The 121,896-nt window shown below is 42.4% G+C and overlaps 2 protein-coding genes across 3 annotated transcripts; one reads left to right on the top strand and one right to left on the bottom strand.

Annotated features, from left to right (window-relative positions):
- Positions 1-5,198: 5,198 nt before the first annotated feature.
- chaf1a (chromatin assembly factor 1, subunit A (p150)) lies at positions 5,199-62,123 on the top strand. Of its 2 annotated transcripts, none has more exons than XM_078198147.1 (15): positions 5,199-5,698; positions 9,988-10,041; positions 18,315-19,123; positions 26,987-27,034; positions 28,702-28,937; positions 37,529-37,589; positions 43,229-43,309; positions 48,212-48,441; positions 49,536-49,704; positions 50,630-50,710; positions 51,892-51,984; positions 52,647-52,899; positions 55,026-55,549; positions 59,705-59,813; positions 61,037-62,123. In XM_078198147.1, exons 1-15 carry the CDS (start codon positions 5,638-5,640, stop codon positions 61,276-61,278), a joined length of 3,051 nt encoding a protein of 1,016 aa, XP_078054273.1. In that variant the 5' UTR covers positions 5,199-5,637; the 3' UTR covers positions 61,279-62,123. The 2 variants fall into 2 exon arrangements, with proteins under 2 accessions (XP_078054273.1, XP_078054272.1); XM_078198146.1 differs by having other exon boundaries at positions 49,533-49,704.
- Positions 62,124-63,751: 1,628 nt separating this feature from the next.
- Positions 63,752-117,641, bottom strand: ubxn6 (UBX domain protein 6). Its single transcript, XM_078198140.1, has 11 exons — positions 117,501-117,641; positions 98,966-99,120; positions 97,088-97,134; positions 94,537-94,668; positions 89,079-89,176; positions 88,130-88,205; positions 84,625-84,709; positions 83,869-84,088; positions 79,084-79,214; positions 69,752-69,897; positions 63,752-68,587 (listed from the first exon to the last, which is right to left on the bottom strand). The coding sequence occupies exons 1-11, from the start codon at positions 117,581-117,583 to the stop codon at positions 68,462-68,464; spliced, it is 1,299 nt and encodes a 432-aa protein (XP_078054266.1). The 5' UTR covers positions 117,584-117,641; the 3' UTR covers positions 63,752-68,461.
- Positions 117,642-121,896: the final 4,255 nt, after the last annotated feature.

Genomic DNA, 121,896 nt, shown 5'->3' with positions numbered 1-121,896 from the left:
ACGTTTAAGGTGGTGAATGGTGTGCTGTTCAAGCAGACTGCTTAGCCTCAGATGGTGTTGAGTGTCTTTGGAGCTGTGCTCACGTAGGTAAGTGGATCCATCTTAGCATCCCTGCAATGCAGAGGGAGGCCATCCGGCCCATTAAGTCTGCACCAAATGTCCGATAGAGCATCTTACGCAGGCCCATGCCTTGTCCTATCCCTGTAACCCCACATAGTTCCCGATTAATTGCCCTAACCTACACATATTGGGTCACTAAGGGACAATATAGCATAACTAAACCACCGAACTTGCACATCTTTGGACTCTGGGAAGAACCCGGAGGAAACCCATGCAGACACGGGGAACATGCAAACTCCACACAGACACACAGGCTGGAATTGAACTCAGGTCCTTGGTGTTATGAGGCAGCAATGCTAACTACTATACCACCGTGACACCCCAAAAGTCATACTCCTGACTTGTGCCTGATTCGGCTAAGCTGTGATAGCCTATCTCTGTAAATAATTACTATAGGCTATCTTAAACAAGGATATGGATGAGCAAACATTGTGAGAAACAGGATAAATATCTTGATCTAAAGAACTTTTCTTCCTTATTTACCCCCCTCCTCTCCCAAAGATGATGATTCCTCATATCAATCCAGACACTGATTAGCAGCATATATTTCAATTTTCACTACTGTATCTTGTCACATATGCATTTTAATTATTAAGTTTTTAAAATACTTTTTCTCAACAGATCTCACCTCATCTTTTGCCCAGTTTGGATTTGAAGTGTGAGCAACTCAATTTGCAATTATGATGCAATTATACTGCACTTATAATTCACCAACAGTAGATATTTCACCCAGTCAGTGCAGAACCGCTGAAACTTGCTGATTCAATGCATAGATTTTGTTGTAGATAGTAATTGCTGCCGTTTGGGGCTGTGGATTGTTATGGTTACCATATTTTAAAAGTGAAGTCCCGAGAACATTACCCTGGATCTCTGGCTTACTAGTACAGTGATAATGCCATTGTCTCCCCTAATGTTTGCCCTTTTCAGGCTACCTTGGCCTTTTGGCTAAGATCAAGCATCAAATCAAGCCCAAGATGGGGTGCAATGCCTTATCTTGTCAGCTTGGATCTTGTTTGTCTCTCTTGTGGGGACCATGAATTGTATTCAATTGGATTTTGAATTTGGGTTTTGGAGCAAGCAAAGAATGGATTTGGGTTTTCCTGGTCCACTCTGAGCATTTGTAACTTTAAGAATGGAGTAAAAAATGTTTTAAAAATTTGTCCTTTGCAGGCTTTCTGTATTTAATCCCACTAAACGAATCAAGGAAACTTGTCTTCCAGCATATACAATATGGCAATGATATCTCCAAAAGCGAGAAACATTAAACTCCTTTTCCTGACAGGATTCAAACAAGCAGAGGTAATGCTGGAAAATCTCAGCAGGTCTGGCAGCATCTGTAAGGAGAGAAAGGAGCTGACGTTTTGAGTCCAGAGCTTTGAAAAAGGGCCATCTGGACTCAAAACCTCAGCTCTTTTCTCTCCTTACAGGTGCTGCCAGACCCTCTGGGAATTTTCCAGCATTTTCTCTTTTGGTCATATCTGAGCAAGTTTCTAGATTCCTTATGGAGATTTCATATCTGATAGATCAAGCGTGAGGCAGTGGATGTTATCTACTTGAATTTTAGTGAGACAAGTAGCACATATCTATACTGAAATTTGATTTGCAAGGAATTAAATAGCTTTCAGAGTTTTAGATTTAAATGAAATATGGCTAAAAGTCCATATAAAGTGGTGACTCATAGGAAAGTGGCAGTGAAGCCTGACTGACAGCAAAGTCCCATAGAGGTCAGTATTGTGGCTGTGCTTGTAATTTTTCTAAATCATTTAGGGGACAGAATATTGTCCCAGTGTGCAGACTAGAGCATAACTAGAGGCCATCAATCTAAGATGGTTACCAAGAAATCAAATAGGGAATTCACAAGAAACTTCCTTACCCAAAGAATGGTGAGAATATTAAACTGGCTACCACAGGGCCTTGTTGAAATGAATAATATAAATGTATTTAGGGGAAATTAAACAAGCTGATGAGGCGGAAGGGGACAGATGGTTATGATGGTAGATTTAAAAGTTTAAAGTTTATTTGTTAGTCACAAGTAAGGCTTACATTAACACTGCAATTAAGTTACTGTGAAATTCCCCTAGATTTAGATGAGAAAAGATAGGAAGAGTCTTTAGTGGCGCATAAACACCAACATGGACTGGTTGGGTCGAATGGCCTATTTTTGTGCCAGACATCTTATGTAATCCTATGTATGCAAGATGTGATGTCAGTCTTCGCTCAGTGGTAGCACTCTCCCCTCAGAGTGAGAAGATTATCAGTTTAAGGCCCATTTCAGAGATTTGAACACATAGACTGTTGAGTGAGACAAGGGCACTGACAATTATTTTCAATTCCTTGCTGGCCACAGGAGAGTAAGAAGTCTCACAACACCAGGTTAAAGTCCAACAGGTTTATTTGGTAGCAAAAGCCACTAGCTTTCGGAGCGCTGCCCCTTCATCAGGTGAGTTAAGGGGCAGCGCTCTGAAAGCTAGTGGCTTTTGCTACCAAATAAACCTGTTGGACTTTAACCTGGTGTTGTGAGACTTCTTACTGTGTTTACCCCAGTCCAACACCGGCATCTCCACATCACAGGGAGAGTTGCCAGAGGACTGGAGGACAGCCAATGTGGTACCATTATTCAAGAGAGGAAGGGATAAACCAGGAAACTAGTGGTTTGAGAAATAGTGGATGCATTGGTGGTCATCTTCCAGAATTCTACAGACTCTGGAACAGTCCCTGCAGATTGGAGGGTAGCTAATGTCACTCCAATATTCAAAAAAGGAGGTAGAGAGAAAACAGGGAATTGTAGACCAGTGAGCCTAACATCCGTAGTGGGGAAAGTTCTCGAATCAATTATCAAGGACTTTTTATAGTGAAGCATTTAGAAAGCAGCAGCAGGATCAGACAGCGTCAGCATGGATTTATGAAGGGGAAATCGTGATTGACAAATCTATTGGAATTCTTTGAAGATGTAACTAGTAGAGTTGACGAGGGGGAATCCAGTCGATGTGGTATATATGGACTTTCAGAAAGCGTTTGACAAAGTCCTGCATAAGAGATTATCATGCAAGATTAAAGCGCATGGGATTGGGGGAAGTGTATTGAGATGGATAGAAAACTAGTTGGCAGAGAGGAAGCAAAGAGTGGGAATTAATGGGTCCTTTTCAAATTGGCAGGCTGTAACTGGTGGGGTGCCACAGGGATCGGTGCTGGGACCCCAGCTATTCACAATATATATTAATGATTTGGATGAGGGAACAAAATGTAACATGTCAAAGTTTGCAGATGGTACCAAGTTGGGTGGGAGGGTGAACTGTGACAAGGATACAGAGATCCTCCAGAATGATCTGGACAGGTTGGGTGAGTGGGCTAATCAATGGCAGATGCAGTATAACTGGGATAAATGTGAGGTTATTCACTTTGGAAGCAAAAACAAGAGGGCAGATTACTACCTGAATGGCTGTAAATTGGGAGAGGAATGCATGCAAAAGGACCCGGGTGTCCTTGTGCACCAGTCGCTGAAGGTGCAGGTGCAGCAGGTGGTAAAGAAGGCAAATGGTATGTTGGCCTTCATTGCGAGAGGTTTCGAGTACAGAAGCAGGGATGTGTTGTTGCAATTATACAGGACCTTGGCAAGGCCACACCTAGAATATTGTGTGCAGTTTTGGTCTCTTTTTCTGAGGAAGGATGTTCTTGCTCTCAAGGGAGTGCAGCGAAGGTTTACCAGGCTGATTCCATAAGGCCTCGGAGCAGCATTAGGCCACTCAGCCCATCGAGTCTGCTCCGGCATTCAATCATGGCTGATATTTTTCTTATCCCCATTCTCCTGCCTTTTCCCCATAACCCCTAAACTCCTTATTAATCAAGAACCTATCTATCTCTGTCTTAAAGACACTCAGTGACCTGGCCTCCACAGCCTTCTGTGGCAAAGAGTTCCATAGATTCACCACTCTCTGGCTGAAGAAATTCCTCCTCATCTCTGTTTTAAAGGATCATCCCTTCAGCTGGGGATTTCAGGACTGATGTATGAGGAGAGATTGACCAGGTTAGGATTGTTTTCGCTGGAGTTCAGATGAATGAGGGGGGATCTCAGAGACTTATAAAATAATAACAGGACTAGACAGGATAGATGCAGGGAGGATGCTCCCGATGGTGGGTGTGTCCAGAACGAGAAGTCACAGTCTGAGGATTTGGGGTAGACCATTTAGGATGGAGATGAGGAGATATTCCTTCACCCAAAGAGTGGTGAGCCTGTAGAATTCATTACCACAGGAAGTAGTTGAAGCCAAAACATTGAATGTATTCAAGAGGCGGCTAGATATAGCACTTGGGACGAATGGGATCAAAGGTTATGGGGAGAAAGCAAGGATAGGTTATTGAGTTGGACGATCAGCCATGATCGTGATGAATGGCGGAGCAGGCTCGAAAGGCTAAATGGCCTCCTCCTGCTCCTAACTTCTATGTTTCCATTCAGCTTGCTCATGGTAGTTGGAAAAGCTCTTGCCTAACAACTCTCAAGCATTCAGCTTGCTAATATATCTACATATTATGTATATATGTTAGTTTCAAAAGCTCTTCAAAAGCAGGGGCAGCACGGTAGCACAGCGGTTAGCACTGCTGCTTCACAGCTCCAGGGACCTGGGTTGGGTTTGATTCCCGGCTTGGGTCTGTGTGGAGTTTGCACATTCTCCTCGTGTCTGCGTGGGTTTCCTCCGGGTGCTCCGGTTTCCTCCCACAGTCCAAAAGATGTGCGGGTTAGGTTGATTGGCCAGGCTAAAAATTGCCCCCGAGTGTCCTGAGATGCGTGGGATCAGCGGGGTAAATGTGTCGGGATAAGGGGGTAGGGCCTGGGGTGGGATTGTGGTCGGTGCAGACTCGATGGGCCCAAATGGCCTCTTTCTGGGCTGTAGGGGTTTCTATGATCCTTGTCCAGCAAATGCCATGCACTCAGCTCCAGACTATTTACCTTCCCTTTGGTGTCAGTCCTGAAGCCAGGTCCAAGTCAGCCTGTCAATCATTTTCACGCGGCCATCCGATTGGTCCATCGGACCTCGTCCCGGTGGCCAATCAGGGGAGGCTGGGGGGGGGGGCCAGGCAGTGGGGGACCTGTTGATTATTTCTTTGATATAAATCTGTTCGGTTTGGGCAGAGAGTTTTCTGTGAGCGGCGACGTTTGGAACCCGCCCTTTGGTGATTAAAAAAAAAGGAAGAGAGCGCAGCGGGTTATGGTGAAGCGGCCGGCGGGCGGGCCACGTGACGGGAGGCAGCCAATGGGGGAGGGGGTGATGCCGGCTCGTGCGGGTTCCCGCCAAATACGAGCGGCTGGCGGTTAGAGAGAGAGAGAGGGGGGAGGGGAAGGAGAGCGAGCAGCGGCCGGTAGGACGGGCAGCCCGGGCTGGGGGGGTAGGGTAAGGGGAGGGGGGGGAAGAGAGAGAGAGGAGGATAACAGCAGCTGTGCGGCCCGTCTACCTCTGCCGGGAGGAGGGCAGACCTGACTGACTGGGCTGGGGGTGGGGAGGAGGAGGAGGAGTGGGAGAGATGCTGCAGACCCCGAGCCCAGGACAGCAGGAGCAGGCGGCCACGCTCAGAGACAACCGAGGTGAGTGAGTGAGAGAGAGAGAGGCCCGGAGCTCGGCCACTAGGCCCCGGCTAAAAGAGTTGAGAGCAGCCCTCCCCCCTCCCTGACAAGGGCACACGCTGACACATTGAATGGGGGGGGGGGAGAGAGTGTGAGAGTACCGGCTCATGAAGGGGACAACCCAGGATAAACTCTCCTCCTCAGACTCCTGGGCCTTTTTATTTCGATTAAACTTCTCCTTTTGAAGGAGCTGACAGGAAGTTTGCTGCCCCCCTCTTCACTCAGCTGCTGAAAGGCGGGAGAGGCCCAGCCCCTGAATTAAATGGAGTTAGATCCATGGCCAGGAAATGTTTATACTCCAAATATAAACAGCCATCTATTGACATTTTTTACCCCCTCGGTGTAAATCCCACTCCCAGTATTGCTTCAGCTGGCTTTTGATCACTTTTTTTGAATTTCATTTTACAGTTTGACTTTCCTGTGGGACTTGTAAACAAACCTTAATGTTTCCTCTCTCTCTTCTGTAATCGATTTTTTTCAATGTCTCTCACCTTCCTCTTCCTCCACAATTTGTGCTGGACTCTTTTCTTTCCCCTCAATCCATGTTTTAATAAAATGAAAGCAGTGCTTCATATTTTCTGCCTCACCATAGATGAGAATTCAATGTATTGAAAAGGCAATTTCACATTCTATGAGACATATAATTAACTTGTGCAAATTGAATATTCTTGTAGAATAAATCTGTAGTATTGAGTTTGCATGCTCTTTTGCATTGTTCTCAAATACATGCAGCAAATAATTGGGAGGATCTGAACCTTTTGTAAATGCTTGTTCACTGAATAATATATCAGTGTGATCCATTCCATATCTTAAATCATGAGGTAACTAATTGCATTGCATAAATTCTAGTGACTCCACAATCGCAGAACTTTCATGGAAGTCATTATCACTGTTAAAATTGTTTAAACAACAAAATGATACTTCCCAAATGGCAGCTGCCTACAATCATATAGTTTATACAGTGCAGAGAGAGGCTATTTGGCCCATCAGATCTGCACCGAATGTCTGACAGTCTCTTATCCAGGCCCTCGTTCCGATCCTATCCCCATAAATTTACCTTGGCTAATCTATCTAACTATCACATCTTTGGGCACTAAAGAGTAATTTAGTATGGCAAATCCACCTAACCTGCACATCTTTGGACTGTGGGAGGAAACCGAAGCACCCGGAGGAAACCCACGCAGACACAAGGAAAATGTGCAAACTCCACACAGTCACCCAAGGCTGGTATCAAACCTGGGTCCTTGGAGCTGTGAGGAAGCAGTGCTGACCACTCTGCCACTTGAATGGTTTTAAAATGCTGTATTTCCACAGATAATTGTGGAATGGCACTTTTTTTGTGATCACATGCTGTCCCAGATGAAGCTGTCCCAGATGAGTGTATCAAATTTGCTGCTGGAAGATTGTGCATCCCCACCGCCTTCTCTCTCACACCACTGTTTAAAATTGCTTGATGCTTTCCTCACAGATGTTTAAGATGGGGACTTCAGAAATTGTAGAAATAAACCATTTTGTGGCACAATTGATTATTTTTCAAGGCTGTTGCTAGTGTGCAGATATTTGTTTTGTGGAATTTTAATATCTCTTTCTAGAAGAGATTAATAAAGTAATGGGTGGATATACCAGATTGCAGATGTGGAGGATGCGTTTACAGCTGGGTTGATAAAATTGTAATTTTGCTACTATCTGAAACTAAGGATATTATACATTTACATGGAGGTACTTGAGAAGGGATGCTTATCCTTCTGTCAATAGCTCCATTAATCTTTCAGCTTTTGATTAGACTTAAATCTATTTTTACTCTTTCTCAGACCACTTGTGAACTATTGAAGCTCCATTCCCAAGCTACCATTAATTCTTTTACTGGTCAGCTGAGATTTAAAACTTCTCAATGGGATGCACTACTTCCTTTTGAATTTGGTGGCAGCACTGGTGTATTGGTGCAGGGCATACTGTGCCATTGTTCACCCAGGATAAAGTAATTTATAGATGAGGACTAGGTTTTGGTGATGTATTGCTTAAGGATATTTCTGCCCCCCTTCTCCACCCCTTTTCTAATAAACATGTTGCTGCATACCTTTCAACCTGGACAGTTCACTTTTGATATTAAACCTCCCTTTCATGGTATGTTGGTGGTTCTCAAAGAACTGACTGACCTCTGTCATAATGAACCGCAGATCAATTGAAGATGTCTGTTCAGTCTCAACCCTTAAAACTTTTGACATGTTTTCGGGGCCGCCAGAAGTTGAGCAATTCTCGCAATATCATTGCGTGCCATAGAGGTAATCTATGAAGTAGGTCAGTTTATTTTTGTACAGTTGTATATTGCTGAATTGCATTTTTGTTTTGTGAAGTTGAGTTGCCATGCCCAAATAACTATATGCGACACCTCAGATTATGCTTCACAAAGTTTCAAGGGGCTTTTGTGCTTGTGCTATACTTACTATCGTACACAGCAGGGTGTTTTTTAAAGTCACTAGGCTGAAAAGATTCATGATTTACACTCAATTGAGGATTTACAAAAGCCATTGTTAAAACTGAAATCCTAGGTTTGATTCTCCAGTTATAGTATTTTTATATTATGTACATTGCTACATTGGCCATAATCTTTCATCAGTGTTTATCACAGTTGAGTGTGGTAATTGCAATAGGGCTTCTGAGTAAAAATCCTTTTGCTATCACTCCAGATACGGTTGAGTTCAAATTTTCTATTCTGTAATTTACACCAAATAAATTAATGCAAATAAAATCCCAAGCTCTGGCCTCCAATGTGCTTTTCTTCCTCTAGTCGTTTATGCACCGTGTGTGCTGGGGCTTGATGGGATAGAGGTAGACACTGAGGTGATTTCCCCTGGCTGGGGAATCTAGAACCTCTGGTCACACAGGGCAAGGGGCTGATCATTTATAACTTGAGATGAGACATTTCTTCACTCAAAGGATTGTGAATCTTGGAATTCCCTGCTCCAGAAGGTTATAGAAATCATAGAAACCCTACAGTGTAGAAAGAGGCCATTCGGCCCATCGAGTCTACACCGACCACAATCCCACCCAGGCCCTGCCCCCATATCCCAACATATTTACCCGCTAATCCCTCTAACCTACCCATCTCAAGACACTAAGGGGCAATTTTAGCACGGCCAATCAACCTAACCCGCACATCTTTGGACTGTGGGAGGAAACCGGAGCACCCGGAGGAAACTCACGCAGACACGAGGAGAATGTGCAAACTCCACACAGACAGTGACCCAAGCCAGGAATCGAACCCAGGTCCCTGGAGCTGTGAAGCAGCAGTGCTAACCACTGGTGCTCCATCGTTGAATTAATTTGAGGCAGTGATTTTTGGCATCGAGGGACTGGAAGCGAAAGGGAAGCAGAGACCAATGATCAGCTATGATAGTATTGAATGGTGGAGAAGGCTCAAAGTGCCATATGGTCATTTCTTAATTCTTGTAGGCTTCAGAGCTACATTGGCAAATGGCTGCATGCCTGCAGTCCTTTAGGAAGTGAAATGAGTCCGCCACTGAACAAAAAAATTATCATTTCATAAATTTCATGCACTCTGCTCATGCTGGGTTACAGTTTAATAGTTTCTGGCATCCATCCAATTGCTGCTTATTCATTTTCGAACATGGAGAGTGATAGCAGTTACTCGACTATAAAGGGCGCACCACCCAAGGTGTATTTTGTTTACTTGATAACCACATCTGAACTTTCCAGTAGTGGTTAGAGGGCAGGACCCTTGCTATACTAATTTCTTGTCACTGTAGGTCATGCAGTGTGCCATAACTTGTTGAGTCTGGACAGAGTGGTGCAGCATTCCTCTGTGCAGGGTATTGTAAATAGTTGTTTTTATTATTTGTAGAATCATAATGAACCAATTTTCAACATTTATTCATTGAAATGTTTGCTTTCTGAGCTTTAGTTCAAAGTTAGTCAGTTCAAATGATCTGATGCAATTTCTTTTGCATTTTTTCTAGCATGATGTATGTGGCAAATAAAATTATATAATTTGTATGCCTTTTAAAATAAATTTTTAGTTTTGACTTTGCACATATTACCTAATATTTTTGACTTCTCGTGCAACTTTTGCTTTTAATAGAATTACAAATAATGAGGGATGAATAATTGTTTAGGACATACACTGGAGGACATTTGAATGACGTTATTTAAAAGAAAAAATAACTTGCTCTGTTTTCTGCTTTTATTTTCAAAAGTTTTTTCTGTGAATAACTTATTTATTTTCTTTGCAGTAATGGAGGAGTTCAAGTTGAAAGCAGTCACTCCAGCAAAGAAACTGGTTCAAGGTAACTAGTTCTTGAGTATCAATATGTTGCATTTCTTGATTGTGATGAAATGGGTCACAACATGGCCTTTCAGGCTTCTAAAACTTGAGCTATGTTTCAGCCTAGATACAGACCATTAATGTCTCCCATGATTGAACTTTACCCCTATTCTTTCATCCAGTTGTACACTTGAATGATTTTCTGAAATGAAACCTTTTGCCAAAGTGATGCTTTGTTTGGAAGTCTAATTTGTGGCTTTATTTCTTCCCCCACCCCACCCCCAAGCCTCATTACTGTGAACATTTTTTGTGTCCTTGCACTAGTTGTAAATTAGTTTTTATATACAGAGATGCACTGCTAAGGGGCATTGCTTTTTATGGAAAACAAGTTGCCTCTGCAGGAGGCATGGTCACGATGGCACAAGTGCTAAGTGGACGCAAGGGTAGCAGAATGTGCCTTTGGCTAACTTTTGTGATTTAATACTTGAAAATCTTGACTTTTATTAATAATTGGCAGGACAGAGTTGGCCACTGTCATACTTCGTTCCTACAGGTTACAACTATCCAGCATGGTTTAAAAAGTGCTTGTGTAGATGCTAATTGAAAGCGGTATCGTACTCAGCCATGATGCTCCAGTGGTCTCCTTACCTGCTGATGCTCAGTCAAAGCTGATTTCTAAAGAATGGAAACTTTGGGTGAATTACTGAAGTGTTAATGCTGAATGGAGCTGCAGATCAAAAATGAATCTGACTGAGGAAAAACAATAAGGAATTGGGAGCCAGTGATTAAAAAGTGTTATCCACGCAGCATTTTATTGCTGCTTAGGGTTTACTGGGGAGGGTCAAAAGTTGAATAAAAGTCAGTTAGTTGGGGGGATAGTCCTCTTTGTTGCTTTGGAGAAAGGCAGAGGTGTGACTGGTGACAGGATTTTTGGGGTAAGATTTAATTTAAAGTACTTTTTCGCGGGTGTTTATTTATTTAATTATTTTTAAATTTTGGCGCGAAACCGGCAGTGGCCGCGGGGTTTACTGGGAAGGGTCTTTTGAGGTTTTTTTTAAGCGCATGGGAGGTTTAAAAGGCAGGCCCCACTATCTAACGGGCAGCGTTGGGAGCGGGCAGCTGAGTGAGAACTGAGGGGCTTTGGCTCATCGGGCTTAGGCAGAAAGGGCGAGCAGGGGTGAGTTTCTTTTTTTTAATTTATAATTTACTTTTCTCTGTGTACCTTGGAAGAAAGGGTGAAATATGAGTGTTAAGCCAGTGTGTTGTTCGCAGTGCAGTATGTGGGAGGTCCTGGAGGCACCTGGCCTCCCGGACATCCACATCTGTGAGGGGTGTGTCGAGCTGCGGTTCCTGAGGGCCCGTGTTAGGGAGCTGGAACTGCAGCTTGACGATCTTAGGCAGGTGAGGGAGAATGAGGAGGTGATAGACAAGAGCTATCATCAGGTGGTCACACCAGGGCCACGGGAGGAGGCCAAGTGGGTGACAGCCAGGAAGGGTAAAACACGGGTGATTGAGAGCACCCCGGTGGAAGTGCCCCTACATAACAAGTACTCCTGTCTGAGTACTGTTGGGGGGACAGCCCATCTGGGGGAAGCAGCAGTGGCCGTGTCTCCGGGGTGGAGTCCGGCCCTGTAACTCAGAGGGCTAAGGAAAGGAGGAGGAAGGCGGTATTAATCGGGGACTCGACAGTCAGGGGGACGGACAGGCGATTTTGCGGAGGCAGGCGGAAGTCTCGCATGGTGGTCTGCCTCCCTGGGGCTGGGATCCAGGATGTCGCTGGGCGAGTCCAGAAATCCTGAGGTGGGAGGGAGAGGAGCCGGAGGTAGCGGTACATATTGGTACCGCTGATGTGGGTAAGAAGGGGGAAGGGAACATGAAAAAAGAGTATAGGGAATTAGGGAGACAGCTGAGAAGGAGGAAAGCAAAGGTAGTAATCTCGGGATTGCTGCCTGTGCCACGGGAAGGTGAGGAAAGGAATGGAGTGAGGTGGAGGATGAATGTGTGGCTGAGGGAATGGTGCAGGGGGCAGGGATTCAGGTTCCTGGACCATTGGGACCTCTTTAGGGGCAGGTGTGACCTGTATACTAAAAACGGGTGGTACTTGAATCCCAGGGGGACCAATATCCTGGCAGGAAGGTTGGCTAAGGCTACTGGGGAGAGTTTAAACTAGATAGGTTGGGGGGAGGGGATCAAAGTGACGTGACTGTGAGTGAGGAAGGTAGCTCGCAAACAGAAGGGTTATAGGCAGTGCAAGAGGGCAGGTGGACTGGGAACAGAGAAGGGGAGAGGTCAGACCATAGGATTGAGATGTGTCTACTCTAATGCCAGGAGTATAGTGAATAAACAACTAGCTAAAGGAGGAGAGGGCTTGGGAGATGTTAGTAGCGCTTCAACAAACCGGGTCCAGATAAAGGCTGGCACAAAGACACTTTGCCTGAATGCACGAAGCATTCGAAACAAAGTAAATGAGTTGATGGCACAAATCCATACAAATGAATATGATCTAGTGTCCATCACAGAAACGTGGTTGCAGGGTGACCGGGACTGGGAACTGAATATACAGGGTTATCAGACATTTAGGAAGGATAGACAGGTAGAAAAAGGAGGTGGGGTAGCTTTGTTAATAAAGGATAATATCAGGACGGTAGTGAGAGACGACATAGGCTCTAAGGAGCAAAACGTGGAATCGTTGTGGGTGGAGATAAGGAATAGTAGGGGGAGAAAGAGACTGGTAGGCATGGTCTATAGGCCCCCAAATAATAACTTAGAGGTGGGGAGGGCTATAAACAAGCAAATAATGGATGCGTGCAAAAGTGGAACGGCAATAATCATGGGGGATTTTAACCTACATATTGATTGGTCGACTCAAATTGGACGTGGAGGGCTTGAGGAAGAGTTCTTGGAATGCTGTCGGGATTGTTTCATTGAACAGTATGTTACAGAACCTATGAGAGAGCGAGCTATCTTGGATCTGGTTCTGTGCAATGAGACAGGTAGGATTAAGGATCTTCTTGTGAAGGATCCTCTTGGGATGAGTGATCATAATATGGTGGAATTTCTGATACAGATGGAGGGTGAGAAAGTAGGGTCCCAAACCAGTGTCCTCTGCTTGAACAGAGGGGAGTACGATAGGATGAGGGTGGAATTGGCTAATGTAGACTGGGCGAGCAGACTGGTAGGTAGGACAGCTGAGGGACAGTGGAGGATTTTTTAAAGTACTCAGCAAAAATATATTCCGGTGATAAAGAAGGACTGTAAGAAAAAGGATAACCGGATGTGGATAACGAAGGAAATAAAGGAGAGTATTAAAATAAAATCAGATGCGTACAGAGTGGCCAAAAATAGTGGAGAATTAGTGGATTGGGAAAGCTTTAAAGAAAAACAAAGAACGACTAAGAAAGCGATTAAAAGGAAAGATAGATTATGAAACTAAACTAGCTCAAAATATAAAAAATGATAGTAAAAGTTTTTACAAGTATATAAAAAGGAATAGAGTGGCTAGAGTGAATGTTGGACCCTTGGAAGATGAGAGGGGGGATTTAATAGTGGAAAACGAGGGAATGGCTGAGACTTTAAATAAATTCTTTGTGTCGGTCTTCACGGTGGAAGACACAAATAGTTTGCCGAATATTAGAGATCGAGAGTTGGTGGGAGGGGAGGTCCTTAATACAATTACTGTTACTAAGGAGGTGGTGCTTGGTAGACTAATAGGACTGAAGGTAGACAAGTCCCCGGGCCCGGATGGAATGCATCCCAGGGTACTGAAAGAAATGGCTGAGGTAATAGCAGATGCGTTAGTAGTAATTTATCAAAATTCGCTGGACTCTGGGGTAGTGCCGGCTGACTGGAAAACAGCTACTGTTACGCCGTTGTTTAAAAAAGGAAGGAGACAAAAGGCGGGTAACTACAGGCCGGTTAGCTTAACGTCCGTAGTTGGGAAGATGCTCGAGTCCATTATTAAAGAGGAAATAACAGAGCACCTGAATAAGAATGGTTCGATCAAGCAGACGCAGCATGGATTCATGAAGGGAAAGTCGTGTTTGACGAATCTACTGGACTTTTATGAAGATGTCACTAGTGCGGTTGACAGAGGGGAACCGGTGGATGTGGTGTTTTTGGATTTCCAGAAGGCGTTCGATAAGGTGCCTCACAAAAGGTTGCTGCAGAAGATTGGGGTACACGGAGTTAGGGGTAAGGTGTTGGCGTGGATTGGGGATTGGCTATCTAACAGGAAGCAGAGAGTTGGGATAAATGGGTGCTTTTCTGGTTGGCAGTTGGTGACCAGTGGCGTGCCGCAGGGATCGGTGCTGGGGCCTCAATTGTTTACCATTTACATAGATGATCTGGAGGAGGGGACTGAATGTAGGGTATTCAAGTTTGCTGATGACACGAAGGTGAGTGGGAAAGCGAATTGTGTGGAGGACGCGGAAAGTCTGCAGAGAGATTTGGATAGGCTGAGCGAGTGGGCGAGGATCTGGCAGATGGAATATAACATTGGCAAATGTGAGGTTATCCACTTTGAAAGAAATAATAGTAAATTGGAATATTATTTAAATGGAGAAAAATTACATCGTGCGACTGTGCAGAGGGACCTGGGGGTCCTTGTGCACGAATCGCAAAAACTCAGTCTGCAGGTGCAGCAGGTGATCAAGGAGGCGAATGGAATGTTGGCCTTTATCGCGAGGGGGATAGAATATAAAAGCAGGGAGGTCTTGCTGCAACTGTACAAGGCACTGGTGAGGCCGCAACTGGAGTACTGTGTACAGTTCTGGTCCCCTTATTTGCGAAAGGATATATTGGCCTTGGAGGGAGTGCAGAGAAGGTTCACCAGGTTGATACCGGAGATGAGGGGTGTAGTTTATGAGGAGAGATTAAACAGATTGGGTCTGTACTCTTTGGAGTTTAGAAGGATGAGGGGTGATCTTATAGAAACATATAAGATAATGAAGGGGCTGGATAGGGTAGAGGTGGAGAGATTCTTTCCACTTAGAAGGGAAACCAGAACTAGAGGGCACAGCCTCAAAATAAGGGGGGGCCGGTTCAGAACAGAGTTGAGGGGGAACTTCTCCTCTCAGAGGGTAGTGAATCTCTGGAATTCTCTGCCCATTGAAGTGGTGGAGGCTTCCTCGTTGAATATGTTTAAATCACGGGTAGATAGTTTTTGATCGATAAGGGAATTGGGGGATATGGGGAGCAGGCGGGTAAGTGGAACTGATTCGCTTCAGATCAGCCATGATCTTGTTGAATGGCGGGGCAGGCTCGAAGGGCCAGATGGCCTACTCCTGCTCCTATTTCTTATGTTCTTAGAAATATGAACTTGCTGTTTTGTTCTGCACATGTCTAAAATTCTTGAATTTTTTTTCTCCCAACTTATTAAGAATTCAGTTGCATTTTGTAATGTTGCCTGTAGGAATTTGGGATGTAACTGATCTTGTATCTTCTACATTCATAGATAGTAAATCCTCAGAAATTCCTATCAGTGGTAAAACTACCATAGATTGCAGTGTGTAAGTCAACCTGACATATGAGGCAATGTCATTTTTTTTCAATACCAAAATTCATGTTTACGCCGATGTTCGGTGTATAAGTGGATCCAACGTTTCTGATAAATGCTAAACTTGTATTTGGAATGCACCTGAATTTTTCAACTCCAAAATGCACGTTTTATTCATATTCATCGTGTCATAGTCATCGTGTGGGATCAAGCTGGTGATAAAGGCCATGTTGCCAAGTGATGTGTGAGCATTTAGTGACTGAACAGAATGGGTCCTCCGGCAAAAAGAATAAAGTATAAACCTGGTTTCAAGCTAAAAGTTGTGACATTTGCTAACTTGTCAAATAACTGCTGCAGAGAGGGAATACCGTGTTATTGAAAAACTGGCGTGAGAGTGGAGGAAGCGGGCATCCATCCCAGAGAAGATGCCTGAGAACAAATGTGCTATGAGAACAGGGACAATTCAGCTGCCTGATTTGAGAAGCACAAATCGGAATGTGTCCTTTAAAATCATCAGAGTGGTTACATTGTCACCAGAAATGAGTATAAAAGCACTTAAATGGACCAAATGAAACAGAGTCCAGCAAAAGTTTCAGCAACAACTAGTTCATGCAGCCCTTTATGGAACAGAAATGTCTAGTGTTGCTGCAGACGATCAAGATCACTCAAATTGCCAACATATCTCGTGCCAAAATTACCAATTTCCAGCGCTTCATCAGACAGTGGCAAAAACATGAGTGCCTATTATGTTGTATTGGCAACTCCAATGAACACCCATGAATTTCAATATGTTCAGCAGCCAGGCTATGGAATGGAAAGGTTCAAACTGTTCTAATGAAAGCCACAGGACATGAGAAAATAAAATTCGGTGTTACTGGCCTGTATGGCTGACAGCACAAAATTTAACTTTTTGATAACTAAATGAGAAATTAAAAAAATAAAACCATGCTGTACATCTTAAGTTCCTTGCAGGAGATTTTGTGTATGTCCGTGACAGCATCTGTATGGATGAGGATGGAGTGAAGTTATCGATTGATGGGAATAGGTGTTCCAGTGGCCTACATGGACACAGGTTTGTTAGTGTGGAACATGTTCATACCCCATATAACCAATGAGATCAAGAGGCACCTGTGAAGAAGTAACACCCACAATACTATTATACTGGTGGGTCTGATGTCCGTAGTACAATCTTTTGGATGTGTACCTCAATAAGCCATTCCGGATCGTTTTTGCAATTGGTGGAAGACAGAGATGGGGAAAATGGAAAAGTGCACTGCCTGTGCCTTTTTAATCTTGTGTGAGTTCGTCATCAAATTATTGGGTGCTGTTCATGCATGAACTGTCATCAGATTGTTCAAAAAGGTAAAATATCAAATTCAGTGGATGGTGAGAGAGGTGATTTATTGTGGACAAATGATTATGAAACCGAAAGCACCAAATCTGATCCAAAGTGGGATCCTTATGATGATGCTCTAGTGAGTGACTGAATTTGAGAACTTGTATATTAGGTGCAAAGCCAAATTCGACTGGTTTTAAAATGTTTTGATTGCAGTTAAAGGTATTCTTTCAGTATTAATTCAGTAAAACATCTCACATCGACTTAATTTAAATTGCCACTTTTTTCACCATTAAGTAGGGCGGCACGGTAGCACAGTGGTTAGCACTGCTGCTTCACAGCTCCAGGGACCTGGGTTCGAATCCCGGCTCGGGTCGCTCTCTGTGTGGAGTTTGCACATTCTCCTCGTGTCTGCGTGGGTTTCCTCCGGGTGCTCCAGTTTCCTCCCACAGTCCAAAGATGTGCGGGCTAGGTTGATTGGCCATTCTAAATTGCCCCTTAGTGTCCCGGGATGCATAGGTTAGAGGAGTTAGTGGGTAAATATGTAGGGATAGGGCCTGGGTGGGATTGTGGTTGGTGCAGACTCGATGGGCCGAATGGCCTCTTTCTGCACTGTAGGATTCTATGATTCAAATAGCAACCGCCTAATGCCAACACCTGGCAGTTAACATTATACAGTGTATAAGTTGACCCCTGTTTTTGGAAGGATTTTTTTTGAGGCTTCAAAGTTGACTTGTATACTGCGATCTACAGTAACTGCAAACTTCAGTCTCTTCGTTGTGTAATATGAGTTATATTTATGACTCGAGGAAATTGAGTTGGCACTACGTTTCTGTTCACTGCATGTCATTTATTTTAAGCTGCTCTACTTGCATGTTTAGCGGTTTGGTTTATTGGCTTTCCTTTCGGGTGTATGCATCATATATGGCATTTATCCATTCAAGATCAGGTCCTTGATCTACTGATTTTAGTTTGATATAAATTTGGGTCGTAAATGCCAACCCCAAGATGCAAAATGCATTGGGACTTTACCTATGTACAATAACCAGCGATCGGGCGAGTGGCTGGTCCCTGTTCTCATGGCACATTTGTTCTTGGGCTGTCCTATTTGCTTGTTTAACTGTACGTTAAAATATTTGTATTAAAAAGGCGGTTTGTTTTTCTGGTGTCCAAACCAACATTACTTCTCCTGTCATTAAAAGCAAATTTAACTACTGTTTTGGGCTCATGGCTAATGGTATGCCATGATATTGTTCAGGCTAACTAATGAAGCAGTTTTGAATTTCTGATGTGCTGCTGATAGCTATGGACTCCATGTTTCAGCATGAGTGGTTAACCCCTGGATTGGAGGCGGGGAGGAGATTGAAAGAAACAGTCCTGATTTAGTTTTGTTTAATATGTTGTAAATTGCTTCTTGTCTTGAAACAAACTTAACAAAGGAACTTTGTTTGTGCTTATATTGCAGCACGATTGCCTTTCAAACGTCTCAACCCTGTACCAAAGTCAGAAAATGAAGAGACTACTGATGCCAAGCGGACAAAAATTTCTACCAGTTCACCAGCTGCAGTCAAACTGATAGCATCTGTCGAAGATGTTGAAAATGACTGCAAAATAAACTTGGATGGCCAAACTGGAAATTCTGAAACAATAGATGGGGATTTGGCTCCCTCCAAACTTGTTAATGGGAAAGGACCTCTTGATGATTTCTTGTGTTCCGTTCAGAAGAATAATCCTACGGTTAAGATGCACAGTAGTGAACTCCACTGTACAATTGACTTAACATCCGATTCTAGCAACGAAGTCTTGGACAGCATAGGCACCACAGGTGTAAAAATACTGACTTCTGCTAAAGATCTGAGTAACAAAACAAAAGTTGGTTCAGAAAGAAAACGTAACTGGTTGGATAACCTGAAGCTTGGTGTAAATCAAGAGGTAAATTCTGAAAGTTCAGCACCTGGGCAGAATAGCATGGAAAGTAAAGCAAATAAAGGACAAGAAATTGAAGGCAATAGTCCTATTGCGAACAGTGTGTTCAAAGGCAGAGTGCCAGTAGTGGTGTTAAAAGATATAATGGCTGACAAGTCATGCTGGACTGGGAGTCTAGAGAAGGGCATAGTGCAAGCGGAAGGAACTGGGTCATTTACAAATGAAAGCAGCGAGTCACCCATCAGTTCCTTATCAAGTTCTATTTCAGCTACTGATAGCTCACCAGAAGGAAAGTCTTCAGCGGATGAGAGAAGTCCCAGATCTGCATTCTCAACACCTGGAAGCAAGGTTGATATGAAATTATTTTTGAAATTTGGGGGTGTGGGCAAAAAAGTGTCACTTGTACATTAATGAGAACTTTGAAATATCTAAGAGTACAATTACGCATGCCTGGAAGCAAAGATGAAATGCTACTTTTAAGGTATGAAGCGAGCAATTTTATGAACAAGAGGGTGGTGCAGTAGTAGCACCTATTGACTTATTTTTGTTTTCCTGAAGCAATCCAATTTGAAATTTACATTTGTACTGCCTTTGATTGCCCCCCTCTTAATGGGGAAGATTACCACTTGATTATTCTGTCATTGTTGGCTACTAACTATGCTTAAATGTTTTTTGTAAACAGCATAGAATTTTCAATTCATAGAAATCATAGAAACCCTACAGTGCAGAAAGAGGCCATTTGGCCCATCGAGTCTGCACCGACCACAATCCCACCCAGGCCCTACCCCCGTATCCCTACATATTTACCCGCTAATCCCTCTAACCTGGACACTAAGGGGCAATTTTAGCATGGCCAATCAACCTAACCCACACGTCTTTGGACTGTGGGAGGAAACCCACGCAGACACGAGGAGAAAGTGCAAACTCCACACAGACAGTGACCCAAGCCGGGAATCGAACCAGGGTCCCTGGAGCTGTGAAACAGCAGTGCTAACCACTGTGCCAACGTGCCGCCCACATTACATCTGTTATGAAGTCGACAAAATGTTTTGTTATTTGTAATATGAAAGCTGAACCCCGCCTACCTATGTTTTTGCACAGTTTCCCTTGATAGTATTGTGCTCATGAAAATTAGACCAGCTGCCTGGCTTGGGCACAGCCTTCCCATGTAATTGATGTAAAGCGAAATGTTTTCAATGCGCAGCAGGTCGGACTGTTTCTGAAACAGGAACCTAAATTAATTCACGAGTGACTGCTCAATCTGACTGCAAAGACACACTTTACCATAAGTGTTTTTTTGTCTGGAATCTCTCTATTGCTTACAATTATGACTTTAATGCACATTCTCCAACTGCTTAGTGCTGAAATCTTTCCAGTAAGGTGGCTTATCTCTTAGTATTCCAGAGCTGAATCTAAAGATTCTGTTAACATTCATCAAAGACAAAAAAAAAGTTTGTTTTTACTATTACTAGCTTTCCTTATCTCTTCTGCGGTATCCTTTAAGTTTTATAGTAGTATTTAATTGCCATTTTATTTCTATTTCTTTACTAATATTAGTCCAGTTCTGCCCTTAATGAAATAGTTTCAAGGGTGTTGGGGAGAGTTACAGAACAAAGAGATCTAGGGGTACAGGTTCATAGCTTCTTGAAAGTGGAGTCACAGGTGGACAGAATGGTGAAGAAGGCATTCGGCATGCTTGGTTTCATCGGTCAGAACATTGAATACAGGAGTTGGGCTGTCTTGTTGAAGTTGTACAAGACATTGGTAAGGACACACTTGGAATACAATGTACAGTTCTGGTCACCCTATTATAGAAAGGATATTATTAAACTAGAAAGAGTGCAGAAAAGATTTACTAGGATGCTACCGGGACTTGATGGTTTGAGTTATAAGGAGAGGCTGGATATACTGGGATTTGTTTCTCTGGAGCATAGAAGGCTGAGGGGTGATCTTTATAGAGGTCTATAAAATGATGAGGGGCACAGATCAGCTAGATAGTCAATATCTTTTCCCAAAGGTAGGGGAGTCTAAAACTAGAGGGCATAGGTTTATGGTGAGAGGGGAGAGATACGAAAGTGTCCGGAGGTGCAATTTTTTCACACGGTGGTGAGTGTCTGGAACAAGCTGCCAGAGATAATATTTTGTCTTTTAAAAAGCATTTAGACAGTTACATGGGTAAGATGGACATATAGGGATATGGGCCAATTGCGGGCAATTGGGACTAGCTTCGGGGTTTAAAATAAAAGGCGTCATGGACAAGTTGGGCCGAAGGGCCTGTTTCCATGCTGTAAACCTCTATGACTTGCAAATAATCTGAGGAGATTAAAGGTAAAGTCCCCATAGTACCAGGTGACCATAGGCTGATCTCTTTTTGAGGGGGAGAGCTAACTGGTGGTGATTTAACCTGAGGATCACCAAACTTCAGGCGAGGGGCAAAGTTGAGAAGGGCCTTCATGAATAATTTCAGCCAGTACAGGAATTGAACCCTTTTGGTGTCACTTGCATCGCTAACCAACTGTCCACCCAACTGAGCTAAATTGACCCCCAAATTACTGATCATATAACTGTCTGGGATGGGGGCGAGACATCCTTATAACTTCATTCATTGAATGGTCATCATCAATCTGCAACATTTTCATTAAAGACTCCCCCAACACCACCCCCTCCTCCCTCCAAAACCCCACAAACCTTCTGTGAAAAGACTTAGATTTGTTTAGCTTTTCTTTTCAAGTGTAACATTTTCTCTCGTGAATCTTCATTGTATCCATTCCAAGGTACAAGATTTCTATAATGGGATGTTCAGATTTGCGTTGCAACCATTTTGTGAAACATGGCTCTTGTTTTCATCTTTATTTTTTCATTTTTAAAAAAGTGCTTCATTTCACCTTCTAAAATGTGCTACTTCATATGACTCAACACCTGTAACAGTTAGTCAAAAATCCCTTTATCAGAAAATTGTGCTGTTTCTTTTGTGCTCACACCCTAATCCTTAAACATCAGTTGAGAAGAGTTGGCATTGGGATGTTCTGAGAATTAATGTCGAAGCATAGTTAGGTGGCAAAACTTCACTTTAATTATACACCCAAAAAACATTCACTGGGAGGGAGACACAGTAGATCCCACTGCTGGCTTTAACTCCCATCAAGTATCAGCAAGCCAGTGTACTGTCGTTAAATTTTTTAAAAACTCCATATAGCATTTGATACTGTAAAATATAGAATTACTACTTTTCAATTTCCTTCCTTTGTTAAAGCAGCCTAATGACTTCCCTCCATTTTCTAAACCAGCCCCTCAATGTCTTTGCAGTAGCAGTCATCTGTTGTCAAATTGTTGCTTCTCTTTAGTGGCTGTTGTTGCATTTGCGGATGGCCAGCGTTCAGTGATGCCCAGCTTTTCCTCCTCTGTCTTGAGGAAAATTCAAGACTTGGGCTATAATTTTACATTTTTGGAAAATCATGAACTATCATATTGAAAGGCCAAACAGGAAAGAAATACAAGTTATGAAAAGTAACTTTAATAAACTTGCCCTTCCACTTATTTCTTACTACTCTGTTCCCTGCTTAACAATTTTCCTTAGTATTTGTATTTATTTTTTTGACTTTTTTTTATATTACTATTAAATTAAAGGCAGCAGTGTTATCGGAAAGAGATGGATGCAATTACTTGGAATTTTCTCCTTCCATGGGAAAGGGGCAAGAAGGGCAAAATAGGGGTACTGTATGCAATTGTGTGAACCTTACTTCCTTGAGTTAATCTTTCAGCCCACCTACCCACTGCCACAGCATAAGGTAACCTATTCACTTCTGGCAAAAGCAATTGATCTGTTGGCTAACAAAACTATGCAGCCAGATTTTGTAATGAAGGTACATGTGACTGCTGATTTCTCTAGCCATGCTGCTTTTTACACTCCTCCCTGCACAGCTTCTCAAATTACAAAACTGTAGGACCTGAGTAAAGCCTAATAGCAGTGTGGCTGAAGAGTCATATATTCGCCTTGTGTTCTCCTGGGAGGACTGGCGTAGACTTATCTTTGTCCAAATGTTCAACTTGCTGTGCATTACTCATATCTTGTTTCTGGCTTTTGTCATTTGTTCTGACTCTACTGCGGCTCTTTGGCTGAAATGCCACAGAGGTGATGAGCTGTTGGCTGGCAATTTGCATAGCTTTTTGGTTGTTTGTGGTATTTGTCTTTTTAAGACGGTACAGAATTTGGTCACATGACTTGAGGAACCAATGGAAACTGAGTTGTGATTACCTCAGGGTGGAGTCCTCTGAGGCAGAATCTTCAAGAAGCCATGTTGTGGGCATATAAAGGTTGGAGCCCTGCTCCAGGGCAGCCCAGAGCTGCAAACCTCCTGTACCTAAATTTCGCTATTCAATAAATACTTTTTGTTTCTAACAAAATTTGAAATCTATTGATGACACTAGAATGCCACGACATAACATGGTTGACTTTGGTGGACTGGAAGACCCCACTAACAGCAATCTAACCTTTGTTTCTAGCTGAACAAACTTTATATTTGAAATTCCGTTCTTAAAATTTTTAATATTTACTCACTAAAAATGATCCTTCTTGATGTGTTCCACATAATTAACTTTTGGCTCTTTGAGAAGTAACCATTTGGTTGGAAAATGGTCTCTTCCCAAATCTTCAGCTGCTTGTCGGCAATGTGTATTTATTGCAAATGCATAAAAAATTGATGCTGAAATTTAAGACTTGAAAAAGGCTTAGCAAAGGGCACTGATCTAAAAGGCAATAACTAAAATGGAAATGTAACTTTAAAAAAGTGAGAAAAGAAATCTTGACAAAAGGAGTATTAATTGAAAATGAATGCACTTGTAAATAAGAACATGACTTTTTACTTGTCGCTTTCTTAACCCACAAGATTTTATTGAAAATTAATGTGGAGTTGAAGCACTAACCTGGAATAGGGAAAAGAGTCACACAAATATTCTTACAGATAAGATCACAACCATCTGCTAAATTCAACTATTTTGATTTCATCATCTTTCCGCCTCTCTGTAATACCAGGTTGTTAATTGTAAAATGTCGCATCACTTCTTAAAATGACTGCTCCTGAAACATTTGGTTTGCTATCGATAAGCCCTAATGTATTTTGTCAAATTTTTCAGCAGTTTTTGTCTTTCGTGCTGCTTTTTTAATGGGGTCTACTCTGTTTTCTGCAGCTAAATTGTTATAATCTGGGCCCTGCTCTTTTATTTTCTAGATTATTAGTAAACTTTTGTGAATAGGGTGCAGTAGGTGATGCTAAGATCATGAACAATGCTGCCTTTTTGCCTCTGTTATAACTTTATATAATGTGAAATGGCAAACCATACTCAATTTCAAGAAGTTTTCAAACGAAAGTGCAACCAGGCACTTTGGAATTTAAAGGAGAAACTTTGAAGTTTAATAACTTCATTTACACAGTATGATTCTTTGTAAAACACAGAACTTTAAGCACAAAAGTTTGATTGTAGATAGTGCAAGGGTCAGAAATTTAATGCAGAAATATAGTATTATTTAGGTTTAGGCAAAGATCTGGTAAATGGAGCAGAACTTGAACACGTGAAATTGTCCATTTTGGCAGGAAGAATAAAAAAGGTTATCTAAATAGTGAAAGATTGCAAAGCTCTGAGGTGCAGATGGATCTGCCCTGTTGATGTTGGCATTGATTATCAGCCCTTAAAAAGGCATTGCCATTTTATTAGGACACTGATACGGGGAGCAAGTCTATCCAATGTTTATAAAATCTGCACAAGCTCTCTCGAATATTTTAGTGTACAAAATTCTTAAATTATTTTCAAATCTGATTTTTGCACTGCTTTCTGTCGGTGATATTTTTGCAGTTTATTTGTTGGGATAAAGGATTTCTCTGTTTTTTTCCTAAAACTGTCAAAAGCTAACCCTCGCATTTTTGGCTCTCCCAGGTAAAATTTCCTTTTGTCAGTTCTGATTTATTAGGTCATACCTAGTTTTATGCTGTTTCTGCAATTGTTGGAAATTGGATTTAGCTGGAATTGAATCAGGATCCCAGAAATATGCAAACTTGCCCTATTCAAATCATATGCAAGTGTGCTAATTGGACATGGTCTTATCCTGGACTAAGGCTGAGAAGGAATGTTCTGTGACTAATCCTGTGTTCCTAATCATGATTCCTTAGTATCTTAGTGTTTTGTAATGGCAGCATCTGGTTTACGTCCTTTTTTTGCGTACTCTTCAGAGATGCAAGGTGATGTTGTAGGGTAGTGTGAGGTTCTGTCTTTAAATCTGGATTTGAATCCAGCCTAAACTGTTTGACATCAAAGTCTCTCCCATGCTAGCAAATAAGATTTAATGTGACTTGAATTCCAGAGAGTACTCTGAGCCTGGGCCAATATAGATATTAGCTCAAAATCTAGCTTGACTTAATACCAATCCATATCAAGATTAACGTTGTAGGGAACGCCAAGGTTTTCTCCTTGGTTTTTAAACCTTTATTACTGGTACTTGGTTTTTAACTTTCTGTTTTACTGATACTTAATATAGTTGAAGTTATTTTAAAAGGGCATTGCATGATATCTCCCCTGTCAAAAAGCTTCTGACATCTCTTGAGCATGCATAATCCAAGTTGACAATCAATCACCAAAGGTATTTAAATTGAGATTCCCTATTTGAGCACGTTGTTGGCTTGTGAACAGTTTTAATCCGAGTCAAAAAGGCCTCTAGTGCCAAATGTAAATGTTGGAATTTTGAAAAGGGTGCTGTTCAAATAGCTTCGTTCATATTTTCACTGGAAGTATCCTGACAATTTTGTTACCGTGCTCTATCAGCTGATCTATCCTCACAAAACTAATAACAAAGTAAAACGTGTAAGGTTGCAAGTTTAGCTGAAAGTTAATGGTACATTTGAGACCCTTTGTCATAACTAGCAAAGTTATGAAAGGTTCAACCCATTTTGCTTTCAGATCCTCTCACCCTTGTGCATTTTCAGAATGTTTTATTAGTTCAATGGTTAAATTTTGAATGCTTAACGAAGTCAGCTGCAGTTGTATATTGACGTGTTTCAGTGCTGCTGCTTTAGGTTCTGTGCTACATTGAATTTCCCCAGTAAAACGTTAGTTGAAGTAGAGTTCTTACAAAAGCAAATAAAACTGCTTTCTGGGCACCTGCACACAAGTCTTTTGGCTTAACTGTACTTGGAGAAATTTTAGTGTAAATCCATGCCATGGAAATTGGGTGATGATTACCACTGCTTCTACTCAGCATCTGTTTAATGAAAATTCAGCTAGTTTTTCTTCCTGGAGGATATGAAGTTGTTTAGTGATTAGCTGTGAGATCTTTATGGCTGTTCCTAAAGCTGCTGGTGGTCAGCTGTAATTTTCTTGTTCACATTCCTGTAAGTCTCTAATTTGAAAGAACTTTCCTATGACCTGTTTTTCCATCACCTTAGTATTTTTATATGCTGTCTGTAGGGATAAAACAGACGTCAAAGTTTTCAATTATTTTGCGTTTGATACAAGTTTATGTACAATCTTAAAATTGTGGCCAACGAGGTTAGTGCAAGTCATCCTCGCAAATCTGACTCCGAATGTAGCCCGATAATAATGAGACTTAACTCCACTTTAACAGTCATAGTTTTTTTTAACTGATTCCTAGGATACATTATGCATGTGTAAATTGTTCAGGATTTTAAAGTTAGGACTTGGGATTAAATTGAAACAGCAAAGAGAAAAAATAACTATGGTACAATTTTATAGCTTACTGTAAAGTTCCTATTTGCTGGAGTTAAATGTTCATTTAAGGTGCCAAATGTGGTTCAGTTTGTAGCACACTCACTTCTTAAGTCAGAAGGATGTGGGTCCAAGCCCCACTTCACGTTCAGCCTTCAATCAATGTCACTTCCCTAAAAACAGATCCTAGTCATTATCACGTTTTGTTTGCAAAGGTTTGGTGTGCAAATTGGCTGCCACATTTTCTACATTACAGCTACATGACTACACTAGGTACTACTTTGGTTGTAAGGCAAGACATCCAGTGATGATAAAAGGCGCTATATACATGCAGGACATTTTTATATTTCAATGTTGCTGCTGTGTAAAATGCAGGGAGGGGCTTTCAAACTGGACAGGATAACAGTTGGATTTTTGTCAATTAGCTTTTTCTCTTTGATGTGGATATGAAAGTTTTACTTATATGCCGTACTAAAATAAGAGCCATTGTATTTGCAGGTTACACTTACGCCAAAGTTGCAAGGCAAGAGACTCCAGCAGCAACAGGTATTCCAATTTATTTATTAAATACTGCCTGGCAATTAATTATTTGAGAGTCCAAATAACTTCCCTAATTCTAATCCAGATCCCATTCTTTTCAAATGGTTTCTTGCTATGTTTTCTTTTTCTCCTTGCTATCTTAAATTAAAATGTATTTGCACCACCATGCTTCAAGTTGTTCCCAAATTTTGATGCAAGACTCCACCATCTGCTCCTTTCCCTCCTGCATTGTTTCCAGAAGTTGGAATCGGTGATAACTCCATAGCGTCTTAATATTTTTGCAATTGAACACTGACTCCATTCAGCAGGTTTGTTGCCTTAGATCAAGGGCCAGATTTGCAAACTGCTGATGAGGTTCTTAACCTTCGTTTTGGCTGTAGGTATCTCAGTAGCATCTACTTCTGAAAATTTTAAAGTATTGGAAGGAACATATTCAATTGCTGCAAATATAACTAATATAACCTTTTGAGCTGTGACATTGAGTATCGTGAGGACTTCAAATACTGTACGTTCTTTGATTTGAGTTTTTGATTATATTCAAAGGCAAAATGAAACTTGAATAGTTTTTGTTCAATCAAAATGCTGACTTGGAACCTCTCTGACCAATTTGCCCTCCCGGTTTGCAACATTAAAAAGATGTGGTTTTGCCTGTTCTAGAAAATTAGTGAGGTTTTCCTTTGACAGCATTGTGACACTGGGGTTGGGTACCCTTTGAGACTAAAGTATACTTGCTTCCTGATGAAAGGATGTTTGCACAATTAAGTTGTAAGTTGAGGGCATCTTCTAATATAGCCCGTTGATTATTTGGTAAAGCAAAGTCTAAACTCAGAACGCCCAAAAACAGACAATGTATCCAACCAGTAATATTGAGGTATGTTCTGCTAAGTCTATGATTGCAGCTTGAACAAATCTGCAAAATTGATCAAATTCTTGTACCAGTTGGCACAGGTAGGCACAATGCTCCTAGTTGCCCTGGAATTTTAATGCTAGGCTTTGTCGTCCTCTCTCTTTCCTCCCCACTTACCACTTCAGCAAAGTTCAGTTATGGAGGTTGAATAGATGGCAGTGTTTTTTGCTTGACTGTAGGTGGTCACTGGTCTCTTGATTATGGGTGAGTATTGAATGATAGCAAAGATGTTTGGTTTATGTACCAAATGAATCTGGTGCACCTCTTTTCTCTTGATAAAAAGGGGTGAATTCATAAGCGGTATTTTAAGATTATGAAAGATTTTGGTTACAGGGAAAATATTCCATTTGAGAGAGCATTAAAAGAGGCCATCAATTTGAAGTAGTCACTATGAAATCCAATAGGGAATTTAGAAACTTCTTAAGTTAAAGAATGGTGAGAATGTAGAATTCTTTACCATAAGGAGTGGTTCAAGTGAGTAGTTCAGATGCATTGAAGGGGAAGCTAGACAAACATCCAAGGAAGGGTTACAATGATGGAGCATAAACATTGTTACCTTTCAGAAGAGTAGAATATGTTTCCAGGATGTGCAGAGGTTAAACTGTGGTCCATGTTAAATCAAGCTCTTAAAGTTAATGTCTTTGTGGTTTTCCCTTTATATGGGTCTAGGATTGGAAGGATTTGACCTATAGTAGAAACTTCCAATATTACCAGTTTTAAACATATTTTTCACCCCTTAATGCTTTAAGGTTTCATTGTGTCATAGGAGCGTGAAGAGAAGAGACAAAAACTAAAAATAGAAAAGGAAGAGCGGGAACGTGCAAGAGAAGAGGCCAGACTTGCCAAAGAACGTGCAAAGGAAGAAGCTAAGAGAAAAAAGGATGAGGAAAAAGAACAAAAAGACAAGGAGAGAAAGGAGAAAAAAGAGAAAGAAGAAAAGGAGAAAGCAGAGAGGCTGAGATTAAAGGAGGAAAAACGGAAGGAGAAACAAGATGCATTGGAGTGAGTAGCTTATACTTGGGAAGATTTGGATAATTGTAAAATCAAATTATTGCCATAATTCAGACTTGTAAAACTTTCTTCTGTTGGTGGTTAAGACGATCCACTTTAGTGAAATAAATGTTTCGAAACTCTTTAAAGTATTTCTGTTTAAAGCAGAGCCCCAGATTTTAGAATCTGAAAATACTCTGGTATGATTTTGCAGGTCAATGCTTAGTGCAATTTGGTGTAGCCTAATTATCTGACTGGTCTTGTGTAAATTCTCAGTTGGGTTGACTAGAATGCTGATTTTGCACATTTGCGGTTTTCTGTAATGTTAACGTGAATACACAACGTGTAAGGGATGTTAAGAGGAATAAGTTATAATTATGGAACACCTTCTGTCTTTAGGAGATTTTAAAATGGTGTCTAGTCAATATTTTAAGATACAGTTACCATCACGTGCCGGCACATCTAGCTAGTTTGCGCATAGCAATTTCCTGCAAAAAGCCACTGAACGGCTAGGTAATCTATTTTTAGTGGTGTTGATTTGGGAAGAAAAGCATGGGGAGAAAGGAGAACTCTATGTAAGGGACTGAGGAAAATTTGTGGGGAAGACATTTACCAGTGTTCTTTGTCCCTTGTGGGTTTCAGTGTCCTGTTTGCCGGGCGGGTGCTGTGAACAGGATGCTGTTGGTTGAGTGATGTGGGCTGGGCCAATGGGATTGCTCTGGGGGCGGGAGGAAAAAAAGGCGCCAGGAAGTAAAGCAGCTGCAGAGCTGAAGAGGGAGTGTGGAGAGAGAGCTTTTTCCAGGCAGTGAGAATTCGGTTTGGAGTGAGAGGTTCGCCTGTTCTTTTCATTACTGCCGAGGAGGACAGCCTTCAGCGCACTCGACCTACTTTGCTGCACGGATAGCTCGCGGCACCTTTGCCTCCTGCATCATCTTCTACACGTGTCTCTCTTCTGGACTGTGTGCGTGTGTGTCGTGAGTAACTGGTGGGGACTATACAATCCAACTGGAACAGTATCTACAAATGTGTTACTGAGGATGAGTTATGTGTGCACCAATGGATGGGCCCCAACGGTTATAGATCAGAGCTCACTGTTTTATGTCTGTTAATTACATTTGTTATTAAATTTATTTTTGATATTCCGATTACAGTACTGACATTTATGGGTAAACAGGGAATTAGCCAAATCAACATCAACCGCTAGGAATTCGGGATCCTGTTGATTGAATATTTAAATAGTAGCCCCATATAGTGGTCAGCAGGGGGTTACATTTTTGGAGGCACCGCTGGGATCATTCCTGTTTACCAGACAGGTCAAATAAAAAAATTTTCCCCCGTCAGTCAGTAACGGTTAACCCAGTAATTACAACAGGAAAAGTTTTACAGTGTTAGTAGCTCACTTAAGACAATGGATTTTTCTCAGACTGCTGACTGGAGCCGCCAAAAGAATATCAGTCTTTCTCTTGGCATATTACTGAGCAATGTGCCAATAGATACTAGTGAGGAGACCATTGTTCGGGTCTTAAACACAGTGAAAGTCTTTGGTCGCACCAAGATTTGTGGTCGCCGTGGGGATTCTACTGGCACACAGGTGTTCATACTAGTGGAGACTAGCATTGATTTAACCCCTGACACTGTACCACCAGATGTAGGTATTGAAGGGAGAAGCTGGGCCATGGGCTGTGCATACGCTAGAAAGCTTGGACACACAGGATGCTGTTCCTGAAAAGGATGCTTTCCATCCAAAGCTGTTGTTACTATTACAACAGGAAGGCAAGTCAATGGAGGATTTTCAGGCCATAGTATCAGAAAATCAAGCTCCCAAAGTGGATGTGAACATGGATTTAGTGACTGCTATTGGCAGGCTGGTGGACAAGTGCAATCAAGTGTCTACCGATGGGCCTAGCTACAGAAAGCTGAGACTGTTTTCAGGACTGAAACCTGTACCCCCAGGTGAGGAAGAATACGATGCCTGGATGGAGCAAGCTACCCAGATGATCAATGAATGGCAATGCACTGACGCCGCCAAGAGACAGCGTATAGTGGAGAGTTTAAAAGGGCCTGCTGCTGACATCGTTCGATTTTTGAAAGTTAGCACTCCCACTGCTACGGCCACCAATTATTTATCTGCTCTGGACACGGCTTATGGCACCACAGAGATTGGAGCCGACATCTTGGCCAAGTTCAGACACACACACCAGGATGAAGGAGAAAAACTCTCTGCTTTTCTATATCGCCTTGACAAACTTCTCCATCGTGCTCTTCTTAAGGGAGGAATTACGGTTGCAGACATGAATCGAGCTCGGATGGAACAGTTAGTCAAGGGTGCACTCACTCGAGACATGGTTGCTCTGCGTGTAAGGATGAGCCACACCCTGGACAAACCCCCTTCCTTCCTTCCAGCTGATGTGGGAGGTAAGAGAGGAAGAAAATTGGATTAGCGCCAGAGAAGGGGTGAAAGCTACTGCCACCGCCAGTGTACCACAGTCCTCAGTTACGTCTGAGTTGAACAACCTACGAAATGAGGTAAGGGAACTGACTTCTCAGGTGGCCAGACTGTTGAGTGCCGTTCCAGTTACCCCTACATCTGAAAGTACGACAGCAAGGACTGGGTCCGTACAGCAAGCGCCAGAAGCTGCTGTTCGGGACGCGTCGCCCCGAGTGAAAATGTCCAAACCACTGCCAGCAGGAATCTTTTGCTACAGGTGTGGGCAAGATGGGCATACAAGGAGAGAGTGCAAAGAACTCAAGGATCTGAAGAAAGTGAATCAGAAGCTGATCAAAGCAAGCAGACAGCAGGGAAACTTCTCAGGAGCCATGTGAAGGAACGGTGCTTGGTTCCGTGTGAAATACGTTCCACTCACTGTCCACCCCCAGCAAAGCAAGGCTCAAAACAGTTACCTGCAGGATTAGTGGGGCCCATCTCTGGTGTACCTGTGCAAATAGAAGGAGTTTATGCAAGAGCTTTGCTTGACAGTGGCTCCCAAGTAACCATTTTGTATCGCAACTTCTACGACACCTACCTGAAACACTTACCTCTCCAGCCACTTGAAGACCTGGAAATATGGGGTTTAAGCTCTCACCAATACCCATATGATGGCTACCTGTCCATACAACTCGAGTTCACTGCCGCTGTAACCGGAGTGCTGCAGAGAGTTGACACTTTGGCCTTAGTATGTCCTGACCCTGTGAAAGATGACAACATTGCTGTGCTGGTGGGGACAAATACCCGGCTGGTGAGAGAGTTGGTTGAGTCCTGTAAAGAACAGGCGGGAGAACGCTTCTTGGGAACTTTGACCATACACCTCGTCCTCCGAGAAGCTTATGAGACACTCACCCAGTCTGAAACAACAGAAGGGGTAGACAAGCATGGTACTGTGCGGTTTACCCAGCACAAGCCAATCACCTTGCAACCAGGACAAGTGTTTAAAGTCACTGGCCTCCCAAAGTTTCCTGGTGATTTCACCGACCAGCTAGCACTGGTAGATCAGCCTATTGACACTTTTTCCCCTGAAGAGTTGTGGGTGAGGCCTGAGGTTCATCTTGCATCAGTTGTTTCCAGCAGATGCATTACTGTGACTGTGAAGAACCTGTCATCCTGAGAAATCTTGAAACGTGGGACTCCAGTAGCCCATATTTTCCCAGTAGCCCCTGTTCCTCTGCCGAGGGCACAGTGTGCGGATAAAGCTGCAATCGAACTGACCCCTGCCTCTTTTGATTTTGGAGCCTCTCCTATGCCAGAGGAGGCAAGGAGGCGTCTCTGTGAGAGAATGATGGAGAGGAAAGAGGTTTTCTCTCAGCACGAGTGGGATGTAGGTTGTTCTAAAAGCACCAGACATGAAATAAGACTGAAGGATGCAAGGCCCTTCCGAGAGAGGTCACGTCGCTTGTCGCCTGCTGACTTTGAGGATGTGCGCCAGCGCCTACAGGAACTACAAAGCCATGGCATCATCTCTGAATCATGTAGTCCCTACGCATCGCCAATAGTAGTCGTACGCAAGAAGTCAGGGAAGGTACGAATGTGCGTAGACTACCGAACCCTTAATCTTCGAACAATACCAGACCAGTACACTGTCCCAAGGATAGAAGACGCTCTTCACTGCTTGTCTGGGAGTAAATGGTTCACAGTGCTCGACCTGAGGAACGGGTACTATCAAATACCCATGAGTGAGGCTGACAAGGAGAAGACTGCTTTTATCTGCCCGTTGGGTTTTTATCAGTTCGAACGCATGCCTCAGGGAATTTTGGGAGCACCGGCCACTTTTCAGAGAGTCATGGAACGTACTGTCGGCGACATGAACTTTCTGGAGGTGTTGGTGTACCTGGATGATCTCATTGTGTTTGGATGAACCCTCGAAGAACACAAGGAGCAGTTGCTCAAAGTGCTTGACCGGCTCCAAGAAGAAGGTCTGAAGCTGTCGCTTGACAAGTGCCAGTTTGGCAGGACTTCTGTCACCTACGTTGGACATGCAGTGTCACAGGACGGAATAGCGACGGACCCATCCAAGGTAGAGGCTGTTGTCTCCTGGCCAAGACCCCAAACGGTGACGGAGCTCAGATCCTTCCTTGGATTTTGTGGCTACTATCGCCACTTTGTCAAGGACTTCTCCAAACTCTGCCGTCCCCTCAACGGACTCCTTCAAGGATATCCTCCCCGTCCCTGCTCCAAGGGGAGTCAGACTGCAAACTCACCTGACAAGACTTACTTCAAGCCTTCTGAACCCTTTGGCTCTCGGTGGAGTGAGCAATGCGAACGTGCTTTCCAAGGATTCAAGACCTGGCTCACCAAAGCCCCTGTATTGGCGTTCGCAGATCCACAGAAGCCTTACATTCTGCACGTGGATGCTAGCCTGGACGGACTAGGTGGTGTCTTATACCAAGAGCATGATGATGGTCTACGCCCAGTTGCATTCATCAGCAGAAGTCTCTCGCCATCTGAGAAAAACTATCCAGCACACAAACTGGAGTTTTTAGCTCTCGAGTGGGCTATTGTGGATAAGCTACATGACTATCTTTACAGAGCTACTGTACAAGTCAGAACGGACAACAATCCCCTGACATACGTCACAACGTCAGCTAAACTGGATGCCACTGGTCATCGCTGGCTCTCCGCACTGTCCACCTACAACTTTAGCCTTGAGTATAGACCAGGCCGGCATAACCTTGACGCAGACTCGTTGTCTCGACGTCCACATGACAGCATGACACCAGATGATGAATGGCAAGAAATCCCAGTTCCAGGAGTGCGGGCTCTCTGTCAGACGATGTCGAGTAGCACACGAGCAGGACACTCCTATCCATGTGTGATCGAACAAATAGGGGCTCATGTGTCTGCAGTTCCCAAGGCTTTCTGTCATACCGTTGCAGTAGTAGCTGATCAGCTGCCCACTTTCAGTCCAACAGAGCTTCAAGCTGCTCAGAAAAGCGACCCATGTATATGGCTAGCTGTCAATCAGAAGGCACCGGCAAGTCAAATACAGACAAACCATCCTGATCTTACACTTCTGAAACGAGAGTGGGGGAAGTGGTCAATCGAGCAGGGTCTGCTTTAGAGGACAGTCAAACAGTCTGACCTACACTTACAGCGACAGCTTGTGCTCCCCAAGCAGTTCCACCGTATGATTCTGAAGTCACTGCATGACAACAATGGACATCTGGGATTTGACAAGACCTATGCACTCGTCTGTGACAGATTCTTCTGGCCCCGCATGAAGCTAGATGCAGAGACATACTGCAAGACATGTGAACGCTGCATTAAGAGAAAGACTCTGCCACGGAGAGCAGCACCACTTTCCCACATCCAAAGTTCAGGCCCTATGGATCTTGTATGCATTGACTTTCTCTCCATAAAACCTGATTCCCGCAATGTGTGCAATGTGTTGGTAGTCACTGACCACTTCACTCGGTATGCACAAGCATTCCCAACCAAGGATCAGAGAGCCATAACGGTTGCCAGAACTCTATGGGAGAAATACTTCATTCACTACGGCCTACCAACTCGCATACATTCAGACCAGGGTCGGGATTTTGAAATCCAGTTGGTGAGAGAGATGTTGACCATGTTGGGTGTGAGGAAATCAAGAACTTCACCATACCACCCACAAGGTGACCCTCAACCAGAGAGGTTCAATAGAACCCTGTTGAACATGCTAGGAACTCTTGAGCCCAGTCAAAAGTCCAAATGGAGTCAGCACATCGCACATCTGGTCCACGCGTACAACTGTACCCCAAATGAAGCTACCGGGTATTCACCCTACTTTTTAATGTTCGGGAGGGGAGCCAGACTTCCTGTGGACGTTTGCTTTGGCATGTCAGCGGATGGGACCTCAACAACTTCCCACTTGCAGTGTGTGTCTAAGATGAAGAAAGAGCTGCAAGCAGCCTATCAGTTGGTCCAAGCCACTTCCGCTAAAATGAACCAAAGTAACAAGGAGAGGCCTGACCAGAGAGTGCGCTACCATTGCTTGAAGCCTGGGGATAGAGTCCTCATTCGAAACCTTGGCCTGAAAGGGAAACAGAAGCTGCTGATCGGTGGAGTGCAAATCCTTATGTGGTTGAGAGTCAAATGTCTGATCTTCCTGTTTATCGTCTAAAGCCTGCAGATGGTTCGGGACCCATTAAGGTCATGCACCGAAATCATATTTTGCCCCTGGGACAAGAGGTCCAATTGAGCGCTGAGGTTGACTCAAAGCCTACTCCCTCTCCAAGAGCCCTCAGGCGCAGAAAAGCAAAAGAAAGGAATCAAACTCCTGAGGTTCACAAAGATGACTCCGCAGCTGATGTGCCCCTGGGAGATCAAAACTCTTCAGACTCTGAGTCAGAGTATGGACATTACCCAGAGGACTTGATCATTGACAATCCGGAGGGAATCTGTGAACAACCGGAACAGGATGTCATGCCGACAGAGTCCAATCCCCCCACAAATGCTACAGAAGTGACAGAAGTCGCAGCGAGCTCAGAATCTTCAGAAGGGCTACCTGTTGTGATAGAAGAGATAGTAACTGAGCAAAGGGAAGTAGAATCAGACAGTTCTGTTGAGGGCACTTACACTACAGACACATCTAACATAGCCAATCCAGAACCAGAGATAAGGAGATCACAGAGAGAGAGAAAGCCAGCAGACCGTTTCCATTATACAAAGCTGGGAGAGCCGTGTGCAAAGTCTGTAGTAGTAGGACATACAGGTGTTCACTCAGCTACGCCACCCACTATGCATTTTCCTGAACACTGCAATAGTTGTCATACATGGTGGTGTAACTCCTTTGCTCAGTGCTCGTCATGTATAAATAAGGTACCACTCTTTTCACCCACTATTATACCAGTCATCACACTGTAAGGTACATGGTGTAATTGGTTAACTGGGTCCTATGTCATGTACTTCAGCATGGGGGCATGCTGTATTTTTGGTGGGGGGAGAATGTAAGGGACTGAGGAAAATTTGTGGGGAAGACATTTACCAGTGTTCTTTGTCCCTTGTGGGTTTCAGTGTCCTGATTGCCGGGCGGGTGCTGTGAACAGGATGCTGTTGGTTGAGTGATGTGGGCTGGGCCAATGGGATTGCTCTGGGGGCGGGAGGAAAATAAAGGCGCCAGGAAGTGAAGCAGCTGAAGAGGGAGTGTGGAGAGAGAGCTTTTTCCAGGCAGTGAGAATTTGGTTTGGAGTGAGAGGCAGCCAGGCGTTCCCCTGCCTGTTCTTTTCATTACTGCCGAGGAGGACGCCTTCAGCGCACTCGACCTACTTTGCTGCACGGATAGCTCGCGGCATCTCTGCCTCCTGCGGCATCATCTTCCACACGTGTGTCTCTTCTGGACTGTGTGTGTGTGTGTGCTGTGAGTAACTGGTGGGGACTATACAATCCAACTGGAACAGTATCTACAAATGTGTTACTGAGGATGAGTTTCCTCATGTGTGCACCAACGGATGGGCCCCAACGGTTATGGATCAGAGCTCACTGTTTTATGTCTGTTAATTACATTTGTTATTAAATTTATTTTTGATATTCCGATTACAGTACTGACATTTATGGGTAAACAGGGAATTAGCCAAATCAACATCAACCGCTAGGAATTTGGGATCCTGTTGATTGAATATTTAAATAGTAGCCCCATATAGTGGTCAGCAGGGGGTTACATCTACTTCTCTAAATAATGCTATTAGGTCATGTTATGTCTCCCTATTGGATAAATGGTTTGATTTTAAATCTTTTTTAAAAGGAAAAAAATGGCATGGAGTGTCAGCTTCGATTGTGTGTTTGTTCATAATGAACCCATGTTCTTTGGACTCCTGAAGCGAAAGTATTATCAGCTGAACCAAGCAAATACTAACCACTATTTATAATACCGATTCTGAAGAAGAGTCATATTCAACTCTGTTAATTCTGTCTCCACAAATGCTACCAGACTGGCTGATATTTCCAGCATCTTCTGTTTTCTTTCCAAATTTCCAGCATCTAGTATTTTTTGTTTTTTTACAAACCACTATTTATTTTGTACAGCATTTAGTTCTCCGTTTTACAAATGTTAACTGAACATTATTTGCCCTTGATTTGTTTACCTGGATGAAAAGCTGCACTAACCATTTAATTTCTCTTGTTTTTGTAAAAGGGCCAAGTTGGAAGAAAAGAAAAAGAAGGAAGAGGAGAAACGGTTGAAAGAAGAAGAAAAAGTAAAGACAAATTATCTCTGTATTGTAATCTCTAATTTTTAGTCTTCCCTGATACAGATGTCTATTTTAGCTTTTGGTTTACTCCGCCATCTACTTCTTTTTCTTAACTTTCATCAAAACTTTACATTCTGTCAACCCTGGCAGTTCACCCAGTACAGAACACCATCTTTGTTCCCTCAAGTCCAAAGAGCACAATGCATGAGCATGGACAAAGGCAGGGGCAGAGACTCCTGCAACCCTACCTCCTGGATCTCTCTACCTGCCTCACTCAGTCGCACTCTCCTGTCCCTGATCACTGATAGAATTCTAAGGTAGTCGATCTAAGGGGTGTGACTGCCTGTTGAAATACAGCATCCAAGTAACTCTTTCCCCCCTCCCTAATGTGTTGCAATGTCTGGAATTCCGACTCCAGCTGATGAAGAAAGATGAAAGTGGAGAACCAGAGAGAGAGAAAAGACACTCATCCAGTTGATTTTGCACAACAGTTGCGAAAGCTGAAATTTTCCAGGCTATTAGTGATAAGCTGGGAAATGAAGTCTGGTATTATAGCATGGGATTGCATCCGGTAGAAGCTAAACATCTTCCTGTCACCAGCCATTTAAGGGGAAGGTGTTAGTTGCGTCTCCTGATGGGAGTCCAGTTGAGCCACTAAATTGGGCTCCAGGAGTGTTGGGTGCCTCCTGGCTGGTGGTAATGGCTTTCTCTGAAGCAACCAGATCACCGTCTGTGTCTGTGCCCCCCATTCACCAGGACCAACTAACTGGTGCTGGCATCCATAGACTGCACTTAGCCAACTTCAGGGATGCACGACCTCAATTCTCCCTCATCCTCCAGGTGCAGCCCTCAGAAATGGCCTCCACTAGCAGCAGCCCTGCTGAGCCGTTTGCTCCCTGATTGGGCAAGCTTCCCTTGGTGATGGAATACCCTTCTTAATGTAACAGAAACCGTGGAGGCAATTAGTTGGCACCATTAGAAAAATATATTGTGTCCCACTGCCTGCAAAATGGGTACAACCCCCAATATCGGCCCAGACAGCAGGACGCCTCCAACAAAATCCAGTCAGCGTTAAAATTTCAAGTCAATGTCCTTTTTTATTAGAAGTAGCAAAGGTTGTAATGTAACAGATTTTTAGAAAGATACAATGGCAATCTTTTATCCTTTGATAAAGTTCCACATGGTAGGCTGCTCTGGAAAGTTAGATCACATGGAACCCAGGGAGAGCTGGCAAATTGGATATACAATTGGCTTGATGGTAGGAAGCAAAGGGTAATAGTGGAAGGATGCTTGCTGGACTGGAGGCCTGTGACTAGTGGTGTGCCTCAGGGGTCAGTGCAAGGTCCCATTGCTGTTGGTTATCTATATCAACGACTTGGATGAGAATGTACGGTACAGAAGAGGCCTTTTGGTCCAGTGAGTCTGCACTGATAAAACTACACCAAATCTACATAAACCCTACTTTCCAGCACTTGTCCCATATCCTTGAACGTTCTGACATTACAAGTGCTCCTCCATGTACTTTTTAAGGGTTGTGGTGTTTCCTGCATTTACTACCCTCCCAGGCAGCTCATTCCATCTCCCAACCACCCTTTGGGTGAAAAGAACTTTTCTCAAATCCCCTCTAAACCTCCTGCCCCTCGCCTTAAAATTATGTCCCTTCGTTACTGATCCTTCAACAAAGGTGGGGCAGCTGCTTCCTATCCACCTTGTCCATAGCCTTCTTAATCTTTTAAACTTCAATAATGTCCCCCTCAGCCTTCTCTGCTCTAAAGAAAAAAATCCAAACCTATCCAGCATATCTTCGTAGCTCAAATGTTGCATCCCAGGCAACATCCTGGTAAATCTTCCCTGCACCTCCTCTAGTGCAATCACATCCTTCCTACAGTGAGGCAGAAATTTGCAGATGACTGAGATTGGCCGAGTAATGGAGAGTGTTGAGGATAGTTATTATCTCCAAAACTTTATTGATGGGTTGCTGAAGGGGCCGGTCAAGTGGCAGATGGATTTTAACAGAAAAATGAGAGGGTAATGCCTTTGGGGAGGTCAAACAGTTATAGGGAATACACAATAAATGGGAGTATACACGTATAAAGAGCGAGAGGGTTGGCCCACTCAAGGACAAGAGAAGGAATCTATGCGTGGAGCCAGAGGAAATGGGCGAGGTATTAAATGCGTCAGTATTCACCAAAGAGGGGGCACTTGGTGGATGATGAGTCTGGGAAAGGATGTGTAGATAGTTTGAATCATATTGAGATCAAAAAGGAGGAGGTATTGGCGTTCTCGAGAAACATTAAGGTCGACAAGTCCCCAGGACTTGATGGGATATACCCCAGAATACTGAGAGAGGCAAGGGAGGAAATTGGTGGGGCCTTGAGAGAAATCTTTGTATCCTCACTGGCTACAGGGGAGGTCCCAGAAGATTGGAGAATAGCCAATGTTGTTCCTTTGTTTAAGAAGGGTAGCAAGAATAATCCAGGTCATTACAGGTCGGTGAGCCTTACATCAGTGGTAGGGAAATTATTGGAGAGGATTCTTTGAGACAGGATTTATTCCCACTTGGAAATAAGTGGACGTATTAGTGAGAGGCAACATGGTTTTGTGAATGGGTGGTCATGTGTCACGAACTTGATAAGAGTTTTTCGAGGAAGTGACGGAAGATGATTGATGAGGGTAGGGCAGTGGATGTTGTCTACTTGGACTTCAGTAAGGCCTTTGACAAGGTCCCTCATGGCAGACTGGTGCAGAAGGTGAAGTGGCATGGGATCAGGTGAGCTGGCAAGGTGGATGCAAAACTGGCTCGGTCAAAGAAGACAGGGTAGCAGTGGAAGGGTGCGTTTCTGAATGGAGGGCTGTGACAAGTGGTGTTCCTCTGGGATCAGTGCTGGGACCGTTGCTGTTTGTAATATATATATAAATGATTTGCAGGAGAATATAACTGGTTTGATTAGTAAGTTTGCGGACAACAAAGGTTGGTGGATTTGCAGATAGCGATGAGGACCATCAGAGGATACAGCAGGATATAGATCGGTTGGAGACTTGGGCGGAGAGATGGCAGATAGAGTTTAATCCAGACAAATATGAGGTAATGCATTTTGGAAGGTCTAATACAGATAGGAAATATACAGTAAATAGCAGAACCCTGAAGAGTATTGATAGAGGGATCTGGGTGTACAGATACACAGGTCACTGAAAGTGGCAATGCAAGTGGAGAAGATAGTCAAGAAGACATACGGCATGCTTGCCTTCATCGGCTGGGGCACTGAGTTTAAAAGTTGGCAAGTCATGTTGCAGCTTTATAGAACATTTGTTAGGCCGCACTTGGAATATAATGTACAATTCTGGTCGCCACACTACCAGAAGGATGTGGAGGCTTTGGAGAGGGTACGGAAAAGATTTACCAGGATGCTGCCTGGTATGGAGGGCATTAGCTATGAGGAGACGTTGGAGAAACTTGGTTTGTTCTCACTGGAACGACGGAGGTTGAGGGGCGACCTGATAGAAGTCTACAAGATTATGAGAGGCATGGACAGAATGGATAGTCAGAAGCTTTTCCCAGGGTGGAAGAGTCAATTACTAGGGGGCACAGGTTTAAGGTGCGAGGGGCAAGGTTTAAAGGAGATGTATGAGGCAAATGTTTTACACAGAATGTAGTGGGTGCCTGGAACTTGTTGCCGGGTGGGGTAGTGGAAGCAGATACGGTAGTGACTTTTAAGGGGCGTCTTGACAAATACATGAATAGGATGGGAATAGAGGGATATGGTCCCCAGAAGGCAGGGGGTTTTAATTAAGTTGGGCAGCGTGGTCGGTGCAGGCTTGGAAGGTCGAAGGGTCTGTTCCTGTGCTGTAATTTTCTTTGTTCTTTATGCTGAAATGGGTAGATGAAGTGAGAGATCTTGGCGTACAAGAACACAGTTCCTTAAAGGCAGCAGTTCAAGTAGACAAGGTTGTAAAGAAGGCATATGGAATGTTCTTCTTCACTGGCAGAGATATAGAATATAAGGTTGGAATTGTATAAAACGCTGGTGAAGCCACAACAGGACCCAGTTGCCCTGGAGAGAGTGCAGAGGAGATTTACAAGAAAGTTGCCAGGGCTAGAAAAGTGTAGCTATGAGGAGAGATTGGGGTTATTTTCCTTGAAACAAAGAAGGCTGAGGGGTGACTTGATAGAGGTATACAAAATTGTGGGGAACAGATAGAGTGGACAGGATAAAATTGTTTTATAGAAACATAGGAAATAGGAGAAGGGGAAGGCTATTTGGCCCTACAAGCCTGTTCCGCCATTCATTATGATCATGGCTGATCATCCAACTCAATAGCCTAATCCTGCTTTTTCCCCATAATCTTTGATCCCATTCGCCCCAAGTGCTATATCCAGCTGCCTCTTGAATACATTCAATGTTTTAGCATCAACTACTTCCTGTGGTAATGCATTCCACAGGTCACCACTTCCCTTGGTAGAGAATTCTAGAACAAGGGGCATAAATTCAATATAAGTGACAGTGGGTGTAGGGGGAACATGAAGAACTTTTTTACGCAGAGGGTGGGCGGTGTCTGGAATTCACCGCTCAAGATGATGGAGGCAGAGACCCTGAACTCTTTTTTTTTTAATGTACCTGGTACTGCACCTTAAATGTTGTAAGCTCCAAGGCTATGGGCCGGCTGCAGGAAGGTGGGATTAGAAAGTGTGTCCCCTCAGGCTGGCCTGGACCGAATGACTTCCTTCTGTGCTGTAAATTTTCTATGGTTGGTCAGTAAGCTCACAGATGATACGGAAATTGGTGGGGTGATAAATAATGAAAAGGATAGACTTAGATTACAGGAAGATCTCGATGGGCTGATCAGTTGGAAATGGAATTCAATTCAGATAAGTGTGAGGTGATGCACTTGGGCAGGACAAACAAAGCAAGGGGAATACATGATGAACATCAGGACCCCAGAAAGCACTAAGAATCAGAGAAATCTTGGTGTGCATGGACCGGTAAGGTAGCAGAATAGGTGGATGAAGTGGTTAAGGCATATATCATACTTTTGTTAGCTGAGGAGTAGAGTTTAAGAACAGGGAGGTTATGCTGGAACTATATAAAACATTGGTTAGGCCACAACTAGAGTATTGTGTGCAGTTCTGGAATCCAAGGGGTGATGGGAGTCTGGAACTCTGCCTGAAGGATTGGTGGAGGCAGAGACCCCTATAGCATTTGAGTTGCCAAGGCATAAGAGGCTGTGGACCAAGTGCAGGGAAATGGGATTAGAATAGTTGGGTGGTTTGTCTTTGACTGGGGTCGAAGGGCCTTTTTCTGTGCAGTGGATCTCTGACTCTATGTCTGGCACACAGTTTAACTATTTATCATATCTGGCTCAGCCACACCCAGTGCCAATGGCCCTCAGTCTCCTCTGCTAAAACTGTCCCAGGATGATCCTGATGTGCATAGATAACCCCATGATACTTGTTTTTGCACATACTGCAATAAATAACTACTTGGATGTGCTCTAGAAATACTTGATCATTATATTTTCTGCCCCATTTACAAATTATGTAAAATTGGTCCTCGTGTGGTAGCTTTTACTGTGTGCTGTAATGTTACCACTTGTAGCATAACTATATTGTCCGTTACTGAGGTATACCATGTTAAATGTGATTACAGCGTTTGAAGGCAGAAAAAGTGAAAGAGATTTCAGAAATAACCAGATTCTTCCAAAAACCAAAGGCTCCACAAGCCCCTAAGGTAAGATTCTTTTCACAACTTGAAAATGTTTGCATCTTTAAGCCTTGCCAGTACAAACTAAATTAAATCCTGTTCTATGTAAGGTGCATCCACCAATATCTCCTCTGTAGTGGCTAATATATTGTTAAAACATTATGTAATCATGTGAGGAAAATACTGACCAGAGGCTTGAATTTTTTTGTCTCTTGTTCTGTCTTTATTTTCCTATCCTGACTGAGTAAGCAGATACTTGATACATACCACAGCAAAATCTGAGTGTATTGATTGTGTTATCTGAACTGCACAAAAAAGACTGTCTCATTATAATTGGAATTGTGGGAGGGGGAGCATTGGATTGGGGTCCTGTACAACAGCAAGGGTACCAGCAGAAATTGCAACAACTATTGCGGCATCTCCCTGCTGAGCATTGTGGGAACAAGGATGAATATGGGGGACATTGATGTTGACAACGGGAAGGCATGTGCAGACATCAGTGACCTCTGAAGACTGACTGGAGGGCATAGCAAGAAGCAAGCAGAAACGGAAAGCTCAGCTTGCTGAGAAGTCGTCTCCTGCAGATAATGTGGCAGAGACTGCCATGTCAAGTGCATAGTCCAAGTCATTGTTTCACGGCATGGAAAGCTGTTCAGGGGGGCTTTGAGTGTTTCCGTTCCTCTGGTTACATACATAGAAAATAGAAGCAAGTGTAGGCCATTTGGCCTTTGAACCTACTCTCTCATTCATTATGATTATGGCTGATCATCCAACTCAATACCCTGATTTCAACCTCACCCATGATCCCTTTAGCCCCAAGAGTTATATCTAATTCCATCTTGAAATCACTCAATGTTTTGGCCTCAACAACTTTCTGTGGTAGTGAATTCCACAGATTTGCCACTCTTAGGTGAAGAAATAGAGGTCATAGAGTCAGAGGTTTACAGCATGGAAACAGGCCCTTCGGCCCAACTTGTCCATGCCGCCCTTTTTTTTAAAACCCCTAAGCTAACCCCAATTGCCCGCATTTGGCCCATATCCCTCTATGGCCATCGTACCCATGTAACTATCTAAATACTTTTTAAAAGATAAAATTGTACCCGCCTCTACTACTACAAACTCTGGCAGCTTGTTCCAGACGCTCTCCACCCTGTGTGTGAAGAAATTGCCCCTCTGGACATTTTTGTATCTCTCCCCTCTCACCTTAAACCTATGCCCTCTAGTTTTAGGCTCCCCTACCTTTGTGAAAAGATATTGACTATCTACCTTGTCTATGTCCCTCATTATTTTATAGACCTCTATAAGGTCACCCCTCAGCCTCCTACGCTCCAGAGAAAAAAGCCCCAGTCTATTCAGCCTCTCCTTATAACTGAATCCATCAAGTCCCGGTAGCATCCCAGTAAATCTTTTCTGCACTCTTTCTAGTTTAATAATATCCTTTCTATAATAGGGTGACCAGAATTGCACACAGTATTCCAAGTGTGGCCTTACCAATGTCTTGTACAACTTTAACAAGATGTCCCAACTGCTCTATTCAATGTTCTGACCGATGAAACCAAGCATGCCGAATGCCGCCTTCACCACTCTGTCCACCTGTGACTCCACTTCCAAGGAGCTATGAACCTGTATCCCTAGATCTCTTTATACTGTAACTCTCCCCAACGCCCTACCATTAACTGAGTAAGTCCTGCCCTGGTTCAATCTACCAAAATGCATCACCTCGCATTTGTATAAATTAAACTCCATCTGCCATTCGTCAGCCCATTGGCCCAATTGATCAAGATCCCGTTGCAATTGGAGATAACTTCCTTCACTGTCCACTATGCCACCAATCTTGATGTCATCTGCAAACTTACTAACCATGCCCTCTATATTCTCATCCAAATCATTAATATAAATGACTAATAACAGTGGACCCAGCACTGATCCCTGAGGCACACTGCTGGTCACAGGCCTCCAGTTTGAAAAACAACTCTCTACAACCACCCTCTGGCTTCTGTCAAGAACAACGTCTGTCCAGTCCAACGCTGGCAGCTCCACATTCTGTCAAGAAGCCAATTTTGTATCCATTTAAACCTCGGCCCTAAAAGGTTTACCCTTTATCCTCAAACTATGACCCCTAGTTCTGGACTCCCCCACCATCAGGAACATTCTTTCTGAATCTATCCTGTCTGATCCTGTTAGAATTTTGTAAGTTTCTGAGATCCCTCCTCACTCTTAACTCCTCCAATTAATATAATCCTAACCAACTTAGTCTCTCCTCAAGACAGACCTGCCATCCCAGGAATCAGCCTGATAAACCTTTGCTGCATTCTCCGCTAAGCAAGAACATCTTTCCTCAGATAAGGGCACCAAAACTGCGCACACTACTCTGGGTGTGGCTTCACCAGTGTCCTATACAATTGCAGTAAAACATCTCTATTCCTATAAGCAAATCGTCTCAACATACCATTTGCCCTCTTTACTGCTTGCTGTGCCTGCGTGCTTACTTTCAGTGACTAATGCACGAGGACGCCAAGGTCTCACTGAGTATCCACCCATTCAAATAATAATCTGCCTTCCTACTTTTGCTGCTGAAGTGGAGAACTTTACGTTTATCCACATTATGCTACATTGCTGTTTATCTAACTGCAGGAAGGTGCACAAGGTTGGTTTTACAATCTAGTTGTATCTTCCTGTGAGGAAACGTGCCTTGCCTGCCTTGCATTCTAATTTTGGAAGTGGAGGATGCCAGAATAAAATTTGAAAAGCCTGAGCAAGATTATGGTTAACAAGAACGTAAGTGCCATTTGTTGACTTGCCCCAGCCCCAAATCCTAAAGCTCAAACAATACAGACTATATTTTAAATATTGATTTCTTCTGGTCAACAAGATGGGAAGTGCTAGAAACAGCACAAAGAGTGACTGGAGGGATGATTTATTTTGTGAAGGCCTTCTTGAATAATTGACATTTTATCTGTGGAGTGGTGCATCAAATGCATGTATGATAGTTGAGTAGAAAATATAAATATGGAATGTTACTTTAATTCCAAGAAAAGAGAAAACTAGTTCAAATTAGTAAATGCCAATTATAACTGGTAGTACTAGGAATTATTCACACAGTGAGCATCATATGAAGTTGGAAGCAAGTAGTAGAGGTGCAGACGATGAAATTAGTTAAATTGAAAGTCTTCCTGGGTGGATGAGTCAAATATACTTCCTTATCTGTAATTGTATAAAATGGTTAACATGGTTTATGGATATGCATTGGGTTGTCTCCCTGCTTGCAGATGATCCCTATTGCCTGTAATCAATGCTTGACGTTCAAACTTAATCACAAAATATCAGTCAACAGGAAATTGAAATTTATCTGGCTGTAAACGCACCTGCTTTTATTAAATCATTTGAGGTTTAAAATTTCAGTGGCCTGTTTAAGGTTTATTTATAAGACCTTCACTGATGCCCTCTTGTCCAACTTCAACCAGTCCAGCAATGATCCAGGGATTTTCCTGAGTACCAATTTGCACAATTTTTAAAAATCCAATGTATAAAACATAGTGGTCGTAAATATAAGACAGCCAATAAATCCAATAGTGAATTCAGGAAAAATTTCTTCTGTGTAGTTAGAATGTGGAACTCGATTAGTTAAGACTAATAGCATGGCTGTATTGAAGAGAAGCTAGATTTAATAAGGTTGGAGGAAGAAGAGTGGGAGACAATATTACCCTTCATTTTTCTTTGTGTACAGCCTATTGTTGCTTTGTGTGGTATATTTTGCATTGCAGTGTAGAGGCAGCATTGAGAGAAGGCTTCTTTGAAGCTTAAAGCATTGTATCTACCAATTGGGCAAAATGTCTGGGTCTGTACTTAAATTTTACGAAATCGTTTTTTAAAAACAGAACCAATGCACAATTCCAAATGAGACTAAGTTCATTTTGTACCTTCATCTGGTTGTTTTTTTGATTTGAATTCCACTGGCCTCTGATGTTGTTAAGAGCTCCACTTTGCTAGGCATTACTATAGGGGTTGTATTCAATGGTGGATTACTATTCCATTGCCTAAATGATTGACTAGTTTGAGTAGCATCATTATCTGCTGCTCCACCTGGCAGGCTCTGGTCTTCCAATATGATCTCCAGTTGCAGGCATAGGGCCTGGGAAAGATACTCTGTCAGAGAGTTGGTGAAGATTCAACGTGCTGAATAGTCTCTTATGCACTGCATAGGGATTCTATGATTGGATCCTGCTGAATAATTTCCATATTGCTTCCTGTGGCTGCTGCATTTTCCACAACATTGTTGACGAAGCTGCTTAGATTTCTTCTTGCCCTGCAGTTGTTCCTTGGCTATCCCTTTCTTCTGCCTCCAGGTCATTGCTGCTCTCAACCCCACTGTCTGTACTGTTTTTATCCTCCGAATCCATTGACCAATCCATAACCTGTGCTTCCACCTCCACATTTTAGCTCTCCATCAACTGGATTTTAGCAGCTCCTCAAAAAGCTTCTTGGGCTTACTTGCTTCTGACATTAGATATACGTTGGAAGCTACTCAAATTTCACCCAGTGTAGTCTACAAGTGTATTTCATCCTACCACAAGAGTTTAAACTTTGGGATGTTTTTCCATTTTTTTTGCCTTGTTTGACTGCTACATTTTTCACTTTATCTCCACCCTGCCTGTTTAGCTCAGAATTTCCTTTGCCTGCGCTTACTTTGTCATTTTTGATCTGAGCCATTTAATTGTTTCCTTTTTGCTTTTGCTCTCTCCCTATCCATTGATTTAGACATCAACCATAATTTTGATATCTTTGAGCTGCCATATCTCCCTTAATACATTTAAGTGCATCATAGTCATCAAATGCACCAACAAAAATAGCATACAGCTGAAAAATTGCTGAATTTTTTTGTGTACATTGCATGCTACATATCTAACCAAAAGTTCATCTGTTCCTCAGACTCTAGCTGGATCCTGTGGGAAGTTTGCTCCTTTTGAAATCAAAGAACACATGGTCCTTGCTCCAACAAGCCGGATATGCTTGGAACAAGAAGTTCTTGAGCAATTAGATGAGCTGCTGGAAAATCAGAGCTTTAACTCAAATTACATTAAAGAGTTGCACAACCAGAAGCCAAGAACATCGGGTCCTACAAGTCCCAGAATAAGCATTACCGAAGACAGTTCATGCAGGTAAAGCTGTGGCTCTCTTCTAAGCCTGAACACTGAAAACCCTTGTTCTAATCACCTAATCTTGCCTCCTTAAGTATAGTTATTTTTTTGTTAAAATGTCATATAGGAGTAGAGCATTTTGCGCTTGAGCATGTTCTGCCATTCAGAGCAATCATGGCTGAGCTTTACCTTAACTCCACTTACCCACATTTGCTTCCTGCTGTTTAATGCCCTTGCAAAATAACAACCAAAAATTATCAGTCTCGGTCTTAAATTTTGATTGACCAGGCATCCACAGATCTTTGGGAAATGTGTTCCAGGTATGAAGTACAATGTGGGGAAAAGTGCTTTCTAATTTTGCTTGAGGAAATGGTTTCTCTTCCTCCCTACCCTATTGAATCTATCGTTTTATACCCTAATTTGATTATTCCTCAATAGTTGGTGACATTGAATTTCGCCTGCCCCGCTTGTTCGTTCCATCTTTTCAGTTTCTCTCTATCTTGTACTCAACATTTTTCATGTCTCTATTTTAAAATCTGAAAATTTGGACTAACCTTTAATCCTTTGATGCCAAACGGAATCTTCTATTTCCTTTCCAGATTTTTAAATCCAATTTGCTGCCCTTTAACTTCACCAGTACCTTGGCAAAAATGTTTCTGAACGGTCATATATTCAACATATCAGTTCTTCAAAGAGCTCTTCAGGTGTCTTGCCCTGAAATAAGTTCTCAAATTCAACTTTGTAATGACGATAAATGGCAGAAATTGCTTGCCCCTGTAATCTCTCTGCCCTCCGCTCATGCATTCTGGATGCAAAGTGGTCTGCAGTGTAGGCATATAAACCAGTGCATTTTGTGAAATTGGGCTCTGATTTGAAAATTGATTGGTTTGTGTAATTGTATTTTGCATATCAAAACATTTCCTTGACTTTCGTGGTGTGGGAGTGGCTCATAGCTGCATTTGAAAGTAAGGTGAGGTTAGATGATCATTTGATGTAGAGGCATATGCAGGGGGTTCTTGAGAGCAGTGAATAACTACAAATTGTGACCTGTCAAGTCTTATTGAAGATGAGCTATATTCACTTTAATACTAACTTTACCTTTGTTTTTCTAGCAGTGATGTGATTGTGCTAGACACTAATTTATGTAGTGGAATTGTTGATCGGAAAAAGTTCTGCAGGATGAAACTGTTGCAGTTCTGTGAAAATCATCGTCCTGCCTACTGGGGGACCTGGCAGAAGAAGAGTACAAAGGTGAACCCTCGGAATCCTTTAGCTAAAGACGAGGTAAGGAATTTGGTGCAGTAGTTATTATAGGAGAAGGCTCTGACTAAGATAAATCTGGGATTTCTCCAGAAATCACCAATCTTTCAGTACGGACGGCACGGTGGCATAGTGGTTAGCACTGCTACCTCACAGCGCCAGGGACCCAGGTTTGATTTCGAGCTTGGGTGACTGTCTGTGTGGAGTTTACACATTCTTCCTGTGTCTGCATGGGTTTCCTCCGAATGCTCCAGTCTGCACAGTTCAAAGGTGTACGTTTAAGTGGATTAGCCATGGTAAATGTGTGGGGTTATGGGAATGGGGGGGGTGTGCCTTGGTAAGATGCAGACTTGATGAGCCGAATAGTCTCCTTCTGCACGTAAGGATTCTATGGTTCTGTAAAATTTAGCACCAAGTCCTGTTATCCATTAAATGGGTAATTATTGTGGGAATATGTTAAAAATTATACCACTGAGGAATTTGTGTCCTGAGCGCACACCCTTCCAGATGAGGGTTGAAAACAATGTTTACTGGTCAAGTGGTTCAGGATATTGATGACAAATTGTCATGCTTTTCTACAGGGTGACTAAGATGACTTTTTATCCTTTAGACTAAAAAAAGAGGGCATATTGAACAAGACTTTGTGCATGATCTTTTGGCGGGTTTAAGAGCTATGATATTGCAGTTATCCCCCTTAGTTTAGTGGCAAAATTGTTGGAGAATTTGATGTATGAAAAAAATAATTGCAGTAACACTTTAGTTTGAAAAATTGATGGTACTAATGTCCTGGATTTACCTCTGCTTTACATAGTGAACATAATGTTTTGCTCCCAGTGGGCAAGTTGTTCTCTTTCTTAATTGTATAAACATTTGCCAGTAATTCCAAAATTGAGGTTGAACGTTTTCCCACTCTACTAACCTAATGTTAAATTTTAATTTGTTCCTACAGCAATTGTTGGATTATGAGGTGGATAGTGATGACGAGTGGGAAGAGGAGGAGCCTGGTGAATCTCTCTCCCACAGTGAAGGAGTTAGTACAAATGTTTATTCTCATTTCAAACTGAAATATTGCATTGTTTAGGGAATGTTTAGCAAAATCGTTTTATAGTTGCTATAGTACTGGTAAAATGTATATTTTCGTTTGTGTGAGCTTTTCCAGTTGATAGTGTAATGAAATGTGCAGGATCTAAACAATACTCCAGTTCATCTGGTTGGTCTCCCAAATATTTTGAAAAAATTATGCTTTGTACTTTATCACATCCCATCATTTTTTTGTTGACTGCACATTTCTTTCTGCAGTAGGTGGCATGCATTCTTTGTTTCATTAGTGTCTTAATGTGATTGACTGACGAGCAAAGATTTTTATAAAACAAGTGACTACACCTTGAAAATCAGATATTCGCCTGAGAAATGTTTGCAATGCCATCAGGACATAAAACATGATAGATAGATATATCTCTTTATCTCCCCTTCTGCAAACAAAAAGTTAGGAATAACTGCTCTCCAGTTTCTGTGGTGTAACAGGACAAATCAAATCTGTACAAACTAATGTATTAAATGGGATCAAATATGTAAGTTTTATATATAGTCACTGATAGAAGTCTTTTGGTTGAGTTATAAAGTAATTTATAACTCAACCAAAAGGAGTTATAAATTGCTTTATGACATGCACGGAGGAGAAGCTCTATTTTAGTGAAATTCTTCCTGCAAATAACTGGAATGAAGAGTAGCTCTGAAAGTTTGAGGCAGGGATCGAGTCAGTGGTCTTCGTAATACAATAACCGGAAAGTTCTTTAAAGAATGAATACGTCACATCCAGTAGTTTTTAAAAAGTATTGCCAATTGAATATTTGATAGGTTTTATATGTTACAAATGAAGAGAAAATGGTGCAACTGCTGGAAATTAAAACAACTGACCCTTGCCCTAAAGGATCTTAATCCACCCTTATCTCGGATGCTCACTGAATTGTGCATTTTCACCATTTTCTTTTGCCTACGTTTGATGGAATGCACAACTTCAGCATGAATATATACAGCATTGCATAACAAATGCCATGGATTTGATTTTTCGTCGAGTCTTGCATATTTTAGAGAAAAGTGATGTTTAGAAATAAATTTCTATGTTTAGAAACGTAATTTTTAATCTCGGACCCTGGAATAAACTAGTAAGTGTGAAAATCTATACTTTGCTTTTTCCATCTTGCCATATAGGATGATGACGATGAGGCAGATGACGAAGATGATGATGATGGATTTTTCGTCCCTCATGGCTATCTGTCTGAAGGAGAAGGTGCAACTGATGAAGTAAGTGTTCACAGTTGAGGCAATGGGACTTGTGGTTAGGCACATCATTAAGCTATAGGAACAAAACCTGCTTGGCCAACTGAGTTCCTTTGTTCATGAGCAGTCATATTATACTAAACCATGCAGATGATAAAGTAAGCTCAATTCCTCTGCTGAGATTTCTGATCCCGGTTGGACCAGTAACTGGATTTAGTACACCTGGATTAGGGATGGGAAAACATAATCGCAGCAAATAGATAACAAGGTGTGGTAGACGCTGGATTAGGAGAATGTTGGAGATTAATATAATGCCCTTTTATAGTCAAATAGCCTGCCAATATTTATAGGTTTGTGATAAATCAGCCATTCAGATAACGTGATTATCTGGGAATACTGAGAAGTTTCTGTCTAGCACCCCTTTATTGCATGAGAGATGAAGTATTAAAGAAAGGAAATCTTGCTACAACTATACGGGGCATTGGTGATAACAGTTGTGATCACAATCAGATCAATCATGATCTTCTTGAATGGCAGCAGGTTCAATGGGCTGAATGGCCTACTATTTCTTATCCTGTGTCCATCTGAGATTAGGGAAAATACCTGGTGCAAGCAGATAAGTGAGATGGTCATTTCTGACTCTGGCAAAATGTGGCTATTCTGAGTTCAATTTTTGTTTTATTCAGGAGGGTGAAAATCCTGAAAAGCAGAAAATCCGTCAGAGGATGAAAGCAAAAGAATGGGATGAGCTGATGAAAGGGAAGAAATTCCAGGTGCTGCAGCCTTCCCTGATCGGATGTTTTTGGGAGAATGACAGTGATGTTTTGCAGAGCTCAGTCATGAAGATACTTCAGCAATTTTCAATTTGTCTGTTTGATAACCAATTGGAAGATGAGCAGCTTCAGGAAGTACACAATGGAAAGCTAAAGGAGGAGCAAAGTAAGGACATTTTTGAGTGCATTAAGTTACAGTTCGAATTTGAAAGCCCAAAAGATTGTATTGCCGGTTTTTTTTCCGTTGAAACTGTACGTGACAATTCTAAAACTTTGCTTCTTGCATGTTACAATATTTTCTTATGTAGCTAGTATTAATCATAGAATCATAGAAACCCTACAGTGCAGAAGGAGGCCATTCGGCCCATCGAGTCTGCACCGACCACAATCCCACCCAGGCCCTACCCCCACATATTTTACCCACTAATCCCTCTAACCTACGCATCCCAGGACTCTAAGGGGCAATTTTTTTAACCTGGCCAATCAACCTAACCCGCACATCTTTGGACTGTGGGAGGAAACCGGAGCACCCGGAGGAAACCCACGCAGACACGAGGAGAATGTGCAAACTCCACACAGACAGTGTTTCACTTCAGACAATTTCTGAAATGTATAGTGTTTTACACAGGCCTGATCTTTCGGAGGCCAAACAGACTCTTCTCCAGGTGCTTTTTTTAATCAACAGTTTTTTAGGGTGGTGAGAATATTTTGAAAATTGGAGGCCATATTAATATAAAATGTATGCTAACATGTAGTGATGGTAATGACGATCTAATATCAAAGCATTGCACCATTTCTGTCCAGCAATGCTGAAAGCCTGAGGTAAGATTCAAGTTTGCAGTGACCTAGGTTAACTTAGCTTTACAACTAAATTACAAATTGGTGAATGCTTGACTGACTCATTGTCATTTATTTGCAGTAATGTGCCTGACGAGAACTTCTGAAATTTGAAGTTTTTAATTCGTATCAGCTGAAATATCATGTTTTTGCCTTTTTAAGGGAAGGAAATTATGAAAGCCAAAGTGGCAAAGTACAGGATAACGGATTTGAGGAAAACTAGGTTGTCTGGAATTTCAATTACATAACTTGAAAGCATTGAGCAGGATGGACACAAAATGACGGTCCTAGACATTAGTAATTGGGTGAATTCCCTGTAGGTGGCACATTAGAGGAGCACTGAGCCATTCTGATCAGAAAGATCCTATTCATCCTCCCCAGCACCGCTTGGTTTAACTGATCTCAGCTGAGGGGTCCGAAAACTAACTTTAAATGTCCCTGAGCTGGGAAGGAGTAAAGCAATCTGTATTCCCTTTCCTGATGGCTATGTTGCTGTCGGGACAGGAAAAGAAAACTTAATACTGTTGGATACTGCCTCTCTACTAGCCTTGCCAGTGAAGAATGGCTGCTTGGGCAAGGGATCCTTTGTGCCTGTGGAGAAAGACAAACTCCTCCAGAATTGCAGTGGGTGGACCTCTTTCTTTGGATTTATTTGTCTCTATGGCACCCCAAAGTGCTTAACAGCCAATTAAATTCTTCAATTTAATTCTTTAATTACTGTTTAAAGCATCCCACAGACTACTAAAAATTAAATGACTAGCTGATCTGATTGTAGTTGTGTTTTTGAGGGATTGGCCAGGATGGTAAAGAAATTGTGCTGCTCCTCGAAGAGGATCTTTTTATGTTCAGCTAAACAGGCTAAATAACATAACCTATCTGAAAGATGACATCTCCAAAAACACACCACTGTCTCTTGCATGATGTATCGGCCTAGGTTTGCTGTTCATTTAGCTGAAGTAGAGTTTGAATCTGCAGCCTTCTAACTTGCCCCAAATGGCAGCATTCTTGTCTGGCTAATATTTAGGCTCAACTCCAACTTCGGGTACAGAAGCAAAATACTGCAGATGCTGGAAATCTGAAATAAAAAGACACAATGCTGGAATTGCATAACAGATTAAAGCAGCATCTCTGGAGGGAAACAGAGTTGATGGTTCAGGTCAAGATGATCTTCTGATGAAAAGTCATCTTGACCTGAAATGTTAATTGTTTCTCTGCACAGATGCTCCATGACCTGCTGAGCATTTCCACCTTGGGGTGTGTGTTTTACACAAGATCCAAACTTTTACCTCCTGAAAAAAATACTTAATTGCAATATTGGAGTACTGACTCTTAACACATTTAGATCATGTCCTTAGTGTCCTGCCTTGCAAGCCACGATAAGAATTGAATGGAGTTTTTTGAGTGCATGTAGAAAATGCTCCCTTGGATACTAAATGTGTGTTTTCTCCTCTACAGTATTAATAAACTTGCTTCCACTTCTTCATGGAAATGTAAATGGCAGAAAGGCCATAATCAAGGAATTTCAGGAGTGGTACAAACAGAAGCCTTCTGCAAATGTGCAGGCACTCCCTCCTACTGATTCCACGAGTCCCCTAGGCCCTGATGCCTGCAGACCAGAGACTCTCGCAGTGGATGAGTACTTGACCATTCCGTCCAAGGCAAAATTGCAACGCCTTATCTCAGAAAATGGAGTACATGAGAAAAGAACAGCTTTCAGACTGAAGTGTTGGTATGTACATGAAGAGGTGCTGAAAAAATTTAGGATGGAAAATCTTCCTGTTCCCGGACAGTGGAATTACCTCACACAAGTCCAATCTACAGCCAAGGAGGAGAGCGCCACTGCAGCAGGAAGTGCACAGAATGCTCCCTGTTTGGCAAGGAACACAGGGCAATGTGTAACTGGTTCAGGCAAGAGGAAGGCTGCTGGAAGTATGTCAATCAAAAAGTTCATGCACAAGTTTGTAGATGCTGATGGCCAGGTGAGATCTTGTCTCCGAATTGAATTATATTTAAATTATCTGTTAAATGTTGGCCGTTGTAATCTTTCTATTCTAAGTAACCTCTTTCTCCAGCAGTACCATTTTATGGTGAGTATTAATAAACGTAGTATTTCTCAGGAAAATATTACAAGTACTTTACGTTGAGAACAAAACAGTGGATGCTAATGGTAAGGAATAGTGGAGGAGGTTAGTATAAATCAAGAACACAGGAAAAAATAGTATTTTTGAGGGGATTTTTGAAGCCAAGAGACAGGTGATGAGATAGTAGCTGAACAAGCACCTGCAAACATTGAAGTGGGAAAATGAGTAATATTGGGGATGGTGGGCAGGGAGTGGAAAGTGTCTGAAGGGAGAGGTATTAAGATGTTTGAAGACATGGAGGAACTTGAAAATCTCACTGGGCACAGCAAGCCAATGGGGTGATGGGATACTGACTTTGTTTGGGTTAGAGAGTTAAGTTTTGAGTTGTTAAAGATGGAGCTGGATAGTAATGTTAAGCAATCTGAACCTCTAGCTGTTGAATACATACAGAAGGATTTCAAATGAGGCAAGCAGGAGTAGGATTGCAGCCTTGTATTTAGGTTAAAGCCCAGCTCAAAGTTGAACAATGTGTCTATTCCATATCTTCCAAGGTGGTAACCAGGGAGGTTAAGAGAGTCAAGTCAGAAGCACATAGGTGCTTTGATTTTGTCAAAATGAAACTGGAAGCAATTTACATAGGTTAGAATGGTGCAAGTTTCGAGATCAGCAGAAGTGGCAGAAAGGTAGAATTAGATGGTGTCAGCATTCAAGAGGAAACCAATCCCATTTTAATGAAGTTATCTACGGTGAAGAGGACCAAGGGAATACAGGAAGTCGTTATGAACAAAAGAGAAACCATTCAAGGCATTAGGAACCAGGAAATAGCGGTGCCCAGGGGTGAATTGGAGGAAATATTGCAACCATGACAGTTCCTAGAGAGTGAGGAGAATCGGTGTTATTATTACCCAGGATATCATCTGCTTTTCATGCAGTGCTAGTAGTGGTAAAGAAAAAGAAATTAGATTGGAGCACCTCTAAGAAGAGGAGAAAGAGTAGGTCTAATCTTTCAATTTGAGAAAAGAGATCTGAAATTGGGTTCTAGTTGGGAAACATTTAAGTAGCTTCATGAGTGAAATCAGTAGGTTGAGGGCTGATGGAGAAAATCCAGTGAGCGGAGAATGGCTAAGAATTTCATTGCAAGAGGGAAAGTTGAGACTAATAGGAGACATTAACTGTGGGTAGCCTAGATTTTTGACACACTATCCTGAGCATAGTGGCCAAAACTAGTAGCCACCTTCATTTAATCTGCTTCCTCGATTTGCTCCAAGGCATCACCGCTGGATGATCACTAGAAGCTGTGAGCCAATCCTGAGAGCATACTGACAGCTGGGTACCCGATTTGTGCAGTGGTTTCATGGTTTCTCGCTCCCCTTTGCCTTTGGGTTAGCACTGGAGTGGGGGCGGGGGAAGCAACACACAAAACAAAGCTCTTCATTGGTGACTTCATGGTGTATTGTAGCAGAAAATGTCATCTTGTATTTAAAGTTTCTGCTTTGTGTGCACATTTTCCGAAGTGCTCCCCTTTTCCCCCATCACCTACATTTCCCTTCAACTATTGTTTATTGTTGAATGCAAGCTTTGCCAAGAGCAATTATGTTGGATCAAGTGTGGTGAAAATATTAATTGATATTTGGTGCTATTTGATATGATTAAAAACTTATGACAAAAACATTTTAAAATGCCGTAAATCCTTCTTCTGGGAGCAACCTGATTTTAAATGACAAAAAAAACCAAACATGGAACCATTTCCTTGTTACGTTTGGGCACAGTAATCAGCTTCTTAGTAAAACTATATTCAAAAGCTTTTGAACATCCTTAGTGATGTTCCGGCACCAAAGATTTCCAGCTTAATATTTGGAGCTTCCTCAAAGGCCTGAGACAGACTGCAATTAGCAGGAACCCCCCCAAAGGTGATAGACTAGTACTATGGAACTAAATTTTTGCTGCCATGCGTCTCCCCAATTTAGAAATTTGCTCCCCATCCTCTGGCTCGGCTGTTTTTCCTTCATTTGTTATTTATATTTCAGATCTGATTTCCTGTGAGGCAAAATTGTGCCCCTTTTTGGTTTTGTTCCATTTCATTGACTGCCATGCTCCATAGGAAAACTGTATCAGTTAGTGGTCGGAAACTGGAGGAGTTGGGCTCGTGGCAACTGTCTTTTATACTATCTCCCTCACTGGCACAGTGCTTGTGTATGGAAGGCATAAATTCAGAGTTAAGAAACTGCTTGGAAAATCCATTTTTCTTGTTAGTATCAAGTAGACAGTACATTACCTTGGGAAAGAGAAAGCGAGGTTTACAAATTGCTCCTTTTATTAATCTCTCACCGTGTAGATAAAGCAAGTGGCTATCGATACTAGACGGGCAGCAGTTTTTAAACATTTTTTGCTTGGATATTTATCAACTTTGCTGTGATTCTAGCGTTTGGTTTCCATTTGTCATCCTACATAGAACAGTACAGCACAGAACAGGCCCTTCGGCCCACGATGTTGTGCCGAGCTTTATCTGAAACCAAGATCAAGCTATCCCACTCCCTATCATCCTGGTGTGCTCCATGTGCCTATCCAATAACCGCTTAAATGTTCCTAAAGTGTCTGACTCCACTATCACTGCAGGCAGTCCATTCCACACCCCAACCACTCTCTGCGTAAAGAACCTACCTCTGATATCCTTCCTGTATCTCCCACCACGAACCCTATAGTTATGCCCCCTTGTAATAGCTCCATCCACCCGAGGAAATAGTCTTTGAACATTCACTCTATCTATCCCCTTCATCATTTTATAAACATCTATTAAGTCTCCCCTCAGCCTCCTCCGCTCCAGAGAGAACAGCCCTAGCTCCCTCAACCTTTCCTCATAAGACCTACCCTCCAAACCAGGCAGCATCCTGGTAAATCTCCTCTGCACTCTTTCCAGCGCTTCCACATCCGTCTTATAGTGAGGTGACCAGAACTGCACACAATATTCCAAATGTGGTCTCACCAAGGTCCTGTACAGTTGCAGCATAACCCCACGGCTCTTAAACTCCAACCCCCTGTTAATAAAAGCTAACACACTATAGGCCTTCTTCACAGCTCTATCCACTTGAGTGGCAACCTTTAGAGATCTGTGGATATGAACCCCAAGATCTCTCTGTTCCTCCACAGTCTTCAGAACCCTACCTTTGACCCTGTAATCCACATTTAAATTAGTCCTACCAAAATGAATCACCTCACATTTATCAGGGTTAAACTCCATTTGCCATTTTTCAGCCCATCCTGGATGTGTTTGTGTTAAAATGGAGACCAGTTTGCAGGCTCTGAGCATTTGCTAGAGTCCTGGTAAGTTCCAGAGGTGTGCTCTGGCATGTTTATAGGTCAAGCTTTAGAAATTTTAATTATTTCCCTCCTGGCAGGTAAGTGTTTTGAATATCCACACAAGTGAAAAGAGTTACTCTATGGAAAACCACATTTCCCATCTTGAGTGCCAATCAGAAGCTGTCTTAAAATGGGAAACTTGCTATGCCTGAAAATATAAAAGTGCACTGGACGTGAAGAGCTCTGACCCAGCTTCCTGCTGAAAAGCCTGACTTAATTTCAGTCATCTTCATAAGGGTATGGTCCATATATAAGCTTGAAGGCATTTGAGGCAGATGACACTGTTCTGTCCTTGAATCTCACATCCTACTGTTATGACCGGAGTACTTTGACGCCCGTGCTTCCATTGTGATGATGCATTGAAAGGAAGGGGGTGCTTGTAGCATAAAGCTTATCGAACAGTTCACAATGTTAAAACTTGTCCATGTGTCACTTTCTACTATGTATGGGATGAGTGTTTAAAATTAACATCTGTTGTGTCAACAAGTGGTTTAATCGCTTGAGTTATATGTTAGTGGCCCTGCTGAATTTATTTTCCTCCTTGCCATGTTTTAGTCAGAAGAGCTCATTTTAATGCTTGCTTTGTAGCCACAACAGCTTTTCTGCTGTGATGCCTCACTTTTTGTCTAGTGTTGTGCATATCTGTAGAGATATTGAAAGCACAGATTAACCTTCTGATGCGCTTCTGGATTCCAGGCTGAAGTAACTGAGACAGATGGTTTTCAGGCAGATACAGAAGAGGATGATGATGCTGATTGTGTAATTGTTGAAGTACACGTGGATAAGCCTGTTCCAAATGAAAAAGGTACACATCTGCTTTTACATTTTAATCTAAAAGCACCCTCAAAATATCAATAAATTGCTGCATTACCCAAACGGGGAAAATTTCAAGAGACCTGAGCCTTAATTTCTGGACAGACCTGTGTGCATTAGATGATCAATCTGGCCATGTACCCATATTTTTACTATTGTCTGTAGCAGTGTTTCCCACTGGGAATGATTCTTTTAAAGTGTTGCATCTCTTGTGGTTGGTTTATCTATTTTTTTTCTATTTATAGCCAATCCCAATAGCTTCTGTTTTTTAAGGAATTTCTTCAGCCAGAGAGTGGTGAATCTGTGGAACTCTGCCAGAGAAGGCTGTGGAGGCCAGGTCATTGAGTGTCTATAGGACACAGATTTCTTGATTAATAAGGGGATCAGGGATTATGGGGAAAATGGGGATGAGAAAAATATCAGCCATGATTGAATGGCGGAGTTGCCTCGATGGGCCGAGTGGCCTAATTCTGCTCCTATGTCTTATGGACTTAAGTGATCATCCATTCTTCTCTGCCAAATCCCTGTGTTGACTACTTTAGCTACATTTGGGTTTTTTTCAACTGGGATAAAGCTGGTCTTTGGCAATAGGTTTCAAAAAGCAATAGATTTTTTTTTTGCTCTCATGAAACATTGGGTGTCGCTGGCAAAGCTTGGTTTATTGCTCATTGCCTAGAATGAGATACCCCTTGAGTACAATTGGCTTGCTGGACCATTCCAGGAGAATTTAAGTTGACCACATCACTGCGGCTTGGGAGTAGGTTAGATGGGCTTTAGATTGGTTTCACTGGCCAGCGCAACATCGAGGGCCGAAGGGCCTGTACTGCGCTGTAATGTTCTATGTTCAGACTAGACAGGGCAAAGACAGCAGATTTGCGTCCCAATGAAACATTAGTGAATCCGATGGTTTTTTTTTGACAACCTGGCAGTTACATGGATACCATTACTGATTGTAGCTTTTATTTTGTGTGAAGACTTTCTAAAAGGATCAGTGTGATGATTTGAATGCTGATGGGTGATCTGAGGACATTGTTTCCTCCACCAGGAACAGACTGGATTTGCTTAAGCTTTTATAGATATTTCTGATATAAATATTATCTTGACATCTTCCATGAAGGCTACATACGTCCATGGAGAATATCTATTAAACTATTTTAAATGGTTTCTAATTACTAATGAGTTGTTTATATTTTTTCCCACCTACCTCCACACCAGAGAGTAAGGAGGAGTCTGCAGATTTATGCTCTGGATTGATAAAGAGTGAGGAGCTGTCTCCCAAGTCTAGCTCTGGACTAGTCAAGTGTGAGGCAGAGGCTGCAGAGTTTGAGGCAGAGCCTGCAGATTTAGCAGCTGGTGATGCTCAGACGACAGAGCAAAGCTCAGACCTGACAACTGATGAGATGATGGACATTGAACCCTGTGAAAATGCTGCTGTCAAACCATCCAACAGTACCTGAATTGATTTAAGATATATATACTAATAGCTGTATGTACGTAGGCTACTTTTTAGAAACTTTTTTTTAAAAAACCTTTTCTGTATCATTTCATAAACTCTGACTTAAATACTTGAAGTTCTGTAAAAAAAAAAAATAAAATGGCACTTTTGCAACAGGTTTGTAATTTGATAAATTAATATAAGTAAAATCTTGGCATTCATAAACACCTGTTACTGTACAATGTGAAAGATGTTGGTATAATGACATTTCTCACAAACACTGAACCTTACTATCCCTGCTGTGCTCTGATTTGTTGCACGTGGATTTATTTTTAAACTTGCCTGATTTTATTGTAATGCAGTCCATCCATTTTAGAGTGCCATTCAACACTGCTATCATCAGCCATGAGAAACCTAGTTTGTAATTCTTTGTAGATAATGGCCTATTTTTTGGAACGCTTTTGTATTTAACTTTTTATATTCTCATGAATAGATGTTTATTTTCATCCATTTTTTTTCTCTTGCCCTCACCATTCCTACCAGCACCTGCAATAGTGTGCGCAATTAAACTACATAACCCATGTACATCTGTTGTATTATTTTGAAAGTCGTTGAAGTGCAGTTTTCCCTTTTAGATTAACAGTGCAAGTGATTTTCATAGACCCAAACCTGTGTTTTTAAAACAAACTTGTGTTAAGGTTACTGTGGTACTGCTACCCAAAGATGAACTCTGGACATCAATTGTTGCTGGGATTGAAGCTTAAGAGACTGCTCTTGTGGGTTTTTGAGATTTAATTCTCTTTACTGAACACAAGTGTGTATTTTAAGTGGCCAGATTGTATTAAAATCAACACCTGTTCACAAGTGAGATGATGGTTTTGTTGAATCAGTTTTTTTTTGAGGGAAGCTTTTTGAACAAGAGACCAGAGTGTTGAGATTGAGTGAAAACTAAATTGATAGAATTTGGGTCATTGTTCAATTCTTTGGTGTTTGCTTTTTAATCAAATCAGTATTTACAACTTAGTTTCCTCCTCATCTCTCATGTTTAGAAATGATCCAATTTTGCTATGATCTCAGCCCGAATTAAATATTAGAGGACTGTTTAAAGTCTTCCCTGTCACTTGTGCTTTTCAACTATGAAATGTGCAGGATGGTGGGAGGAAGGGAAAGGTACAATGCTGAGATGCACCCTGACCTCCAGAATGCCTTTTGACGAAGGTTATGAGAGGAAGATTAAAATGGTGTGGAATTGGGGGAGGCATTGCAAATTTGATTCTAAAACTGGTAAAGTCAGTAAACTGGTTTAGTTGAAAGCAAGAAATGGCAGCCTAGTGAGTGGTCTGCTGAGGCTACTTTTTGTTGATACAAGGGCTGAAATGCATTAATAATTCCACTATCCCTCATCCTTAATCTGGATGCAGCCTTTTACAGGGTGATCACATCCTCCAACATCTTTCTGGTCCTATCAACTGGATGATACTTGCAATCTAATAATTGTAATAAGTGACTAAGAATCACTTACAATGGCTTCTCTTCTGTGACCCTGCCACCCCAGGATCAATCCTTGGCCAACTATTTCTCACCTGTGCTACTACTTTGCTATCATCCAAAATCAATGTTTCCACCCACACACACTGGCAACATCAGTTCTATCTCACCATTACCTATCCCAGCCTCTCCACTGTCTCAATTGCCAGTCCTGGATGGGCAGAAATGTTGTGATAGTGGGAAAACCAAACCATTTTGTCACAAACACTTCCCTAGCCAGTGAATCCATCCAGGTTTGTGATTGAGCCAAATTGCTCAGCATTGGTGTGACATTTGACTCTGAAAAGCATCTGACCATTAAGAGTGCCTATTTTTAACCTCCATAACATCACCTGTGAAAACCATCAACCATGACCTAACCTGACCCATTCTTGGCTGGCCTCAATTCTACCCCAGTACTGTCCATGTCTTGACACAAGTCTACTCCATAACTTCTCTCAGCTCACAGTTGAGCAATGTCGCAATTTTAAAATTCCCATCTATTTTCAGATACTTCCATGGCCTTGAACCCTTCCTGTCTCAGGTCCCTGCAGCCTGACAGTACTCTTGATATTCCATTCCCAATTCTGGTCTCAAACATTCCCAAGCTTAATTACACCATTGGTAGCTATACTTAGCTGCCAACGCCCAAACCTCTGGCATTCCCTTCCTAAATCTCTCATTTTGCTCCTTTAAGATGTTAGTTAAAATTGATTATATGTCCTAACATCTGTGGCTATGTTAAAATACTTTAATACATTTATAATGTAAAACCATAATTACAAGAGCTCCCCATTACAGGAAGAACATTAAGGCATTGGGCACAACACAATCAACTGGGTAGTATTAAATAATACAAATAACAGATTAAGGATTGATTTATTGGCTGCTTGGAACAATCAGGACTAAGATGAGATTTGGGACAGAAAGCTGGAGAAACTGATTATAAAGAGTCGTGAATGCATATGCAGAGTTGGTGACGAGACCATGTCAGCATTTAATGATAGAACAATGAGAACCATGTAGGCAAATTGATTTAGACCATTCATTAGGAGAATAAATATCAATAGCCTATTAATGGATTTATGATTGGTACAACAGCTAGATCTACATTTTCATATTTCACACTACGATTCCAGTTCGGACAGCATCCATTCTGACTATTGATCGTCCAAGCGATTATTCTCATCTCAAACCTGTTGATGGCAGCAGATTTTGTCCACAAGTGTGATAGTGCTTGTTTTTTCTTGCAGGAGTTAAAACTTCTAAGGTTCCTCAAACTTGGGTGGTCTGCTTCTGTTTGTTTACGCAGTGTAGAATCATTTTAAAGCAGTGCGCAAAGTTTTTGTAAATTCCTCAAATACCACCAGCCTTCAATGAGTAAATCAACCAGCAGATTCATTTCAGTACTTTGAGCTCAACTTGGAACAGATTAGGATGCAGACTTCAATCTGCATGTTATTCTTGCATTGTCCCTCATCCGCAAAGGTAAAGAGCACTTGGGATAAACTTCAAGATTTGCACTCCAAACAAAAAGTTTAATGTATGATGGATCAAAGATGGTGTTAACCTAATAATGTGGAACTATGTTAACAAGATCAAATTGTTGATTAGTTTATTAACAAGTGAATTACGAAACCTAAAAGAATATACAGGACAATTAGTTGCTTCATTCTTGGCTATATAATATCTGAATTACATATCAAGCAAGTGACTTATTACAGGGGTTAGATTACAAAAATGATTAACTAGCTCCTTGGAAAGCAAGATCTTCACAATTTCTCAGTCATTGAAGGATAGGCAATGATTTCTGTTTCTGCATCATTAGTAAGATCATAAACTGACAAAACCTTCTCCAATAAAGTCCCAATGTCAAATGTAAAACAATTTGTATATACGGCACAAAGTATTCAATTTTTGGTGTGGAACAAATCATGAATCCATATTGACAGTAGTTCTGGTTGGGTCAGTTGTTACACAAGTATAAACACATGGCTTGGCTGCAAGGTTACAAATAATTAGCCTCCATCCCAAGCTTAAAAAGGAAATCTGTCCCAAGAGAAAACATCCAACAGTGGCTAAGAAAAACAATGGGCCTCAACTATGTTACTTCACGGTTGCTAACACTGCTCACGAACAAAACCCTACAGAACAAGAGAACCATCTGCTGAACTGTATCCCAGGAAGATTTAGCACTAGAGAAAGAAGAAATTAAATGCATAGGTGCTGCATTAGGCTTGAAACAAATCGCTGCAAGGTAATTGCCAGTATGCATTCCTTTCTTTAGGAAGTGACCAAGGTGCTTTACAGGTTTAAAACGTGAGGAAGTATCTTGGCTGGAACTAAAGCTATTTTTTGACAAACAGATTTAAGGTGGGCCTGTAATCAGAATTTACTGCTTTCATTAAATCTTGTTTGGTTTAGTTTTGAATACAAGATCATTCTGAACAGGTATATATAACACTAACAGAATAAGTAGCTCAGGGTAGAAACATGCAGTTACCGAGTAAGTTCAATGTAATGCCTGCATTGAGTGCCATTAAATGCAGTCTAAAGGTTCAATTGGTCAGTATTTGTTTCTCCAGTAACAAAGTATAACAGCTTAGCCTGATGCCTGCTATTTAATGGTTCCATTAACAGTATGGTATGCAGCTGAAGCAATTAAAAACACTGCAAACATAACCAGATCATCAAAGCAGCACAAAGTTGCTCAGGACGTTTGGTAAACAGTGTAGGCAGTCCATGTGTATTGCCAAACATATAGTAAATTGACATGTAAATAATAAGTATTTGAATATAAATGCCAAGTTAATGTAAAAGCTACTGTTGGAATTAGACTTTCAGAATTCTGTTCTCCAACTTGATATGGTGAGGTGATAATCCAGAATTGAGTTTATAGTTTGTATTTTAAACTTAAGATTGAGTACATTTACAAGTTCTTTTCATTTAAAACATTGATTCAATTTTAACATAATGCTTCATTTCCTGTTGCAAAACCAAGTGTTATAAAGATTGAACTAGAATTTATATTTCACCTTTTACATCCTCCTCAGGTATTTCACAGTAATGCTTACTTTTGATGTAGTCACTATTTGTTTTACACAAGCAAGATAATGATCAACTCTAAAGCTTTGGTGAAAAATAAATGTTGACCAAAACACAGAGAATGCTCCCTGCATCTCTTTTGAAAAGTGCTAGAAAAGCTTCTACATGCACCTAAGCAATAAAAGGACCTTGGTTCAATGTTTTTATATATTTTTTTAAAAGCACTCCCATTACCATAATAACTTTCATTCTACTGTACTGATTCAGTAACCTAGATTATGTACTTGGGGTGTGGCGCTTGAACCTACAACCATCTGACACAAAGGTAAGTTCCCCATTCCCAATATTTGTTCCAGGGCAATCTATGAGCACTGGACTACCCAGGTGCCAATTTACACATGATCTACAACTGAGTTTTTGACAAACAATTCAACAAGGAGGCTAAGAGCAAATCCAATCCTGACCTCACCCAACTCACGTAACAATCAAGAGTAGGACCACAGGCCTACATTTCTCCCTCCTTTGCTCCAGCCTCATAAGGATGTTGAGACCAATGCCAGATTCTGTACCATTTTCACTCTTGAAAAATCAGAAAACTCAGAGGAAAGATGTGGTGGTGCCTGTGTCTGACAATATGTTGAACGCATAGAAGACTCATAAAATCTCTTCAGTGCAGGAGGCCATTTGGTCCATTGAGTCTGCACCAACAAGTATCCTAGCCAGGCCCTATCCCCGTAACCCCATGTATTTATCCTTCTAATCCCCTTGACATTAAGGGACAATTTAGCATAACCAATCAACCTAACCACACATCTTTGGACTGTGGAAGGAAACAGGAACATCTGGAGGAAACCCACGCAGAAACAGGGAGAACATGCAAACTCCACACAGTCACCCGAGGCCAGAATTGAACCTGGGCCCCTGAAGATGTGAGGCAGTAGTGCTAATCACTGTGCCACCGTGTCATTCTTGGTTTGTAATGGTTTAGTTCCACAGGAGGTTGCCCATGTAATCGGCACCATACTTCAAGAAGCAATTCAACTAGCAAATGCTTTGAAATGTCTCCAAATGATCTGGGTGCCATATAAATGTGAACATTTGTATGTAATTTATTAATTGTATCAGGAGTGAATCGCATATTCAATCACACCTTGACACCTTTGTGTTAAAACACTCCCGACTGATCAACTATACATTAGTGTCACTTAATAAAATTACCGCTTGAAACCCTTTTTAGAAATCCCATTTACATAATAAATAACAAATGTTAAATGTTACACATACAGCATTGCTAGCCCAATAATAATATTGAATTTGTTAACCAGCAATATTGTAGAGATAGTGCGCTACCGGGTACAAATTAATACTGTATCAAGACAGGTTTACTTCAAACAGTGCAAAAGAAACAGAGGGAGTGGAATAATTCTGTATGGACAAAATCTAGACATCAGGAACATATTAAATTACAGCATCATATTTCACCTTCAGAATAATAGCCAAAGGTTTCTACGAACCAGATGAGAATAGGAAATGCTAGGAATACATAGCAGTCCAGCTAGCAGGCAAACAAGTGGAGTCCAACTTGATTCCAAAGGGAAACATTTTGTATCAATGTTAAGAGGCTTTTTTGTGTAAATGTAGCCTTCCACTGACTTCACTCAATGGCTCACATATGCTTTCACCTGAGCTGGCATACAATATGCTGTTATTAAACTGCTCCAATTTTTACTGAGGGCTCACAGATCCGCTTATAAAAAGGGAAAACCATTGGGCTTCAGCTGACCCACTTTTTCTACAATGATCTCGCCACTGCCAATGACAATTTAATTCTGTGAATCTCAGGTTTCCTCTTGCAAAAATCGGGTTCTTTTATGAAACTGTAACAAAGTACAAAACGCTTACTCCTGGCAGATCACAGCATACTTACTTTATCATGCTGCATACACTGCAGACTGCAGAAGATTTCAAAGTGTCAATCCAAACATGGGCTCTGGACAGTATTATAAATAATCATCCAAATCCAGACCTGGGGGTCAGTAGGTAAAGTGGCAGTAATAACATGCAAAATACTCAACAGCAGTACCTGACACTAATACTAAAGCTCAGGACATCACTGGCAAATAACAGTAAAATTAACATCAAGGCCAAATCCTGCTCAAAACCAAATTCAATTCCAGCGGTTTAATCAATGGTCTCAAATCTTTTCATGCTGCCTTCTCTGCAACCAGGTTCTTGTATTTTTGGAAGGAATGCTCTTCTACTCATTAGTTCAAAATGCAGAAGTTCTAATTGATCCATTCAACATCACCCTCACTACTAATTGTGGTTACACCCATTAAACCTTGGGTTGAGACCAATGTAGTTTTCCTTCCCTTTGGCAAGTACCTCCAGACCAGACCAAAAGTAGAAATTTAGTATCCAAGAAACTACATCTAACAGCAGCATAGTAAGTATGGCATATTAATATCGCAATGTACACACCTGCCTTGAATCATGTTACTTCAAATGACTCCAGAAAAAAATCTTGATTCTTCCCTCTCCTATTTGATACAGTATTAACATGACACCATTTATATTATACAAAATAAATTTACATACAATATTCAAATGAGCATTGGAAGTCCATTTTTTACTTATACAAGTGTCTGGACATTAGACAGCAGTTCCGGTTTGAGCACGCTGGTATGACTTTGTCCTGTAGCCTCGAGATCGGATAGGACCTCTGCATCCCATATCAAGGTGAGCAAAGCAGCAGGAACCTGAAGATAAAAGGGCAAAACGTCAGGGCTGCAAGTTTAAAATGGGATACTGGTCTTGAAGACCAGTACTCCAAAGAGCCACAGAGAAGTTACGGTGCAGAAAGAGGCCATTCAGCCCACTGTGTTTGCACTGACCAAAAAAAAACTAGCTGCTCATTCTAATCCCATTTTCCTTCACTTGGTCCATAGCCTTGCAGGTTACAGCACTTCAGGTGCAAATCCAGGTAACTTTTCAATGAATTGAGCATTTCAGCTTCAATTTGGGCAGTGAATTTCAGACACCCAACACCCACCTGGGTGAGCAAGTTTTTCCTCCGGTCCCTTGTAATCCTTCTGCCAATCACCTTAAATCAATGTTCCCTGGTAACTGACTCCTCAGCTAGGGGGAAACAGATCTTTCTTTTCTACCCTAACAGGGCCCCACAAAATCACGTGCACCTCAGTTAGGTCACCCTTCAGCCGTCCGTTATCAGGAAAACAACCCTAGCCTATCCAATCTTTCCTCAAAAGCTGCAATTTTCAAGCCCTGGCAATCCTTTTGATTACCTACACTGCCTGGATAATACTCCTGGATAATACTCCTGGATAATACTCCTGGATAATACTCCTGGATAATACTCCTCTCCCTTCTTCCCATACATAAATTTTCAGCTTGTACACACTTCGGGGGAATAAAAACAAAGATACTGGAAATTCACATCTGTATCTGTACATAAAAAATATAGTAGAAACTGGAAATAGCATAAAAGGCCACTACTCGAAACATTAGTGTTTACATTATTTATCATTTCACCAGTCACTCCTATATTGCACTCACCATTTGCCTTATGCCTAAGGAGCCACAGCACATGCACCAACCCTGTAGATGTTGGCATTCTTTCAATTTCCTATTCTCTACATGCAAAAAATAACCATAATAGGAAATAAAATGAGCGACACCAATCCTCCCCGTTCTGCAGAAGGCAGGAAATTTGAACATCTTGTTATGGCAAAAGAACAAACGGTTCTTCAATGCAAGAGGTGAAGGAGGAACAGATCATTTCGGGGCATCTCCTGTCTAATTGTTTTCAACAGGCGTCAACGGAGTGAAGGGACAGAGACATCCTCACCCCTAATAGAAGGGGAAAAACACAAAGTTGAATAGGGAAATTGTAAACCATTTACCAATCCCACTTCAATAAACATTGCAGATTCGTCTTTCAGTTTCTGTCCTCCAGGAGCCACCAGTTCGAAAGGAATCCAGTCTTTTTCCAGAACGCTGTGGACAAATTCCCGAAGAGCTAAAACCCTCTCTCGGGCATAGAATGTCCCTGGAAGGAAGGAATCAGAATCAAAGTCATACAGCACAGAAACTGGCCCTTCGGCCCACCATGTCTATGCTGACCATCAAATACCAATCTATGCTTATCCCATTTACCAGCATTTGGACCATAGCACCATATACCATGGTGATTTAAGTGCTCGTCCAGATGCTTCTTACCTGCCTCCACCACCCTCTTGGGCAGCATGGTCTATATTTCCACCACCTTCTGGTGGAAAATAATTTTCCCCAGATCCCCTCTAAACCACCTACTCATCACCTGGCACCTCACCTGTGGCATTTGCATTTGCTACCAAATAAACCTGTTGGACTTTAACCTGGCATTGTTAAAACTCTTACTGACTTCACCTGTGGCCAGCAAAGATTTAAATATCACCATCAGGGCCCCTGCAATCTCCTTCCTTGCCTCCCATAGCAGCCTAGGATACATCTCGTCAGGCCCTGGGGATTTATGCATGTTTATGCCCGCTACAACATTTAATACCTCTTCATTAATCTTAACATGCTCTGGAACTTCAGCATCCCAACTGAAATCTCCAGCTACAATGTATTGCTCCTTAGTGAATACAGATGGAAAATATTCATTTAAGACCGAGCCCACATCTAATTCCACACACACACACATTGCCCCTCTGGTTTCTAATGGGCCCCACTCTTTCCATGGTCATCCTCCTTTTCTTAAAATGCACTGGGGTTCTCCTTAATTTTGTCTGCCAATGATATTTCAATGTCGCTCTTTGTCCTCCTAATTTTTTTATGCACCCCCCTTAATATCCCTTGCTATCCAGACTTCCCTGGACTTGCTGTCCTTGCCCTTAACTTTGCCCTCCTCTTTGTTCGACTGGAGCAGGACTGAGAGAGAGAGATTCTTAGCAGGAGTGCTGAGGGTAAGCAAAGTACTGATTTATTTATTGTATTCCTTGTTTGTTTCGCGGGCATTTTTCAAGGTTTTAAACTAAGGGAAGTGACGTCAGCTGAAGGGGATTCTGGGAGGTTGAGTTCTTAGTATAAAAGTCAGTTACCTGGGGGGTTCGACCTCTTTGTTCGACTGGAACATAAAAAGCAGGCCGCACTATACAGCGGGCAGCGTCGGGAGCGGGCAGTGGAGTGAGTGGGAAGCAGAGTGAGAGCTGTAAGGGCTTTGGCTCGCAGGGCTTAGGCGGAAACGGGTGACACAGGACAGGTTTAAATTCATTCTGTTACCCTTCAATTTCGAATCCTTGTTCTTTCCCAGTGCACTCTGAGGAAGGGGAAAAAGGGTTCAGTGTTCCATTGGAGCAATTCTTTTTCTTTGTAGCAGTAAATTATATGGAGGGGATGGAAGTGAAGGCAGTGCAATGTACCTCCAGCAGAATGTTTGAGGTGAGGGACACCGTCAGTGTCCCTGCTGATTACACGTGTGGGAGGTGCACCCATCTGCAGCTCCTCCCAGACCACGTTAGGGAGCTGGAGTTGGATGAGCTTAGGGTCATCAGGGAGGCAGAGAGGGCCATAGACACAAGCTTCAGGGATATAGTTGCTCCAGGGAATGAAAATAGATGGGTGACAGTGAGAGGGGCTGGGAGGAAGCAGTCAGTGCAGGGATCCCCTGTGGTCGTTCCCCTTAGCAACAAGTATTCCACTTCGGATACAGGTGAGGGGGGCGACCTACCAGTGGTAAGCCGCAGTGACCCGATCGCCAGCGCTGAGTGGCTGTGGCTCAGAAGGGAAAGGGGAAGAGCGGTAGAGCTATAGTTATTGGGGACTCGTTTGTTAGAGGGATAGATAGGAGGTTCTGTGGCAACAAGAGAGACTCACGGATGGTATGTTGCCTCCCGGATGCCAGGGTCTGTGACATCTCCGACCGTGTCTTCAGGATTCTAAAGGGGAGGGGGAACAGTCACAAGTTGTGGTGCACATCGGCACCAAAGACATAGGTAAGAGAGGGGACGGGGATTTAAAACAGGAATTCAGGGAGCTTGGGTGGAAGCTGAGAGCCAGGACAAAACAGGTTGTCATCTCTGGTATGTTGCCGGTGCCACGGGATAGCGAGTTGAGGAACAGGGAGAGAGTGCAGTTAAACACATGGATGCAGGGATGGTATAGGAGGGAGGGTTTCAGCTATGTGGATAATTGGAACACTTTCTGGGGAAGGTGGAACCTGTACCAACAGGACGGGGTGCACCTGAACCAGAGGGGCACCAATATCCTGGGAGGGAAAATTGCTACGGCTCTTCGGGGGGGTTTAAACTAATTTGTCAGGGGGATGGGAAAAGGAGTTGTAGTCCGGAGGTCAGCGAGTGTAGTGAGGTACTGGGAAGGGTATCATGGTCAAAGGTGGGTACCAGCAGACAAGAAGGTGGGTTGAAGTGTGTCTACTTCAATGCAAGGAGCATCCGAAATAAGGTAGGTGAACTTGGGGCATGGATTGGCACTTGAGACTACGATGTTGTGGCCATTACGGAGACATGGGTAGAACAAGGACAGGAATGGTTGTTGGAAGTTCCGGGGTATAGATGTTTCAGTAAGTGTAGGGTAGCTGGTAAAAGAGGTGGAGGAGTGGCACTGTTAATCAAAGGAGAGTGTAACGGCTGCAGAAAGGCATTTCGAAGGGGATCTGCCACAGAGGTAATATGGGCTGAGGTTAGGAATAGGAAAGGAGCGGTCACGTTGTTAGGAGTTTACTATAGGCCCCCAAATAGTAATAGAGATGTGGAGCAAGAAATTGCTAAGCAGATTATGGATAGGTGTGGAGGTCACAGGGTAGTTGTCATGGGGGACTTTAACTTTCCAAATATTGATTGGAACCTTTATAGGTCGAACAGTTCGGATGGGGCAGTTTTTGTGCAGTGTGTGCAGGAGGGGTTCCTGACACAATATGTGGATAAGCCGACAAGAGGTGGGGCCACATTGGATTTGGTAATGGGAAATGAACCGGGCCAAGTGTTGGATTTGGTTGTGGGAGAGCACTTTGGAGATAGTGACCACAATTCGGTGTCTTTTGTTCTTGCAATGGAGAGGGAGAGGGCCGTACGGCAGAGCATAGTTTACAATTGGGGGAGAGGTAATTATGATGCAATCAGGCGGGAATTAGGAAGCATAGGATGGGAACAAAAATTGTCAGGGAAAGGCACTAATGATAAGTGGAACTTTTTCAAGGGACAAATACTGCGTGTCCTTGATAGGTATGTCCCTGCCAGGCAGAGAGGAAATGGCTGAGTGAGGGAACCATGGTTCACAAAAGAGGTGGAATGTCTTGTCAAGAGGAAGAAGGAAGCGTATGTAAGGATGAGAAAACAAGGTTCAGTTGGCTCGATGGAGGGTTACAAGTTAGCAAGAAATGAGCTGAAAAAGGGGCTTAGGAGAGCTAGGAGGGGGCATGAGAAGTCCTTGGTGGGTCGGATCAAGGAAAACCCCAAGGCTTTTTACTCTTATGTGAGGAATAAAAGAATGACCAGGGTGAGGTTGGGGCCGGTCAAGGACGGCAGTGGGAATTTGTGCATGGAGTCAGAAGAGATAGGAGAGGTGATGAATGAATACTTTTCTTCGGTGTTCACCAAGGAGAGGGGCCATGTTTTTGAGGAAGAGAGGGTGTCACAGGCTGATAGGCTGGAGGAAGTAGATGTTCGGAGGGAAGATGTACTAGCAATTTTGAATAAACTGAAAGTTGATAAGTCCCCTGGGCCTGATGAAATATATCCTAGGATTCTTTGGGAGGCAAGGGATGAGATAGCAGAGCCTTTGGCATTGATCTTTGGGTCCTCACTGTCCACGGGGGTGGTGCCAGAGGATTGGAGAGTGGCGAATGTGGTTCCTCTGTTTAAGAAAGGGAATAGAAATGACCCTGGTAATTATAGGCCGGTTAGTCTTACTTCGGTGGTCGGTAAGTTGATGGAAAAGGTCCTTAGGGATAGGATTTACAACCATTTAGAAAGATGCAGCTCAATCCGGGATAGTCAGCACGGATTTGTGAAGGGCAAGTCTTGCCTCACAAATTTGATAGAATTTTTTGAGAAGGTAACTAAGTGTGTTGATGAAGGTAGTGCAGTTGATGTCATATACATGGATTTTAGTAAGGCGTTTGATAAAGTCCCCCACGGTCGGCTTATGAAGAAAGTAAGGATGTTTGGGATAGAGGGAAGTTTGGCCGATCGGATAGGTAACTGGCTATCTAACAGAAGACAGAGGGTGGTGGTGGATGGAAAATTTTCGGACTGGAAACCGGTTACCAGCGGAGTGCCACAGGGATCAGTGCTTTGTCCTCTGCTATTTGTAATTTTTATAAATGACTTGGAGGAGGGGGCTGAAGGGTGGATCAGTAAATTTGCTGATGACACCAAGATTGGTGGAGTAGTGGATGAGGTGGAGGGCTGTTGTAGGCTGCAAAGAGATATAGATAGGATGCAGAGCTGGGCTGAAAAATGGCAAATGGAGTTTAACCCTGACAAATGCGAGGTGATTCATTTTGGTAGGACTAATTTAAATGTGGATCACAGGGTCAAAGGTAGGGTTCTGAAGAATGTGGAGGAAGAGAGAGATCTTGGGGTTCATATCCATAGATCTCTGAAGGTTGCCACTCAAGTGGATAGAGCCGTGAAGAAGGCCTATAGTGTGTTGGCGTTCATTAACAGGGGGTTTGAGTTTAAGAGCCGTGGGGTTATGCTGCAACTGTACAGGACCTTGGTGAGACCACATTTGGAATATTGTGTGCAGTTCTGGTCACCTCGCTATAAGAAGGATGTGGAAGCGCTGGAAAGAGTCCAGAGGAGATTTACCAGGATGCTGCCTGGTTTGGAGGGTAGGTCTTATGAGGAAAGGTTGAGTGAGCTAGGGCTGTTCTCTCTGGAGCGGAGGAGGCTGAGGGGAGACTTAATAGAGGTTTATAAAATGATGAAGGGGATAGATAGAGTGAACGTTCAAAGACTATTTCCTCGGGCGGATGGAGCTATTACAAGGGGACATAACTATAGGGTTCATGGTGGGAGATATAGGAAGGATGTCCGAGGTAGGTTTTTTACTCAGAGTGGTTGGGGTGTGGAATGGACTGCCTGCAGGGATAGTGGAGTCAGAAACTTTAGGAACATTTAAGAAGCTATTGGATAGGCACATGGAGTACTTCGGGATGATAGGGAGGAAATAGCTTGATCTGGGTTTCAGACAAAGCTCGGCACATCATCGTGGGCCGAAGGGCCTGTTCTGTGCTGTACTGTTCTATGTTCTATGTTCTTAACTCTTAGAGGAACATGTTGACCCTGAATGCTCTCAATAAATTTACCACCAAAAATGGGAGAGATTTACATTTACTTTGTTTTACATGCATAAAAGGGCTGATACTTCAGCTTGAGTTCACAGAATCTTTACAGTGAAGGAGGCCATTCAGCCCGTCAAGTCTGCAGTAGCTTGCTGAAAGAGCATTCTACCTAATCCCACTCCCCTAGCTCACCTGCGTAACCTTGAACATTCTCTCTCTTCACACAGCAATCCAATTCCCTTTTGAATACCTCAATCAAACCTGCCTCCACCATTCTCTCAAGAAATTTGTTTCCAGACTCCCAACAACCCTCTGGGTGGGAAAAAAAATCCTCACATCACTTCTATTCCTTTTGTCCATTATTTGGGTTTTTGCCCTCTACTTCTTGATGTGCCCTTGAGAGGGAACAGTTTCTCACTAGTTACCCAGCCCATACCCCTCAGGATCTTGAAAACCTCTATTAAGTCTCCTCTCAGCTCTCTTTTCTGTAAGGAAAACAGACACAACCTCTCCAATTTATCCTCATAGCTACAGTTGTTTATCGCTGGAATTATTCTTGTGAATCTCCTCTGTATATGCTCTAATGCCTTCACATCTTTCCTCAAGTATGGCATCCAGAACAGGAAGCAGTACTCCAGATGAGGCCCAATTAATATCTTTTACAAGTTCAACATGAGCTCCTTATTCCTGTACTCAATACCTCTATTAATAAAATCTAGGAATCTATATGCTTTATTAAGTGCTCTCCAAACATGTACCATCACCTCTCAATGACTTACATATGTATAAACCAAAGTCCCTTTGTTCCCGCACCTCCTTAACAGTTTCCCCCTTTATTTGTACTGTCGCTGCACATTCTTCCTGCCAAAATCAGATATTGATAGCCTCAGTGGAATCCCACACACATTCCCTCAAAGTGTTGGGTTATAGACATTATTTTACGCGAATCACATGCTATTAGGTAACACATTACAATACAATTGCACGCACACGCACACAATAGAGGAGAGAAGACAATAAGGAACAGGAGGCAGAGAAAATATTTGGCTCTTGGAGCCTGCTCCATGATTCAGTAAGATCATGGCGGATCTCAGATGCACTGTCCCACACTATTCTCATATCTCGCATTCCCTTAGTGCATGAAAATCTATCAGTCTACACTTCGAATGTACTCAATAGTTGGCCATTCACAGCTCTCCACTGCAGAGAATTCCAAACATTTTGAGGACGCCAACCCTTATTCTAAAACCGTGACCCCATGTTCTAGGTTTCCCAGTCAGGGCAAACATTTTCTCATCATCCGCCCCACCAAACCCCTGAAGAAATTTACACACTTCAAACAGATCATTTCTCATCCTTCTGAGCTCCAATGAATATAGTCCGAGTCAACTCACCACGTGTTAAGCAGCGGGGGGTGCGGTGGCAATGGGGGCATGAGTTGTGGGAATGTGGTCAATGATTGGCAGTGATGGGGTCATGTGTACAGCACCTAGTGGGTGATGGTTAACAGTTGGTAGTGGTCACATGTTGGGTAGGATGAGAGCCCCATGAGCCACTGGGGTTTGAGGGGAAGGGAGACAGTTGCAGGCCGATGGAGAGCGATGGGGGGAGGGGGGGGGCGGGGAGCAGGTAGGAATCAGACTAGATGATATCAATCATCCCAAACATTATCGAGCTGTGCGAATGTGTCCCGATTCAGCCAGTCCCGGGCTGGCAGGGGTTTCCAGCTGATGTTAAAGTTTGTAGAGGATTACGGAGGCCACCAGTGCCAGACCTCTGGCCTCAAAGACCCCCTCTCTCCGCGGCTAGAGCACCCAGGTTAAAGGCCATCCACCTGCAGTGTTGCAGGTTTTAACAGCACCTTGCAGGACTGAGGTGCTGTTAAAACAAGCAGCGATTTCCCTCTCCTGCTGCTTCAATGGAGATTAAAGATCCCATGGTCCCTATATGAAGAACTTTTTCCTGTTGTAATAACCAACATTACTCTCTATGGACTCTCATCATTCCTCCCTCTCTCCTTCACTAACTCTCAATAATCAAAAGGTGGGGTGGAGAACAGGAGATCTCTCTCCCAGGCCCTGCTGCCATATTTTTGCTCACTCACCAACCCGTCCTATCCCTTTGCAACTTCCTTGCGTCCTCCTCAGTCCTTAACCTTCCCACCTAACTTTGTATCATTAGTAAACTTGGAAACATTACACTTGGTCCTTCATAGCTAAAGCCCAAGTATTGGCCCTTGCAGTATCCTGCTAGTTACAGCCCAGCAACCCAAAAAAGTCCCATCTATTCCAATTCTCGGTTTGACTAATCCTCAATCCATGACCTCTAATCCCACAAATTACAACTTTGTGCAAAAGCCTCATGTGTATAGATTTCTTGAAAATCCAAACACACTGCACGAGTTACATCCTCAAAAAGCTTTGAACAGATTTGTTAAACACTAGTTGCCCCTTCATAAATTTATGTTGATACAGCTTAATCATACTATGATTTTCTAAGTGCCCTGTTACCAATTCCATAATAATAGATTCTTAGCATTTGATTACTAATGTTAGGCTATTGGGCCTATTGTTCCACATTTTCTCTCTTTCTCCTTCCTTGAACAGCAGGTTTATGTTTGCTAACTTTCAATCCACAAGATTTCTTCTGGAATCCAAAGAATACTGGAAGACCAAATTTATACATTATGTCTACCACCACCTATTTTAAAACCCTAAGCCATCAGGCCCAAGGAACTTGTCGCTATTTAGTTCCTATCATTTATTCAGTTCTATTTCTTAACTTATATTGATTTCTTATACTGAAGGATATAGCCTGGTTTGGAGGATATGGACTATGAAGAAAGGTTGAACAAACTTGGATTGTTTTTATTGGAGCATCGGAGGATGAGGGGGGACCTGATAGAGGTTTACAAGATGACAGACTTGGATAGAGTGGATAGTCAGAATCTTTTTCCCAGGGTTGAAGGGTCAATTACTCGGAGGTATAGGTTGAAAGTGAGAGGGGGAAAGTTTAAAAGAGGCAAGTCTTTCACACAGAGGGTGGTGAATGCCTGGAATGCGCTGCTGGAGGAGGTGGTGGAAGCAGATTCTACAACAAATGTTCAAGAGGCATCTGGATAGATACAGGAATAGGCAGGGAAGAGAGGGATACGGACTACGTAGAGACAAGAAAATATTAGATGAGAGGCGCATCTGTGTCAGCACAGACTTGGTGGGTCGAAGGGCCTGTTCCTGTGCTGTTGTTTGTTCTTCAAGTTCCCCATTCTCACTCGACCCTTGATTCCCTATTATTTTAAATGTCTCTGTCATTTCCTTCTTTTTCATTATAATTTCACCTGTCTCTGTTGGGTCCAGATTTCCTTTCATTAATCTCATCCTTTTTCATACCTATAGAAATGTTGCAATCTGTTTTTGTCTCTTTTGAGTTTTACTCCAATATCCTCCTCTCTCTTCCCTTGTCAATTCATTTGCCAAATTTGAAAATCCTCCCAATCTTGCTACTCTTTTTGCTGACAATAGAAGCCTCTTCATTTGATTTAATATTAGTTTTAATTCCTCTTGCTAGCATCCTCGAGAGTTGACCCGCTTGAAATCTTTACAAAAAGTATTCAACACTACATCTTGCAATCAGAAAAGATCACAGGCAGAAAGGATCTTGTGCATCAAACATAACACACAAAAGAATGGTGTAAAAATTGTGACTTTATGCTTTTATACATAATAGATCACCATAAATAGATATGCATCATCAGTTAGATATTAATATTTGTGTATCTTTCGTAGAATAAAATTACTTAACCCAATACAGGATTCCACCAAAATTTAAAAGAATTGGAGGGATTATCAACTTAAAATCAAGAAATGAGTGAAGTGACATGTTTTGGGGATTTAAAAGCTCCTAAGAGTATGGCCAGACTGGCTGCAGTCTAAAAAGCAAGATTACCTTGTAAAATGTATCCATCCGGAAACCTTACGCGCAAGAGTGTGTAGTTATATTTCTTCAACTCCCTCTGCTCATCTCTCTCCCGCATGGCTTTAGTTCTCAGTTTAGACATCCTATCCAAAGCTTCTGATCTGCCAACACACATCCCATTGCCACATTAATCAATACAACAAAGACCTGCACAAACAATTTAGTGTGAATTTTAAAATAGGGAAGGTTATTTATTATCACACATTTCCCCTAGAGGCTTAAAAACACGTCACACTCATTCAACTCTCACATACTATCACTCACACAAAGATAGATACAGGTGAAGGGGAAGCCTGTGGTTTCTGAGATGAATCAATGCTCGAGTTGAAGTGAAGTTCTTATAAAGCAGAGCATTTTTCAGTAAGCCTCTTGTAGTCGAATTACCAGGAGGTTACCAGGCGAACTTGAAATTGGACCAGGTTGGGGAAGAGTCCTTCTCCCAGTTTCAAGATATGGCAGTTTATTACCTTGGTTGCTTAGCTGACTCGCAGTGGGTTCAATGGCTGTCAGATGAATCTCTGTCTCAGCTTCTTGCTGAATTTTTAAAGTAGACCACAAAATGGCCTCCTCACCATGCGACTTGCACAAGTTAAAAGTCCTTTATTTCCGAAAATTGTGCGTTGTCGTTTGACACTTTGAAATTCACCAAGTCTAGTTTGGAAGATCGACTATCATAATACAACAGAAGGTCGATGGGAATCAAATCACATTCGTCCAATACACATTGGATTTCAATGTTTCTTTTGTCCGCGTGAAACAGAAAGATGAGCCAACTGGAAGGCTGCAGCTCTTTTGTTGACAGTCCATCCTTAAACAGGGGGGTATGTGAATTCTCCGGATGGCTGTGAATGTCCATATTTAACTGAATATTTGCTTGAGACTCAGGGTTGTCTGGAACTCACAAACCAAATGGTCACATGGTGCGCAATGGTCATTTTAATAGACTGTTTGTGTTGAAAGTTTTTAAAGTATTAACTAAAAGTTAATATACCGGAACACGAAAAGTCAATCCGGTAGCAAGTTCCACATTCTACTCATTCTTAGAGTAAAGACTTTCCTGAATTATCAATTGAGCTTATTAGTGTCAATCTTATATTTATGGTCCTTTATGGACTCTTGCACAAGTAAAAACATCTTCCTTACAGATAGTCTATTACACCTCTTATCTATTAGACCACCTCAGCCTTTTCTCAGAAACAAAATTTAAACTTGTTCAGCCTTATAGCTATTACCTCTCAGCTCCGATATCATCTTTGTAAATCATTTTTGCATTTGTACTTTCAGCAATGCCTTGGTATCCTTTACATAATAGAGTTTAGAAAAGTTCAGGGTACTTAACTGTGACAGTGTCATCTAGAATTCACTCATTACATTGCTTGCCAACAACTCATGCTAAATAACTCTGGTGATAAGACAAGGACAGTATTTGATTCAATTACGATAACATTAAACGGAAAGGGTAATTTTGTACTTGTGTAGGGCCTCGCATGTCTTCAGAACACCCCAAAATGCTTCAGATGCAATGACTCACCAAATAACGTATTGTCGCCGAGACATAGGGAGGGAATTTGCATTCAACAAAGAACAATTGTTTAACATAGAAACTAGAAGCAAGAGTAGGCCATTTGGCCCTTCTGAGCCTTCTCCACCATTCATTTTGATCATGGTCGATCATCAAATTCAATATCCTGATTCCTCCTTCCCCCCCCATATCCCTTGATGCCCTGAGCCCCAAGAGCTACATCTAATTTCTTCTTGAAATTATAGCATTTTGGCCTCAACTATTTTCTGTGGTAGTGAATTCCACAGATTCACCACTCTCTCGGTGAAGAAAGTTCTCCTCACCTCAGTCCTAAAAGGTTTACCCCTTATCCTCAAACTATGAGCCCTACTTCGAGACTCCCCCACCCCTAGTTCCGGACTCTTCCACCATCGGGAACATTGTCTCTGAATCAACCCTGTTTAATCCTGTTAGAATTTTGTAAGTTTCTATGAGTTTGATGGCAGGAAGAATGTGTGCGCGAATGATGGAGGGCTGCCAGTAATTATGGAGCTGTATCTCAGGAGACATCTTCAGGAGCAGATACAAAGAGGAGGAGAATATCCATACAGAACTCAGTGCCATTGCTGCACAAACACATCTTTGCTATCAAAGGGGAGAAACTATTCCTTTGGAAAGTTATTGGGGTGGCACGGTGACACAGTGGTTAGCACTGCTGCCTCACAGCTCCAGGGTTCGATTCCCAGCTTAGGTCACTGTCTGTGTGGAGTTTGCACGTTCTCCCTGTGTCTGCATGGGTTTCCTCCGGGTGCTCCGGTTTCCTCCCACAGTCCAAAGATGTGCAGGTTAGGTTGATTGGGCATGCTAAATTGCCCATAGTGTTCTGGGATGTGTAGGTTAAAGGGATTAGTGGGGTAAATGTGTGGGGTTGTGGGGATTGTTGTCGGTGCAGACTCGATGGGCCGAATGGCCTCCTTCTGCACTGTAGGGTTTCTATGATTTATACAAAAGAAATGGTACAACCAAGAGACAGAGAAACAGTGATTTATACAATTTATAGCTAAATTAGCACAGTGCTATAGAGGTACAACGATTGTGCCAATATGGCAACATACAGACTGGCACTTAAGAATCCCACATCTAGTTCCTCAAACTCGATCAGCATTGGCTGCATGCAGAATTTAGGCTCTGAAAATAGTCAGAAAAGAAGTCGATAATACAACATACACAGAGGTTAATTGGACCTGTGACTTACTTAGCCTTGACAACACTGACCAGTCTGAAAACGGTGTCCTAACATTACACTAAAGTGGACCTGAAAGAGTAACTTTAGCTTTGCTTCAGTGCAAACCTGGTCCTCCCACTAAGACATGGCCTGGGACTGCTTTTGAAAATCGCCATATTTTGGCAACATTGCCTGCTCTCTTGCATCCCTTAGCAACCACAATAAAGAAACACTGGCACTTTTGATTCAGAATTTGGGGGAAATAGTGTCATGACCAGAATCTGGTAATGTTATTCAGCTTGGTCAAAGAATAAAATCAGCCAATAACTTCTATAAAACCTTTGCTTTTGCCAACTGTTGCTGTTATTCAAGTGGTTTAAACAGTCTGTTAATGTCTCTTAGACAACAGCATCTGGCATCAATCACTACCAGAGAAAAAGGCAATTAAAAAATAATCCCTCCTTGCCTTCCATAGCCATGCTTGCATAAATAAAATTTTAAAGTTTCTTTTAAAATGTTTGTTTTGTTACACTGCTGTACAAGTGCCAGCAGTCCTGACACGGACAGACACAGCTTATGATAACGTCAAAGATAAAGTTGCCAGATTTGCTAAGGCTATCCACAAGAAGACAAGTGTGTCACGGGCTGGCACAATACTAACATGATACAAAAGAGAATACAGCAGGATATGGATAGGCTGGAAAATTGAGCAGGAAAATTAGGCAGAGAAATGGAATTTAATCCAGACAAATGCAAGGTGATGCATTTTGGTAGATCCAATTTAGGCATGAGCTAGAAAATAAATGGGCAGAACCATTAGGAGCATAGACACACAAATCTGGGAGTACAGGTCCACAGATCCTTAAAAGTGGCAGCACAGGTGGAAAAGAATGTGAAGAAGGTACGTGGCACGCTTGCCTTCATCAGCCAGGACATTGAGTATAAAAGTTGACAAATTATGTTACAGTTATATAAAACATTGGTTAGGCCACATTTGGAATATGTCCAATTCTGGTCACCACACTACCAGAAGGACGTGGAGGCTTTGGAGAGAATACAGAAAAGGTTTACCAGGATGTTGCCTGGTAAGGAGGTTATTAGTTATAAAAAGATTGAATAAACTGGGATTGTTCTCCCTGGAAAGGCAGAGGCTGAGGGGTGACCTGATAGAAGTTTTCAAAATTATGAGGGGCATAGAGAAGGTGAACGGTTGGAAGCTTTTTCCCCAGGGCAGAAATTACAATTACAAGGGGGCACAAGTTCAAGATAAGGGGAGAAAGGTTCGGTGGAGATGTGCAGCGGAAGGTTTTTTTTACACAGAGGGTAGTGGGGGCCTGGAATGCACTGCCAAGTGAGGTGGTTGAGGCAGTTACTTTAGCGACATTTAAGACTTATCTGGATAGATACAAGAACAGGCAGGGAATAGAGGGATACAGGTCTAGAAAGGACAATGTGATCGGTGGGCCGAAGGGCCTGTTCCTGCGCTGTACTGTTCTTTGTTCAAAAGAGGCTCGATCAGGATTAAAGCAGAGGGATCTTTGTGAAGAAAGTGCCACCAATTCATACATGGAAGCAGCTGAGCCTTGTGGGCCGAAGGCAGAAATCTATAACTCACTGTGTGAAGGTCGAAGGAAGTAAACCTGTTTCATTGCTCTGTAAGGCAGAGCAGTGGAAATAGTGATAACACACTTTCCACTGTACTCAGCAACTGGAACACACACAAGAAAGAACAGAAAAACCATCCTAAAGCTCTGAATTATTTGTTTAAGCAAAGTATTTTTGTTAAAATAATCAGTGTCAGATTAGCCCATTTCCAAGTCAGAAGGTGGCGTAATCTAATCTGACAATTTAGTACCAAGAAGGTGCAGAGTTCAGATAAACATAAAAAGCTGCAGTCATAAGATGGCTAGGGTTGGTACGCTGGCAGGGTGAGATCAGGCCTTCTTCATGCAGACATATCCAAGTTTTAAAAACATAACTGTGCTTCCAATGATGCAATGCACTGGCACGTGTGTGAATCAAGCCATACCTCATCAGCTGCTCCCGTTTAATTTCTTCAGCAGACAGGTTGTAGAACTCGTTGGGCAACTCAAACCTTGCTGCCTGGGGTGAAGGTCGAAAAACCTGGATCCGTCGATCTAATTGCGCTCTCACAGGCTCAGCACTTAAAAGCTCATCCTTGTACTGTCTAAGCTCTTCAAATGTGGTGAGAAATTCCTCATTTAGCACATAAAAATCCTCTTCATTTTCTATACAAGAAAGATAAAGGGTTTGTTACACTAAACCATAAAAAGGTCAATTTCTTAACTACACTGAAATTTCACTTCAAATGGTTTCTCCTCCTCTGCAGAGCTGCCACTAACAAAGTGCCCATGCCAGAACAACTCGATTCATTCCCAGTGGAGCTAGAACTTTGGACCAGCCCGGAAGTCAAACTGAAGACACTAACCCAAGAGAAATTGGGCTGTGCACTGATGAAAAGGTTGGGGTGGGTGTGTGGTGAGGGGAAAACCTTTTCTTCAAGGTGTCCTATTTCAATGTCACATCAGACCATTGGATGATAATAGGCAGACTGTCAAAACTGTAATTTTTTTCTGGTCGATTGGAGGAAATTTCAGCTTAATGATTCAAGCAAGGTTGAAACTTGTTAAAAGTAGGCACTAATCCATTTTAGCATCAATGTTAGTACACATACTCGCACACAACTACACAGTACTTAACCGGGAGAAAATTGGCTGCTTAGGTGCAGCAATCTATTTGGGAGTTACTATAGATTTGTGGTTACCTTGTCCTGCTACTTGCAACGTTTTCCTTTCAAACCCAATCGACTGTAAAAATTCATGTGTTCCTTCCAGTTCAGATATCCTTTCCTTGATAAGGCAAGAAGAAAAGGGAGGTGGAATGAGAGAGAGAATACTTCAATGTACACCTACTCAAAAAGATTGACTGCTAATCCATCTAAGCTTTTGATTATTCTCATTAAGATTGTTAACAAATCATGGAAGAACGATAAAAGGACAAGAATAATGACTGATGGTTAAACTAGCTAAGCAAGAAGCTAAATATGACAGTGACATACTGAGGAAGGGAATTCCAGGATTTTTTACTCAGGAATGGTGAAGGAATAACAATAGAGTTCTAAGTCAAGATGGTGTATGGCTTGGAGGGAATTTGCAGATGATGGTGTTTCAATGTGTATGTGTTAGATTCTCTTTTATGGAGCTAGTCTTTGCCTGACACAAGGGTGGTGTGAATGATACTTACTGCTCATCAGATCAAGGCTCGATGTTGTCCAGGTCTTACTGCAAATGGACATGGATTGCTTCAATATGAGGGGTTGCAAATAGTAAGAATCATTATGCAATCATCAGCGAAAATCCCACTTCTGACCTTATGATAGAGAGAAGTGGTTGAAAATGGTTGGGCCTAGGAGATTATCCTGAGGGACTCCTGCAGTGATGTCTTAAAACTGAGACAGAGATGATTGACTTCTAACAATCACAACCACCTTCCTTATTGCTAGGTATGACTCCAGCCAATAGAGTGATTTCCCCCAATAAATATTGACTTCAGTTCTGTGAGGGTTCCTTGATGCTGCCTTGATGTCAAGGGCAGTCATTCTCACCTCCACTCGAGTCCACTTTTGGACCTGGGCTGTAATGAGGTCAGGAGCTGAGCAGCCCTAGTGGAACCTGAACAGGGTGTCAGTGGCTGATTAATGTTGTAAAACCCTGCTGATGTTATGTGCAAGAGTGTTCCAACCTGAAACATTGGTTTCACATGGGGTTTCTTTTTGGATATTAGTGAGAAACGTTTGCAGAAACAGAACTCAGGCCTCTCTTTTGTTAATAAATACTTGTATTTGTTTGTTTAAGTAGAAGACAATAAAACACTACAAAGAACAATCTTATACTTCAGCAAATTAACAGTAAGCACTTAGTCCCTCAAAGACTTAAACCCAAAAATATCGGTTTCCCACGTACCTAAACTCTGCTGAGACCCTGTTTCCCAAACAACAACCATAAATCTATTGGTCAAATCTAGCCAGTAATTACCACACCCTACAGCTCAAGTGGCCAGGACTTGGGAATGGTCTTCAGTTCAGTGAAGAAAACAATCTTTTGCACAAACTGGCTTGCCTTTAGCACTTCATCGCTGGATGAGCTGAGAATGGCTGCCTATCTCTCGTTCCTGCTGCTGCTTCTTCAACACCTCACCTGTGTCTAAGATGCTTCCTGGCTCACAGCACTCTGACTACTAATTGTACCAATTGCAAAGAACACCCTGTGCCCAGCTCTTTCCTTTCTCTTCAGTGCTGCCCAGACGTTTTTAACAAAATGCATGGCAGTTTGATTTTAGTTGTGCATTCATTTAATAGCACACTAACATTTCACTGTTTGAGAACACTATCGAGCAAACCTTTCGTCATTTTCTGATGATCAAGAGTAGATTGATGGAGCAGTAAATAGCCAAATTGGATTTTCGTACACAGGAAATAGGTGAGCAATTTTCCACATTGTTGGGGAGATGTCAGTGTTGCAGTGTACTGGAATAGCTTGGCTAGGGGCATGGCTAGTTTTTGGAGCACAAGTTTCAGTACTATTGCCAGAATATTGTCAGGGCCCTTAGCCTTTGCAGTAGCCAGTGCCTTCAGCACTTTCTTGCTTTCATGTGGAGTGAATCAAATTTGCTGAAGACTGTCATCTGTGATGCTGGGGATCTCAGGAAGAGACTGAGATGGATCAATCATTTGGCATTTCTGGCTGAAGGGTTGCCAGCAAAGCTGTTTTTGCATTTCTCAATAGCATTCCCCACTGGCACCAGATTCTTCACATTTCCACAAGGATATTTGCCGAAATGATTTTCGAGCCGTCACAATGCAGTTCCTAATATGCTAGTTCTGGTTACATTCAAATTGTGGATCTCATTCAGGAAGGTCACAGGGTGATTCAAAAAAAGTGGGAAAATATCACACACAGTTATGCTGAGATGAGAGACTGCCTAGAGTGTAAGACATGGAGTAGAGGAAGCTTTACTTCACATCTAATAACGCAGCACCTGATGTGGGAATACTTGGTGGACTGAGTACCATAACATCCATCACCTTCAAAACATGTTTTAAATTGTCCAGATTTTCTCAAGATTAAGTGCTTCTGTTAACTTTCTGCATACCTTTTGAAATGGGACTCGATTAGGATTACTCATTTTCTGAACGACACAAAGATTGCTGGAGTTGCGGATAGTGATGAACATTGTCAGAGAATACAGCAGGATATAGATAGGCTGGAGCATTGGGCGGAGGAATGGCAGATGGAATTTAATCCAGATAAATGCGAAGTGATGCATTTCGGTAGATCTAATGTAAGGGGGAGCTATACAATAAATGGCAGAACCATCAGGAGTATAGACACACAGAGAGACCTGGGTGTAGAAGTCCACAGATCCTTAAAGGTGGCAGCACAGGTGGCGAGGGTGGTGAAGGCGGCATATGGCATGCTTGCCTTTATTGGACGGGGCATAGAATATAAAAGTTGGCATATGATGTTGCGGCTGTATAGAACGTTGGTTAGGCCACATTTGGAATACTGCGTCCAGTTCTGGTCGCCACACTACTAGAAGGACGTGGAGGCTTTGGAGAGAGTACAGAAAAGGTTTACCAGGATGTTGCCCGGTATGGAGGGTCTTAGCTATGAGGAGAGATTGGGTAAACTGGGGATGTTCTCCCTGGAAAGACGGAGGATGAGGGGCGACCTAATAGAGGTGTATAAAATTATGAAGGGCATAGATAGGGTGAACAGTGGGAAGCTTTTTCCCAGGTTGGAGGTGACGAACACTGGGGTCACAGGTTCAAGGTGAGGGGGGCAAGGTTCAACACAGATGTCAGGGGGACGTATTTTACACAGAGGGTGGTGGGGGCCTGGAATGCACTCCCAAGCAAGGTGATTGAGGCGGATACGCTGGGATCGTTTAAGACTTAACTGGATAGCCGCATGAACAGACTGGGAATAGAGGGATACAAACGAATGGACTAGTTGGGCACATGAGCGGCGCAGGCTTGGAGGGCCGAAGGGCCTGTTCCTGTGCTGTATTGTTCTTTGAATTTGTTAAAACTCCATTTGTATTGAGTGAGGTTCTGGACTTTTAGCAGTTGTTTTTTAAGTTTGTTTCAATTCCATCCATTCTACTATGAAAGACATCAGCCAACAGACATGATACACATGTGGCTCAAACTAGCACTCCAATCCAAATGGTTTTATAAGAGAAGAAATAAAACTGATTAAGGCTTTTACCTGGAAGATTTTATTTTGCAACTTGATTTTTCTGTATTTCTCTTCATTCGGATTATTGCATATGTTATCAATGTATCTGCAATTTTAAATAAATTTTACATAGCTAAAGAAATGCAGAGAAATTCATTTTATATAAAAAGACAGGAAAAGTACAAAATATAGAAGCTAATATACTGGATGACATTGCAGGACTATCAACATCTATACAAACCAAAAACCGTTTGTTTTTCCAGAGGATGTCAGCGTATAAACTACAAATTTGAGCCGAAATGATCAAGAGTTGACAGTGTTACTGAGGAGAGGAGGAAAGGGTTATGGTTACCACACATCACAACAGGGGCAGCAAGATGGCACACTGGTTAGCACTGCTGCCTCACAGCGCCAGGGACCTGTGTTCAATTCCAGCCTCCAGTCTCCCCCTGTCTGCATGGGTTACCTCCGGGTGCCCTGGTTTCCTCCCACAATCCAAAGATGTGCAGGTTAGGTGGATTGATGGGGTAAATGTGTGAGGTTCCAGGAATAGGGTGGGGGAAAGGGCCTCCGTAAGGTACTCTGTCGAAGAGGGTCAGTGCAGACTCAATGGGCCGAACAGCCTTCTTCTGCACTCTAGGGATTCTATGAAAAGGCAACAAATCCAGAGAACTGTTCATAGAACAACAGTCAAACATCAGAGGGACAAAGATATCAGGAGAGATACAAAGCAACTCTATTCAGAGTAGCTGGAGGTGGTGAGCTTGGCTCAGAGATGAAAATGAACAAATAAATTTGTGAACAATACTAGTCTTCATGTTATAAAAAGAACATAGACGCAAAGGAGAAGGTGCAAAAAGATTTGCTAGAATGTTACTGAATTGAGAAATTATACCGATCAGGAAAGATTGAACAAACATTTAGGCATTCTGGTAGTTTGGAATGAATCAAATGGAAGCAACAATTGACTGTTACTTACTTGCCAATAGTTTCACAAGCAATCTTTATTCTCTCTTTATCTTTATTAAATGTATGAATCATCATTAGAGAGGCTCGTACAGGATCATCAGCAAATTTCTGGATTGGAAACATATGCTCCATTTAGAAAGGATGTGCAACTGAGAACGTGCAACTACAATAACTTTCATTTTTAATATTCAAAACATTTCACCAACAAAAGAGCAAGGGAGCACAGACACCAGGGTGAGAGGTGGTGTCTGAAGGCCTAATTGGAAAAATGGTATAGAGACACAGCTCACCATACAATATGTGCAGAAGTGCTCCTTACATTTAATGAAACAACAGCTAAAGACTATGATAAAATTTTAATATTTCCAGCCTTGCAACTCAGCACCAATTTTTGCCTTTTGAAACTGAACCTTTCAGGTGCTAGTCACCCTCCGGTGCATCACCTAAATTACCCGTTATATTCACAGACGCACCTCAAAAGCAAATGCAGGCACAAAATCTTATTGTCAAGGACATTAAATCCAAGCCAGATTCTACTCCCACCCAAAAATGTATTTAGATGAATATAATGGACACATACCTACCTCTACACTTCCAGCAGTAATCATCGTGAAGTAGTCATGAGTGGGATCCCAGGTTGATAGAACAAAGAACAAAGAACAATACAGCACAGGAACAGGCCCTTCGGCCCTCCAAGCCTGCGCCGCTCATGTGCCCACTAGACCATTCTTTTGTATCCCTCTATTCCCAGTCTGTTCATGCGGCTATCTAGATAAGTCTTAAACGATCCCAGTGTGTCTGCCTCAATCACCTTGCTTGGCAGTGCACTCCAGGCCCCCACCACCCTCTGTGTAAAATACGTCCCCCTGACATCTGTTTTGAACCTTGCCCCCCTCACCTTGAACCCGTGACCCCTTGTGCTCGTCACCTCCAACCTGGGAAAAAGCTTCCCACTGTTCACCCCATCTATGCCCTTCATAATTTTATACACCTCCATTAGGTCGCCCCTCATCCTCCGTCTTTCCAGGGAGAACAACCCCAGTTTACCCAATCTCTCCTCATAGCTAAGACCCTCCATACCAGGCAACATCCTGGTAAACCTTCTCTGTACTCTCTCCAAAACCTCCACGTCCTTCTGGTAGTGTGGCGACCAGAACTGGACGCAGTATTCCAAATGTGGCCTAACCAACGTTCTATACAGCCGCAACATCATATGCCAACTTTTATATTCTATGCCCCGTCCAATAAAGGCAAGCATGCCATATGCCGCCTTCACCACCCTCTCCACCTTTAAGGATCTGTGGACTTCTACACCCAGGTCCCTCTGTGTGTCTATACTCCTGATGGTTCTGCCATTTATTGTATAGCTCCCCCTTACATTAGATCTACCGAAATGCATCACTTCGCATTTATCTGGATTAAATTCCATCTGTCATTTCTCCGCCCGATGTTCCAGCCTATCTATATCCTGCTGTATTCTCTGACAATGTTCATCACTATCCGCAACTCCAGCAATCTTCGTGTCGTCCGCAAACTTACTATCACACCAGTTACATCTTCCTCCAAATCATTTATATATATCACAAACAACAGAGGTCCCAGTACAGAGCCCTGCGGAATACCACTAGTCACAGACCTCCAACCGGAAAAAGACCCCTCCACTGCTACCCTCTGTCTTCTATGGCTAAGCACAGTAAGAAGTCTCACAACACCAGGTTAAAGTCCAACAGGTTTATTTGGTAGCAAATACCATAAGCTTTCGGAGCACAGCTCCTTTCTTCGCCATTTGACGAAGGAGCTGTGCTCCGAAAGCTTATGGTATTTGCTACCAAATAAACCTGTTGGACTTTAACCTGGTGTTGTGAGACTTCTTACTGTGCTTACCCCAGTCCAACGCCGGCATCTCCACATCATGACTACCTTCTATGGCTAAGCCAGTTCTCCATCCATCTAGCTCGCTCACCTTTTATCCCGTGAGATTTAACCTTTTGCACCAGCCTGCCATGAGGGACCTTGTCAAACGCTTCACTAAAATCCATATAGACGACATCCACGGCCCTTCCCTCGTCAATCATTTTTGTCACCTCCTCAAAAAACGCAACCAAATTTGTGAGGCATGACCTCCCTCGTACAAAACCATGCTGTCTATCGCTAATGAGATTATTCAGTTCTAAATGCACATATATATGATTTGTCCTTCCCAGCCCATGGGTTCGGAGGCCTGTTGTTTAGCCCCTTTTGCTATGCCTACCAGTTTCCTGCCCATCCAATTCCCAGCACACATTGGCGCAAACCCAGGAAAATCTCCTCTGGCATTTTGCGTTACTCATTTAAAAACAATTCTTTAAAAATCCTCTCTCTTTGGAAAAAATTGCCCCAAGAGCCAAAGTCATGCCGAGGAGAAAAAGAGTTTAAAGTTGGAGATCAACGGTCGCAGGCTGGTATAAAGGGTTTGAGGAGGTTGCAGAGGTCAGAAGGAAGAATAAAGAACAAAGAAAAGTACAGCCCAGGAACAAGCCCTTCGGCCCTCCAAGCCTGTGCCGATTATGATGCCTTAACTAAAAAAAACCTTCTGTCCTTACTCAGCCCGTATCCCTCCGTTCCCTCCCTATTCATTTTCCCATCCAGATGCTTCTTAAATTTTGCTAATGTGCCTGCTTCCACCGCCTCCTCTGGCAGTGCATTCCAAGCACCCACCACTCTCTGCGTGAAAAACATTCACCACACATCTCCCACAACAGGAGCCAAAAAGAATTAAGTCTTTGAATTCAAAGGTTTGGGAGATGAAGCCTGGAAGGATAATGGTGTCAGGAAATCACAGTTTAGTTTAATCATAGAAACCCTACAGTGCAGAAGGAGGCCATTCGGCCCATCGAGTCTGCACCGACCACAATCCCACAAATTTACCCACTAATCCCTCTAACCTACGCATCTCAGGACTCTAAGGGACAATTTTTAACCTGGCCAATCAACCTAACCCGCACATCTTTGGACTGTGGGAGGAAACCGGAGCACCCGGAGGAAACCCACGCAGACACGAGGAGAATGTGCAAACTCCACACAGACAGTGACCTGAGCCGGGAATCGAACCCGGGACCCTGGAGCTGTGAAGCAGCAGTGCTAACCACTGTGCTACCGTGCCGCCCCAGTTTAAGCTAGAATTCAGGTAAATAAGATATATTATAGTGGACCCACAGGAATAATAAATGTCATTTGTCGAATAAAACGTATTTTTTAAAACCAAGATTACAACCAAATTTCTTTCAATACTTGGCAGATCCAGGTTCAAATTTAATATTTACCAGGCCAGCATTAGAAACACGGTTCATTTTTCCTCCTCTTTCGGGATTCTTGCTACTTAAACAACACCCACTCAAATTTGCCCTCACATCACTTGATGGCGAAGATTTTCAGTCTCCTCGTCTGCTATAGGCCAGGCACCAATTAAACACTGGTTCAAAGGGCATCACTGAATGTAACCAACTATTATGAGGTCAGCACACAGTCACACAGAGAGTCCCTTAAATACACAAAGCTGATGCCTAATTAACCTCAGTTGCAATTTTAGAAAAATCTGTGGAAGAGTCAGCACAGGTTCAATGGCCTCCTTCTGTGCTGTATCCTATGATTCTAGGATGAATTTGATGTGAATACCAATATAAAAGGTAAGCTCTGTGCATTATTGATTTTCTATTTTTCTCCACCCTCTCTGCCATTAAAAATGGTTTTTTTTTGCCCACACTTGCATTATTTGCCTTGCTCAGGGAGGTAGTGGTAATGTCACTGGGTTGTAATCCAGAAATCAAGAGGACATGGGTTCAAATCCCACCACGGCAGCTGGTGGAATTTAATTCGCTAAATAAATCTGGAATATAAAGCTAGTCTCAGTAATAGCGACCACGAAACTATCAATTGTTGTAAAAAACCCATCTGGTTCACTAATGTCCTTTCGGGAAGAAAATCTATTAGCCTTACCTGTCTGGCCTACATGCGACTCCAGATCCACAGCAATGTGGCTGACTCTTAACTGCCTTCTGAAATGATCTAGCCACTCAGTTCAAGGCTAATTAGGGATGGACAACAAATGCTCATCTTATTGGTGAAAGCGATACTCACATCCAATGAAAAGAAACCTTTTTTTTTTTAAAACCAGTCCTTGAGGCATTCACGTTGCTATTTTTCTTGTTAATATGATTCATAGCTGTTTGTTCTTTTACTATAACTGTGGTTTTCTGGGACATTTCAGATGCCATAGATATCAATTATGTGTACTGAATTACCTCCAGGTCAACCCAGGAAGGACGCTCATGAACCAGCTGGTTATTTGCAACATTCCATCCCAGTTTCATAGTCACCTTTTTGATTGACTGAAGTCAAACTAAACTCATTACCTCAAGTTGCTACTCCAGCAGAACCACTGCATACTGTGTCTATGTTGAATTTAGCTGAACTATCATTTCACAGGCACTGGACATGCACTTGGACATCAGTCAAGGGATTATTCTCACATAGATGCCAGGGTTCTATCTTACCATGGGGGCATTGCATGTGAGTGTCGCTGGCGAGGCCAGCATTTCTTGCTCATCCCTAGTTGCCCTTCAGAAGGTGGTGGTGAGCTGCCTTCTTGAACTGCTGCAATCAGACGTGTAGCTACACCCAGTGTTGTTAGGGAGGGAACTCCAGTATTGTGACCCAGCGACAGTGAAGGAATGGCAATATATTTCCAAGTCAGAATGGTGAGTGACTTGGAGGGGAACCTCCAGGTGGTGGTTTTCCCAGGTGTTTGCTGCTCTTGTCCTTCTAGATGATAGTGGCTGTGGGTTTGGAAGGTGCTGCCGAAGGACATTGGTGAGTTCCTGCAGTGCACACATACACAGCTGCCACTGTTCATTGGTGGTGGAAAGGTTGAATGTTTGTTGAAGGGGTAGCAATCAAGCCGGCTGCTCTGTCCTGGATGGGGTCGAGTATCCTGAGTGTTGTTGGAGTGGCACCCATCCAGACCATTACATTCCGGAACCCAAACCCATTCCCAAGTGACAAATTCACAAGCTCATTTTAGTAGTTAGCTTCTGGAACACAGAAGCTAACTGCAGCATCCCTATGAGCTCCCTACTAATTCCAGCAAGCAGTACAGGTTGAGATGGAACAGTGACTTTTCTGATCTATGTTGCTTACCATATGCCTGTTCCATCGAATGTCTATAATAATCAGCGAGAGTACTTTCCTGTAAAATATATCTTGTGATGAACAATGTAGCGCTCACTAAGAATTATTAAAAGTTATAATGTCAAACCATTCCAACTAAGAACTTATGCAGTGGGTGAATCACGGGATATATTCAGGCCATGCCATAAGAACACTGATAGATTAAAAAACCGAACCCAATCTTTTTATAAAGGTCAATAGAAGAATAATCAAAGCCCCTTTTGATGATTGTGAATATTTTCAAAATTGCATCTAAAACCTACCATAAGAATGGCCTCCTTAATGTGTGAATCCCTTGCACTTTTGGAGATCGAGGCATTTGTTAAAGGGCAGATAAAGTACACGCCAGTAACAGAGAAGTTGGTGAGATCTTCCTTCACAGCACTGCTTGGACCCTAGAACGACAATGAAGAATTTTATAGTTATAGCTCACCACCAATTCTCTTGACTACTCTACTGTCTCTAAATTGAGAGATCAGTAAGGACAAGCAGAAACTTCTTCCAGCTAAATATTGGGAAGACTTGGATCTTGTGCCCATATAAATTCCTTTTCCCAGCCACTGACTCCATTCCTCTCCTAGGCAACTAATGGTTTGAAGCCGACCCAGGCTGTTTCAATGTTGGTGTCATATTTGACCATGAGATGAACATCTGCACTAAGAACAGCTATTTCTACCTTCATAATATCACTTGCCTCAGCATCCGAAAGAAGGCCGATAGTGTGTTAGCGTTTATTAACAGGGGGTTGGAGTTTAAGAGCCGTGGGGTTATGCTGCAACTGTACAGGACCTTGGTGAGACCACATTTGGAATATTGTGTGCAGTTCTGGTCACCTCACTATAAGAAGGATGTGGAAGCGCTGGAAAGAGTGCAGAGGAGATTTACCAGGATGCTGCCTGGTTTGGAGGGTAGGTCTTATGAGGAAAGGTTGAGGGAGCTAGGGCTGTTCTCTCTGGAGCGGAGGAGGCTGAGGGGAGACTTAATAGATGTTTATAAAATGATGAAGGGGATAGATAGAGTGAATGTTCAAAGACTATTTCCTCGGGTGGATGGAGCTATTACAAGGGGGCATAACTATAGGGTTCGTGGTGGGAGACATAGGAAGGATATCAGAGGTAGGTTCTTTACGCAGAGAGTGGTTGGGGTGTGGAATGGACTGCCTGCAGTGATAGTGGAGTCAGACACTTTAGGAACATTTAAGTGGTTATTGAATAGGCACATGGAGCACACCAGGATGATAGGGAGTGGGATAGCTTGATCTTGGTTTCAGATAAAGCTCGGCACAACATCGTGGGCCGAAGGGCCTGTTCTATGTTCTCTTCCATGCCTTTGTTACCTTTATGCTTAGTTATTCTAACACACCTCTGGCTGGCCTCCCATGTTGCACCCTCTGTTAGGTTGATTGGCCATGTCCTTAGTGTCAGAGGGATTAGTAGGGTTAATATGTGGGGTTACGGGGATAGAGCCTGTTGTCCGTACATGCTCGAGAGGCTGAATGGCCTCCCTGCACTGTGGGGATTCTATGATGTGGACAACATGATGGTTCGCATTGCTGCCTCACAGCGCCAGGGGGTGTGTTTGTGTGTGTGTGCGGGTGTTTCCTCCGGGTGCTCTGGTTTCCTCTCAGAGTCCAAAGATGTGCAAGTTAGGTTGATTAGCCATGCAAAATTGTCCCTTACTGTCAGGGGGTTTAGCAGGGTAACTATGTGGGGTTACGGGGATAGGGTAAGATTGTCGGTGCAGGCTCAATGAGACAAATGGTCTCCTTCTGCACTGTAGGGATTCTATGATTTCTGTACTCCTTCAATTCCAGCCTCTTGAACATCCCCAATTTTAATCACACCACCACTGGCAGTTCTTCCTTCAGCATCCAAAGCCCTAAGCTCCGAAGCTCACTCCCTTAAAACTCTTTCGTATCTCTATCCTCATTTATGATGCTTCTTAAAACCTAACTCTTTGACTGGACTTTTGGTAATCCAGCCTAATTTCACTTTATACGGGTTATCAAATTTTGTTCAGTAATGCTCATTTGACGATCTTGGGATATTTCGCTATGTTAAAGGTGCTATATAAATGCAAGCCATTGTTGTATATTATCAAGACCACATGTTGTCTTCTTTATTCAATAATACTTAAAACTACTGAAAATAACATGGGACCTGGGAACATGACTAGAAGGAATATCGAGGCTTCTAAAGTTTTTTCCTGAGCGAAGATGGAGAAGAATTTCTGCTGACCATTAGGAAGTTTGTACTTTGTTCAGTAAGGACATTAGAGACAAAACAGAATTTCATTAACTGACCTGTATAAGCCCAAAATCACTTCTTGTGCTTAAAATAATTTTAATTAAGCAACATAAATAACAATACAAAAAGGGAATTTATCACTATTTTCTAAAAAGAAAATTCCGACAATTCAAACTCGAGTAGCTCCAATTAAGAATTGACAATGATTGTGTTTTGGAGATCTGTAATTAACAGTTATTGTGCTGGTATAATAATAATGGTGTATTGTACAATATTGTCACTGTCCAATATATAATTACTAACTTCAGTACAATCAGGGAGTGGTCAGGTCCCAGCACTGTGGCACATAAATAAGAAATGTGACACTGCTAAAAAATGTGAGTTTTGGTCTGTATTGCTCAGATGATATTCCCAATTGAGCCATTGGAGAAGTTTGAAATTTAAAGTTAAAAAAAAATCTCCAGTAGATAATGAACAAATATTGAGATTATAAACCATGCCCAAGTACAATTTTAAGTCAATCAAGAAAGATGCTATTCATAATGTAAAATATTAGTGCAATATTTACCTGACTATTGAGAGTTTGTGCTTCAGCCTCTGTTGTCAGTTCCTTTACTATATTAAAAATAAATTTAAAAAATTTAAGATTCCCATTTCACAATTTCAAATAATAACCCAGTGTCCAATTTGAATCAAAGTAACACTTATACCAGAGGTATTGTGCACAGTGATGATGTGGTGGCCTTCTTGCGGACCGACTGATCACATGCATCCAAGCCTCATTCATCGAATAGCTCCTCTTGTAGCACATTAAATTGTAAGGGCTCCCTCTGCCTTTAACAAGTTTCACTGCTGTCCGATTCTGAAATCCACTGTTTGCAGTCTGACCACTTGGTGGCAGAATTGGTTCTTAATGCCCTCAAGTAACACACGTGTCAAGTTTCAATCATTACTAAATCTAAGACCACTTTACTTTTAGTCTAGGTGTCCTTAACTGGGTCAGCAGACTTTCCAGGATCCATGAAATACTGTGAAAATGCTCACTGAGCAGGATAGGCAGAGTCTGCAGTGGGAAGAAGGCACATCCATTCCATTGATACCAGGAATTCCTGCTTTCTTAAAGCATTTCCATACTATGGAGTTATAATTTAGATTGAGGTGGAGTTGAGATTACTGATTCATTTAAAAAGGTGTCTGTCAAGTGAATCTCATAATTTATCGTATAGATAAATTTTTGAACAGTAAAGGAATTAAGGGTTATGGTGAGCAGGCAGGCAAGTGGAGCTGAGTCCACGGAAAGATCAGCCATGATCTTATTGAATGGTGGTGCAGGCTCGAGGGGCCAGATGGCCTACTCCTGCTCCTAGTTCTTATGTTCTTATGTTCTTAAAGGATTAAGAACCACATCTTCTGAGGAAGGCAAGAGCATGACACAACATAGTTACAGGTAAGGGAGGTCATTCAGACAATTATTAGCTTATCAGAATAAAAGATAATAACCACAAGGTCCAAGATGGTTCCCTCACACTGGAGTGACTAGAACTCAATGCCTTACTTCAGATACACTCTAGCCAGAGCAGTCTATAGATTCACCATGCACACAACCTTCTGGCAACACATCCAGCATCCTGTTCAGTTAATTTATTACTGCTTCTGTGTGCTAATCAAGCTTTGATCTGATACCAGATTTATCAACTCCTTACTCAGGGTACCTGCCGAGAGCCAGAATGTCAAGTAAGCAACCTGCTCAAAAGGTCATTGTCTCAGCCTGGTGCCTTTTTTCTATTTTAATCCAGCATTTTAAAATACATTTATTTCTTTTCCCATCCCTCAGTCTGGCTCTAACACCCTGGGTGGAATTCTCCCAAATAAATTTGAAGTGCCGAAATTGCGTAAAAACTGTAGTAAATCCCGCTGTTTCTTTCAGCGGGATTTTCAAAATGAATCTCCCACACTCTGTGCATCAAGTGCCCTAGCGTGAATCACACTGAAAAGCTGTGGGCTTATTTCCACTGAAGACACCAGCAGCATAGCGCTGAGCGGGCCACTGCACATGCGCTGATCTGTCATAGCGGGGATCAGCACATATGCAGTAGCCTTCTTCCCACAGGTGCAGTGAAGCAGTATGGGGGAATAGCACAGGGAAAAGAGGAAAACGGGGTAAAACCACAGAGTACATACTCCTACACAATGTTCTTAATTTGTCATCTCATATTTCCCTCACTGCTCCCACCTTCAGTATTTTACCCCAGTGCAGTACAGTTCTATATGAGTTCACCAATCACAACTCAAGTTTGTCAATGCAAGAATATATAATTTTACTGCTGGGTTTTTTTAATGCTTGCAACGCAGTTGTGTGGGAATGTACACTTTGCTAATAGCTAAACCCTAGTGACAACTGTGCACCAACTGGTTCAGCACATATTGCTCTTCTTTGTCCACTTACCCTCAGTCCGTAAGCTGCTTGATCCAGTTGCATTTCGCCCCCTGTAGTGCTTAATTTCCAGCCGTGAGAGAGCTGCAGCTGCTGCCATTTGAGCTTCTTCAGCCGGTGGTCCTCGAGGTTTCTCTCGCTCCTTGGCTTTGGTTTCTATGGATTGTCTAAAGATCACAGTAACAGAACGTGTGTGTTTAGGGTGGAGCTTCAAACATTTGGAAGCCTGTGCCTGCATTTTTATGTCAGCAAACATCTATTTTTATAGTGAATGCTGCACATTAATGTGAGTTCTACATCAGTTCGGGCAGAATACAACTGTAAAATGCTAAGGAGCTGTCAAGACAAGAGAGTTTAATTTCCTAAACTAGGCATAATGAACACCATAACCTGAAAGTTCTCCTATAAGTCACACACCATCCTGATTTAGAACTATTATGTTCTTTGGTAAATCACTGATTCAAAATCCTGGATCTCTTCTTCCTGTGAGTGTACCTGCACCAGAGACTGTAGCGAATTAAGGCCGGCGGCTCACCGCCAGCTGATCCAAGGACAATTAGGGATGGGCAATAAATGCAGACCCTGTTCAGCAATGCTCACATCCCATAAAAAATTAGGGACAGGAAAAGTTCCCTAAATCTACCCTTTTTTCAAGATTAACCTCGCTTAAACATGTTCTTCACAAGCCTCTGTTTAAATTGTCTTCTCTGATAACTTATTCCCAGGCCAACTGGCCAACCTGGGAAAGGAGTGCCCATGAATGGTCCACTTAATACTGTGGGATTGGTGGTCCATCCACCTTTCTGAGACAATCTAATTTCCTTTTGGGCCTGTCAGTACCCATCTGTTTTATTTTAACCTTGTGGCTTTCCAAATGTAAAAAGTGTCCTATTCAGCTTTCCTTCTTACTCCTATTTTGCTAATTGTTAAACTTATTTAATCTTACAACAGTGAACAATTTTTCTGGTTTAATTTTATCAAGGAGGTCATTTCAGAGTCTCTATACAAAAATAACTTTTTATAAGTTAGAATGCTCATACAGTTGTACACCTCAATGCCACTAAGTATGGTGTCGTCCTTCACATGGATACACCTGCACCCCAAAGACCGATCGGACTAGACCAATGCTCCACAGCAACAAAGTAACCTCTTTGATTTGTATTCTATCCATCTGCCAATGCACATCAGTACTTTATAAGCTCTTTGCTGACCGTTTGTAGATTTACCTACTGTATCAGCACCCTGTAGCATTGTTCAATTAATCGCACATTTCTTTCTGTTCCTCACTCTTACGCTTTCCTAGTTACAGCTCGTAAACTTGTAATTTTGTAACTCTTTAAAGAGCAAGATTTTTTCAGGGGGAAAAAAAAACATGTGCGCACAACTGGACGGTGCAGTACATACTGGACTTCTACCTCCATGACATGGGTTCAAATCCAGTACAGACTTGGAGCGAAGCCATTGGAGTCCTTTGGATGAGGCGGTTTCAAGGAAATTATTTTCAGCAGTCATAATCCAGTTCTTAAAGCAACAGGACGGCTGGCATGGAAAACTGAAAGATGGCACACTGCTACAATGTGCTCCTTCCAGATCTGAGGCACTTTGTTGGGGGCAGCTGCATCGGGCTGTTCTATATTTGGCCTGGGAGTGCTTAATTATTTCATTGGGTGTCTGATATAGGAAAAAATTCCATTTGAAACACCAACAGTCTTCAACTTGATGAAAATCAAATTTGAAAAATAAACACACACCTCTCCATGAACCTTACACCATGTCCTGTATTTTTAAAAAATGGATACATGCAAGAGGTTTCAAAGCTGGAGTATTTATGACATCTGAGCCCTGCTTTGCTGAGATCACTCCCTTGCTCCCAGCTAGGCATTATTTCTCTATGAAAATGATGCACATTATATTTTGCTATCAGCCTCTATTCCCATTAGCTGAGACCATCACACCAAAGAAAATGGTCTACTAGTGACACTGCCATCAGTGTTAATGGGACAGAAGCAATGTAATCCAATTGATAAAGTGGTACATGGGCTAGGAAGATCCCAAGACTGATGCTGAAGTCTGGGTTCTCATGGATTACAGTCTGGACTGGTTATTCTTCAGTGCAAGCGTAAACAGAAGGAAAATTTGGGCACGAGGGCGGAAAAAAAAAATCAGGAATGTGAACCTGAACTGATTTTCTTGCTAACTGTACCCCAGGAGGCACTGTGGCATCCTCACTGCCATCCAGAGGAAATCATCTAACTCGGGTGAGACTAGGATTGAACAGAGGACATTCTGAGATACTCAGTTTAATTACAGACCCGAGCAATGCACTATGAACTCAGCCACTTTAGTAAGCACAATAATTCAACACCAAAAAAACTTTGAAGAAAAAGTAATTTATTTAAAAGTAAAGGGAGCAAAGCAAACAAAATGGAATAGGGCCAGAGGTACTAAATGTTGCTTACATGATGCTTGTAGGTGGTTGATACAGTAAGGTTTCTTAACATGATGAGCTTATGCCAGGAACAAGGCTGGTTTATGGTTGTTACTTGTCCTTGATTCTTGGAGCTCCGAGAATGAATGACATATTTTGATGCCATCACTCACTGGATGAATCATGCTCGTGTGATGCTAGTGTGCCTTTAAGGATTTGTTTTTAAAATCACGTTCCCTGCAGTTATAAACAGCTTTGGCTTTTTTCCCCCCATTGTTGCCGAGCTGTCTGCTTAGAAGTCCTTTTATTGTTGCTTCAATGGTTTAAATGGGGTTTTGTTTATTTTTACTCAGGTACCTTCTGGGATTTATTCATGAGCATGAATTGTTGGAGAAAAATGATTGACAGGTCAAGTGATAGGAGTTCTTTCATTTTCAGTTTTGGGCTGCTGTTTTAGTTAGGTGGTTGGACATCAGACTGAAAAGTAGTGTTTCTGTTTCTCTCTCTGTAAATTCTGCTAGATAGCTGGAAGCAGGTCTACTGGCCTTCCTGGAGTGAGAATTCTGTCCCTTGCAGTGGTTCGCTGGCGGAAAGCCAGAGGTCAGTAGTGGCAGTATCACCTCCAGGGCTTCTGGAAGTTACAAGGCTGGGAAGTCACGGTTTCAATTCTCCAACCAAAGACTAAGTTCCCGCATCACATGAGCATTTGGATTTTCTGTTCTAAACCTGTGGCAGGGGTATGTTTATAAGGAGGTTTGTAGTATTGGAACATTTCATATATTTGTCAAGGGTTATACAATATCATGGTTGTTTTTTTCCTTGTTTGTAATTGGTAGACGTCATTCTATGTGTTAACTGTATTCTTAAATAAACTTTGTTTGGTAAAAGCTCCCGAGTGGGTCATTTGAATCATACCTGAAGTGAAACGTATCATGCTTATCCTAGCCAAATTCAAAGTGCAAAACTTATGATCCAGGCAAGCTTCAAAAAAAAACTTTGGAGTTTCTGACCTGAATTATAACAATTGGGGCCTTTTGACAGGATTAAAATTGATATTCCTTGATTGATTTGGGATTATTGGACTCAAAGATAGTGAGTGGTAAGCATGTGTGTGTTTTATTTTCAGCTGTTGTATTCAGGTTTAAATAGGGAGTGCCGTGAGGAATAGTGGAGACTAAGAAGTCCCTGGGAGTAGAAATCATGCAGGATAGTTTACGAAAGGTGACTAAAACAAAGCTTTTGGAATTTTCAAAAACATTGCAGTTGACATTACCTGACGCCGTGAGGAAGGGGGAGATAATTGTGGCGATAGCTCAGCGTTTAAAATTGCCAGAAACACAGTCAGAATTATTGGAAATAGCTAGAATTCAATTACAAATGAAACAGCTTGAACATGAAAAAGAATTATAGCAGCTTAAATTCAATATAAAAGAGAGAGAGGCCATTACTGCAGAAAAAGCCAGAGAAAGGGAGGAACAAAAAGCACAAGAAATGAAACTGCTTGAATTACAGATAAGGGAAAAAGGGAAAGGATAGTGCGAGCAGAACAGAAAAAAAAAAATGAGGAAAGAGAGAATTTGAACTTCAGAAACTGGCAATAAAAAGTGAACGTCAGTTTAAATTGGTGGAGGTAAAAGGAAAAGTACAGGTTGAGAGTAGTGATGAGGACAGTGAGAAAGAGCAACAGCGTCGTAATCGAAGGCTTGGTGGAGATCTATTTAAATATGTCCAAGCATTGCCAAGGTTTAATGAGAAGTACGTAGCAGCCTTTTTCATTTCATTTGAGAAAGTGGCTAAACAAATTAAGTGGCCACAGACCATGTGGGTATTACTGATTCAAACAAAGTTGGTAGGTAGAGCTAGTGAGGTGTTTGCATCACTATCAGAGGAAGTAGCTGGGAATTATGATCAAGTGAAAATCCATCTTATGTGCATATGAACTAGGGCCAGAAGCCTACAGACAGTGGTTTAGAAATCTAAGGACAGAACCTGGTCAGACGAACATAGATTTTGAAAGGATCAGAGTAATTTTGATAGGTGGATAAGGCTTTGAAAATAGACCAGAAACATGAAGCTCTTAGAGAAATTACTATTTTAAAAATTCACTTCCTGATGTAGTGAGAACACATGTGGAAGAGCAGAAGGTTAAAACTGCGAGCTCAGCAGCAGAAATGGCAGATGATTATGAATTAGTTCATAAATAAAGTTTGGTTTCCAACATCAGTTTCAGCCTGTGAGGGACAGAAATTGGAGAAAAGAGAAATTCTCAGATGGTAAAGGTAAAGGAGATCTTGTGGGAGATAATAAAGACAGTGTAACTCAGGTTAAAAAGGAAACACATGAGGGTGGAAGAGAAATGAAAAGCCTCAGATGTTTTCACTGTAATAAATTAGGCCATGCAAAGTCACAGTGTTGGTGGTTAAAGAAAAGTACTGGGAGGACTGAAGTGGTAAAAGAGGATAAACCAGTGGGATTTGTTAAAGTGGTAAATGAAAGCCCACTTGAAGTGAAAGAGGTGCAAAAGAATGTACATCCTGGTCGGGAGCTGATTGATAAGAAGGTAAGAAGTCTCACAACACCAGGTTAAAGTCCAACAGGTTTATTTGGTAGCAAATACCATAAGCTTTCGGAGCACTGCTCCTTCGTCAGATGGAGTGGAAATGTGCTCTCAAACAGTGCAAACAGACAAAATCAAGTTGCAGAATACTGATTAGAATGCGAATCCTACAGCCAGCCAGGTCTTAAAGGTACAGACAATGTGGGTGGAGGGAACATTAAACACAGGTTAAAGAAATGTGTATTGTCTCCAGTCAGAACAGCTAGTGAGATTCTACAAGCCCAGGAGGCAAGCTGTGGGGGTTACTGATAATGTGACATAAATCCAACATCCCGGTTTAGGCTGTCCTCATGTGTGCGGAACTTGGCTATCAGTTTCTGCTCAGCGACTCTGCGCTGTCGTGTGTCGTGAAGGCCGCCTTGGAGAACGCTTACCTGAAGATCCAAGGCTGAATGCCCGTGACTGCTGAAGTGCTCCCCCACAGGAAGAGAACAGTCTTGCCTGGTGATTGTCGAGCGGTGTTCATTCATCCGTTGTCATAGTGTCGGCATGGTTTCCCCAATGTACCATGCCTCGGGACATCCTTTCCTGCAGCGTATCAGGTAGACAATGTTGGCCGATTTGCAAGAGTAGGTACCGTGTACCTGGTAGATGGTGTTCTCACGTGAGATGATGGCATCCGTGTCGATGATCCGGCACGTCTTGCAGAGGTTGCTGTGGTAGGGTTGTGTGGTGTCGTGGTCACTGTTCTCCTGAAGGCTGGGTAGTTTGCTGCGGACAATGGCCTGTTTGAGGTTGCGTGGTTGTTTGAAGGCAAGAAGTGGGGGTGTGGGGATGGCCTTGGCGAGATGTTCATCTTCATCAATGACATGTTGAAGGCTCCGGAGGAGATGCCGTAGCTTCTCCGCTCCAGGGAAGTACTGGACGACGAAGGGTACTCTGTCCACCGTGTCCCGTGTTTATCTTCTGAGGAGGTTGGTGCGGTTTTCCACTGTGGCGCGTCGGAACTGTTGATCGATGAGTCGAGCGCCATATCCTGTTCTTATGAGGGCATGTTTCAGCGTCTGGAGGTGTCTGTTGCGATCCTCCTCATCTGTGCAGATCCTGTGTATTCGGAGGGCTTATCCGTAGGGGATGGCTTATTTAACGTGTTTAGGGTGGAAGCTGGAGAAGTGGAGCACCATGAGGTTATCCGTGGGCTTGCGGTACAGTGAGGTGCTGAGGTGACCGTCCTTAAATGGAGATGCGTGTGTCCAAGAATGCAACCGATTCCGGAGAGTAGTCCATGGTGAGTCTGATGGTGGGATGGAACTTGTTGATGTCATCATATAGTTGTTTCAGTGATTGCTCACCATGACTCCAAAGGAAGAAAATATCATCGATGTATCTAGTGTATAGCATCGGTTGAAGGTCCTGTGCGGTGAAGAAGTCATTTCAGCATTCATCTAATCACCAATTTATGTAATGCCCCCATTTAGTACTGCATTATCTTCCCTGTATGTTCCAAATTTAGTTCTGCTGTGGATGTTGTCTTGAGTTGGTGGTTTTAGTTGCTTCTGTAAGCAGTCTTAGTTTTATAGTACAAGTTCCCCTGAATCCACTTGTATGGTCACAGGATCTGAGACGGTAAAAATGAAACTGCTTTGTCTACAATAGATGACCATGCCTCGCGTGCATGCACTTCTTCAAACTCTCTGAAGGTGGACCCAGTTAACAGTGGATGAGATGAAGTTTGGTTGAAATCATAAACTGCTTTATTCCACAGTAAGGTAAAGCACTTACAACAAGGCAGTACAATCAGAATTCATGTAATGATACAAAGTAAGGAAAATGCAACATTATCTCCACTCTGGTCATTTTAGTTTATTTAAACAGAACACTGTCTGCATGCTGTGCCACAGCGCAGAGCGGACCCTTTCTCCCTAAAGTCTGTCTTTCCCATCTCCAACAAATGACTTTATGGTGCCTGTGTTCAGTTTTACAAAAGCCTGTCTCAGAAATTAGATAGTCCTCGAAAATTAAAGCCCCACAGTGCAAGCCATCTTACCAAGACAAGCTAACCAATCAACTATAGTTCAATCTCTGGGGAAAAAATAATTCTGTTTAAGTATTTAACAGGGATAGACAAGAACAACTAGGGATGGGCAATAATGCCCATTACGAATAAATTCGTCGTCCAGTACTTCCCCGGAGCGGAGAAGCTACGGCATCTCCTCCGGAGCCTTCAACATGTCATTGATGAAGACGACCATCTCGCCAAGGCCATCCCCACACCCCCACTTCTTGCCTTCAAACAACCGCACAACCTCAAACAGACCATTGTCCGCAGCAAACTACCCAGCCTTCAGGAGAACAGTGACCACGACACCACACAACACTGCCACAGCAACCTCTGCAAGACGTGCCGGATCATCGACACGGATGCCATCATCTCACGTGAGAACACCATCTACCAGGTACACGGTACCTACTCTTGCAACTCGGCCAACATTGTCTACCTGATACGCTGCAGGAAAGGATGTCCCGAGGCATGGTACATTGGGGAAACCATGCAGACACTACGACAACGGATGAATGAACACCGCTCGACAATCACCAGGCAAGACTGTTCTCTTCCTGTGGGGGAGCACTTCAGCAGTCACGGGCATTCAGCCTTGGATCTTCAGGTAAGCGTTCTCCAAGGCGGCCTTCACGACACACGACAGCGCAGAGTCGCTGAGCAGAAACTGATAGCCAAGTTCCGCACACATGAGGATGGCCTAAACCGGGATGTTGGATTTATGTCACATTATCAGTAACCCCCACAGCTTGCCTCCTGGGCTTGTAGAATCTCACTAGCTGTTCTGTCTGGAGACAATACACATTTCTTTAACCTGTGTTTAATGTTCCCTCCACCCACATTGTCTGTACCTTTAAGACCTGGCTGGCTGTAGGATTCGCATTCTAATCAGTATTCTGCAACTTGATTTTGTCTGTTTGCACTGTTTGAGAGCACATTTCCACTCCATCTGACGAAGGAGCAGTGCTCCAAAAGCTTATGGTATTTGCTACCAAATAAACCTGTTGGACTTTGAGAGACTTCTTACCGTGTTCACCCCAGTCCAACGCCGGCATCTCTATATCATGATAAGAAGGTGCCAGAGCTCTTTTTAAAAATTCACTTGTGTGAGTAAAGTTTACTCATGTGTACCAGGAGTAGTAGGTAAAGAAATTAAAATTTTAAGAGATACGGGAGCAAGTCAATCTTTGATGTAAGAGATGAGGAGTTATGTAGTTTAGAAGGAGTATTGCCAGAAAAGGTAGTAACATGTGGAATTGAAGGTGAGAAGAGTAGTGTTCCATTATATAGGGTGAGGTTGGAGAGTCCAGTGAAGAGTAGTAGAGAAATTGTCTTGTCCAGGAATACAGTTGGGGCACCTTGAGGGCTGCTGGAAGTTACAAGGCTGGGAAGTCAGAGTCAGAGTTTCAATTCTCCAAAGGACTAAGTTCCAGCATCATGTGGGCATTCATATTTTCTGTGCTAAACCTGTGGCAGGGGTTTGTTTACAAGGAGGTTTGTTGTATTGGAACATCTCATACATTTGTCAAGGGTTATACAATATCATGTTTGTAATTGGTAAAAGTTCTTGCTATATGTTAACTGCATTCTTAAATAAACTTTGTTTGATAAAAGCTCCCCGGTGGGTCATTTGAATCATACCTAAAGTGAAACATTTCATGCTTACTCTAGCCAAATTCAAATGGCTAAACTTTTGATCCAGGCAAGCTTCATAAAACATTGTGGAGTTTCTGACCTGAATTATAACACTTGTTATTTCTTGGGTTTTTATTTTCCCAGAAGATCACAGGGATGTGCACTGAGTAGAATACACAATCTTCTGCCTTTTCATTGCAAACCACTTGATACAAAGCAGATTTTAAAACACAATTTATAGAGATTTGAGCATTTACCGCAAAACTAAAGGCTGAAGTAGACTTGTTACACATGCAACCTCACAGAAAGCCTTGGTTAATAATAGACTTAGAGTAGCAACTCCCAGAGATCGACAAGACTGCAATCTAAATCATAAGTGTCTATTGGCCCTGTAGTTGCATATTATGAAGTCCAGGAGTCAGCGGAGTGCATAAAGTTTGGATTTATCCTTCCTAAGGTGCACACAGGTTACGGAATTTTGATCAAGGATTTATCCTGAAGCAGCACTTTCCAAAATTCTAGTCTTAAAATTCAAAATCGGACAGATCAGTGAATAAGAAAGAAGAGTGTCTGCGTGTTAATGATTGGATTAACAGGGTTTGAGGATCGCACGTTGACCATACCTGATATATCAAAGCATGTCATGATGTGGTAACAACTTCTCTGAATGGACATCATACTGCTGCCGCATGAATAAATTAATAATAGCATAAGCTGACTTAGTCAGACAAAAAAAAAGTCCCAGCCTCCATTTTTGAACAGGTTGATCTTGGTTACAGTGACACATCAGTGTCCCCTGCATTGGGGTTTGGGAATAATAAGTTAGTCGGGACTTAGATATCACTATTCAGCAGCTCCTGCATGTATATATGAGTATGAAGTCTCACATCACCAGGTTAAAGTCCAGCAGGTTTATTTGGTAGCAAAAGCCACTAGCTTTCGGAGCACTGCCCCTTCATCAGGTCATCACACTATCTGTAACCCCCACGACTTGCCTGGGTTTGCAAAATCTCACTAACTGTCCTGGCTGGAGACAATACACATCTCTTTAACCTGTGCTTAACCCTCTCTCCACTCACATTGTCTGTACCTTTAAGACTTGATTACCTGTAAAGACTCGCATTCCAACCATTATTTTGTAAATTGAGTTTGTGTCTTTATATGCCCTGTTTGTGAACAGAACTCCCACTTACCTGACGAAGGGGCAGCGCTCCGAAAGCTAGTGGCTTTTGCTACCAAATAAACCTGTTGGACTTTAACCTGGTGTTGTGAGACTTCTTACTGTGTTTTCCCCAGTCCAACGCCGGCATCTCCACATCATGTATATATGAGGTCAGAACAAATTCTGACAGCGATGTCTCTTGCAGTTAACCAGCCTGGTGAAACCCACTGGAAGGTTGGCATGATTAATGGTCAGTCAAATGAGGCCTTTGCAGAGCATGAAATTGTACTTAAAAACCTAACATTAAGAATTGCAACAAGCATGATGCACTCCTTATTTTCTCTAATACAACTTAAAACCTTAGCATCCCATATTGGGACACCTTCAGTGACTTCCTGCTGCTGCCTCTACAAGAAGATATTAAACTCCCACCCTGAAGTTATGACTGAGTGTCACTCGAGATTCACAAAGTCAAATAGGAGGAAAAATCTATGGGATATAAACTTCCATAAAGAGGAAACAAGTTACTTTAGATATTCACATCACAATCACAGTTGTTAAATACATGAGAAAAAAAGGTTGAAACCAAAAGCCAACTGAATAACAGGTACCTGCTGACAGGAAGAGGTCTAAATTATACTCTGTCTCCACCCAATTAAAATATTTATCCTTTTTTGCTCAACTGACTGGCATCCGAGCGATGATTAAACTTAAGAAGCCAATCACTCCTAGCTCTTCACCAACATAATTCTTTTTAAAAAATTCCTAGGTGATCGAAACTTTGCTTTGCCCAGTTGCAGTTTTTGTCAATGTGACAATAGTGCCACTTCAGAAGTAATTAATTGACTGTGAGACACTTGGACATCTTTACGCTGTTAAAGTTGCAATGTTACATGTTCTTTCCTAACTGCAGCACAGACAATTCATAGTGCTGTCAGAGTAGGTTTCAAAGATGGTCTTAATTTAAGATCCCTACCCAAATTACACTACGTTGCAACGTGATGCCAAAACCACTTTGCAAGGCTTTTTAGTTTAACTGGTTGACAATCACCCTTCATATCGCTTGATTTTATGGAAATATTTATCATTTAGGCAAATACTGTGGTCAGAGTAACCAAGAGCCATTAAAAAGGAATAAAATAAGCAAAATAACTGGTAAATATATGTACAACAATCAGCACTGAATTCATTGTTTCCACTGGTTGAGTTCAACCACTGATATGGTTATTTTTTCCCCACTTGTTCCCAGAGATACGCATGGATACAATTTAAATAACTTACATTTAGATAGAAACATAGAAAAACTACAGCACAAAACAGGCCCTTCGGCCCCACAAGTTGTGCCGAACATCTCCCTACCTATAACCCTCCATCCTATTAAGTCCCATGTACTCATCCAGGAGTCTCTTAAAAGACCCTATTGAGTTTGCCTCCACCACCACTGACGGCAGCCGATTCCACTCGCCCACCACCCGGTGTGTGAAAAACTTCCCCCTAATATTTCCCCTGTACCTACCCCCCAGCACCTGGGTAGCACTTTTAATGTAGGAAAACATCAAGTGCTTCACAGAAGCATTTTCAAACAAGAATTGATACCAAGCCAAAGGAGGTATTAGGAAGGGTGACTGAAAGCTTGGCTAAAGAGGTCGCTTTTAAGTTGGATCTTAAAAAGAGAATAAGGGAAAGGGGAAGGAGGGGTTCAGCATAATAGCACGACACCAGAAATCTCCAGCTTACTACCTTGACAAGGACATATTGCATGGTTACTTGGAATGTATTTAAAGAGGGAGCACAATGGCATGTTTTGATTAAAAGTGCTGTTAATACAGTCCTGTGACAGAAGAATATATTCCAGTAATTACATACTTCATGCATTTAGATACAAGTTGTGACTGTTCATATTACAGCCTATTATCATTTAATGGGTTATAGTAAAAGATATTTAAGCGATCAAGCATAACTCTGTATCCCACTAATTAAATGTCATTTTGGAACAATAAATAGCAAGCATTTTAATTCAAAGTGTATTTCCATGTATTCACTGAGATCAATTCTTTTTGCCAGAAAATCAAAACTCTTCACTAATGACTCAAAAATTATTGGACCTTCATATGAACAGTAGTATCATCACAAAAAATGCTTTTCACTAGTCTATGGTTAGGTTCGTGAACTAAATGTAAGCTAGTTTTAGCGGACAATAATTGTTGATCTAGCTTTGTGTCACTATAAACAAAAACCTTTCAATTACAGCACAATACTGAGCATGAAAGCTGGTAAACTGCAATACTTTACAACATCAGAACACAGTAAACACTTTGCAGTACCCCTCACAGATAAAAGTCACAGTGCAAAAAAGTTACTCAAATGATAAGGATTTCTTAAACATGAAGGGATTGCTTCAATGTCTCAATCTGTCACTTCATCCTCTTCTACCCGAATGTGTGTATTCAATTGTGTAAACATTGTCTACATAACAAACCCGGCCAAAGTGAGAGCGTGACCTTCACGTGCAATTATTCTAAAAAGGTAACTAACATCTCCAAAAAAAACAATAGAAAGTCTGAGGATTGGGACTGTTTTAGAAACCGGCATAAGGGCCACTAAAAAGCTGATGAAAAGGGAAAGAATATGAAATAAACTAACCAGAAATACAGAAACAAATTGAAAAAGCTTTTATTAGTATATATAAATGACTCAGAGGCACAGTGGTTAGCACTGCTGCCTCACAGCGCCAGAGACCTGGGTTTGATTCCGGCCTTGGGTGACTGTGTGGAGTTTGCACATTCTCCCCATGTCTGCGCAGGTTTCCTCTGGGTCCTCCAGTTTCCTCCCACAGTCCAAAGACGCGCATGTTAGGCGGACTGGCCATACTAAGTTGCCCCTTAAGTGTCCACAGATGTGTAGGTTAGGTGGATTGCGCAGGGTTACGGGCATAGGGTGGGCCTGGGCGTGTTGCTCTTTCGGAAAGTTGGTGCAGACTCTATGGGCTGAATGGCCTCCTTCTGCACTGTAGATATTCTATGGGAAAAAGGAAAAGATAAGCTAAAGTAAACGTTAATTCCTTAGAAGCCGATACAGGAGAAATGAAATGACAAGACGTATTGAGCGAACATTTTTTTGTCTGTCTTCACAGCAGAAGACAAATTTCATATCAGAAACTGATAGTAACTTAGGGATCAAAAGAGAGAGGAAACTAATATTAGCAGAAAAAAAGTGCTGGATAAACTAAAGGGACTAAAATCTGAAATCCCCAGAACCTGATGGACTACACCATAAGTTTCTACAAGAAATGGCGGATGCACTAGCTAAGGTTTCCCAAAATTCCTTAGATTAGGAAATGGTCCCACTAGATCAGAAGTCAGCAAATATAACACCGTTTTTCAATAAAGGAAAGGGGGAGAGAAAGTAGTGAACCACAGGCCAGTTAGCTTATCAATTGTTGGGAAAATGCTGGAATCTATTATTAAGGAAACCTTAGCAATGGCTTCCTATGCTTAGGAAAGCATGGCAATAAGAACACGTCCACATGGCTTTACTCTACAGAAATCCTTTTTGACAAATTTGGAGTTATTTGAGAACGTAACTAGTAGATAAAGGTGAACAGATGGATATAGTGTACCTGGATTTCCAAAAGGTATGTCATAAGGTGCTACACAAACATAAGATAAGGTGAGAAGATAAGGCAGGTGAAGGATTGATTAATGGACAGGTACCAGAATGTGGGAATAAATAAAAGCATTTCTAAATTGGCAGGCAGTGAATGCTGGAATGTGGTAAGGATCATTGTTGGGGCTCCAGCTATTTACAATCTATATTAATGACTTAGACAAAAAGACAGAGTAATGTATACAAGTATGCTGATAACACAGAGCTAGGTGGAAAGGTAAGCTGTGGGGAGCACAGAGGCTGCAAAGAGATATGGACAGGTTAAGTAATTGAGCAACAAGATGATAGACAGAGTATAATGTATTATGCACTTTGGTCATAAGAATAAAAAATATAATATTTTTTTAAAACGTGAGAATCTTTTAAGTGTTGATGTTTAAAGAGATTTGGGTGTGCTCCTACAAGGAATGCAGGAAGTTATCATGCAGGTACAGCAAGCAGTTAGGAAGGCAAATGGCATGTTGGCCTCTACGACAAGGAGGAATTGGAGAACAGGAATAAAGAAATCCTGCTACAATTGAGAAATTACTTCACTTGAAGTGTTGTGATCTTTGGAGTTTTCTATCCCAGAGGGTTGTGGATGTTCCATCGTTGGGATACATTCAAGGCTGGGAAAGCAGATTTTTGGTCTCTCAGGGATTCAAAGGATATGTGGGAGTGGGCAGGAAAGTGGCCAAGATCAGCCATGGTCATACGGAATGGTGTAGCAGGCTTGACAAACCATGTGGTTTATTCATAGAATCCCTACAGTGCAGAAGGAGGCCATTCGACCCATCGAGTCTCCACCGTCTACAATTCCACCCAGGCCCTATCCCCATAACCTTACTTATTTACCCTGCTAACTCCCTGACACTAATGGGCAATTTAGTATGGCCAATCAACCTAACCCGCACATCTTTGGTGTGTGGGAGGAAACCCACGCAGACATGGGGAGAGCATGCAAACTCCACACAGACAATGACCCGTGGCCAGAATTGAACCCAGGTCACTGCGCTGTGAAGCAGCAGTACTAACCACTGGGCCACCGTAGAATTGAATCCGGGTCCTGAGCCATGCTCCTATTTCTTGTGTTCCTTTCATAGGAAGTGTTTTGCTATTCAATTTTAGTACAGTTATTTACAATTCCTCTGCACTTGGTCAATTTTGCACTTATTAGGCTACCAAAGATACCAACCATTTTTTTCTCCTCACTCTCAAGAAATATTCTACAGAATCATCAGTGTAGACGTCCTGATGGTAACTCAGAACAGGACTGACAGGATTGTGTCTGAGAAAGCCCTGTAAACAACTTGCCTTTACAGTAACTTGTGTTGCCATAACACCTTTAACAGAGTAAATCATGCTAAAAGTACTTCACAAGAGAGTATTTAGCCAAATATTAACACCACACTAATAGAGGAGGCATTAGGCAAAGGTTTAGTCAAATATTTGAAAACTTTGAGGGAGATGGCAGGGTTTAGGGATACTTATTTTAAAAGCAGATTTAAAACATTCATGCTCTACATGTCAAGCTTTAGCCAGGTATGGGCTAAGGATTTCATCTCAGGAGGAGGAGATGGGGTGCTTCCCTAAACATTCTTTCTGGGAAAATTCAGCCACAATCTTTAGCAGACCGTTCCATGGAGCAACAGTCAATCACTACAATCCAGCACAGCGCCAGAGAACAAGGGGAGATGGTGGCATAGCAATCTTGTCGCTGGACTAGTAATCCAGAAACCCAGGGTAATGCTCAGGGACCTGGGGTTCAAATTCCACCATGGCAGAAGGTGAAATTTTAATTGAATAATAGTCTAATGACAATCATGAAACCATTGTCAATTGTCGTAAAAACCCATCTGGTTCACTAATGTCCTTTAGGGAAGGAAATCTGTCCTTATCTGGTTAGGGCACAAGGTGACTTGTCAGCATGGCTTTGTGAGTGGAAAATCATATCTCACAAATTTGATTGAGGTTTTTGAAGGAGTAACCAAGAAGGTAGATGAGGGCAGTGCAGTTGATGTTGTCGACATGGACTTTAGCAAGGCATTTGACAAGGTACCACATGGTAGGTTGTTGCATAAAGTTAAATCTCACGGGATCCAGGGTGAGGTATCTAAATGGATACAAAATGGGCTTCTTGACAGAAGCCAGAGGGTGGTTGTAGAGAGTTGTTTTTCAAACTGGAGGCCTGTGACCAGTGGTGTGCCTCAGGGATCAAAGAACAAAGAACAATACAGCACAGGAACAGGCCCTTCGGCCCTCCAAGCCTGTGCCGCTCCCTGGTCCATACTAGACCATTCTTTTGCATCCCTCCATTCCCACTCCGTTCACATGGCTATCTTGATAAGTCTTAAACGTTCCCAGTGTGTCCGCCTCCACCACCTTTCTTGGCAGCGCATTCCAGGCCCCCACCACCCTCTGTGTAAAATATGTCCTTCTGATATCTGTGTTAAACCTCCCCCCCTTCACCTTGAACCTATGACCCCTCGTGAACGTCACCACCGACCTGGGGAAAAGCTTCCCACCGTTCACCCTATCTATGCCTTTCATAATTTTATACACCTCTATTAAGTCTCCCCTCATCCTCCGTCTTTCCAGTGAGAACAACCCCAGTTTACCCAATCTCTCCTCATAACCAAGCCCCTCCATACCCGGCAACATCCTGGTAAACCTCCTCTGTACTCTCTCCAAAGCCTCCACGTCTTTCTGGTAGTGTGGCGACCAGAACTGGACGCAGTATTCCAAATGCGGCCGAACCAACGTTCTATACATCTGCAACATCAGACCCCAACTTTTATACTCTATGCCCCGTCCTATAAAGGCAAGCATGCCATATGCCTTCTTCACCACCTTCTCCACCTGTGACGTCACCTTCAAGGATCTGTGGACTTGCACACCCAGGTCCCTCTGCGTATCTACACCCTTTATGGTTCTGCCATTTATCGTATAGCTCCTCCCTACATTATTTCTACCAAAATGCATCATTTCGCATTCATCAGGATTGCACTCCATCTGCCATTTCTTTGCCCAAATTTCCAGCCTATCAATATCCTTCTGTAGCCTCTGACAATGCTCCTCACTATCTGCAAGTCCTGCCAATTTTGTGTCGTCTGCAAACTTACTAATCACCCCAGTTACACCTTCTTCCAGATCGTTTACATAAATCACAAACAGCAGAGGTCCCAATACAGAGCCCTGTAGAACACCACTAGTCACAGGCCTCAGGATCAGTGCTGGGCCCACTGTTATTTGTCATTTATATTAATGATTTGGATGAGAATATAGGGGGCATGGTTAGTAAGTTTGCAGATGACACCAAGATTGGTGGCATGGTGGACAGTGAGGAAGGTTATCTCCAATTGCAGCGGGATCTTGATCAATGGGCCAGTGGGCTGACGAATGGCAGATGGAGTTTAATTTAGACAAATGCGAGGTAATGCATTTTGGTAGATTGAACCAGGGCAGGACTTACTCAGTTAATGGTAGGGCGTTGGGGAGAGTTACAGAACAAAGAGATCTAGGGGTACATGTTCATAGCTCCTTGAAAGTGGAGTCACAGGTGGACAGAGTGATGAAGGAGGCATTCGGCATGCTTGATTTCATCGGTCAGAACATTGAATACAGGCGTTGGGACGTCTTGAAGTTGTACAAGACATTGGTAAGGCCACACTTGGAATACTGTGCGCAATTCTGGTCACCCTATTATAGAAAGGATATTATTAAACTAGAAAGAGTGTAGAAAAGATTTACTAGGATGCTTCCGGGACTTGGTGGATTGAGTTATAAGGAGAGGCTGAATAGACTGGGATTTTTTTCTTTGGAGCGTAGGAGGCTGAGGGGTGACCTTATAAAGGTCTATAAAATAATGAGGGGCAAAGACAAGGTAGATAGTCAATATCTTTTACCAAAGGTAGGGGAGTCTAAAACTAGAGGGCATAGGTTTAAGGTGAGAGGGGAGAGATACAAAAATGTCCAGAGGGGCAATTTCTTCACACAGAGGGTGGTGAGTGTCTGGAACAAGCTGCCAGAGGTAGTAGTAGAGGCGGGTACAATTTTATCTTTTAAAAAGCATTTAGTTACATGGGTACAATGGGTATAGAGGGATATGGGCCAATTGCAGGCAATTGGGATTAGTTTAGGGGTTTTTTTAAAAAAAGGGGCAGCATGGACAAGTTGGGCAAAAGGGCCTGTTTCCATATTGAAAACCTCTATGACTCTATGACTCCAGAGCCACAGCAACGTGGTTGACTCTTAAATGCCCTCAGGGATGGGCAATAAATGCTGGCCCAGCCAGCAACACCCACATCACATAAACATAGAATGATCAAATCCCTACAGTGCAGAAGGACACCATTCAGCCCATTGAGCATGCACCAACAGCAATCCCACCCAAGTCCTAGCCCCAGAACCTCACATATTTATCCTACCAATCCCCTGACACTAAGTGGCAATTTAACATGGCCAATTCACCAAATTTGCACATCTTTGGACTGTGGGATTAGCACCCAGAGGAAACCCATGCAGACCAATGCAAACTCCACACAGCCAGTCACCCAAGGCCAGAATTGAACCCAGGTCCCTGGCACTGTGAGGCAGCAGTGCTAACCACTATGCCACCCAGATTTCTTTTTTAAAAAGTAACCACAACCTGACAAGTATCAGTATAGAGAGAGTGAGGGGTGGAAATGTAATTTAAAGTTCTTTCCTACATGCCACTCCTTTAGATTTGAGAAGAGATGCAAAGGGGACAAAGATCACACATAGTCTTCACATTATATCCATATTATGGCGAGTGTGCCGTGCAGACTGACAGTCCAGAGTTGTTGTCAGGCCAATAGGAGTGAGGCTGATCAAAGTAAAAGTCAGAAAGGCTGAAGAGTGATTCCCAGAACGCAGAGCTGTGAATCTTTTCAGGAGGGAAGCCGGTTTAATTCCAGAATCAAAGCTCCAGGCTGAGTGAGTGAGTCTGTCCTACCTGTGGCTCCCCTCCTGTGGCCTGCTCTTCCTGGAACCCTCACCAACCTCCACAATATCTCCCCTCTCCTTTCTCTCCCTCCTCACCTGGTCTCTTCGGTCAGGACATGACCCGGACCCGCAGTTTTAAACTTCATATCGCGCTTCAGCTCGCCAAAGAATTTCTTCATCTTTCACCCCTAGGCCCCGCTGAGCTCCAGGTGTCACATCATCAACCGTCCGACCCTGAACCGGAAACCCGCTGCCCGCCCAGACCGGAAGCGACCCATTTCACAGGTGCACCAACGCCGTTGCCGAGGCAACAAGCTCAGCTCCCACCTGAACAGACAGCAAAGGTCAGTATTGCTGCTTATAGTGTTGGAATCATAGAAACCCTACAGTGCAGAAGGAGGCCATTCGGCCCATCGAGTCTGCACCGACCACAATCCCACCCAGGCCCTACCCCCACATATTTTACCCGCTAATCCCTCTAACCTACACATCCCAGGACTCTAAGGGGCAATTTTTTAACCTGGCCAATCAACCTAACCCGCACATCTTTGGACTGTGGGAGGAAACCGGAGCACCCGGAGGAAACCCACGCAGACACGAGGAGAATAGCCTGAAGCAATTCCATCTGCAATCAGTGGCACAGTGAGAATAAACTGCAAATAATCAAAGTATAAATAATTTGATCAAAGGGAGGCAGTGGTGTAGTCGAATTGTTGCTGGATTAGTAATCCAGAGACTCAGGATAATGCTCTGGGGACCTGGGTTCAAATCCCACCATGGCAGATGATGAAAGTTTAAAGTTTGCTAATTCGTGTCACAAATAGGATTACATTAACGCTGCAATCAGGTTACAGGTGCAACATGAGAGTATAATGAAAAATAAAAATACGTTGCCACTATTTTGGTGGCAGCACAGTGGTTAGCACTGCTGCCTCATAGTGCCAGGGACCTGGGTTATCAACCATGATTGAATGGTGGAGTGGACTCGATGGGCCGAATGGCCTTACTTCCGCTCCTATGTCTTATGGTCTTATGGTCTTATGGGTTCAATTCCTGGCTTAGGTCACGATCCATGCGGAGTCTGCACGTTCTCCCTATATCTGATTGGGTTTCCTCAATGTGCTCTGGTTTCCTCCCACAGTCCGAAAGATGTGCTGGTTAGGTGCATTGGCCATACTAAATTCTCCCTCAGTGTACCCGAACAGGCGCCAGAGTGTGGTGACTAGGGGATTTTCACAATACCTTCATTGCAGTGTTAACGTAAGCCTACTTGTAACACTAATAAATAAACTTTACAGTGAAAATTCCCTAGTTGCCACATTCCTGCGCCTGTTCGGATACATTGAAGGGGGAATTCAGCACGGCCAATGCACCTAACCAGCATATCTTTCGGACTGTGGGAGGAAACCAGAGCACCTGGAGGAAATCCACCCAGATATGGGGAGAGCGTGCAGACTCCACACAGACAGTGACCCAAGCCAGGGATCGAACGCAGGTCCCTGGCGCTGTGAGGCAGCAGTACTAACTGCTGTGTCACCATGCCACCCACAATCTTCGAATCTTAGAAACCCTACAGTGCAGAAAGAGGCCATTCGGCCCATCGAGTCTGCACAGACCACAATCCCACCCAGGCCCTACCCCCATATCCCTACATATTTACCCCCTAATCCCTCTAACCTGCGCATCCCAGGACACTAAGGGCAATTTTAGCTTGGCCAATCAACCTAACCCGCACATCTTTGGACTGTGGGAGGAAACCGGAGCACCCGGAGGAAACCCACAAGTTTGAATTCAATAAAAATCTGGAATTAAAACTCTAATGATGGTCACAAAACCACTGTCAATTGTCATAAAAACCCATCTGGTTCACTAATTTCCTTCAGGGAAGGAGATCTGCTGTCCTTACCTGGCCTGGCCTATACGTGATACCAGACCCACAACTGCCGTCAGGGATGGGCAATAAATGCTGGCCCAGCCAGTGATACCCACGTCCCATGAACGAAGGAAAAAAACTTGTTGAAAGAGCAAATCTTAAGCAAAAAACGAACAAAAATTCTAAAAAAAGACACAAGGAATGGATGCAGAGGTGGTCAGCCATGAATGGAAAAGACAAAGAAAATGTTTAAGATGTAAGCCAATAGATTTAGACAGGGTTTAATCATTTGACCTCCATTCTAACGAATGGTTATGCCTGACATGTCAACTTCCCTTTTCTCCACATGGATGCCTTTTCTTCAGTTGCTCTAAATGGTTGCCCCAGTGTCATCAAGCATACAACCTAAAAAGAAACGCACCCTTTATAGAGGGAGGCGACTAATTGATTTAGGAAAATAACTTACTAACTTTAAAAAAAAAGGAAATTTATCAAACTAAATTAAATATTGCCACCCGTGACCATTCTTGCCCTGCGGTGACCACTGTTTGCAGAAGGCCTGAATCGAACTAATTGTCCTGTAATGGATACTGACTGACTTGCAATCACAGAATGATTTTGCACATTGTTCCTGTATCAGCTCTCTGAGAATGCGACTCAGTTAGTCCTACTCGCTGGCTCGGTCCCTCCCCATAGCCCCGTAACTGTTTGTTTTAACCGCAAGTATTTATTCAATACCTTTTGGAAAGTTACCATTTAATCTGTTTCAGTCATCCTTTCAGGCAGTGTATTCCAGATCGCGGCATCTCGCTGTGTAAAAAAAAATTGTATTGTTACTTCTGGTTCTTTTGTGAATTGCCTTAAATCCATATCCTCTGGTTACCAACACTTCTGCCACTGGGAAACAACTTTATGATTTTGAACACTTCTATCAAATCTTTTAATTAGTTTCTCTAATCTCCTCACATACCTCATCCCTAGTACTATTCTAGTAAATCTCTTTTTGCACCCATTCTAAGATCCTGGAGATCTTGTGGCACAGTGAGTAGCTTCCCTGTCTCTGAGCCAGAAGCTCTGAATCGAGTTCCACCCCAGGACCTGATGCCGAGGAAAATTAATTCACAAGACAGATTGATACTCAATCTGAAATTCCTCCCAACACATGTCAATGGTCAGCCATGTGATGGAACAAATGTCAGAGCCTCTCCAACGCTATCCATAGCTCCAGACTGCCACAGTAGCTCGGACTCCCTAAGTGAACTGTAACACAGCACTTTGAAATCCTCCTTAAAGCGTGGAGCCCGGAATTGAATATGATACTCCAGCTGAGATCAAACCAGTGTTTTATAAAGGTTTAGCATAGCTTTCTTGTTTTTAAACTCCATTCATCTATTAATAAAACCAAGGATCCCAGATGCTTTTTGAACTGCCTTCTCAACTTGTCCAGTCACGTTCAACAATTTGTGTAGATTCACCCCCAGGTTTCTGTGTTGCTGCTTACCCTTTAAAATGTTATTTATATTGACTCTGTTCATTCTTCATATTAAAATAAACCACTTTTTGCACTTATTTTTGTTCAATTGATTAACCCTATCTCAGCCCATGTCACCAGCTTATGCCCTTCTGAAGTCTGTTACCATCCTCCTTTACTACATTTCTGAGCTTTGTGTCATCTGAAAACTTTGAAGTTATGTCCTCCTCTATACCCAAGTCTCAGGTCATTGATATATATCAAAAAAACATATTTTAAAATATTTTTAAAAGACATCAAAATATCCAATACCTACTCTGGGGAACACCACTGTGTAGTTAGTCTCTGTACTTTCTATCCCTTAGTAAATTATGTGTACGCACTGCCATTGTCCCTGTAATCAATTGGCTGTAATTTTGATTACAAGTCTGCTGTGTAATTCTTGTCAAACGCCTTTGAAAAATCCAGGGACACATCAGCCAAACCATCTACATCAACCCTCTCCAATAAATCTCCTTGCCTAGAGATTCAGATTGGTTAACTGGTTTTCTTGGTGCAAGTTGTTGGAAATCAGTAAAACCAGCATTATATATCACAGAATTTTAAGTGCAAATTGTGCTCAGTGTAAATCAAGTTTCCAGAATCTACTGTGCTTGGTTAAAAGCCATTGTACTAGGAGCCTGCCCCGCCACAAAACTGGCCATGACCCCAGATTTCTCAACTTTTCAAGCTTCTGCTAATCATACTCATTTTGTGTGCTTTGAGGATACTCTCAAAATTAAGCTGGTTATTTTGTGCACGAGGACATTACTGGATTTGTTTTAAAAACTTTTGAACATAATATCTTTTAATTTGCTAGTAAACTAACAATTAAGTGCTTCTTTTTTTATCTAGTAATTTTCAATGATTTAAAGTCAATTTACCTACAGGTCATGGACTGGATGCTGTGATTATTTATTTTTGTGATAACCTATTTTCAACTATCTAACTGCACCAAGTTACCATTCTTGTCATTCAAAATGAAAATGAGTTTGAGAAGAAATTTTAGAAATAAAAAACACTCCTCAAAATCCATGCAACTTTGGACACAATTTGCACTCAGATTGTCCAAAACAGAGATTCCAGGTCACTGTTTCTTGAATTTCTGG

Source organism: Mustelus asterias, chromosome 26 (genome assembly GCF_964213995.1).
Source record: "Mustelus asterias chromosome 26, sMusAst1.hap1.1, whole genome shotgun sequence".
NCBI classification, from domain to species: domain Eukaryota; kingdom Metazoa; phylum Chordata; class Chondrichthyes; order Carcharhiniformes; family Triakidae; genus Mustelus; species Mustelus asterias.
The sequence above is the reverse complement of the archived record's forward strand: the minus strand, read 5'-3'. Positions and strand labels throughout refer to the sequence as shown.

Excerpts from the sequence above, each read along its gene's own strand:
- ubxn6 (XM_078198140.1), bottom strand. The coding sequence starts at position 117,583 with ATGAAGAAATTCTTTGGCGAGCTGAAGCGCGATATGAAGTTTAAAACT. Across the intron at positions 88,206-89,078 it reads GCTTGTGAAACTATTGGCAA|ATACATTGATAACATATGCA; the intron begins GTAAGTAACAGT and ends TTAAAATTGCAG. Across the intron at positions 68,588-69,751 it reads TGTTTATTGAAGTGGGATTG|GTTCCTGCTGCTTTGCTCAC; the intron begins GTAAATGGTTTA and ends TTTTATCTTCAG.
- chaf1a (XM_078198146.1), top strand. The coding sequence starts at position 5,638 with ATGCTGCAGACCCCGAGCCCAGGACAGCAGGAGCAGGCGGCCACGCTC. Across the intron at positions 49,705-50,629 it reads ATCCTTTAGCTAAAGACGAG|CAATTGTTGGATTATGAGGT; the intron begins GTAAGGAATTTG and ends TTGTTCCTACAG. Across the intron at positions 52,900-55,025 it reads AAAGCTAAAGGAGGAGCAAA|TATTAATAAACTTGCTTCCA; the intron begins GTAAGGACATTT and ends TCTCCTCTACAG.